This window comes from Rousettus aegyptiacus, unplaced genomic scaffold (genome assembly GCF_014176215.1).
Source record: "Rousettus aegyptiacus isolate mRouAeg1 unplaced genomic scaffold, mRouAeg1.p scaffold_m13_p_2, whole genome shotgun sequence".
Lineage (NCBI taxonomy): Eukaryota > Metazoa > Chordata > Mammalia > Chiroptera > Pteropodidae > Rousettus > Rousettus aegyptiacus.
Window position 1 is genome coordinate 152,261,766 of NW_023416295.1, and position 140,787 is coordinate 152,402,552.

A 140,787-nucleotide genomic window follows, 5' to 3' on the forward strand; every position below is an offset into this window, starting at 1 on the left:
TTGAGGAATAGAAAGGCTTGATGGACGATGGGGCAGAAGCGGGTCCTGGTTCACACAACAGAGGCGGAATGGGACACTTCCCCAGGATGGGCTAATATGGCCTCTCTCAGCAAAGCCACTCCTGGGAGACCTCTCCTCTCCACCTTCTCTCTATCTCACCCTACCCACTCCGCAGCCCCAAACCAAGAGGAATAACTTGACCCAAGAGCCCAATATCCTTCAGACAAACCAAGAGATTCTAATCAGTGTGATATAGCATTTGTTTGAATCCCATGAATGTCTTCAAAAAAAACTCACAGAGATTCATTCATCTGGTCCAATAAAGACTTTTACTCTAACAATCTGTATCCAATTTACTTACTAGTTGAATTAGTCTCGGCAGTGTCACACTGACATGCATTGTCCCCAATTCAACATTTATTATATTTTTAAATACATGCTGAACACACAAGCCTTTTCAAGTAATCATTTTCTAGTTCTAGGTCAGGCCTTGAACTCTACAATACTACTCACTTCCAACTCCATTCTAACTGCTCTTTAATTAAAAGTATTTGAAATGTATCAGATGTTAAAAAAAGAAAAGTATGCAAAGAATAATATTGTGAATTACTGTGTGCATCAGTTTTATGTTACTGCATGATAAAGTTACCACAAACTTAGCAGTTTAAAACAACACAATTCTGTAGGTCAGCAGTCTAGGCATGGCGTGGCTGGGTTCTCTGCCCAGCACCTCACAATACTTAAATTAGCTAGATTCTCTATTTATGTGGTTTGTGACTCAGGGTCCTTTTCCAAGCTCATTAAGGTTGTTAAAAGAATCTGGTTCCTTGCAGGTGTAGGACAGAGGTCCTCCTTTCCTTGCTGGTTATCAGCTCGGACTACCTTCAACTCCTTGCCACATGGCCCCCTCTATCTTCAGTCCAGCAACAAATCCTTCCCATGCATAAATCTTTCTCACCAGGATGAGTCCAGTCCTTTTTCAACGGGCTCATCTGATTACCTTAGGTTCATCTATGATAATCTTATTTTAAAACCCATCTTAAAGTCAACTGATTTGGGATCTTAATTACATCTGTAAAATATCTTCACAGCAAGACCTCAATGTTTGATTGAATAACTGGAATAGGTGTGTATATATGAGGTAGAATCTTGAGGACCCTCTAAGAAAAAAAAATATTTTTTTCTTCCTTTTTTTTTTTTTTTTTTTTTAGGCAAGGCAACCCTTGTTTGACTCACAGATTGCAAGGGCCTTGTCATCTTACAATCCCTTTTTTTAAAATATATTTTGTACCTACAGCACCTGGTCTTCTTAGGTGGTCTCTCATCCAAGTACTAACCAGGCCCGACCCTGCTTAGCTTCTGAGATCAGATGGGATCGGGCTTGTTCTAGGTGGCATGGCCATAGAGGTAATATTCTAATAAGCTGATGTCCCTGTGTGCCCTTTCCTCCGCTATCACACTGAATGTAGAATTTTTCAATTCTTGGTGCTTTCTTATATATTTATGTACCCCTAACCAATATAGAGTTTTGCTTTTTTAACATAAAGGAACATGCTTTAAACCCAACATTCTATTTTGCATGTTTTAAACCCAATATCCTGTATGTATTCTTTCACAACTCTTTGTTTTGCTATTTTTCCCTCAGCATTATATGCATGAAATTTATCCATGTTGATCTGTGTAACTTCGGCTCATTTATTTTCACTGATGTATAGTATTTCATTATGACTATTATGATTTATTCATTCTTCTATTAATGAATATATCCAGATTGTTTTCAACTTCTTGTGATTATGAATGATGCTGTTGTTTATATTTCTTTTATATATGCAAGCATATACCCAGGAGAAGAGTTGTGGGGTCATAGGGTATGTCTATCTTCAACTTTACTAGATATCACCAAATTGTTCTCCAAAGTAGTTGCACCAATTTCCACACCATTCAAGCTGTTAGTCATTAGCAATGCAAATGATCAACTTACTGTGCCTTTATTATGCAAGGTAATAGCTTCTGTACATGTATTATATATCATTATCACAAACTTTTGGGTTAGGTTTTATTAGTATCTCTATTTTAAAGATGAGAAAAATGAGACTTAGATACTTAAGTATCTTTCCTAAAGTCATGTAGTTAATGACATAGCCAGGATTTGAATCTATCAACCTGAATCCAGAGACTATGCTCTTAATCACACAACACTGATTCCCTTTCTCCCTTTGAAAATGAGGCAGAATGCAAAAGGGGAGGGAGAGACTGGGTAGAAATGAGATTTGGATGTGTGTCCCTCTCTGTACCACTGCTTTACTCATCCAGATACTCTTGATACTCCATCTACTGGAAAACGAGGCATACAATTTTATCATATAGGAAGAAAAGTTCAACTATGATATCCTTCTTTGAACCAGGGATGTTGACCTGTGTCATGCCCTGTAAACTACATGCCGTATAGTACTAAAGTCAAGCAAATTTCTATTTGAGTCATACTCCACCACCAGCCAGGTGATTTTACCTTTGCTAATCATCAGCTTCTTTCTCTATGAAATGAGATAATGATAATAGCTACCGAACAATCTCATATTCAGCTGAGACAAATGAAAATTCTTGCAGGAAGCCTGGTATAGAAGAGGCACGCAGTAAAAGCTGGAGAATTGAATCCTTGAACACAGATGATTTCAAAGCCTCAGAAGTTTTATTCAGTCTTTGAGATCTGGAGAAGCTAGACGGCAAGGTGCAGTGACCCATTCACAGCAGGAATGCTTCCAGCATTGTCAGCAGGTCCTGGGAGGCTTCGCAGCAGTTACACAACTATGGGAAAGTATGACGTGTCACATGGCATATGTGGCCACAGGAACTCTGGGCAAGGGAGTGGAATACCATGTGCTGCTAGTCCCAGTCTATGGCCCACGTCACTTCAGCATGCAGAGGCCAGATCCTCACCCACACGGGAGAAAAGCCATGCACGTGGTTGTGCCTGATCTGCCAGGGTGGAGAGTGAGAAGCGACAAGGGCCTGTAAATAAAGACATTGACATTAGCTTTAGCCGAAGTCAGAGATATGTTGACAATGTCCATGGGACAAGCAGAGTTTATCTTTCCAAGGCAGCTTCTCAAAGACACGATTCAGAGATGTACACATGCAAGTCTATTTACCAACTACGCTTCTTAAAAGAGGGGTCAGGATCAGGGCTGAATTAGGCTAACTCCTATGCATCCAGCTCTGTGCTTGGTGCCACCATTAGAAAGCAAGACCTGGCCCTGGCTCTCAAGGACCCTGGCTCTGTCCAGTGCCCTCTGCTAAAGCACTCCATAACTGTGTGTCCCAGGGTATATTTATTCCTTCAGGACTCCTCTTTATCCTGGAAGAGTCTCATTTCAGGAATGAAGCCCTCTGAACCTGTAAAATAAGTGACACGTTATCTTGCTCCTGGCTAAAATATCTCTTAATTTAAGGAATGCTGCTAACATTGAGAACTCAGGTAAGGAAAGGAGGTGAAGCTGGTGAGATGATTTCTTGGCATGCCTCAAGCACACAGTTGAGCCCTGGCCATGACCAGGCTACAGAATAAGCAGGAGGGTAATGTTCATACATCATATTTCTAAAAGGGAAGGAAGGAACCGTGAAGGCACAATGGAATTTTGGATCTGAGAAGGCCCAGAATTTAATCACATCATCAGCCTAATCCCACTGTAAGTTTTATCTGAAATCAGCCTCATCTGGAAAAATCTGGCTCTGGGAGGGACCAAAACTAGAAAGGAGGCTCCAAGTGCCCTGTGCCCTGAAGAGGAGATGATTGCTAAGAAAATGGGGGCAGTGCCAAAGCCAAAAACCAACAACGGGGAAGAGGGACTTGGTCAGGCGGATGCCTAAATCATGGGGGATAATGAGAAAGACAGATATCTCATTCTGCAGTGGGATGATGTTGAAACATAGCAGTCATGTCTTAAGCAACATGCACCATAAAGGCACTGAAAAAATTAGAAGGAGAGAAAGAGAAGGTGGGGAGAGGAGGAGATGGCCTCGCTTTTCACACACAAGCCCCAAGATCCAAATCCTTTAGGGAGAAAATATTGCTTCTTCCTATTACCTTTTCTGAATGGAGAAATTAAGGTTTGCTGTTTACAAACTTCAGGTAATAGAACTTTCACTACCAGGATTGTACTGGAAGAACAATGGTAGCAGGGCCATTTAGGTGCAGGATGTTGCCCTCAACACCAGTCTGGGGAAAATAGTTCCAAGAGATGATAAGCTACCTTGGGGATTAAGCCCCTAATTGGAGAGGCAGATGGCCCTCTTTCCAAACTGTTTCTCTATGGCTGTATCACAGTCTGGCTGTGGGTGAGTCACTTCCCAGAGCATTTCAGTTTCCCATCTGCAAAATGCTGTGACAGTCTAAAACCTGATCACGGGGAGGGGAGGGAGCAGGAAAAATCCGGAAGGAGTAGATGAACTTTAGATTCAGTTTGGCTTCACAGAAGCAAGCAAAGAGTCGATTCTTTTCTTGGATTGAGAAGTATTTACTTCTACGTTGAGTGACAGTTTTTGCCCCAGGTCCACCTAAACCTAATATCTCTCCAGGGCTGAGTTCCATAAAAGGTCTGGCCTATGTGAAGGGTTCCAGATTTTAGAAACACTTTCTTTTACACTAGCCTCCCAGGGCACCATTCAAATACGTGCCTTAGCAACATAAAAACTTAGCACATGTTATTATCCTTCGGAGTTTCTGGCAAAGAGTCAAAGCTATAAAAATATTGGTAATGTTGATTGATTTTTTCTAATTATAAAAGTGATACGTGCACATTTAAAACAATAAAATTTGAAAACCCATAAAAAGAGTAATGCAAATTATCTGTAAACAATAGTTAATATTTTGGTTTCTACCTCTCTCTATGTAAGATAATAGCATCACAACATATGAATCTAATTTTATATCTTTTTATACTTTATACTGTGAGCATTTTCCAGGGTCATCAAATATTATTCAGAAACATGATTTGTAATAGTTTTACAAAATTCCTTTCTACGAGTACAATATAATTTATTTAACTTTCACCCATTTGGCCACACTTATGCATGCTGTTTCCTATTTTTCTGTCTTATAAATAATGGTGTACTTAAGTTCTTTTATATGAATTTATGATTATTTCATTGGGGTAGATTCCTAGAGGTGAAATTACTGGGTCAAAGCTATCAGGCTTTCAGTGGCAAATACCAGAAAACAAAACTCAAACTGGCTTAACAACAAAAGGATATTGTCACACAGAAATTAGAATTCTAGAAGTAGGCCAGATTTCAGGTTGACTGATCCAGTGATTTGATGACGTGGTCAGGGATCCATTTCTTTCTCACTCATCTGTCAACAACAAAGGCAACTCAGTCCTTGGCCAACTTCCCTCGTGGTCGTAGCATAGCCACCAGTCACAATCAGGGCTGCAGACACGCTCAGTTACATCTCGTGGGAGAGAGTACATTTCCATCTCTACATTGCAGGCCCAAGTGTTGAGATTCACTCTGATTGGATTATAAGTTCTATGCTCACCCACAAACCAATGACTATGGACCAGGGGTTCAAGGATTCTGAAGTCAATCAGAGACTACCCATGAAGGTAGGGCGGGCGCCAGCTTCCCCTAAACCTATGGACCTTCGAAGAAGGATTCATGTGGACAGCATTAGGAAGGAGAATGGCAAAAATGAGGGCTGAATAAGGAATGAATTTTTTAAGGGGCTTCACATAAACTTTCAAATTATTTTCCTTAAGGGTTGTGCCAATGTAAAAGCAGCAATGCATTAGATGGTCTGTCTAACTGTAGTCTCACCAACACTGATTATTTTATTCAAAAAATTTAAACTACCCAGTTCTAATTTTATGGGCCCAAATAACTATGCCTTCCCACATAAATTTATATTTCTTTCTTTATTATTATGTGCTTGTGGCCATTTAGGATTTTAAAGCCTTGATAATTAAATTGATTATAAATATTCAAAATAATTGCAAGTTTCCAGCTGACTACCCCATCCCCGGCCACTGAGTAACAAAAATTGTAACATCTGGGGCCCTGTCTCTACCAATGAGTGAAGCCTGGGTGTAGCCTCTAGCCCTTAATAGATGTTCCCTTAGTAAGTGTCTGGGCACCCATAATGTACACTATGCTCCTAATAAGATGGCTCTCCCCTAGCCCCAGACTCAATTCCCAGTTTACCCTCAATGGTCTCATTGGGATTAGAGCTCTGTTAATTTGCTCCAGGTGGAAGAGGTGGCTAGGTAAACCTTAGACCATTTTCCAGTCAGTGCTTTGTTAGGTTTAAGCAGGGGAGAAGAGCCTTGGTCCCAAGGTCCTGGATTGCTGCGCTCTGAGAATCTCCACTGAGCCCTCTCCTGAATGATTTACCTCTGAAAATGCTATATCGACATCTCGAGCAAGCCCAGCATTTATGACATAATTTGTCTATTTGCGAGGCCAGCTCTATAGCCAAGTTAATCTCTATAGAACTGGCTGGCCCTCGTGATCTTGTTTCCTTCCATCTCCCTCCAGCCCACCATTGCATCACGGCTTGCATTTTTCTACAGCCGACCTGATGCAATACTTCCAATGACATGGATGTCTCCTCCTCCACCATGAACCACGGCTTGGCCCCTTTTGGAACCTTCTACTACTTAGCTTCTTCCTTCCCAGGAATGAAAATATAAAAGGTGAAAAAGATGTGTATCATTAAAAGGTAGAAATGGTCTCCAGATTACCATTTAGATTCCAAACAAGGCTCTAGCAAGAGTCTTCAGGAAGGCATCCCAATCAAATAGGTTGTAGTATTCATGACAGCAATGTATGCCACGCTGAGCTCAGACCTAGGCTGCCTAGGCTTTCAGAACAGAAAAAGGGAGTCGATGGTGACTTTAGAAAAGTCCCCCAGGATCCTGGTTCAGTGTGCTGAAAATCTGGAACTGTTTCCTTAATACATGGAATGTTGTGGCTAGCAGAGGCTTTAGAAATCACCTCCACATATTCTGCTTTTTAGCAAAAAGTTCCAACCTTGGGATAATTGCTGTGAATGCAAATATGAATCAGATATGGCCTCCGTCCCCAGGAGTGAAAGGGCCAGGACAAACAAATGCATGCAGAAAAGTAATATTGATGCTGTGAGAGACATTTATTCATCTGGGGCACAGTGAGAGTTCGGACTAGCTCCACAGAAGATGCACCCTTGAACTGAGTTTTAAAAAGTGTGCAGGTTTTCGCCAGGCACACAAAAATGGCATGGGATATACTAATTTTGGAGAGAAGCTGGGGAAAATCTGGAAGGCATGAAACATATAAGTAATTCAGTGTTGCTAGGGTATAGGTCATAAGAAAGGAGGGGCAAGAAATGGGGTTGCAGAAACCGATGAAACAAACAAGATTTTGTGTTTTTACTGTGGGTCAGGAAGGAAAGGATGTAGATATTTATTTAGGATGTCTACGTGGAGATTGAATGAAGTGCCATACTGAAGGTGTATAGGATATTATTTTCACAGTCCAAGTATACGACAGAAGAGGAAAAACCTGTGAAAGATGGTGAAAATTAAAATGCACCAGACTTGGTTACCAGTTAGGTGTGGAGACTAGGGGATAGCGAGTAATATGGGAAAGCTACTAAATCATCCGTTCATACATCCATTCAATCATTTATTTATCTACTCAAAAAATACTCAACGAGCTAATTGCTCATTGGGTTTGAAGGATACAAGCTAGTCATGATCTCTGTCTTTATGAAACTTACAGATAATTAAACAAGTGATAACAATAAGAATTAGTGTTATGATAGAGTACAGGGAGATTAGGGGTGATTAATATTGTATAGAGGGACAGATAAATTGATGTTTACATTGATACAGAAGAATGAGTTAAAGTTACCCAGGCAGAAGCAAAGGTAAAGGAGAAAATGTTCTGCACAGAGAAAAATAATTTGTGAAAACCCAGAGAAAAAGAGCATGTCACATCTAGAAACTGAAAGAGAAGAAATATGACTGGAATATAGAAAAAGAGGGTGAAGGGCAGGATATGAGGCTGGATCCAGAAGTAAATGTTTGGTAAGCAATTGGAGAGTGCAGACCAGATCCTAAAGGGCTGCTAAACGATTTTGCAGAAGGCAAAACATACTATAAATTCTTTAAACCCTGAAATGTGGCTTATCAGGTAAGTGGCATTATCAGATACACATTTGAAAAAAATTATTCTATCTACATTATACGGAATGATTTGAAAGACTTGAGGCAGGAATACCAGATAGGAGACTGAAGTAACACTACGATGAGAGCACAACCAAATTAAGGGGAGCCAGCTTGGTAGTGCCTGGGGTATTAATCTATGAATGGAAATGGAACCTGGCTACGTTTCTAAAACATCGGTAGAAATGTATCAAGATAGAGACAATTGTATATATCAGTTGTCCTAACAAGCAAAACATTGTATGTGATTGGAAAGGATGCTTTAACAAGCTGCTGTGGTCACAGGGAATACCCACCTGCCTCAGCCACCCTCTTTCAACCCTATTAAGGGAAATGGTAGACATACAGCAGATGATTCCTAAATTATTTCATAGGCAGATATGCAAGTGTTGGGCCAGAGCCGAACTGTTGAAAAATGATAGAACAGCAGTCAGCATATATTTTCTGTAAAGAACCAGACAGTAAATATTTTAGGCTTTGTTGGCTGAACATGGTTTATCTATCGTAACTATCAAATTCTGCTGTCGTTTTGTGAAAACAGCCAAGGACGGCATATAAACAAATGGCATGTCTGTGTTCCGATAAAACTTTATTTGCAAAACCGGTGGCCAGCCCCACTGGTTTTAGTTGGCTAAGTCCTGCAATAGAAGATAACAGAGTGCTCCTTCCATGGGTGTTCCTTCTCTGTGCTTCCTCTAGAAATATAGAGTGAATTTACACTTAAACAATGTTGTGCTAAAGATATGCCAAAAAACTACCTTGCCCGGAGAGCACACACGTCTTGCATCCTCTCTTGAAGGATAGGTGGTGGCGATCTAAACTGTGTCCGTAGAGAAGAGAAGTGTGTGGAGCCAAGGTCTATTTAGGTGGTGGCATCATAGGACTTGGTGATTGAGTGGATGTGGTATGATACAGAGAACAGAGTTAAGAAAGACTTCTGTGTTTCTGGTTTTGCCAACTGGTAGACTGTGGGGTGACAGATGAGAGGGAACTGTTTGGAGAGTGGGGATGAATAGAGCACTTTAGATGTTTTCTAATTTAAGTGTCTGAATGACACAGAGAGGAAGATAATTCTCTAGTAATAAGTGAGATTTCTGAGCCTGAAACTTAGGAAAGAGTTCTTAGGCTATAAATATAGGTTCGAAAGTCATCAGTCAGGAAGTGAGTGATATAATTCAGAAAGAAAGCATGTTAGAGGGCTAAGAACAAGCCATGAGAAACATCAGCATTTAAGGAATAGGTGGCGGAAGAGGAATTGGAGAAGGAAATGGAAAAGAAGCAGCCCTAGAGACAAGAGTAAAACCAGACGAGTGTGGAATACCAGAAGCCAAAGACAGTGGGTTTTAAGAAAGCAAGAGTGGTCAGTGGGGACCGCTTTATAAACAAGAGGGAAAGAAAGAGAGTGTGCACACAGAGCTGGAGAGAAAAGGTAATCAAGAGGATTTTTCTAGAATGATAGAGACATAGCATCTAGCAATGCTCCTGCTCCCCACAGCTTACTTTACAGAAAGGAAAATAGACCTCCTTAATCTTGTCGCCCATCTTTTTTTTCTCTTCGAGCAGCAGAGGCAACTAATGAGCAGCAATAAATGTCTCAGGATAAATTCTCAGGGCCCAACTGCATTGGGGAGGAGGGCTAGGTACCAAGAGGCAGAAATCTGGCGCCAGAGTACCTGGGGTGCTGAGAGATAACAATTAGAAATGGACAGACATAAGCAAGAGAGTTCCCTTTCCCCTGCTCAGATCTCCAGAATGTCCTCTTCCTGGGGACCACAACACACTGCTGGGCCCAGGCTGATGTCTCTGCCTGCCTCCTCTAGCCATCCCTCACTGTCTCCTTGAAAGCCTCCTCTTCTAGGACTGCCACTATTTCCAAAAACACCAATGCTGGTCATGACCAGACAGACCAACAGGATCCATCTAATTTATCAAAGAAGCATGAAAAAAGCTAATTAATTCCATCCCCTATAAAGTGAAGAAAACAAAAATTTGTAATGAGAAAGCCCTCACTGAGCTGCCCTTGCTGACCCACAAGAGAGGAAGTGCTAATTGCAGCAATAAGTGCCTGCTGAGGTCCGGCAGGGTGAACATAACTGACTGCCCAACCTGCCAAAATTCTTGTCTGTCTGCCTTCAGTCTCCAGGAGGCAGCAGGGAAGAAATCCTGGGTAGCCATCCACTCCAGAAACACAGCTTGCAGCCCACACCCTTTGGGGACTATGAATAAACTTAATGGGGCAGCTTAGTGGAGTGTACTGGGGAGGAAAAGCTAAGCCTATTACCCCACTGGGAATTAGACTATGGTAGAGAATCTCTTGGGTATGGAGCTTCCTGGTATTAATCTAGAGATAAAGACAATATGTAAAAGGGGGTCTTTTCTCTAAGCTGCTTATAGAAGTAGCTCTTAGGTTGAGGGAGCTCCATTACTGCCCGTGGAGCTCCCTCTGATGTCACAGATTTACAGTCCCAAAGTCTCATCATTTAGCATCAGATTTCATCACAAATGATTAGTGATTAGAGCATTTAGAAGTACCACTAGTCCTAGTCTATAAATGGGGGAAAGTATAGGATTGGTTCTTACCTTCATTGCTATAGCAACCAGCATGCAGCCTGAGAGAAATTCTGGCAAAGTTCCCAAGCATCTGCTGAGCAGAGAACATTTGAATCTGTTTGTAATTGGTTTATAGAGCAGTCAGGATTTGGTGGGGTGTATGCATAAAATAATTGTACTTTCCAGTCACTGCTTTCATCTTGCTCTGTAGAATCTCTTTTCCTAATACATAGCACATCTTTCAAAAAGACCTTGGGCAGATTCTGTAATTTTCTAGTCATTTTTGGCTCTTAAAGTGCAACCTAGGGGAAAGTTTCAGGTGTCTTAAATCATGTCTCCTTCCCCTCTCTTCGGCACAGCTTTGAACTGTGTATTAGTTCCCCAGGGCTGCTATAACAAAGGTCCACAAACTGGGTGGCTTAGAACAATAGAAATTTATCGTCTTTCAGTTCTGGAGGCTAGAAGTCCAAAATTAAGGTGTTGGCAGGCCATTCTCTATCTGAATGTGTAAGGGAAGGATTCCTTGCCTCTTCCAGCTCCTTGTAGCCTCAGGTGTTCCTTGGTAGCATTGCTCTACCTTCATACGGCATTCTTCCTGTGTATCTATATTGTCATTCCTCTATGTAGATCGGTGTCCAAATTTCCCCTTTTTATAAGATAGCAGACATATTATTAGAGCCCATCCTAATGACCTTATTTTAACTTGATTACCTCTGTAAAGACTATTTCCAAGTGAGATCACATTCTGGGGTACTCAAGGTTAGGATTTCAACATATCTTTTGGGAGGACACAATTCAGCCCACTATAAGCTATAACCTGGGACTATGATCTGATTCTAAGAGGCTTCTTGTGCCCTAACCCTGCAAATCCTGACTCTTCCAGTAATGTTGGGGTGGAGAGAAAAGAGAGAGAAGGACAGGGTCTATACACATGACTAGTGACTTGCCATGGTCCTCTCCCTGCAGCTTGTGGCTGCTACTCTAGTTTATAAATATTGGCCATTGAAGCTTCCAGTTGTGGGCAATCTCTTCCTGGATACGTGAGAATTTCCTATGGTCCACTAATACAAGCTTTTGATAAAGAAGGTTCAGCTCAGGCTTGACCTCATCCACTCTACCTTTTGGTCCTCCAGCTCTCAAGACTGTGAGCTACCCCAAACCCCCTTAGCCTCCTGCTGCAGAGATCCTGACACCTGGCAGGCTTTGCACCCCACATATAAATTCCAAAGTAATAGGAAACATTTCACTTATCATTCTGTTATGTATGAGATGATAGATAGATAGATAGATAGATAGATAGATAGATAGATAGACAGATAGATAGATAGAGGACAGATATTATCATTTATACATAACTGAGATGAATCAATAGCAGATTAATGTCTTGATAATATAGAAAACTTTATAAATTGTTATCTATCCAGAATTATTGAAATTATCAAAGAGACAAATTGTCCTTGCCTGTACTCCTTTTTTTCTAAGGTTGATGATTAGTTTTAAACATCATTTTCATGAACTAAGCACTTCTCACAGAGATCGTTGAAGAAATAATAGTCACAAATTGCTGATCACGGGTGGACATTAGTAAAGGGAGCAACACATAATGGTAGCTACTACTTATTGATTACTTTCTATATGCAGGTGCTGAGCTGAAGGTAGAAACTGTTACTACCCATTTATAGGAAACTGCTTAAATCAGTCGAGTCATGCCTAAGATCAAACAGCTTAGGAAGATCTACAACTAGAAATGGAACATGGGCAGCCTGATTGCAAATTTATATTCCTACCTCTATAACTTCCTGCCTTCCTTGGAATCCACATAGTTCACACACCACCACTGAATCCTAATGATCTAGCAGACTCTCCCAGAACATTTATCAAAATTCACCCTTTCTCCCACTCACGCAACTATGCCCCAAGTCCTCAGAGCATTCAAATCAGTGCTTAGTGTCACTTTTTTCTCCTCCCATCAGCTTCCGGATTGCACTGCCTCTGGCCTGTAAGGAATCTTATGAATTCGTACCCACCCGTACTGAACTGAGCTGTGGTTTCTGCTGCTAAATGGTGTGCTTACAGTGGAGGTCATCAATATTTTAGGTTAAATAAAGGTGCAGGAGACAAGGAATAAAATGGATACAAACAGAAAGGAGAAAAAAAAAAAAATGTTCCCTTAAACAGAAATCAAAGAGAGAGGGAGGGAGGATGGGGAAAATTATCACGTTAATGCTTTTTATCTCTTACAGGTCAATTTGAAATATTCAGGCGACAAGAAAACCTATGTCATATAGCAAAATCCTTGTGCAATTATAATTAGCTCTGGTAGTATTTGTGTTATGTTCAAAGCATCTTTGAAAATGAATTTGGGAGAGACAATGGAATGGAAAAAAGAGAGAGCTGGAAACTGACAGAAGGGGAGAGCAGAAAAAGTCCGGACTGAGGCCATGGTGGGGAAGGAGAGGATTGATGTTCAAGCTCCTCAGGCCCTTTCGCAGCAGCACCTGTCAAGTGAAGACAGCCATTGTTAAAGGCCCCAGCGATACTTAAGGTAAATGTCTGACCACAGCGCAAGACCACACATAAATGGCTGGAAGTAAACAGAGAGTAGGGCAAGAGAGAGCCGGGCAAAGGGAAATAGTGTGTACTCCAGTCCCTGATTTCTATCTGGCCTATGATTTACAACAGAATTGTAACTTATAGTTTTCATGTGGATAAAAACTACAAAGTTATAATTCTCAATAGGCAGTGATGATGGGTCGCCTTATAATAAAGAGAGAGGAAGCACATTTGCCCTCTGAACAGAAGGAGGGCTGAAATAATCACACGACACACACACACACACACACACACACACACATACACACCAATCTCTTCTCACTCACACTCGTTGCTCTTTGCTAGTGGCACCTTACTCCCTGACAGTCACAGTTTAATGTTCAATGCGGCAGCACTAAGTCATTTTCATTTTCTAGGAGACATAATAGATTGAGTTAGGTCCCTAGGAGTGGTTAATAGGTGGCTGGTAACAAAACTCTCATAAATAGAAAATTCACTTGAATACATGTTGAAAGCAGAGAGATTTGATATGGAGACCTCAATCACTATATCATTGAAGGGAAAGGAAGAGGGCTGAAATCTCAGGCATAGATTGCTTTCATTTTTCAAGCACTTCGAGAGATCTACCATCCACATCATTTTTGACAATCTTAGCTTAGTATCTATCAGCCTTTATAGCCAGGAAAGGTTTTTTTTATATCCAACCTAAGTCACTCTTATCAAAACATTGATATATATCCTAATGCAATGACCATTCACAGATATAAAGCTATTACCCCTTTGATTTAACCTCTATTTTCTTATGTCTTAATCATCTTTCTGACTGCATACAAAAATATTCTTCCTGCTCCACTGAAACTGTACTGCTCTCCTGAAGGCCTTCACTAGTTTACTTATTTATACAAAAAATTAAGTAGTACTAGTGTGTCAAATCTTACTTGGAATACAAATACAGGGGTACAATACATGTCCCCCACCCTCCAGAAGCTCATAACCTCTGGCCCTGTAATTATTAAGTCACAGTATTGTAGAAACATTGAGTTACTAAAGAACTTGTAGTTTGCTTAACCCACCCAGAATTTTCTAATCATACGCAGCAGTGCTGTTGATATATTGAACCACAGATGTTAGTGAGCATGCTGGGGTGATGTCCAGTCCCCAGGTAAGCTGCCTTTCAGATAAGTTACCTTTCTTTCCCACTCAGGGCACCATATCTAAATGCAAGTCAGCAAACATAAAATTATTTGGATGAATTGATTTATTATTTTAAAAAACAAATCATTTATAAACTATATTTTGCTACCATTAGAAACAATACTTTTGAAACACTGTAGTGTAAAACCATTAACCCAGCCCAATATCCCCCCAGGTTTGGGGATGTATCTGTGATATCCATGACATGGTCATCTAGTCTTTGGTCCAAGAGTCCCAGGACAAGAGGATTCCTTGCCTAACTAGATCCAGTCCAGCCTCTACTGTTAAATAGTTAAAGCCTCACCACCTTTGAGTGACATACGCTGTCCCAACTCTGCTCTGATTATGTTTATCCATCGTAGTTGATACATGACTTGCCAGCTCTAAATGTAAGTGTAGCCTTAGGGTCAGACCACACTTCCATGTCCCCTCTCTCGATACTTTCTCTTTGGCAGTCAGCTCCTTTAACTGAAGCCCTCTTGGACCTACATTTCCCTCCTTGGCTTCAGCTCTGAGCTCTAAGCCTACTTCTGTGTTTGCCTCTGAATATTTCTACAGGAAAGTCCCTCTATTACCTTGAATTTTATGTACCTGAAATGAAGTTCCACATCTCTTTCCATAAAACCAAAATCTGAGGTTCCTGCTCCTGGCTCTTAAATTTCATTATGCAGTTTGCCTGTTACTATTATTCCTGGAAGACATTGGGTACCCTAAAACTGTATGTTGAATATGCAATTATTGAATTATTAAATATTATTTAATATTGTTAGGGGTTCTGTCTTATTTATCTTTGTATTTTCAACAACTAAGCTCAGCATCAGGAAAATACAGACACTCATTTAATGAGAGTGCATGAGTGTAGGGGGGTGAGTGCCACTGAATCCTTCTGAAATAGGCATGAAACATTCAAGACTCACATTTGACATGTCTCTCTTTTCCACCCCGTAGTCACCCAGCCATGATGCTGGCTGATTTCTCCTTTGCCGTTTCTTTCTCCTATATCTACCTACCTTCCATTTCGAATGACCAACACTGCCCTTACTAGGTCCTTCTAGCCTCATGCTTGGAACCCTGTGGCAGCCTCCTGAAACGCTGCTCTTTTCAAAGCCATTCTCTACTCCACTGCCAGACAAATTATTCTAAAATGTCCTGCCCCTATGCACAAAATGTAAAGGCTCATAATTGCACAGAGTATGACAGATAAACTCAACAGGGTAGCTTTCGTTGCCTTCATAATCTAGTCTTAATCTTTTCCCTCAGTTTACTTCTAACTAATTAATTATCTAATTTATTATCTGCTCTGGAAAATCTGGTTCATTCATTTTCCTCTGACACATGTTTTTAATTCCCTGCCTCTATACTTTTGCTTGTCATCCTTCATTCTTCCTCGCTGATAATGTCTTTCCTCATCTTCCGTAATCTTCTTAGCCAATGCCACTCATTGTTCAAACACAAAATGAAGTTCTATGTCTTCTGAAAAGATTTTCCAGCCCACCTTCTTTGAGCTCCTAAAGCTTTTACTGTCTATATCATTCCTTGGGTGATTAATCACACAATGCCTTCTGACATCTCCTGTGCTGCCATTGTCTTAAACTGCTATTTATCTCTCACAATGTCATTTAACTCTTCACTAATTTATGCCTTGTCTCTACAACTAGATCACAAACTTGCTAAGGGCAGAAATCCTGTCTTATAATTCTTTGTGTCCTCCGTAGTACTTAGTACAGTATCTTACACACAGTAGGCACTCAAAAGATATGTTGATTTATTCTCCTCCATCTTTTAAAGTCCAGTGAAATGCCACCTCATTCATAAACCTTTTCCTTACAACTTCAGCACCCATGTGTTTTCTTTCCTCTAAATTCGATTCTACTTACTGTCTATCCTGCTCATTCATGTATTATTGAGTATAATCCTGTTTATGGCATCTTGAGTATACAATGTGCATTGTACTAAACAATCTGTATCATGAGAACAGGTTATTCATTATTTTAGAATTCTCCTATATTCCTCTCAGGGCTAGGCACTGAATAAGTTCTCAATGAATATTTATCCATTTATCTAAAATAGCTTCAAATTCCATTAGGTATAATCTAACAAGATTGACATTAGACGAGATACACCAATAAGGCTAAAATTGAAAATGAATATAAGTGTTATCTCAGCTTGATATAACAATTAATTAGTTGAAACTTACAATGTTACATATATGCATATTCAATAGGACATACATTTTCTGTGTCAGGGTTTATACTGTGATGAAGATATATTAAGTCACTTGCCTGGGATTTACTTGACAAGCTAAAAACAGACTTAAAGCAAACATGAACAACCATAAAATGTATTGTGAAGTCTCCTCAGACAACCTATGTTTGGCTTATAATGCCTTTCAACCACTGGTAGTTACTCCTTTAAATGTCACGTGTTCAACTGTGGCTATGGTGACTAATATAAAATAAGGCCTAATCTTCAAGTCTTTTGCATTTTATTTAATAACAGATTTATTCATCGATTCATTCATTACAGACACTGTGTTAGTACTGGTTGTACAAAGGTGAACAAAGTAGAAATGGCCCTTGCCCTACAGGAGGAGAATGTCTAAACAGAAAACCACAAACAAATAGTAACAAACGTTAGTAAGAAAAGTAACTGAAACTTATTTGATGTGAGTAATAAGGGACAGATTTTCAAGAAAGTACATTTAAACTGAAGCTTGAAAGATGAAAAGAAGGCAATCAAAGGAAAAGCTGGGCAAATATCATTCCAGGAAATTACATGCACAAAGTCCCTTAGGACTTAGAACTAAAGGAAGAACAGTATGGCTGAAAGAGTAAGTGAAGCAGCTTCTATTTAAAAAAACAAAACAAAAAACAAACAAACAAACAAACAAACCAGACATTTAAGACATTAAAGACATTGCATCCTTTAATCTTTGCTGAGGACCTAGCTGTGCTCTAGGAGCAGTGACCCTGAGGGCAAAAACCTTTGAATTGTAATTGATAATGGAGGCAGCTGAAGGCAGAGGAAAGACATTGAACTTGAGACAGAGACCCAAGTTAACTTCCTAGTTCTACCTCGAGATAGCTGTGTGACATTGGATAATTCATTTCACTTCCTGGCACCATTGTGTATGAAATAAGTGACTGACTGATTCATTCAATTCAACAGCTATGTAGAAAGTGCCTACTATATGATATATATAAATAAATTTTTATATATAACTTATAATTATACATGCAATTTTCTATATAATATAGGGGTTACCTAGGGTTAAAGAGAAGTACAAAATCCCTGCCCTCTCTCACAGATATTCTAGTGGGAACAGGCAAACTTATAAATTATATACCTCTCTCTCTCTCTCTCTTTCTCTCTCTCTCTCTCTCTCTCTCTCTCTCTCTCTCTCTCTCTCACACACACACACACACACACACACACACACATTAGAAGTCAATAAAGCAGGGAAGAGGTCAGTGGCATTGGGATACTGGGGCATAGTCTGGAAAGCCTCATGGAGAAGATGACTTTGAGCAAAGGCTTGAGAGAGGTGAGGGTATGGGCCAAGAAGGTATCTGGAGGAAGAGTGTTCCTACCAAGGGGAGAGCAGCAAATGCCCTGAGGCAATAGTGCTGTTATGTTCTAGAAGCAGCAAAGAGGCTGGTGAGGCTAAGGCAGAGTGAGGAAAAGAATAAGGAGATCGATTGTAATTGATCTTAAATTTATCTTTCCCTATAAAGTTGAGCTGTTCCATGCTAATCTGCCAACGAGATTATCCTCAGATGAATGATTATAACTGAGATGTTGGGGCAAGATGCATGAGCATTGTAAGCTCCCTTAATTCCAAGGAACAAAGTATTTAACCCAGGAGTGGGTGGTAAAAGTCAAATAAATGTGGTGAAGAGACATGGGACATAGGCCATCAGTGCAAGAGGCTCTAGAGAGAGAACGTGAGGTACTGACAGTGAGTGATTATGGAGGGCAAGGCTTAAAATATAGAAATGGTAGACAAAATGTTGTGAGTCCAAGGGGAGACCACCAACAAAGCCCACTAAATTGCACCTCCTTGCAAACAGCGAAAATAATCGACTTCAGATAGTGTGGCTTCAAAAAAGGTAAGGTCAGAAACTTTGTAGATTTTTTATAATAAGTTTTTATTTTTCAATTGCTGTTGACATGCAATATTAGTTTCAGGTATACAACATAGTGACTAGACATTTATATAACTTTTGAAGTGATTACCCCAATAAATCTAAAACCTATGTGATACCACACAATTATTACAACATTATTGACTATATTTCCTGTGCTGTACTTTACATTCCTGTAACTGGTTTTGTAACTGGCAATTTGCACATCTAATCCCTTCCCTGTCCCCATTTTCACCCATCGCCCCAACCCTCCCATCTGGCAACCATCAGTTTGTTCTCTTTATCAATGAACTTCTTTGTTTTGTTTGTTTTGTTTTTTAGGTTTCACATATCCGTGAGATCATATGCTATGTGTCTCTCTCTGTTTGACTTATTTCATTTAGCATACCTTCCGGGTCCATCAATGTTGTCTTGAATGGCAAGACTTCACTTTTTTTTTTTATGGTTGAGTAATATTCCATTGTATATATATACCACTTCTTCTTTATCCACTTGTCTATTGATGGACCCTTAGGTCGTTTCCATGTCTTGGTTATTGTAAATAATGCCACAGTGAACACAGGGATGCATGTCTTTTCAAATAGTGTTTTGGGGTTTTTAGATATACCTAGAAGTGGGATTACTGGGTCCTTTTTTGTCTCTTGTTATAACCTTTGTATTAAAGTCTATTTTGTCTGATATAAGTATTCTACTCCAGTTTTTTAATTTCCATTTGCATAAAATATCTTTTTCCATCCCTTTACTTTCAGTCTATGTGCCTTTCCATCTGAAGTGAGTCTTTTATAGGAAGCATATGCATTGCTTATTTTCTTATTCATTCAGCTACCCTATGTCTTTTGATTGGAGCATTTAATTCACTTACATTTAAAGGAATTGTTGATAAGTATGTAGTTACTGCCATTTTATTATTCATATTTTTTATCTTTTTTTTTTTTCTTCTTCTTAAAGAAGTCCTTTTAACATGTCCTATAATACTGGTTTGGTAGTGATAAACTCCTTTAGCTTTTTCTGGTCTGGGAAGCTCTTTATTTGTCCTTCAATTCTAAATGATAGCCTTGCTGGGTAGAGTAATCTTGTTGTAGGTGCTTGTTTTTCATCACTTTGACTATTCAGTGCCTTCTGGCCTGCAAAATTTCTGTTGAGAAATCAGCTGACAGTTTTATGGAAGCTCTCTTGTAGGTAACTGTTTTTCTCTTGCCACTTTTAAGATTCTCTCTTTGTCTTTAATCGTTGGCATTTTAATTACAATGTGCCTTTGTGTGGGCCTCTTTAGGGTCTCTCTGCATTTCTTGGACTTGTACCTCTATTTCTTTAACCAGGTTAGGGAAGTTATCTGCCATTATTTCTTCAAATAGGTTTTCATTTCCTTCCTCTCTCTCTTCTCCTCTGGTACCCCTATGATATAATTGTTGGTATGCTCAATGTTGTCCCAGAGACCCCTTAAACTATGCTAATTTTTTTAAAATTCTTTTTGTTGTTGCTATTCTGATCGAGTGTTTTTGCTACCTTCTCTTCTAAATCACTGATTCAATCCTCTGCTTCATGTAATCTGACTCCCTCTAATGTGTTCTTCAGCTCAGTTATTGCATTCTTCATTTCTCACTGGTTCTTTTTTATGTTTTCTGTCTCCACTTTTATGTTTTCTATCTCTTTTTTAAAGTTCTCACTGAGATCATTGGGCATTCTTATAACCAATGTTTTCAACTCTGCATCTGATAGATTACTTGCCTCCATTTGTTTAGTTCTTTTTCTGGAGCTGTGTTCTGTTCTTTCTTCTTGGACAAGTTCTTTTGTCTCCCCATTTTGGCCGCCTCCCTGTGTTTGTTTCTATTAGGTAGATCTGCTATGTCTCCCAGTCTTAGTAGAGTATACTTATGTAGAAAGCGTCCTATGGGGCCCAGCGGCACAGTTTCCTTGGGCACCTGAGCCAGGAGCTCCAGGTATGTGTTCTTGTGTGTGTTGTGTGTGCCTTCCTGTTGTACTTGAGAATTAGTTGCTGTTAGCACACAAATAGGAGGGATTGACCCTCAGGTTGATTGGTTGTGAGGACTGGCCATCACTACAGTGAAGGAGCTGTTGTGCAAGGGCTGACCCTGTGGAGGATTTACTTTATAAGAGCTCTGGTGTCTGCCCTTTGCATGTGTCTTTTGTGAAGGTGGTTAAGTGATGCTCTGGTGTGTTCTGAAGCCAGACACCAGGTATTTTGGTTCTGGGACCTCTTGGGAGAAGCTCTGGGGCAGACTAAGTTCAGCCATTGCCTGTGCCTAGCCCAGGGTCACCTGATATGAGCTACAAAGTGACCTGTAAATGATTTCCACTTGTGCTGCGCTTAGAGTGACTGTAAGAGGCTAAGCTGTGAACCCAGGCCAGCTGCACTAGTGCTGGGATGGAGCCAGTTAGCAAGAGGTACAGGGCATGCCAAGGCCAGATGCTACTTATCTTGGGTTTGGGAACCTTTGAGAGATTCTAGTAAAGTCTGAAGCACAAGCTGAGACAAGCCATTTGTATAGAAAAGCCTCTGAAAGCAGCTTGGGTGGGCCCAGACGTTGTTGGGGCGGAGTCTCAAGGAATCACCAGGGTGGGGCAAACTGTTAGCCAGATTGATAGAGACTCAGACTTGGTGCCCGCCCACCTGCGCCTGCGCCTAAAGAGGGTAGGAGGCGGGCTTAACATAGAAACAAAATGGTGGAGAGCCATCCCTCTATCCCTCACCTCGAAGCCAGACATTTCAGTTCCTCTCCCATCCCTGACACCTTTTGAGCTGCTACCCCAGCGCTGGAACTCAGAGCAAGAGTTCATCAGTGAGTAAGTCCATGCACGGGCCTTTTAAGAGGCCCTCCAGCTGCCCTATCCCCCACCCCCCCTCAACGTCCCCCCATTCTGCCCCGCCGTCTCACTCAGCCCCATCCCTGCTGGTTTTCACAGCCAGAGTTGTGGGGACTTCTCTTTCCAGCACTGGAACCCTGGGTTGGGGAGCTGGGTGTGGGTCTAGGACCCCTTGTTCCTCAGCAGGTGGAGCAAGGGGTGGCTCTGCAGCAGAGCTATTAACCCATTTCTTAACCACCACGTCATGGGTGTGAGGCCTGTCGATTCCACATCTCTGCCCCTCCTACCAATCTCCACTTCGCTTCTTCTGGATGTCCTTAGTTTTAGGACTTCTGTTCAGCTAGACTTCAGGCAGTTCTCAGTAATGGTTGTTCCATACTTTAGTTGCAATTTTGATGTGGTTGTGGAAAGTGAGCACAGCGTCTACCTACTCTGCTATCTTGACCAGAAGTCCATTGTATATATATAGTGAATCAGTATGAGAATAAGTCTAAGTCTAACCAAAGGCTCTTCCTTAAATATCTCCTGACTCCAGATACTCTGCTAGGTGGTTTATAGGTATTATTTTATTTAGTCTTAAAGTCCTATCAAATAGCATTCCCCCTTTGACAGGTGAGACGTGTATTGGTTCTTCTCACCCTGTGTCGTCAGAGGCTGAGCTTCCTGGCCCATGTGTAGTAGCATGTAGCTGTGCCTTGGCTAGATCAGGGATTTGGTGACATATTTTCTCGCAACTACTGGGGTGGCCAGAGGCCCTGGGAAGTGGCCTCAGCCATGGGGATCTCTTCAGTCTATCACCTGTTACATGTGACATGAAAAGGCTAGAATTCATTTAAAGGTTCTTAAAAAGGAGGGAGAAAAGTTATAATTAATATGTAATAATAACTAACTGCTGAGTTGCATGTGTTTGCCAAGATAAAGGGTTGGTGGGGACAAGGGGTGTCCCTGTTTTCTGAGCACCTGATGATTATAGATTTGCTAGGTTGGAGGCAGGAGGTCTGAGCAATGAGGAACTGGAAAGTTGTTTGAGGTCTGTGGGGTTGGGGTAGTGGGCTGGGATATGAGAAGTGGGAAGACCAGAAAAGCTCAGCCGATGAGCCTGAACCCTGTGTGAAGCAGAGAGAGAGAGAGACAAATGAGAAGCTGTTGATTAGCAGGGAGATGGAAAGATGTGAGAGGGAAGACCTCTTTGTGGGGACATATAGGGTTTTGGTGTGAAGATGAGCAATGTAAAACCCTCCAACAAAATTATCAGTAAACTCAACGTGGTGTGGTGAGTTCACTGGGAGAGAGAAATCTTATTGACTCTGTTGAGAAAATGTTAGCCTACCCAGAGGAGCAGAGAGAGGACATTCGTCTACAAGCAGACAGGGAAACTGAGGCTGGAAAAGTGTACACTTCCTTCCCAGATTCGCACAGGAGCAAGCCGCTGTTTAGAAGCTTGCAGCTGCCAAAGCCCAAGTTCTTTCCACTTCAGTGTGCTATGTCCTTTGACTGTTTAGGATGGTAACTTGGCAGTTATTCCTAAAATTCTAGCCTTGAAATGTTTTTGTGGCTTTTTTTTCTGCCAACATGACCGCTAAATAAAAAGCAACATCTGCACATCATCTTTTTTTCTGTTGAAACACAAAGTAAGTTGAAAGCAGAAAAGGAAGTAAAATAAACAACAACAACCACAACACAAAAAACGCTTATGAGGATATAATTGGAGCTAGAGCAGACATCAGTAAAACCATGTATTAATGAGAAAGATAGATTGCTCAGTTTTTACTATAAATCACAGGAGAGGAAGAATATTCAGCCTTCAATTGTCTTTCATTTACGTAATGAGGAAAGCAGAAGTGGTCCTCCATGAGAGACGGTTGAAAGGATTTGGGAAACAACAACTCTGGGAGGTCAGAAAATGTGTATTTCCAGAGAAAACATATTTCATGATATAAACAAATTATTATTGTTGTTGTCGTTTTTAAAATTAGCTTCTTAAATAATGCCTGAAGGTTGGGAAGTGAGAGAAATGAATCAGAATCTGGATGCTTTCCGGTGTGCCTTTGTCCCCAAGCTTCTTCTGGGACCAGGCTTATGCATCAGTTGAGTAGCAAATAACTTACCTGAGGGAGCAGTTTCTGCACCTGCTGGCTGATACATTTTTTTTTTTCCCCGTATTGCTTACATAGAGTTACAAGGAAGTATTGAAACTGCTGAGAGGAGCCTGCGTCTACAGCAGTGTTTCCTAACTTTTTCTGGACTTAATTCCCTTCAAGGAAAGCAAAAGCATTTCCTCATAAAATCGCAGGGGCACATACATATCTTCAGATAAAGACCCAGAAGTGGAATTGCTGGGTCATAAGGTAGTGCCATTGTTATTTTCTGAGGAACCTCCATACTGTTTTCCATAGTGGCTGCACCAGTTTGCAATCCCACCATCAGTGCACAAGGGTTGCCTTTTCTCTGCATCCTTACCAACACCGTTGTTTTAATTTATTGATGATAATTATTCTGACAGGTGTGAGGGGATATCTCATTGTTATTTTAATTTGTGTTTCTCTAATGATTAGTGATGTTGAGCATCTTTTCATATGTTTATTGGCCGTCTGTCTGTCATCTTTGGTGAAATGTCTATTCAGGTCATCTGCTCATTTTTTAATTGGATTGTTTGGTTTTCTTGGTGTTTAGTTTCCAGATGATTCTCATGTGCACTAAAGGTTGAGAACCTTGCCCTAGCATGTTTGTGAGCCTCAAGATTAAACCTCTTGATTTAGAGCCACCTAAGCATGCTGGTTTAAAGTGCAGATTCATACTCAGAAACTGTGGATGAGTAGATCTAGATGAGAGGCAGGAATCTGCATTTTAGTCACCTGTGTGATTCTGATGCAGGGAGCCCAGCACCACACTTTGAACAGTGGTCTAGAAGAAGTTGGTTTTGGAGCTTTCCACCTAGTTTCAGTGTTTCCCACATGTCTGGTGCTGGAGCTGACTCAGATACCAAGACTTCTTTAGTTATAGTTTCTCATTTAAATAACACGCCCAAGAAGAGTACCTGCGGACATCTCATTTTTTAAATAGTCTGACCCAGCTAAGAGCGGTAATGACGTACAAAATGTTAGTTTTTTTGTGCCAGATAATATAATTTCAAATATGTTTCTATTTGTCAGGGTCCTCCGATATGTCGAGCCCTAACAGGGACCAATATTTTTCAGACAAGAGGTCAAAGATAATTTGGTGGTTGAGTCCTACAATGCTACCACCATCAGACTTGAAGCCTCCTGAGGGTGAAGGCTGTGTCTTCTTTCAGAGGGTATCTCTGTATAATTCTGAAAACACAATCAGTGCTCAAAAATTGTGATCTGATCCTCAGATTCATTGAGCATGGGTGAGCACCCACCCATGTCATAGGTCACCTTTTGCAGAGCCCTGTTAGATAGAGGTCTGCACCTGGGTATGTCTGAGAAGTAGCACTGGGTGATCAAGGTTTCTCCACAAGTAGAAGACATACTCCTTTTGCCAACCCCCATCTCAGCAAAAATTCACTCTCTGGGAGTATAGGAGAGTGCAGTCCCCAGTGATTTAGCTCGCATTCAGCTTTCTTTACTCAGGAGAAGGAAGGTGGTTAAAGCAAAAAGAGGTAGATGCTACCACTTGGGAAAATCCTGAGAGGTAAATAAATGGTCTGGCAGGTTTTTGTGCTCCAAACTGAGCAGCTGGAAGGGCTGCAAGAGAGTGAACAGTTTCAAAAAGCAATTGGTCTCAAGAAAGTTTTTTTGGAAACTTAAGTTTAAAATTGGCTCTGATCAGAACCCAGACTCATTGATTAAAGGCTGGCTGGAGGACTATAGGGTAATGATAACTTGCCAAAGAGCCCATTTAGAGGTAAGTGGCTAGTTAGTGCTACAAGGTTTGGGGTAAGAACCCGTCTTCCATAACTTTATTAATGATACAGAAGTAGTTGGAAATGGTATGCTCCTGCCCACCTGGGAGCCTGTACAAGCCGGAGAACAGTAGAATAATGATACAAATAGACTAAACGAAGTGGAAAATAGCCCCATGACGTTCAGCTTAGAAAAATAAACTTTAAATTTTGTTTTTAAATAGGGGCATAAAGGGAAGCAAGGGGATTTAAAAGAAGATACTTAATGGATATAACAAACCTAGGAATACTCACGTAAAACAGAAAGCGTGAAACTCTTGGGAATGCTGGACAGCCGGAGGTCAGGAATATTTTAGGAATCTGTGAATGAGGGTGGAAACAAGTCAAAGCTACCTCCTCCCCACATAATGTCAGTCCTGGCCCTAGCAGTCCCACGAGGGCTCTCTGGAGGAGTCCTGTGTGTGCCCCAGAACTGATATCTCAAATAACGACAGTGCTGTAGCTGGCATATGGGTTCCTGACACCCACAAGTTAAGGGAAGGGTCCTTGTAGGAAAAGTCAAGAATTGGGAGATAAGCACTCAGTTGGTGGTCACTCTGAATGGAGCCAAAATGTCCTGGACCTCGTAAGAAAATAGAGCTAGACAAGGGCACCAAGGCCTAGTTGGAGGACATTTCATCCTTTCATGGAACAGTCTTCTGCAGAGAAAACTTAACAGCACAGTGATATTGGAAGAGAAGCAAAAGAAGACTTTAAATGAAATTAGGTGGAAAAGTTGGATAAAATCATAAAACCAAATATGGAATGTTGTAGACTAAATAGTCAAGTCCCCTCCAAATTCCTATGTCGAAACCTAATGCCCAATGTGAGGGTATCGGGAGGTGGGGCCTTTGGGAGGTGATTAGATCATGAGAGTATGAGGGTGGAGCCCTCATGAACGGGACTAATACCCTTATCAAAGGAACCCCAGAGATCTCTTGCCCTTTTTGCCATGTGCAGCTCCAGTAAGAAGACAGCCGTCTATGTACCAGAAAATGGGTCTCAACCAGAAATCGAATCTGCCAGCACCAGCCTCCAGAACTGCGAGAGATTTCTGTTGTTTATAAGCCACTCAGTCCGTGGTATTCTGTTATAGCAGCCTAAATAGACTAAGACATGGAATAAAAGTAATCATGGATGTTCAGCCGATGTCTGCTTTCATTCTCATGAGTTCACATGTCTGTTTCAATGCACAGACTTAGGCCAAAAAATAAGTGGCTTTAAAATTTATCACAAAGAAATAAATACTTCATCGTAGGAGTGGTTGAAACTCAACTGGTTTGGGCCAGTTAAGTGACGAGAGTACCGGAATGAGCGTCAAAAGAACTGGGTCTGTGAGGCGTAGTCCTCTTCCACTGGTATAAATGTGGACATAGGAACTTGGACTAGACCCCTGGTTAGTAAGAGTAGGCTAAAACCTATGAAAAACAAGCTCCCTAATTTAATGCATTTAAAGTTTATTCCTTGCTCATATAAAATCCAAAACAGTGTTTCTAAGCCCAAGCTGCTCTCCTTTCCTCTTCTGGCTCTGCCATTTTCAGCACACAGCTTTCAAGGTGACACTGCCTGTTTTCCTCCAGCTGACAGGAAAGGAAACAGCGTAGAGCATGGGAGGTAACGATGGACCAGTCTTGGAAGTGGAGCCTGTGATTTCCGGTCATGTTCTATTGATTAGAACATGGTCACGAGGCCACACCTAATCCCGACAGGCTGAGACACAGTTGAGTTTCACGTGCAGGGACATGAGGAGGCAGTTTATTGAGGCACCGACCACTCTGCCCCAGCCCTCCTCAGCCAAAAGTTTTCGGCCCTGTACTGCAAAGATCAAAATAAGAATGTTTTACTCTCTTTGGAAACAGCTTAAGGTCATTAGCGAAGAAAAGTGAGTCAGGGAAAATAGAAAGCGATTGATGTGTATTTAGATGGGTTCACTGTACAAGGAGCTTGGAAACTGAAATGCCAAGGGAGAGTGTATTATGATGAATAGCCCTCTGACCCCAAATTCAAGTCCACCCAGTACCTCAGAATATGACCTTATTTGGAAATAGGGTCTTTGCAGATGTAGTCAGTTAAGATGAAGTTAACACTGGATTACAGTAGGCCCCAATTCAATGACTTGTGTCCTTATAAGAAGAGAAAACAGAATACACCCTGAAAATAGAGTCAGATATTGTAGTGATCCGTCTACAAGCTAAGCAATGCCAAGGATTGCTGGCAACCCCCAGAAGCTAAGGAGAAGTAAGAAAGGGCTCTCCCGCAAACCTTCAGAGACAGCCTGATTGTGTCAACATGTTGAATTTGGATGTCTAGCGTCCAGAAAAGTGAGAGGATAAATTTCTGTTGTTTCAAGCCCAACTTGTGGTACTTTGTTGGCAGCCCTAGGAAATGAATACAGGCAGTGATACACTCTATCCATGTTTAGATTGTTAAGATCAAAGACAGTTAAGAGTCCTCCATCCTGGCATGCCCACTGGTCACCAGACACCATCCAAACTGAAAATAGGTTTGTGGCTGAGAACACTGCTTGTACTGGAGACAATAAAACTCACCAGGGTTGAGGGAAACCCTTATTCTACGGCATTTCCATTGGAAGCAGAATAGTTGTAATAATATTTTATGAAGCCCTACATTAGTAAACCTCCAATCAGAAGGACATGGTCTGATACCAGGTTTTTAAATTTGGGGATTATTTAAATGAAAAGACTTCAAAAATATAAAAATTAAATTATACCATTTTTATTAAATATATTACTAATCCTCTTTGTAGTAACAATAGTTATGTTAATACTTAGTAGTCCAAGATCTATGTGGAAGCTGGGTGTCAGAGACCAATCTTTCTGTATGTCCAAGGCTTTGAGCCAGGTTATCAAGTACTCACTCTGTGCCAGCACTCCGATAGGGGCTGGGATACAGTGGTTAAAGCCATCAGGTGGGAAATGATAACAATCTTTTCCTAAGTCTAACACTCTCCTAAAATTTCACCCATAAATTAAACCCCTAGTAAAATTTTGTCTCCCAGAAGTTCCCCACAGTAAAACATAAACTCTTTGTCCTTGAAGAAAGCTACTATAAGGCATTGAAACCTTACCGTAGATTGGTTTAAAAGATCATTTTCCATCCTGAAAACAAGTGGTTAAGGTCTAAAATGAGGGGTGGGGGTAGGAGTAGGAGTGACAGTGGAGGCAGTGGGAAGGGCTCTAAGTATCTGGATCCCAAACAAGGACACCAAACTGCACACAAGGCGAGAGGAGAAGCCAGGGGGAGAGGTTGGAGGATGTCAAGGCGAACTTTGCCAACTTCATGATTCTGCCACCTGCAGCGCTGAGATTTCAGATGTATGCAACTCGGAGGATCACGGCAAAGCTAGTTTTAGTGCTATTACCATAATGTCTGTCTTGCCTCGGTTTACTTACTAAGCTATTTGTCTCAGAACAACAGGAAGCAGTGAACACCACAAGTTATTTATATAAAATATGTTTTTTAATTGCTTTTCTCCTTCTACCTGCTGTCTGTTATTCTTCCATTTTTCATAAGAAAGGAAAAAAAAATGTATTCCTTCACAGCAGGTGCACCCTGGTCCTGCCTTCTCCTAGCCCAGAGTTGGGTGGTCTTTTCGTGCGTAAGTTTGAACTTCCCAGTGCTTGGTATTCTGAACAGGTCTTAGGGCTGGATCCTAGTTCCAGAACCCATTCTGTCTGGGCTCCAACAATTACAGCCCAGAGATGCAACTCAGCTGTCAGGGTACAGAGACATTGAGAGGAGAGAGGTGCGCAGCAGCTCAACACAGACCTTTCACACACGTAAGAATTCAGCCTTATGCTATAGAAAATATTTGCCACATGTTCCTGGATCAACCAGGATGCTTATTTATAACATGGATTCTGGAGCTCCCCCCACCCCCAATCTGATAAATTAGACTCTCAAAGGGAGGGGCCTGTGAATCTCCCTAGGTGGGTCTTACAATCAAGGAAGCCCTGAGAACACGTCCATGGGCAACAGGGAGCCGGGAGGATTTTAAGCAGGCGCGAGAGGCAATCAGATGTGTGATTTCTAAGCATCAGTCTGGAGGGCAGAGGAGACGGATTGGAAGGTGATGAGACCACAGGCGGGGAGGCCATTTAGGGGGTCGTTTCAATAATGCAGGAGGAAAAAAAAAAATAGACGAGAGTCTGAACTAAGGCAAAAGAAAAAACACCACCACAGTAGGAAATGGAGGAGTATAAACGCATTCGAATCGAAGGGACTTAGTAAACGAATAGGCGTCTCTCAAAGGCCCACCAGCTCCTGCTGAGCAGCCCTCAAGGAAAGTCTTGATCTACTGGGTTCATTAAAGTAAGAACCTATAGGAAGCAAGAAGTTTCACAGTACTCCACCAAAAATCTAAATGTGCTGAAGCGTGTTTTTTAACTTTCTGACCCATTTCCTGTCAGCCATTCTCTCTGGTTTCCAGTGGGAATGGCTTTCCCACCGTAGTTCTAAGCTTCCTGATCTGACTCTAGCCTTAAACCCTCTTGCTCTACCTTCCAGGCTACTGTTTCTGCTCCTCTACGGGACTTCTCCAGTTTACAGGGTCAGGCCTCTGGGTGAACCATGGCAAAATGGAGCACCAATTCCTCAGGGTGTCTTCGGTGCCCGGGGCTGCATTGAGGGTGTATAGATTCTGTTCTGTACCCCACTCCGGGCTTCCATTCGGGGGCAAGCATGTTTCCTGTCCCCTGGGACAGCCTCTCCTGGGCTGTCTACCTCATCAGCTCCAGCACTTTCCAATCTCCTTCCAAGCATTTCTTTTCTCCTGTGCCCACGCCTTCTAATTTTTTGTTGCTTCTGTTATTGACTCTGTGACTAAATGTTTTAATTAAATCACCATAAAACCCTTTGTGCGATTGTTTTCCTTAAATCCCACATTCATTGGCCACCATCTGTGTTATTCAGCCCTCTCAGCACTTCACTCTGCCACCAAACGTGGTCCAACAAAGGGAACCTTGGTGTTCTGTGGGTTTGCTCCTCGGGGATCCAGCCTGCTTTGCTTCCAGAGGGGAGGTGTGACTCTATCTGACGTCACAGAGCTGGAATGTAGAGAGGGTAGGGAGGTTTTCATTATTTGCTGGTTTTGTTTCGTTGTTTTTGCTTCCGTTCTCCCTTTCCGCTTAATCCCGATCTGACAGTGATGTGAAGAATGATGGGGAATATTTTTAGTATTCAGAGACCCCCCATGGGCTATGGTGAAATTCCCAACACTCTGGAAAGATCAGAGTAGGGTAGCAGGGACAGGGCACAATCTGTAGGAAGGCAGGGGAAAGAAGGGAGACTCAGAGGAGGCATTTTCCCCATCCCCCGGGGCGGATGTGGGCCAGGTGGCTTGGTTGTTAGTGCCGTGGCAGGAAACCTGTTCTAGAAGGTCGGCTGTCGGAGCTTCAGGCTATGCCACCATGCGGCAGCTGCAGTGCAGCCTGTCGCTGCCTCGCTTACAGCTGTGCCCAGCCTTCCTGCAACCCTCTGTGGCACTGAGAATTGTCACAGCCACGTGTGGGGTCTCTCCCAGCACGTTTAGGCCTCCTCTTGCTGTGGACACAATTTGGCAATGACCCTTTTCTATGAGCAGAAAAAAAGGAAAGAAAAATTTATTTGCAAAACAAGAGATAAGGACGTTTCCATCTCTGTTGTCTTCCCACTCATTTTTCTTCTGTCTCAGATAAAGGAGGCAGAGTTGTTTTAATTATGTGTTCAGTGTGAGACTACAGACTCTTCCTTTGTGTGGTGCTTAGAGTTCCCTTTGGGGCTGCTGAGCTTTTCCATGGGTCTACTTTCTCGGAAAGAAAAGGCAGCAGCTTCTCTGTTGCTGAGAATGACACATCTGGCCTCATGTAGCAGTCAGTGGCCGAGGCTGAGCTGCCCCGGCCACAGAGAAAGCTAGTGATGAGTGCTCAGTGCGGTTTCTGAAGGAAGATTCTCAATTGCATGTGGAAACTCCGGTCTTCTAAAACTCAAACCTGAGACATCCGTCCAATCAGGTACATAAATAGAGTGAGGCTCTGGCACTGCCCAGCTTCTGGGTGTCTTGCCAGAGCACTAATATTAATCGGTGCATTGTATTTGTGCAAACTTCTCACGTGTCAAAACACTTTCACACCTGTAATCTCATGTTACCCTCCTTGAGCATTTCTGCGAGATAAGAGGACAGGCATAGTTATTCCTGTGTTGCACTTAAACTAAGACTCGGACTCAAACATCGCCTCCCAAATCCCACCTGCCCCACCTGCCATTACATCCCAGACTAAATATCAAAACCTTCCGTTTAAACCTTTGATTTTCTCCTCCGCCCTCTCTTTTTCTCCCCACTGCCAGCCAGGAAGAGCCAGGTTCTTCGGAAGCTTCCTTCGTACAGCCTTTCTCACTCACCGGTCCCTCACACCTGGCTCCACCCTAGTGTAGACACTCAGTACTTCAGCATTTGGAATAATGTCCTAACTGCTTTGTCTACATCTGGGACTCCCGTTGTCTTTACTCCATTCCCCAATAGATCTGCCAGATCCATATTCCTACAGTACCATTTGTTTACCTTCTGTGGCTCTCTCCTCCTAAAAAACAAAAGATGCTGTTTAAGACGGTCACTGACTGGCCCCTGCTGATGTCCCAGCCTGGTCCCCAGTCACTGCTTCATACCAACCTCTGCTTCCACTCAACTGCCTGCCCTGCTGGATTTTCTTCCAACATGTGTTTATCCCTGCCCCTGAGAAGTTGGTTCAGTGCTGGCTAAAAGTGAAATAATCTGGTTTTCCTTCCTGTGCAGCCTCTTAGTTGTTGTGTGAGTTAGGTTACTTAGCCTTTCTAAGCATTAGTTTCTGCACCTGTAAAGTGAGACCGATACTAGTATTTGCTCATGTTATAAAGATAGGTAACTTATCACAGTGCTTACCCACAGGAAATGACTGGAAAATATTTTTATTATCTTTCTAGCCTTTGAAGCCTACTTTGCTTCCACCCTTGAACCTCTAAAGACTTCCCTGAAAGTCTAGTAATAAAGCTGACAGCAATCATAATAGCTAACACATATGGCCTTTCTCACATGCCAGACACTATTATATGTGCTTTACACGTATATTAGCTCATTCATTCTTCACACTAACCCTAATATTATGTTATTATTATATCCACGATAACGTGAGGTAATTGAAGTTCAGAGACATTAAATAACTTCCCCAAGTTTACCCAACTAAGAAGTGATGGAGGCTAGACTGTCTCCATTCTGCAGACTCCAGAAAGCCCCTCTCCAGACCTTCACTGAGCACCTAGCTTATCCCATCTCCTCCTGAGTTTATATAGTGCAAGGACCAGGCCCCAACATATTGCCTTTCGCCTGCCAGATATTTGGAGATTAATGTGTTTGTGGGGAGGATGATGCAGGTCTGAGCATCTTCTCTCCTAGTCTAGGCAGGGCATAGATTAGTTTCCAACTCCTGCTGTAACAAATTACCACCAATTTAGTGATGTAGGACAATATAGGCACACCTTGTTTCATTGTACTTGTTGCATTTCGCAGGTGTTGTGTTTTTCACAAACTGAAGGCAAGACCGTCCACCAGTAAAAAAGATTATAACTCGCTTAATTGTGATGGAGTGGAACTGAACCCACTATATCTCCAATGTATGCCTGTACAGATGTATTATCTTACAGTTCTGCAGGTGTGAAGTCCAACATAGGTCTCACTGGCTAAAATCAAGGTATTGGCAGGGCCCTGTTCCTCTCTGGATGCTTATGGAGAGGATCCATTTCCTTGCCTCTTCCAGCTTCTAGAGGCTGTCTGCATCCTTGGCCTGTGGTCCCTTCCCCCATCTTCAAAGCCATCAAGATCAAGCCAAGTCTCTCTCATATCGCATCATTCTGGCCCTGTCCTCTGCCCCCTCTTCCACTTTTAAGAACCCTTCTTATTCCATTGGGCCCTCCTGGATAATCTCCCTAATTTCAAGTCAGCTGATTGGCAATCTAATTCACTCGCAACCACTATTTCCTTTTACCATATAACATGTTCACAGATTCCAAGGTCATGACATGGACATCTTTGGGGAGCCATTTGTCTGCCTACCACAATCTCATATGGAATCTAAAGTGAAAGCAATGCCTAATTACAAGATAAGTATGAAGAAATCTGATGAAATGCTAAACTTATCCATAATTACTACCTCGACTTTTAAAGAAATGAAACATAATATCTTTTTCCAAAAATCATACCCTTGGCAGCCCCCATTGGGTGGCGCTCTATGTGCATCCCACCTCTGGCTGCTGGACAGTCCAGCACTGACCAAGGTTCTGTTGAGGGGGCTGAAGGAGGGAGGAAGACAAGACTGCGTCCCATAGCTCTCACCTCCCCAAACTGTCCCCCTCCCCAGTCCCCTGGCCCTAAATGGGAGGAAGAGACTGAAGACAACATGGAAAATAGAATGTAGCAGAGGAGAAGCTAGCACAATGACCATCCAGAAAGGAGTGGATGGATTTCGGTCTGGAAAAGGAGGTGGTGAGTGGACATCCCACGTCCTTGTCCCCTGCAGTAGCTGGCTGAGCTGACAATGGGGCTGAGGCTTGTGGGAACACTCAAAGCCAAGAAACAAAGTTCTAACAGGCCAGTGTCAGCAGGGAGAGAGTGACTGGTGGGCCGAATGTATGGAGAAGATAAAGCCATGGTTCTCTTCACGTTAAATGCTTTTCAGTTTTTATCGTAATTAAATGTTTTTTTTAATGTTAATGGAATAAATTGAACTTGACTTCTCCGTTTTCTCCAGATCCTGCAATTATGCTCAAGGCTTGTCTTGAAATGATGCCAGAGGGTGATGGATTAAACCTAAAATAAATCAAATTTCCCTTGCTACAAAGTTAGGGAAATACAATAAGCTTTCCATCCTGCCTCTGGCGATGGAAGAGTTGCCTGTTCCCTGGCCTGTTCCCTGGTTAGGAACAGCCTGAGGAATAAGCTTGCTAATATGGTGTTATAAACCAAACTCCATCAGGGCAATAAACCTCTCGTCGCCACAGCGCAGTGGGTGAATGGGCCCGGGCAACAATCTGCCGAGCTGTGTCCACTTGCCAAGACTCCCTCCCAGTAAATATCTAGCTAGCGAGCTCCTGGAAATGAGCCGGGCGTGGTGCCAGCCAGACTTCCAGCTTGCCAGGACGGGTGGTGCAGAGGGCCAGGCACCTGCTCCCTCCACTCTCGCTGGGATGGAGTTTTGGTGTGGCACTTTGCTGACGGGGGGAGCCAGTGCTGGGTCTGCTCCCAGGCCTGAGTCAGCAGTAGAGACTCCGCCTGTGCCTGGAAATACTAAAACCCAAGGCTGGGCTGGGTGAGAGGCCAAACAGAGCCCCGGGCCCCTTCTGAGGGTCAATGAGTGTGGACTCATCTGACTCATTTGTTAGCAGTGAGGAATCTTTCCTCCACCCACAGGATTTGGGCCAGGCAAATAAAACTAATGCAGGTTTCCTACACTTAAAAACCCTAAATTTACCTCTAGCCTCTTGTATTTGTGCCCGCTTTCCTCCCCTCCCCTTAAAAGTTTTTCTTTCTTTCCTTTTTCACACTTGTATATAATTTATTGATAGAACTTCCACAGGTTCTTAAATAGAATCGGAATCAAAGCTTTCAGCTTTACGTACAGAGTACTAATGGGGAAGTTGCAGGCAATAGCCAGAAAGATGTTTCTGGCCATAAAGGGCGTTTGGGACTTTCTGAAGCAAAACTGAGCATAGAGTTTCCTATTCTAGCTGCATATGAGGGCCCTTCTCACAATATTTACATCAACTGTATGTTGTCTTGACTTATCACCTCTTCCTTTGTGGTATGGGATCGTTCAAGAGCTTCACTTATCTGAAGCCCTCCAGAGCTTTCTCACAGACATGCTCAGTCCACCCTTGAGGGCACCACCGAAGTTTAGGACAGACTTCACGTATTAAAGCTCTTTCTCGTGACTCCTGAAATGTCCCTTCTACATTTCTTCTATCTTCTTCAGTTGAGAGTGTTTTAGGTCATTTTATTAAACTTAGCTTCTCTTTTCCATTCAACCATTCCAGCTCCTTAGCATGATGTCCAGAATAAAAGGCAAAATTCCTAGTGATATCTGACCAGGACATTGTAGAATAGAAAATGATCTCACTTGCAGACTCTCTACTTCTAGTATTATAGTCCAAGAGCCAAGCAGCATGCAGGAGACCTCATAACACAGTTGCAGATTCTGTTGACAAAAACTACTAAACGTTTTCATATAAGCTGCTGCTAAGCCATGTCCTTCCTCTCTGTGGACATGCTATTAGGTGCATTAGTTAAATAACATCTTGCCCAATTCTACTTTTTAAACCAGGCTTTCAAAAATCTGTCTATCTCTGTGTGTATGTGTTCATTTCTATGTACGATATATTTTTCTCGTTTTTTCTCAGTTCCTTATCTTCTGAAAATCTATATTTCTATCTAAGTCACAGAGAATAAATTTGAAAGCAGCAGGATGGAGGGGTCCTAAACCAGACAACTACAGACCACTTTTCTCCACATTCATTAAACAGTACCTTTGGTGCCCAGGAGTTCAGCTGGTCGCCAACGTGCCTAGGTATCTGCGTATCCAACCATGTATTTCTCTCCTGTCCACAACTAGGCCAGCAGAGTCCTTGTCGTTCAGCTGCTGAAGTTCACATGTTCTTTGTTGACCAGCCTAACACGACCTTGTCAGAGAAAGATGTCATTAACCTACTCTGATTTGCCCTCGGTGGACCCACGTTGGATCCAAGAGATCTAGAATCTTTTCCTAAGTGTTCCTAAACAAGCTCTTCGATAATCTGATGACATTTTGGCTGCATTTTAACATCAAGCTCACAGGTTTATAGTTTGAAGACTCTTCCTTTTGGGCACTTGGAAAATCAGAGTTCTGTCTAGGGACAGGCATAACTAAAAAGGCTGGTGTGTGCTCCCATGTCTTACAACTGCAGCTTGATTAGCGACTGTGGCAGACATTTAGCAAGCAGACACTCATCTGGCCCTTCCCTTCCCCTTTAAGCTGGTGCCTTTTTTGAAAAAGTTCTCCCCTTTCCTCCAAGTTATATGTTAGCCTTCAGCCTTTTAAATGGGCCCCCAACAAACACCAGGGAAGCACACATGAGGAGAAAAAGTTTGTAATGTCCTTCCTGTGAGCTGCAGTACAGGGTCCTGGGACTTAGCACTGGCCTCGTGTTTGTTTGGTGCAGTGGGACAATGTAAGGCCAAGAGAAATCCCAGATGAAGACTTAGTGTCTAGCAGCTGCCGCTATCGGCCAGATACTTCTGTTGTCCTTTTGGTCTTGAGCCGGTGCTAACCTCAGCCCCCTCCCCTGAGGCCTTAAAGTCAGTGTCCTCATGTTGGCCACATATTGAGAATATAAGGCCCTAAGAAAGGGCTGAGATGGGGCAAAGCTGCAAAATTATAAAATGATGGGAAAGAGATGTAGAGAACAATGCACCCCAGAAGAAAACATCATCTGAAACGTACCAGGTTAGGACCTGGAGACAGACAACACCTGTTCTACCTGCCTCACAGGGAAATGAGTTGATGTTTGTGCACTAGAGAATGAGGGTTATTCCTGGATTCACACAGAGAGGAGAGAGTGTGAAGGGTCATTCCTGGAATTTTTAAGCCATGGGGCAATTATCTTACTGCTTCAGCTTGGAGAGAAAAAGTCCGAGGACAAAAGAGCTTGCCAGCTGCTTCTGAGAAAACCAAAAACAAAAAAACAAAATCAAAACGAGGCCTCCTGAAGGTAGGACATTCTCTCCCTGTTACTCTTTCCACTTTCCTTTCCAGGACCACCTGTAGTATTTCCACCCTTACCTGGTCAGAAGATTCATTCATTTGAGCTCGTGTCAAAAACAGTCCTAAGCAGTGTTTCTCAGCCTGAGCCGTACATTAGAATCATCCAGGCTTCTAAAAATCCCAGTGCCTAAGCCACACCCCAGACCAGTTAAACCAGACCTTCTGGAGTTGAGACCCAATCGTTAGTAATTTTTTAAAAATCCACAGAGAACTGCGGCATTCAGCTAAGGCCGAGACCACTATCCCCGTCTCCCCCAAAACCGGAAGAACCAGCCTCTCCAGGCACAGGGCCTAGAAATTAACATTTTTAACAAGCGCCCCCATGTGATTGTGATGGTTACGTAAGCTGGGGCTGCTGCCCTGTGAGACCAGGCTGTCCCTGATTCTCTGCATTTAGACTTTGATCCATTTGCTAGGAAATAGAGGTGTGAAGGGTGGAGGGCCTCACTTCACACTTTGGGAGGGTCGTGAAGACTGTGGTGTGGAGAGGCCTCAGGAATTCTGAAAGGGTAATTACTTGGGAAACTGACAAACTGACAAATGAAGCAATTTCCATTTCAAACAGAAAACCAAGATGAGATCAGATACATTTCCCAGCAACAGGGCGAGGCAGCAGAGTTAGAGCTGTTCCAGGGACTAACCCACAGGCTGTCCCTAATTATCACAAGGCCTGAGACAAAGGACAAATGAAGGCTTGAGGCGCGCAGCCCACACCCCTTTCTTTTCCAGCCCTGGGCTCCAATCTACACCCTGTGGGACCACATGCATATGCCTGTAGACACACCAGCCCCCAGAATGAAATTCAACCCACAGTCCCAAACATCCATGCCTTGGGCACAGACATGTATCAGAAGCATGGTTTACCTTCAGTAGCGCAGAGCTGGAAAGACACCCACAAAAGCTCCAGAATGGACCTGAGACCATTTGTTCAGGAAATTCTGGGTTTCAGGTATAGAGCGTGACAGAGTATGGTGGTTAGAGTACCGCAGTGGATGTGGGCTTCGGGGGCATACATCCATGGGCCCAGCCAACTCCTCACTGTTGGGAAAGACAAAACTAGAGTAGCGAGAAAGTGAAACCTCTGAAATCACAGGGCCCAGACAAAGGCCCCATTGCCCAGGTCTTAAGGCAGCACCACCCATGCACACAAAGGAAAGAAGCCTCTGCGCCCCAAATATCAGCCCATTATCTCGGAGGGAGCAGAGCTCTCCACCACGTAGCAAAGCTTCTTTCTGGCAGACCTCGATCTCCGGCAGGAGACCCACAGGATCTCATCACCCAAGTCCCAGAGGGAACAAGACCCAGCTCCTCTTGTCACCTTCTCCCTGCCAATTGATACCCCCCTACCTCTTCCGAGTGGGTCAAGTTTTCTCATTCTTAGTGCTTTCTCCTCCTCTAATTCTTTTAACGATATCCTCTAGATGCTTCCATTTCCCTCCCGTGTCCCTGATCCAGACCATGACCACACCTGACTTGGCTTCCTTTGCAAACTGCCCAGCTGCCTTGCTCCTGTTCAGCCACCCTGTGTCCTGTGGCAGACCCCTCCCTGTCCAAGGGCGCCCGTCATCCCTCAAAGGGAGCTGTGTGTCTCAAGGTTCATAGACAAACATACTCCCTCCTTACCCTCCCTGGCTAATATCCTGGCCTCATATGCACTCCCTTGACCTTCTCTCTTTACCTTTACCCTTTATCCTGAGAAGAGGCTACAAGGTAAGGTACCTGATAAAGAAAACCAGAACTTACATTTCCGCATAGTTGCTGTCTTCGAACTAGCCACCTGCACTTATTTCAGTAACACTCTCACTGCCCCAGAACCTGTTACTGCAGCTTCTCTTCTGAAAGTTCCTTAGGGAATTGCAGCACATGAGTGACCTTTGTGGAGATGAAACTGCTCACCATCTGACTAGGGTAGTAGATCTACAACCTACGCATACGATAAAATTGTACAGAACTAAATATACACACACATACACACAAATGAATACAAATAGAACTAAGGAGATCTGAACAAAATCTGTGGATTGTATCCGTGTCAATATTCTGGTTGTGATATTGCACTATGGTTTTGTAAGACGTTACCACTAGGGGAAAGTGGGTAAAGAACAAGGTGGGGTGGGGGGAGGTCCCTCTATCATTTTATAAAACTGCATAAATCTATAATTCTCTCAGTAAAAATGTCACTTAGAAAATATTTGAACCAAAAGGGCATGATTTAAATATTATGTGGACATTGTTTCTTCAGTTTCAGGAGAGAGCTGGATAAACTCACCCACAGTCAGGTAAAAATAAAGGATTTAATAGAAAATATTTTAGGGGAAAGTTTGTCTTTTTATAGGCAATTAGACCCCTATTTATCTAAAGCTGAGAGAAGGAGTTCATTTGGAACAAGGCCTGCAAAGAGGTGAGGCACCCTGAGAGGAAGAACCTCCTAAAGGTTACTCAGGGTGCCTCCCGGCTCAGCCTGGTCCCTGTATCTGTTCTGAAATCTCACGTTTTAGTGAACCAAAGGTAAAGAGGGTGCTGGGGTGCTGGGAGCCCATGGCCTCCCATTCTGCAGGTCATGAGACTCTGCTATGATTTCCTCTCTAAGCTGATGGAGGAGAGAGATGAAGAACAGGGCTGAGAATGCACAAAGGTGTTCCTGGTGTAAGTACACTTAAAGAGAATAATGGGTAGGGCCTTTTACATTTATCTATCTATCTATATACCTATTTATCTACCTATCATCCATCTATCTATCTATCTATCTATCTATCTATTTATTTATTTATTTATTTACTTGCTTGCTTGCTTACTTAAATTAGTTTCAGGTGTACAGTACATTGGTTAGACATCTATATAGTTCATAAAACGATCCCCCCGAATGTTCACTCTCTCCCCAGCCCTCCACCTAGCCATCATATTAATGCTAACTGCATCCCCTATGCTGTGCTCCTCATCCCCGTGACCAACTATCAACTACTAATTTGTACTTCTTTAACTGTTCACCCCTTTCTCCCAGCATCCCATGGGCAGGGACTTTTAAATGCAACTGAAATGTTCCTGTTTCTCACATTTGCAATACTTTTTGTAAAGGTTTATTAAGTGCCTACTACGTGTCAGGCATTCTTCTAGACATAGGGAAGACCACCCTGAACAACAATCTCTTCCATCGCGGACCTTAAATTCTCTCATTTTGAGACTATGTGATTCAATTGAAATCCCCAACCACAGAGAATTTTGGGCTAAAACAAGGCTTCTGACTTTAGGCAATAGTTTAATCTCTGCACTGTTATCTCATTCTGTCCAGTTGCACAGGCTTTGATGTATGGGCAGGCCATGGGATTGCAAAGTGTTAACAGCTGGAGGGAAGAGGTAGCAGAAAGTCCTTCCCTCCCAGACAGAGTGACTGATTTACATTAACCACTCAGGTCTCTCAGGCCTGGCAGCAGGTGGGCTTTGGTGTAAGCCCTGGCTTTACTGCTTAATAATGTCCATGGGATTCACTTTTCTCATGTGTAGGCTGGGCACAAGACTGCGTACCACCCAAATTTGTTGTGACAGTTGTTTATGGTACAGAAATCATAGACCAAAGCACTGAGTATGGTGATAGCCACATGGTAGGCAGCAAACGCTGTCATTCTTACACTGAAGCCTCTCAGGGTTGCAAAGCACCTTTTTCACAAATGATATCATGACACGATTTGGAGCAGAGACCTGGTGCATCTGCCTATGATTATGCAGTGTCATAGTTAGGGGCAGCGACATAACTAGAAGGGCCTTGGAGGCAAGTGCAACTCTTAAGTCTGATATTTTTCTCAGGCACCTACTTCTGAGCCAAAGAAAAATAAGGAGCTCAATAAACACTTGAAGATTTTAATTCAATTCAATAACTATGCATGGATTCTCAAGGCTGTGCACTTAGCTATTGGGGTAGAGGCTGGGTAGTTCTGATGACTAAGGCATTTCTCTTTGGGTTCAAAAGAATTAGGCTGTGAACAACTAAGAGTCCTAGATGGAATAATAAAATGCATGTCAATATTGGTTCGTGAAGTGAACTGTAAAAAACATTATCAATTTTCTAATCCATTAATTAAGCACCCATTGTGGTAGTGATAGTTACTGAATGTCTGTGATGTGCCAGACATTATGTTCTAGACTCTGAGCTTCTAGAAATAAATATTTAAACTGATGCACTTAATTATCTCATAGTGCAGCAGAAGAGACAAATAAATAATTATAATTAGAGTATAAATAGGTACTAAGAGAGAAAAATATACCGGGCTCACAAGAAAGAAGGGGTGACTGAGGAAGACTTCCTAGATGAGGCTTTAAAAAGTGGTACAAGTTTCACAGGTGGTCAAGAGGGGACGGCACTCCAGGTAGACTATGTGCATGTGCAAAGGGCATAGCCCCAGCACTTAGGCACCTTGGAGGAAAGACAGGCCGTTCACTAAGGCTCTGGCTAGATTTAAAAGGTAAAGAATGGTGGACCATGAGGTGGAGATGTAGGGAAGACCTATCTGGCTTAGGAACTTAGGGATCCCTAGAGAAGTTTAAGGATTGACAATTAAATCAACCTTTTAGAGAGTCATTTGGACTTAGGAGAGGAAATGATCTAGAGATGGAAAGACCAATTTCCTTACTGGCCTGGAACCATTTCCATGGTGATGATAAAAAGCTTGGACTAAAACAATAGTAGAGGACAAGGAAGAAAAGAATTGAGTCAAGAGATATTTGATAGTTTGAATTCCAAGGACTTGGGGAGTGATGGGATGTGGGTCATGGGGGGCTTGGGAATGATTTTGGCTGAAGGCATTAAAAGACCACAGATGAGGTGGTAGGATTTATAGAAAACAGGGGAATGGAGGCGAAAACAGCTGTATGGGGCAAAGAAGCATGTGAGTTTTAAGGAGGATATAAAGGTCTGGAAGAGAGGCATGTGGGTCTGTGCATGGAAGGCTCTTTCATCTCCAGATACATAGGCTGCCCGGGACCTGTGTTGTTTGACACAGGAAAGTGCGCCCCATAGGAGCTTATCTAGGGTACAGGCAAGGAACCACGCAATGTGCATGTGGCCTCCTCCCTCTCTCTGTCATGTTTTCTAAAGTCACTCACAAGAGCCCACTGTTGGCAGAGCCACATTCAGAAGTCAAACTTGATAATTGATGCTATAATCCCCTGGATTCCCTCATTAGCAGCTGCTAATGGCTGGTGTGTTAACGATTCAATTAGGGCTCTAATAGGCCCATTGTAAACTGCATCCCTTCAAAGGGAAAGGAAGAGCTGTGAGAGATGACTGCAGCCAGCAGTGAAGGTCCCCTGACAGCATCAGAGCCCTCCCCACAGTGCAGTGGCCTTGGGTCTGAATTTGCACCCTCCAGCAGACCAGGCTGGTGGCAGGATATTGAATTACAGAGGGAAAGAGGTGGGCCTAGGAGAGCTTCTAGGGAGGAAACTATAGATTTCTCTGCTGCAAAAAGGAGACTTTTTCCAAGCCCGAAGACCCAGAGCTAAACTTCCAGCTGTGGCTTACCCTCTCCCAAGCCAATAACTATGAGTAATATCTTTACTCGACCACACGCCACAGCCCCAACTCAAAGACATATTCAGAGAATCTAGAAAGAACTCACGGAGACTGCTATTGCAGCCACCTTCTCCGGTATCTGGTACATTTCCATCTCTTCCCCTTCTTTTTCTTCCCAGACCTCTTATTGGAGAAGATACTATTTGAGATTTGAAACCTGTTTGGTAGGGATGAGGGCGTTGCCACAATGGGACCTCACACAGTTCAAGAGATGCAGGGGAAGGCCCTGTGGCCTCCTTCTTGTGATTTATGGGACTAGCTCTAAAAAGAGCTGACTCATTAGAACCAAATTGCTCACCAACAAAACTTGGAGATCACTGGTATCAGGCATCCCTAACTAGAGAGAGACCAGTGTGTATTTTCCAGTGCTGATTGGAAGAGAAGTAGTCACAAAGCTTCTTAACCAGCTCCTTAGTTGGTCAGTGGAAATGCAGGCAAGTGCATTTTTCTATTTTTCACTTCATTTCCTCTGCCCTTTATTCTTTTAATCCTCATTTTTTAAGAATTCAGATAACATATATGTAGATGTTCCTTAAAGCATGACACATCCTGTCTCATATCTACCAGCCTTTTCAGTTCCTGCACTCAGCCCTTCCCACCCGCCATAAGCCTTGGAACCTCCAGTATCACACCAGACATTGAACCTTGGAGTTCAGGCCTTGGAGTTCACATTGTAAATCCATTGCCTCATACAAACTAGAAACTAGGGAGTTTAACCATATTACCTATTGTTCTCAGCATTTTCTTTCCCAGCACTGCCTGTCTTTCCCACCTCAATTTTCTTCTACAGCCAGCGGGATGCTATGTCAGAGTCTGCCACCATGATGCTTGGAATAGGCAATTTCCCATGCTCCCTAGGCCTGGATAATGCAACCAGCAACCCTACCTGCTGGACTGCAGGGCAGAAAACAAACTGAAGATACCACAAAATGCTTTTCTGAGATCACCAAGAGGCTAGGACAGAGAACCAGAAAAGAAAACATCTAGTATTGACCTGGAGTATCAGACACAACACTGAACCTAGGAGCTGTAGCTAGTCCTATAAACTTTAGTTAAAACCCATCTCCCCTCTGGAGTCATCTACAAAAGGAGGAGATTACTGTGCTCATCATCCTATGACAATTGCCAGAGGAATGGAGTTCCTCACCTTTTTGATAGCCCCAGGATCACAGGCCTGCCACCTGCCTTCCTGAGTCTAGCCAGAAATAGCCTGTAGGCAGGACTCAGGCCCTGAGCTCGCCCTGGCAGAGCTGCCAATGCTGGGAACATACCCTGCAGATCCTAATACCTGCTGTGGCCCCACAGAATATGTTTAAGAAAAATCAGTGTGTGACTAGACTGTCTCATCTACTCAGGATTCTAGCAGGGAGAATTTGGCAAAACGTTGCTAAGAGGTCACAGCAGTGAACCGTGTTGTTCCCATTGTTCCCAGAGGGCCCAAGAGGAGGTGATGTGATCTGCAGAATTAGTGGTAGCTACACAGGCATGACGTCAGGTTTCCAAGGTGGCACCGTGACCTTCGTGCTCTGGTGTCACTCCCACGATTATTCCATGCTACGTGAAAAGGGATTTGCAGATTAATAATTAGTTGACTTTGAGACAGAAAGGTTATCCAAGTGAGTCAAACTCAATCACATGAGCCATTTAAAAGCAGAAAGTTTCCTCTAGCTGGTGGCAGAAGGGGAAACGAGAGAGATGTGGCGTGTGAGAGGGATTTGATTTGAGCGAAGGTCTCCATTGCTAAGGTGGAGAGCGACACACGGAACAATCGAGGAGAATAGTCTCCAGAAGCTGAGAGCAACCAACAGCCAACAGTCAGCAAGAAGACAGAGATTTCAGTCCTGCAACCACAAGGAACTAAATCCTGCCAGCCACCTAAAGGAGCTTCAAAGTGGATTCATCTTCAAAGGCTTCAGACCATAGTGCAGCCCAGCAGACACCTTGATTTCAGCCTTGTGAGGTCCTGAGCAGAGAACCCCGCTGAGCCTACCCAGACTACAGAACACTCTGATAATAAATGGATGTTGTTTAAGCCACAAAGTTTGTGGTAATTTATTACACAGAAATAAAACAAATATAATAATTCACTCTGACTCTCTGCCATACTGTCTTTGCTGAATAAAGAGACTGGGCATTCACTCTGACTCTCTGCCATACTGTCTTTGCTGAATAAAGAGACTTGGTTTGGGTCAAGTGCAGGTATGTCAAAAAAGGAAGCCCAGTGCAATGGAAAGATTTCTAAATTTGAAAGTCAGGAGCCAGAGTTTCTGTTCCAACCTGCAATTTACTATCTGTGTGATCCTGATGAAGACACACAGTGCTGTACTATTTCCTTACCTGTGAAATGAAGGACTAGACCCCATCAATGGTTTTCTGACCTGCTTTGAGGAGGCTCTCAGGGGTTGTGCAGGCAAGAGGTGAGGCAGCCTGGCTTCAGACCCCTGCTTCAAAGAGATGAACTCCGCTTTGAACTGTTTCACACACAAGGCTTCTGAGTCAGATCTCATTAGAAGGGTTTCTGTTGCCAAAATGAAATTTGAAAACCATTGAGCTGAGTGATTATTAGGGCCCCTTCCAGCTCTTATGTTCTTCTAACACCGAGATAAAGTTCAGCGGGGCAGCAGCTGGAGCTGTGGAAAGAGCTGGTGTGAATCTGGGCTTGAAATAACCACCTACTAGCAGAATCGGACGATCCCTCTCATCCAAACCACCTACTTCTATTATTTCTTTTTCTCTGGAGGCCTGAACTTCCAGGAGCTAGAGGTTTAAACCAGACGGATTCCAGTTCAGATCATGGCTCCACATTCAAATCCTGACATGGATAAATAAATAAATCTCTTAAATTCTCAGAGCTACAAGTTCTTAATGTATAAAATGGTGACATCACCTGCTTTGCATGGTTATTGTATATATTAATTAGTACTATGGACTGAATGTTTGTATTTCCCCCAAAATTCAGATGCTGAAATCCTGCTCCTCAAAGGGATATTACTAGAAGGGGGGCCTTTGAGAGATTCTAGGTCATGAGCATGGAGCCCTTATGACTGGGATTGGTGCCCTTATAGAGAAGACTCCACAGAGTTCCCTAGCCCTTCCCACTATGTGAGGACACAGTGAAAAGTTGACTGTGTATGAACCAGGAAGTGGGTCATCATCAGGTAGTATATCTGCTGTGATCTTGATCATGGATTCCCCAGCCCTCAGAACTGTGAGAAATAAATTTCTGTTGTTTTCAAGCTACCTGGTCTATGGTATTTCGTGATACCAGCCTGAATGGAAAAGACAGTGCGGTCTAAATTGCTACCATGGATGGACCTCAAAATACAATGGCTCAAGAACAATAAAGGTTTGTTGTTGTTGTTGTTGTTGTTGTTGTTCCTCATTAGTAATCTAAAGCAGGCCAGTTGCTCGTCCTTCTGCTCTAAGCATTCTTTTGGGGATCCAGACAGATGATGTCTCTATCATCTTCAGGTCATGGGTCCCAAGCATACTTCGGGATTGCCATTCCAGCTGTGAGGAGGGGGTGATGCTATCACGAGCTCGTGAACTAGGTTTTATGGCTGAGTCTGCAAGGGGCTCACATTACTTCCACTTGCATTCTATTGGTGAGAGCTTACTCACATGGGCACACCTAATTCCGCAAGGAGCCAGAAATTACTCTTTGGCTGGATAATTACCTCTCAGCTAAAATTCTATTATCGAGGGTTTGCTGGGAAATTAGCAGTGATTGCCGTCATATTATAGATAGAAAAGTGCTTAATACCTAGGAAGCCAGTGTTCAGAATCTCCCAATAGGTTCAGCTCTTCTAATTAAGCGGGTTTCTATGTGGGTATGTGGAAGTGACCAGTGTCAGTCCATTTCCACATTTGAGAGTTTTTCGTAGCTGCTTTCAATCTCAAATGACTCTCTTTGGCTGTATTCCCCTTTTCCTAGATTGGATACATCTATCAGCCGATACCTCTCTAAGGCCTCAGTCTCCCCCGGTTCTCAGACTGCTGCCCTCACAGGCCTATTGAAATCTGGTCATTTGAATCTTGTCATCCGTATTCTCCACCACTGAAGTAGTCGGTAGGAGTATGCCAAGCAGGCTGTCAGCCACGAGCAAGCTTTCTGAAAAAGATATGCCAACTGCAGCAACAGAAAACGCAATTCCCTTGAATAACTTTGTTAATATTTGAAAATTAGTTCCTTTGCTCCTTATCGTGCTACTGGGTATTAGAGTACATGAGCAAAGACAAGGGCAATGGCAAATTAAAATAATGTTCTTCTCATAAACTGCACAGATATGGAAGGGCAAGCCTCATTGCCTATAAACTTGGGATTTCTGGAGCTCCCACTTTCATTGGACCAGAGTAGCCTTAGGGAAAGTTAAAGAAATTTGTCTGGATTTTTTTTTTTTCTTTGTATCAAGCAACTACTGAGAATGTACATTTAAATTAACATTCTTTGAATCCCACTCTGCTGTGAGCTAAGTTCTGTGACTCTGGTTTCAGATTTTACTCTCACAAGCATGGAGTACTGGGTGTGCGCAATTCTGGGATGACAAGAGGCTGCCAATTTCCACACGGGTGTAATTTAACTTTAGTACTGGACAGGAGAGCACGTCATGGTGTCAGCACCCAGGCCACCAGACGAATAGCCAACAAACAGCAGTTTGTACAAAAATACAAAGGGACATTTTCCTTCGGTGCCCATCCCCCGTACCCTACTTAAAACCTGCAGTCAGGAAAGATGGACACACTTGAAAGCATCAGTGGATGATCAGATCTATATTATTGCTCTGAAGAATTCTGATATTTTTTCAAATTACCTTAAAGAGAAAGAAATAATCAATGGCAAATGTTTAGGCAGTGGTGTGACAGTAGGTGAAAGAAACTGTTTTAGCCTCCCCCCCAAACACACACTTCCCCCTAAATCACACCACTGGGGCAATGACCTGTTCCATCTCTTCTCAGCACTAGTTCCACAGAGAGGACAGACAAGGGTGAAACAAGCCATCTTACTACAGTAAGGTGGCACTGCGATGAAGAGGCTAAGTGACAAAGGCAAAGGTAACCGGCGAACAGCAGGGAGCAGAAAGGAGGTGTTTCACTTTAAAGAAGATTTCTGCACCTCGTGGGAGGAAGGTTGAAAGCAACCTATCTCCTTGCACCTCCTGGTCTTCCAGATGCGGAAACCGTGGGGCTGAGATGCTGAAAGGACCCCAAAGGTGGCTCATCCCGTCAGCGGGGATGCAAGGTCGGGACTCTCCGCTCTGCCAGCTGGGCTCTCACTCTCACCTGAGAGGTACCTGTTCCACACACCTGAATTCCACTGACCTTTTTTGTAGCAACTGAAGTAAGAAAACAACATGAAAAGTCTCCGCCTCCTTAGTTCCATTTTCATAGTGATTGTCCATCTTTCTCCCCTGGAATAAGAGGGTGGCATTTTCTCTATCTTCCCCTCTTGCCTGAGGCAAATTAAATTGCATGGCTGCCACCCTTTTCTCCTCTTCCCTTCAGTAGTCTTGATTTTCCTCTGGATGCCCAAGTCATGTCCAAGGCTCTGGAAAGAACAACCTCTTGTTTATCTCTCGCAATAGATCCGGGAATTAGGAGTCTTTCACTGGGACCGTCTGATTGCCCTTGGACAGCCAAGATCCACCAAGGCCAGAAGAAAGAATTGCTAGGAGGGGACAGGGCCGGCATGGCAGAGAGGACTGCAAATGAGAAGGGGGCTTGGGGCAGAAACTAAAGGAAAATGTGAGGCACCGATGCCAGCAGATGTGTGAGAGGTGTGAGTTAGGATCACGCTGCATTCCTGTCATTTATATAGATCAAAAAGAATTTCCAAAGAGCTCCTCCATAATTTACCATTAGCCAATGCAATTGCTAGAATGCAAACTTTCTTTACCTCTTAAAAGCACTTTTAGTCATCTGGATTTCATTCTCAGCGTGGGATATTCAGGGGAGGGCTCTCACCCTCCTCTGTCAGGGAAGAGCTCTCCTGGGAAGGCTTCCTCAGTGGCATGGTCCAGTCTCCCGCATCCTAGTGCCCTGCTTTTGCAAATACTGTACTCATATTACCTATGTGTTCTGGTTTCTTTAAGATGATGACAAAGTAGGAGCCGTGCAAACTCCTCAGGCTCATCTACAATCCGCAGAGACACCGCAGGCTGCCAGCTCCAGGGGAGCTTGAAGGAGGGCTGAAAGGCTCCCACTTTGAGTTGCCACGTTTGATAATGCCCAAGGAAAGCAGAACGTCGAGGATGTCCACTGCCTGTGCTCTGTGGGTCTCCTAAGACCTTTGGAATGGCAGGAGCATAGGACCTGGCTGTAATCAGGAGACTGGGAATATAGGAGCAGCCTGGAAGTAGGAAGGAATTTAAAAAGCCACGGACAGCCTGTACAAAGTGCACTTGGGTGCCATGCCGAGAGGAGGGTGCTGGAGGCAGACGGCCCTGCCCTCTTTGCCTTCTTGCTGATGGAGGGAATTTAAGCCAAAAGAACAAATGGATACACTGGTGATTCCTTAAAGTTCTCACTGTAATTATGCAGCTTTGGGAGATGAGGAACTGTAAAGTTGGCTTAAACATTGGACATTTTCCCAAAAGGATAATTGTTTTTGTTCCTTTTTCCCTCTTAGAAAAAAGAAACAAAAATTATATTAACACTGTATTTAGAACTCGGAGAGTATGTTTTGACTTAAAATATAGCAAAAAATAAGAGATGATTTTCAAAGGGTCAGCAAAACCTAGCCAGAAAATTTTTTTAAATTTTATTATTTAAACTCCATCTTAAGATAAATAGCTTGGTCAATAATTATAATCACCCTGACTTGGTCTTAAGAAAAAGGAATCTTAGAAAGAAAAAACCTCCATCCCCCTTCTGAGGAGAGCCTCTGCTCTGCTTCATTTGGGGAGAGAACAGAAGGGAAGAAGACGGCAGGAAGGAAGCCACCCTAGATGGCTGCACCCCGGTCCCAGACTGTGGATGCCATGGGGATACATCTTTGCCTCGTTGCTGCTTTGAAGCTCAACTCAATTCTGTCAATTTTCCCCGCAAAACAAAACAAGACAAAACAAAACAACAAAAAAAGGAGACTACATCTTCCTCAGAACACCTGCTGTACAAATATGCTCTCATATTGAAACCAGAAATAGATTAGAAGCAAGGTGGATGACTATTACCGTTTCTTCACACCCAAATAATTAGGCTGCTTTTTCTTTTGTTCTAGAGTTTAAAACATTCAATGCAATTGGAACATTGGTGGGCTGAGGAGGATTTAGGTAAGATGGTACTTAATTTCTCAGGCTAATCCTGAAGCCACCTGTCATACCCACAGACTTCTACCCTATCTCCTACAGACTGACTTTGGGGGCTCCTGGCCTCTCCCAGTGAGGGAGGCAGGGAGGGAGTGGAAGAGAAGTTTTAGGTCCCTGATCAGGGTCTCTGAAGACAATTTCTTAGACACAAAAATGTCAGACATTTATTAAAACTGGCATAATCCAAAGGTTTAACTTGAGTCTAGATGAAATGAAGCTCTCAATTCAGAGTCAAATATGGCTTCATTTGAGTTTCAGGTTTCTTGTCACCACCGTAGTTCTTAAGGCCCTTCCTGTGTTTCCATTGTCAAAGACATACCCACTTCTCCTCCTTGTCCTCTCCTTCCAAGTGCCCTTCTTCATAATGAACTGTCCTGCAGAACTCACTCTTAGGTCTGACTTCTGGGGCACTGAGCCTCCTTTCTGAGAGGGTGTGCGAATGTTCAGAATGTGAACTCTACTCAAGGTCCCGCTTACAGAGCAGGCAGGGGCTCTGTGCAGCATAAACGACAAGGAACTCCAGAACCCTCTTCTAGACCCATCTACCCCAATTCTAGCTTTGTGCCTTCCTGTTTAATGAGAAGTCTTTATTCTTTTCCGTCTCAATACCTGTCTCATATTCTGTGCGACTAAGCACCGAGCTGGGAATCTGCAGTCCTGAGTTTTACTACCATCTCTGCCAAGAATGTGCCATAGCCTAGAATAAGTCCCATAACCTCTCTGGGCCTGAATTTTCTTGCCTGGAAAATAAGGACACAGAGTTATACTGTTTTTAAAGTCTCCCCAGCTTGAATGTTATTAGAAGATCACTTTTTCCTCCTGCAAACCTCTTTACGGAGCTATTTTCCCACTGAATTGTGAGACCCTCAAGAGCAAGGACTGTCTCCTAGTTATTTTTGTTTCCTCCGGGGAGGAGGGAGGAAAGGGGATGGTGTAATGCCAACATTTGTTGAGCTTCTATTAAGTGGAACACTATGCTACACATCATACATGAAGTATTTCTTTCCAGACTTGCAGTATAATCACAATCCCAAATCTGCAGATAAAACAACTGAGAGATTAATCTATTCAGGTCACAGAGCTGTACCAGAAATAAAATCCAGGTTTCATTTCTTTGCCTACTATGCCAGGACCTAGCATGGAGCAGTAGGGCTCCACTAAAATTCTCCAAATATCTAGAAGATACTCAATAAATACTCATTAAGTGGATATTAAAGAAATGCTTTTGTTTGGCTTTTGGCCAGGCTGGGGTGTGCCTTTGATCCTTAGCGATCCTGAGGCAGTATTGAGGGGTGGAGTAGATGAGAGCACAGAGCACAATTTATTACCAGGACTTAGGAGTTCTTCAATTAAGAAGGGGGCAGGGCAGAGCTCTTACTAGGTATGAAGAAATAATGATGAAATATTCTCAAGGTAACTCAAGGTCTTGAGTAATTCACCCTGAAGAATAAGCTAAAGCTCTAATTTGCATCATCGCTCAACCTACAAATTCATAGAGGACACAATTGTTTTCACAGCCCTGGAAGGTCACATTATTCTTTCTTGCTCTGGTACCCTTCACAGTTATATACGGCCGAGGAGACAGAGAAATCTATATTAAAGTCTCAGAGCGTGAGGGGCTCCCAGCTCCAGAGGCCTGCAAGGTGTTTGGCCCAAGACCATGGCAAACACTATGGTGCCCATCATGCAGCCCCAATGGCAGAGATATTGGAATTAAAATGGATTACCAGTCTTCAGGGCCCTCTAACTAGTACCCACACCTGAGAAAGGCTCTTTGATTCTAGTTAATTTATCTTAAACACAAATTCCAGGAGCCGACTGAGTTAATGTTTGCCTCAGGGGAGAAAGGAAAAAGAAAAGAGATCATGTGTTCCTAAGGGTGCCTTAGGATTGTGCCTAGAGATCTTAACCCATTTGGGATCCACATTAATCTCTCACTGGAGTATCTGATAGTGTTTAAGCAAGAAATGAAGTAGAGAGCACTGAGCAGGTTGTTCATTTCTATTTGGTGGCGAGTTAATGCCTGTCTGCAGGCAAAGTACCAAAAAAAAAAAAAAGTAGCACATTGTGTTTAGTCCTTTTTAAACAGAGTACTGCTTTAGTCGTTGGTTGGGGGATGGGGCCGTTTGATATCCATTTGTGAAACAAATGAACAATAAATCCTAACTCTTCAGAGAGGTGGACTGTGCTATAAGGTATCATATAGTTCTAAAACATCATGTAAGGTGTCCTGTCATTCTAAGAGGCTTAACTGAGTAGTGGATTTTGTGCATCCGTTCACTCAGCGAAGCCTTGCTGAGCGCCTGCCATGAGAGGCAGGGCACCAGCACGGTTAAGAACACGCAGCCGAGTCTAAATCCTGGCTTAGCCATTCCTTAAATCCGTGGCTTTGGGCAAGTTGCTTACAGTCTCTGTGCCTCAGTTACCTCATCTGTAAAATGGGAATAATAATAGTACCAACTTTGGAGAGTTGTTGTGAGGATTAAATTAGATAATATGTAAAGCACTTAGAACAGCTTTACAACAGAGTGAGTGTCATGTGTTTGTTACTGAGCTGCACCGTTAGTACACAATCAGCAAAATCCAAACTGAGTAAAATTCTACAAAGCAAACAACCCAGATCTATGATGGATAAATTGTAAGTAAAATAAAAGGACAGAGGAAGAAACTGTAGGTTCAAAAATGCTTGAAAGACAGGTCATGTTTTTATAAAGAGCAAAACTAAACTACGATGTCCAAGGATGCACACTGGGCTGGTAAAACAATAATGAAACATCCAAAAAGTCAAGATAGTGGTTTCTCGTGGGGGAAGAGAGAGCATTCAGGTTGAGACAGGGCACATGAAGGCAGTTCTGAGCCGGTAGCAAAGTTTTCGTTCTTGACCCGGGCGGGGATTACAAACGTGTTTGCCTTCATTAATTCAAATATTTATTTGTGTGGTTTTCTGTATCAGTATTTTTTATCTATACGATTTTTTTTAATTTGCAAGGGGAAGGGGGAGTCAAGTTAAACAAATATTTAATAAATAATTATTTAGGTGGTATTTGTCAAAAGCCATGAAGGTACTTGGAAGAACTAGGGTTTAAAAAACACTAAAATAGTGTTTAAGATCTCAGGACCTGGAAAGCCACAAATTGGGTTTGAAATTCTCATTCTGTTAATTATTGGCTGTGAGATCTCTAAGTCTCAGTGTCCTCATCTATAGAATCAATATAATAATAACTACCTAATAGGATTGTTGTAAGGTGTAAATGAGATATTCCACGTAAAGTTTTTGACAAAGTGCATGCAACATAGCAATCACTCAATAAATGCTATTATTGTTATTGCTGTTGTTTGGGGCAATGATAGAGGATTTTATTTAGGCATCTTTTTGATGGACCACAGGGGACCTTCGTGAGGCCTTTTTCAATATCCATTTTAGCTATTGGAATTCTTTTTACCCTCTGCTGCTCCAATTATAGTCTTGAGAAAATTTGAACTTCATTTCTTTAAACACTAACTGCTTTGGGATGCAGGAGAAAATGAAAAATGTTGTAGATTTCCAAACTATATTAAACCAATATAACTTGCTGCCCAGCTGCCACAGGGACCAGCACGGCGGTAACTACTAGATTGATGGGGATCAGAGAATTTGTGGGAATTCATTTAGCCTGTGGCTAGTATGCCTTCCACCTCCCCAGGTACCAGGAATTGATAGTTATGCTGACATGACCAGGTTGGCTCAATATTTGGAAAGGTGGCCTCTGAAGCAATTACTTTTCTCTACATACTTTTTTTGCTGATACGTGTCGATTTTATTACATATATATGTAAAGCACATGGCCCATCTGTATTCATCAGCCAGCTGTTCCAGCGAGCGCTCATTTCCTACTGACCTGTCCCGCATCGCTGCCTTTCATCTGGTTCTAAACAGTGGGTAGGGAGATGCCCTCTGGGACGAGTGCTTGGTATCACTTTTAGATTCCTTTACCCTAAAGCACATGTTGAGAAGAAAATGAAAATTTTCTTCTCCTACCACCTCCCCTCTGCATACCTGACCATTTGGGGCATGTACTTTCCATTCCCATCTCCCTTACCTAAGTTTTCGCAACCAACTCAGCTCATCTCTGATCTCCTAATTCAGATATCTTACTTTACCTGCAGCAATCTTCTTAATGCTTTCTTTCCTCCTTATTAGTTCAACTAAATCGGGCAAGTATTATAAATCTATTCTATTTCTTACAAGGAATCTGCTCTTCTAGTTATTAAACAACTTGCCAACAGTCCCACATGGCAGATCTGGGACAGGCGCAGGCTTCTCTCCATTACACGTCATGTCTACAATTTCCTTCGACTACGTCCCGCAGGAACTGCATCCTCCTATGAGAGAACTTTGATGTATTTTGTTTATTTATGTATTTATGAATTCATTTATTTCTCTATTTGTTGGTTGGTTTATTCTACATAAATTATTTATTATTTGTCCTAGAATTATCTGACAAAAAGGGAATAAATATAAAATCAAGCACGACAGTAAAATAATTACAAGTTAGACATTTTTAAGAAGTAATGAAACCAGACTTTCAAAAGACATCATCATAAAAAAATGCAGATTTACTTCTAAAACTGCTATTGATAGGCTATCTTTTCCTGGGACAGGTGTTATTCCATTTTTTTCAATTATTTTATGATGAATTTTAAAAATATTTCAAATATTCAGAAAAGTTTGCACTAATATAATGAACATGTGTGTACCCGCTACACAAATGTTAAAATCTTCTATTTGCTTCAGATTTTTCCTTTCACCGAAATAAAATATTTCAGAAAAAGTTAAAGTTTCCTACGTCCTCTTCTTCCAATCTCATTCCTCTCTCTCGCACCCCAGAATCAACCATTCTCCAGAAGGAAGTGTGTATTTTTTCCATTCATGTTTTTAAATATTCATTGTCATCATTTACCCGTAAATAATGTTCATTTAAATATATAATCCATACCCAAATAACATCATCGTCCTGTATATTTTGTTGTACAACTTGTTTTTTCCACCCAACATTATGTTTTTGAGATCTATAATTGGCGTGATTAATCCTTTCCATTTTTGTGTCTACTAATACATTTGAACTTATTTTTTTCTTATTTTGTTTTTCGTTTTCCATAATTTTTTTTTTTTTTTTGCTGCATTGTCTCTCTTTTCCTGCCTCTTGTTATATTGATAATGTTGTCTGTACTCCTATTTTTCCTCATTTGTTGTTTTGACAAATGTAGATTATTTTTCTATTATTTTAACTGTTATCCCCAAATTTTTAACAAACATACTTAATTGTACATTTTTAATTTTTTGTCTTTTTCTCTTTTTTGGTACATTTTAATAAAGTCTAAAATTATTCATTTTTTTCTAGCCTCTTTAACAAGACAAAGACTTTATCATGCTTTAACTAACTACTGAAAATTATTTCATTGCCAGAGTTAATTTCCACCTTTTTACACATTGTTAATGCTTTTTAATAATCTATAGTAAATTAATCAATGTATTTTACTAGTTTTGAGGCTGATATTGTTTTTTGCTTCCTTCCAGCTATGCGTTTCTCAACAATGGCACTATTCACATTTTAAATGGGATAAATCTTTCTTATGGCAGGGTGTCTTGTGTATTGTAGAATGTTCAGAAATGGCCTCACCTCATCCACTAGATGTAAGGAGCAGCCCCCAAGTCATGACAACCAAAAATATCTTTGGAGATTGCCAAATGTCCCTTAAGAGGCAAAATTTCCCCCTATTTAAGAACCACGTACTAGCTGAGGTGTGCCTTGGCAATAATTCTGCTAGCAAGAATTAGGAAGTGAGGAACAAGGGTGTAGCATAAACTCAGTTTATCTTTATTTTGCCTTTATATTACATTTTTAAAACTAGATTTGTTTTTAAATTTATTTTTCAGTTACCATTGACATACAATATTGTATTAATTTCAGGTGTATGACATAGCGATTAGACATTTATACACCAAATGAAGTGATATCCCCTGATAAGTCTAGTATCCAGCTGACACCATCCATGGTTATTTCAATATTATTAACTATATTCCCTATGCTGTACTTTACATCCCTGTGACTATTTTTATAACTGGTAATTTGTACTTCTTAATCCCTTTCACCTTTTTCACCCATCCCCCAACACCTCTCCCATCCGACGACCATCCATCCATTTGTCCTCTGTATCTATGAGTTCGTTTCTGTTTTGTTTGTTCTAAAACTAGATTAGTTTTGATCATTCAAATCCTTATTTTTCCTCAGGACTTTGAAGATATTACTTCACTGACTTTTATATTGTCGCTAATGAGTTGCCTGCTGATACGAGAGAGATTCCTTTTTTCTAAAGTGATCTGAGTTTTTTCCTTCTGGTAGATCTAAAAAAATTTTCCCCTATACTTTATATTCTTCAATTTCACTACAATGTGTCTAGGTATGGATTATTTTTAGCCCATTACATGCATTTTCAATCTGAGGATGCATGTCTTTCTTTAATTCTGGAAAATATTTAGCTATTATCTCTTTAAATGCCAGTTCTCTGTTATTTCCTCCTCTAGAATTTATATTACATGTTATTACCCACATCTCTTAACTTCCCTTTCACAGTTTTATCTGCTCTATCTAGGTAGCTTCCTAACCAATAGCTCCCAATTTACGAAATCTCCTTTTGTGTCCAGTGAGGACTTTATCTTGTATATTCAGACTTTTTTCCATTTCAAAAAATCATTTTTTATTTCTAGGGTTTCCAATTGTTTTATTCTTATAAACTTCTCTTTTTACTCTCTTTCTTAGTCTATTGTGTCATAATTTATTGTTCTTTAGGGGGCTAGTTTTCCTTCCTTTATCTCCCTAAAGATTCTGCCTTAAAGTCCTCTTTAGTTGACTTCATTTTCATGTCATTGGGATGAATTCATTTCCTGATTTTGTTTTCTCCTTTTCTTAACATGGCTTTCCCTTTATGTTTTGGGAATTTTCATTTGCACTCCTACTTTGAGAGTTCTCTCTCCCTCTCTGCTTTTCCTCTCTCCCTGCACCCTTCCTGGTCTAGCGATTTTGTGGTTACCTCTGTGCGCCCCCCAAAAGGGTCCGAGTATGGAACTAGCACTCACATTGCATGTCCTGGATCAGAGACTTTCCTAGGTGGAAGTCTGGTCTGCTTCCTCCCACCTGGAGGTAAGCCAGATCCCTAGGAAAAAAACAGATAAAATCTCATTAGCCTCTTTTTAAGGGTGGCAGCCCCACCATAACCACAGGCTTTGGTCCCTCACCTGAAGAGGGCCCTTTTTGTCCATGTTACCTTTCCCTGCAGTAGCTGAAACCCCTGCCTGTCTCTGCCTATTTCTGGACCCAGAGCCCAGCAGGCTCCCAGTTTCAGCCCACTTTGCACTTTGTATTTTTTTTATTTACATGGCACAGAGATGTTTATCTTGTGTTTGAACACATCTTTGCCTTTGAAATCATCTCTTTTAAAATATTTTACATGTGTAGAAAGTCACCGAAAGGCTTCAAAGAGTGACCTTTTAATGACAACCTGACCAGAAATTTCTTAAATCCCTTTATAGCCTAAACTTACTTAACAACTTTATCTTGGATCTTATTGCCCAGAATGAAATATAATGAGGCTTTCAGTGTAGGTGAAACCCTCCTGTGTACTTCTCTCCGAACACCTTCTGCTCCTTCCACTCCCCTCCATTTTACGGGCCCCGGAGAATAGCTGACCTTCCCCACTGTAGTTCCAGACCACTAATATACTAGCCTCTCTCCTCTTATCAACATTTCTACTCATGAAATAATTTATTCCACTTGTTAGATCATTGCTCTTTTAATGTCCCCTTCCCCTCCAGATTCCCAGCTCTACCCCAGACACAGTTTCCACCTTCCTGGGTCACTAAAACACCTGGAAGACATTTTTCTTCTCTACTCCAGCCTGTGCTGCATTCCCGATGGCCCCAAAATCCATGTTCCTGTAGGATCTTGCCTTTAAGGTTTTCATTCTTGATGGACCAGCATGACCCAATCACAAGGTTCTGTTTCATCACTGAGCTCTCTGACCTTCTGAGATAAACATCACTATTAATCATTTTTCTGTGAAGTGGAGAATCCTTTCTAGCATTCTAGATCCCCTCCCTCCCTCTTCAGCTAACTGCATTCTTATGTCATCTTCAAAATGTGTTGATTCAATTGTTCATTAATTTATTTTCTTTATTTCCTTTCAACTTCTTCACCTATCCTCTCAACCTGCTCCCCACACATACCCCTTACAAACATCAGTTCGTTCTCTGTTTCTATGAATCTGTTTTTGTTTTGTTTCATTTGTTCATTTGTTTGGGTTGGGTTTGTTTTGTTTTTGTTTTTGTTTTAGATTACACATATGGTATTTTTCATTCCCTGACTTTATTTGACTTAGCATAATACCTTCTAGGTCCATCTATGTTGTTACAGACAGCAAAATTTCATTCTTATGGTTAATAGTCCATTGTATACATGTTCCACATCTTTATTTATTCATTTACCAGTTGACAGCTTCTATACCTTGGCTATTGTAAACACTGCAATAAACATAAGGGTGCATATATCTTTTTTGAATTAGTGGGATTTTTTCCTTCAGGTAAATACCCAGAAGTAGAATTACTGGATCATATGTAGTTCTATTTTTAATTTTTTGAAGAATCTCCATACTATTTTTCATAGTGGCTGCAACAATTTATGTCCCTCAAAGTGGACAGAGGTTCCCTTTTCTCCACATTCTTGCCAACACTTATTATTTGTTGACTTTTTGATTATAGCCATTCTGACAGGTATGAGGTGGTAATAACTCATTAATTTAAAAAATATTGAGATTCTTCTAGGTTTATACTAGGCTCTAGTATCTTACACTAAGTTCTAGGTTTACACTAGGATAAGAAAATACAGCAATGATTCAGATTCCAATGATATCTTGAAGACATTTACAGCCTGAAATAGCAGATAATGCATGTGCAGAAACAATCATAGTGTACTCTGGGAATGCAGAAGAGGGAGAAGCTTCATGGAGGAGGCACGATTTGAGTAGAATCTGAAAGAGTGGGAAGAATCTAGACCTGAGATCAAGCAAAAAAAATAAATCCAGATAAAGGAGAGAATATCCGGTTATCATTTGCCTTCCTAACTACAGTTTCTATTTCTTAAAGATAGGAACCATGTGTTTTATTTTTGTATTTCTCACAATGCTTTACACAGGTCTCTATAGAAAGAGGTTCAATAGACCCTGAATGAATAATGTTATTGAATATGGTATGAAATGTTTTCCCGCAGCTTGATCTCTATCACCTTACTCAGAGAATGAGTTACCCATTTATTAATTCTTTCTAGCAACATTTATCGGTGCCTATTATGTGTTAGCCATGTTAAGGCTAATGATATAGAAATGAGCAAGCCAGGCATTCCAGCAAATATCACCATCTTAGGAGTGCCTCTGGCCTGGGGGCTGCAAGTGAGCTGGGAGTTCAGCGTTCAGTGTTCAGCGCTCAGCCCCTTCCTGGTGCAGCAAGTTGAGGCTTCGGTCAAGTAATCCCGGGCATCCAAGTTCATAGCCCTCCAGGCCTTGGTGCTTCCTACTGACACTGAAGAGTGTTTGTTACAAATATAATGGATTTTCCAGTGAGAAAGCAGCCTGGGGGTACATTTGCCTGGGGGCCTCCTCTTAGTAGGCTTTAGGGGGGACCTGACTCATCATGGTGAGTGCCCCCCCCATGATGAGAGAGCCCAAAGGGCAGCCTGGAGGCAAGGGCTTTGTCTCCAAACCTCGCAAGTACTTGTGCTTCTCTTGAGATGCTCTCCCCTCTTGTGTTTGAACCCTTTGTTCTCAGAGGCCATCTTGCCCCCAGGCAGCCACTACAAACAATATATGAAACTCACTCAGTTATTCAGTTACCAACATTGTGTGTATACTGGGGGGAAGGGGGCAGCGGGTTTCTCTGGTCTAAATCTTAAAAAATGTACATGCTATCTATAAACGCGCTTCCCCCGATTTTTTACCCCAACCTAAATTCCGTTAATAAAATAAAATAATAAAATAAAATAATAAAAGAGACTGGGCTTGAAAAACTTCCAAGCAGAAAAAAACAGTTAAGCCACAAAAGCAAAATAACCTAGCTTAGTTCATGAATGTAAAAGAAACTTAGGTTATTTGTTATATAAATGTCTCTGATAACCACAAACAAAACTGGTCATCTTCCTAAAATGATGTAAGATAATCGCTTTTAACCAATCCCTATTATCTAGAAATCCCCCATCGTAATAACTAATCATTGTAAGTTAAACCACTTTCTTATTTTCACATTATAAGCCACCCTGTAACCTCACGCCTTCGCACCAGTTTCAAGTTTGAAGTCTCCCTGTTCACAAATGGTTTGTTTCTTGTTGAATAAAATATCCATATCAAGTAAAGCTCTCTGAATTTTATTTTCACACTACAAAGACTCATAGCTTCTTAGCTTGAAAGAATTCTTTATCCATTAACAATAACTTATTTTAATTCTGAGCACCCCCTACCAAAAATAAGATTGTATTAAACCTTCTGCCAACTTACCATAATCACCAAAAAAAACAATTCTAAGGTCAAGAATGGTGAATTTTTGTAGAACAGGGAAATGAAGGCACAATTAGGTATTGAACAACATAGGTTTGAATTCTGACTAGAAACTTAAGGGAAATATGTGGATGTGGACTCACACAATGATGGGTGTGTCAACATATACCCTCTGGACTTGCTTTTTGTCTGTAAAATGGAACAATAATGCCACAATACTAATAGAGTTGTTGTGAGGGTTAAACGCATGCCTGGCAAACTTTAATAACTGGTGAAAATTTTATTTTTATTATTACCACACTCGTCCAGCACCCAGGCTCAGAGGCTGCCTGAGCTGTTTGTTCACTCCTACTCTCCATCTGCTTTTGCAGGGAGCTGGGAAGGGGAGCCTCTGGAAAGGCAGCCCCTGGGGCATTGACTACAGAGTGGGGTGCGGTAAGGGTGGGTGCAGCACTGTCCTGACATGCATTCTCCACCGGCCAAAAGACACAAGCAGGGCGCAAATCCGGGCTGTGGAACCGGCGTCACCAGACCAGATACACTCCCTGCTACAGAACAGTTTTGATCAGTAAGATGTAATTTATCCAAGTTGCTGTGTTAAGAATGTTCAGTTTTTACATTCTGGAAAGCTGTTCCTAAGTCCCTAGCAGTGCAACTATGACTCACTCAGACACTCGCAATCCCTACTTCCCAGACACCCAGACACCGGGCAGTGCTTGGAGCCGCCACTCCACCTACAGGGGTGAAAGTGCTCACCAGTGGGAGGGGCACCAGGGAGGGGACGATTGTTGCCTGTAAATGGTCCCTCCCTGGCCAGAGCTCACCACAGATGGGGTGCACCTTCTGTCTACTGCAGCCTGGACGCCCTGTTCTCAACAAACCCAACATTAATTAACGGCAGACCTGGCTTACACAACTTCACTCTTGGAACCACGTACTCATTCACCGTTCTAAGCATCTTCCTGTATCCACCTCCAGTCCGTTTCTCTCCACCTCAGGCATCTTCACAGTCTGCCTGATGAGAGTGAAGAAATCCCTCGAAACTGGCCTTGTGAGCATCTGGAAAGCATCTGGCTGCCATCGTGTAACTGCTTGCAGGTGGTGCTGGGAGGAGAGAGTTAATAATACTAATGAACAAGCCTAATTGATTATTAAGCACTATTAGCCTGGCAATAATACCACGTTGGCATGCTGCCAATCCCTGCGACTTAGTTACAGGAAATCCTTGCTTTGCTGGGGTTGGGGGACTACAGGACAGATCAGAATGTCTGAACCAGAAAACTGCAGGGGACTCCGGATTCCAATAGTGATAAATGTGAGTAATTTAAGTATTTAGAATGTGTACACCAATTGAATCCTCAAGGATTCCGAAGCCTCTGAGCAAACTGAACTTTATTATAAAGTTATCTTCTACCTCTTAGCCTCACCTCCTGCTCCTGGGGGGTATAGAAATGGGTGACAGGTAGGACTGGTGGTTTAGACCTAAAACAAACTCTGATGATTCTTCCTTTTCTTTTCCTCATTAAAGTAGAAATTCAGCAAATAATTTAAAAGACAACATTCAGAATAAGGCATACACAATACGTGCTTGGAATGGTTGGATTGCTTTGGCAGAGTTTTGAGGGAAGAAAGAGTTCTTCTCTCAAAACATTCTTTTAACAAACATTTTTTGAGGGCCTATCATAATCCAGGCACCATGCTGGGTGCTAGATATAGGTGTGTTTGTTCCTTAGAAAGCTCACAGTCAAGTAGGGGAGATAGATAAGTGTGAAACCTTCTGCTTCCTACAATACGGCTAATTGGATACCCTGGAAGAACACTTCTGCTATGAGAAAACTAGATCCTAGATATAACACACTTTGTAATTCATTACTGGACTCACAAATCTCCATGAATTATTTACACCAACCCTACCCCCCACCCCCCAAAAAGTGATCTTAACCAGTTGCTGATGGAGAGCTATAACTAAATGGAAGAGATGAAGTTGCCCACAAGGTAAATGCCAGTAGAAATAATAGAAAATCATAAAATTTATCACACGTTTAAAGGTAGCTATTACTCTCTAATACTTTGTTTCATTTTTATGTGTGTGTATATACACATACATATGTACACACATATGTAAGTATAGATGTATTATGTGTGTATATGTGTGTTCTGGGTTGTGATAGCAAATATATTTCTTAAAGGGGCACAATAAAAGAAGTTTAATGCTGGTTTTCTATAAGATATAGTAGAAGCAGAAAGGAAACAATTTCCTTTTTCCAAGGGTGGTGGTTTTGGGGAACACATCATGGGAATCCAAACTTTCTAGTGAAGGTGCAATTTTTGCTGATTGTTGAAAAATAAATAAGACATTTCTAGGCTGATGACAGGTTTGGGGTAAGGAAAGATCACGAAAATGGACATGAAACCATGAAAAAGAAATTTTTATCTCCGGATAGGCCTTTCTTCTAACATTCTACGTTGCATCAATTTTGAATAACCTAGGCTGCTTAAAAAAAAAAAATCTCATCTAAAAAGTTTGGCAAGAGACCTATTATGAAGAATGACAACAGCCGTCCTAAGGAGCTGCGACTCTATTCCGTGAGCAACGGACAGGCACTGAAGAGTTTTCGGCAGGGGTGTGATGATGATTCATTTTATGAATTAGAGAGACAATTCTGGCAACGTGCTGGGGAAATGTGACTGAATAAGATGTTGGTGCCGTTTACCCAAATATAAATGAGGAAGATATAACTTGAAGGAAGAAGAGGAAAATATTATTATTCAGAGGATAATTATTATTGATTACATTATTATTATTCAGAGGATAACTTAAATTATCCAGAAGATAAATTATGTGTGTGTTACCACAGCCCATCTGACTGATTCAAGATGCCTGTGGGGGTGGTGCATTGACTTGAGGTTCAGCTATAGGCCATTTTTTAAAGGACTAGCCATCTTTGTCTAGCCCTATTTGTCGAGCTTCTGGAGTCACTATTTATTAGTCTACGTCTTGAATAGTTGTGAGCCTGCCTAAGAGGATCGAGTTGTGAAATTTTATCCCACTTTCAGTGTACGGTCTCCCCAGGATGGTGACCACAGTGACAAGGGGGCCACAGGAAAGCACAGTGTCAAGGCGGTGGTGTGCATAGTTAATGTTAATAAATTATAGGTGACCGAGCTCAGTTAGGAATACCAGCAAAGGTGGATTTTATGTTACAAGAGATGAGGGGTTATTGACCCAAGACTAGGGAGAGAAAACCACTGAGAGGGTTCGAGGCAGCTGTGAAGTGGAGGAAAACCAGAAAGCCCTGGCAGCTGCAGAGAAGGCTGCAAGAAGGCAGAACGGGAGGCTCAGACAGACGTCTGCTTCCGCACGTCCCAGGGGGCTGTCACAGTGTCACTTTGGATGACTCTCCAAGGCTATGTGCTGCCATGCACATGTACCTGTGAGTTTCCCCATCTGGGGTGACACGTGCATCTCTGAGTACAGTGTGTTTGCCTTCTTAAAGCCTTTTGGAGAAACAGAAGTTAATAGATTCTGTTATATGAGAGTAGTTTGACTCTGCCATACATTGATTGTGAGTATACTGTTGTGATAATGAACACTGTCCAGTCCTCAGGAAATAGGAAGGGAAAGAGCCCCAGGAGATGCTTCTCCTTTTCCAAGAAAGGCTGATAGTTTGCTTTGTCTGGAGAAGAATGAGGAATCTGTCAGGCAGTGAATGTACTCAGGGAAGGACAATGATGAGAGAATGAGATACAAAGGAAGGAGAAATAAAGAGAATCTACTAAAAAGTCTTCTTGGGAATATAAGTGAGAGTTCTACTGGTGGATATGGAAGATAATTTTGAGAAAATGAGAGAATTTCAGAGGAACCAAAAATAAATAATATCCTATTCATTCATTCGCAAGCATTATTGAGGGACATGTATGTGCCAAGCATGTGCTAATCACCAGTGACATAAAGATGAATAAGTCCCCATTCCTGAACCCGAAATGCACTGGCCTAGAAGGCATCTCAACCTACCTGTCTTGCATTTTGCTTCCTTTTAACTCACCTCTTAATCTGGGAAACCACCCCGAGAAAGGAATTGTAGCCTTCCCAGACTATTTCTCTTTTAACTGGGAAGGTTTAACCTGTAAGAACATGTCTCTGGTAGACTTTCGTGTTCTTCCTATCAGATAGATGGAGAAGTTCGTTTGAGTTCTCAGCTCTCCTCAAATCTCCTTGACCTGCATAAATGTGCAACTGACCCAGGCAAGAGCCACAAACTTATAATCATGATCCCACTTGATTTTGTCTGGCAAGTACATGGTTTTCTTCACTTTATGCTCTAGAGCATGGACAAGCAAACTTAGGCCTGTGGGCTAGATTCAGCCCAAGGCCAGTTTCTCTTTGGTCCTTGAGCTAAGAATGATTTTTAATGGGAAGAAGAAGGAGTAGTATATAGACTATATGTGTCCAGCAAAGCCTGAACTATTTGCTATTTGGCCCTTTTCAGAAAATGTAAAGAAGAAACTCTTGTATCAAGTTCACAAGATGTTTTGGTGTGAGAGTCTCTATTATCTCGAAGGGCTCCATTCAAAGCAGGTCAGTTGAAGCAGATAATCCTTCTCCAGAAGAAATTAAAATCCGAGCTGTTTTCTTAAAGGGTGATGGCTCATAAAGTTAGAAAGCTATTCTTGCATTTGTAGCATCAGGTAGAATTTTAAGGTGACCCTTGAGTCCGAGCTGATGCTGTCCAATGATCCAATATCAAATTCATATTTTCACTGTATGTGCATGAGGCAGCCTAGGTAAACCTGTTGGAAGAAGGATTGAGGTCACCACCTTGGGGAGATGGGCCACCAAAGAATCCCAGCACCCTGCTTCCACCTTGGGAGAAATGAGGGGAAGAAAGAGCAAAAGTCCTGTCATTACACACATTGCCCTGTGCACCTCCTTGACCCTCTGACCACTCGAAATATAATTTCAGCACACTTGAGACACGCATGCCCTAATGGGTGCACAGCAGGCCTGTGTGCAAACATAAAAACTGAGCAGGGTGAGCAATACCAGGGGAGCCGACGCTGGGGAAGTCTGCAGATCCCGGTAGCAGCAAAGGATAATGGTAAATTTTCCCGCCCCTTGCACAGTGGGGTGGCCTTGAATTCCTGCATTATTTGTCCTATGTTCACGAAACCCCAGCCCTACGGGGAGATGTGCCATCCTGTCTTCTGTGTCTTGACTTCAAATTCAGGCGCACACAGCACCAGGCGGATGCTGTTCTCTCTTCCGAGCCTTTTGTCAGTCTCGGTGCATACGCATGCGTGGCCATCACTAATCTTTTTGTCTACAGCAGCACAACGAAGATAGAATCACTGTTGGCGTTTCAACATCTTGGAACAGGAAAGGCAGTGATAAATGAGGATCATATCAGATTATGGCCTTTTTGTTATTCATCCTGGTCTGTCGACGTCTCTGGCTGCTATTGATACGCTCTAGCAGTCATCCAGCAACTTAACTGTCTTCTGAATGTAGCTATATTATCGGATTTTGTGGCCTTTACTCCAGACCCAGAAACTTGGCATTGCCATTACTGCTTTGGAAAACAAAGTATCTGTGCTGGGAACCTTTATAAGGGTGTCTATTCATACAGCACCAGAGCTCTGTTCTCAACAGTTTTAGCCTTCTTCAGTGTTTGGGTAAGGTAGCCTGGGTCTCTTGCTGCCTTCCCAGGGCCGTGCTCTAGCCACTGTTTCTCACATTTGGAAGTTGCTCAGTTGCTTGCCCACCTTTCCCGTTGCATCTTCCTTAGCTGCACTGGCTGTAATTCCCAAAAGTCACCAGTGAGGCTCAAAATACAGTTACCTGAGCTCATTCCTCCTAGCAGGGCTGCTCAGGCCTTCAGGATGTCTTTCCAACTATGTTAGAAAAGCACAAATAGAGATGGAACTCAGTCTCTGAAGCTTAATTTTAAAATATGAAAAAGGATGTAGACTTGCCTGGTCACCAGTGGGAAAGAGTCTTTGTCTATTCACTTATTAATTCATTCGACAGATATTCTGCGGAGTCTTTTCCAAGCCCAGCATTGTGCTAGACCCTTGGGATCCAGAGATGCGCAAGGCACAGGCTCTGGCCCCAGGATCTCGCAGGCTAGTATGAAATCTCAAAAGATAAAAACGGTGCTACAGATTCTTAAAACACCGATAATTTTAGGGATATTCACAAATAGTCCGGTTCTCCTCACTTTCCTGGCACATGGTAAGATTGCATTTCTCTTCTTTCTGAGATGTTAGACATGCTGTATGAGTTGCTTTAGCCAGTGATATGTGAACAGAAGTATGATATTTCATTTATAGGCGAAAGTTTTTAAGTGATAATGTGTTTTCTATATTCCATTTTTTCTCCTTTGGGAATTGTGGAAGAATATGTAGAGATTAAATATCTACTAGTCCTGGTTCCTAAATGACTACAGTGTGTCAGCCCTGGCCAACACATAAGAAATAAACCTCCGTTGTGTAAAGCCACTGCGATTCGAGGGTCATTTGTTACTTCAGCATAACCTACCCTGTTTTGACTGATACACAGTGGCTCTGGGGAATAAGGCGTTTTTAAGTCAGGACCAAACTGTTATTTGAGGGGCACCTTGATAGGTGGAGTGTGTTGGGAGGCCTCTGTAGCTAGTGCACATGACATCCCCTGTAGCAGCTATGCGTCACAAAGGGACTATTAAATCTACTCTCTTTTGTGCTCTTTGCTTATGGGCTTCCCCACCAAAGTCGCCTTTGGTCAGTTAACAGATTGCCCGTGTATGGCATGCCCTGAGAGAGATGCCCAGAAATCCAGCATTTCCAGCAGCCTGTGTTCCCCTCTGTCACAGCCCTGGTCACATTGTTTATCTATCTGTCCACCTCACTGCACTGTGAGCACAGGTGTAGGCCTGGCAATCTCCAAGTTGTCATAAGTAACCAATATCTTATTTTTTTAACGAGTCCACTTTGAATGAATGAATGAGCCCTCTGCTACTACCCTTGCATACTGTCTTTGGTATGGGTGGTGCTGAGCCCTTTCAGTAAGGCATGAGAAGATGCAGCACAGGCAGGGGTGTCTTTTGATTGCCATCCTTCTCCATAAGGTCATGGTGCTAGGAGAAGGGTTCTGTAGTCAGAAAACCTTGGCTGTAGTATCTGCTCCGCCTCTCGCCCTGTAACTGCGTGATCTTGAGCAAGTCTTTTAACTTTTAAGTCCAAGTTGTTGTGAGGCTTAAATAAGATAATGAACATAGTTCATAGAATGTTACAGATGGAAGGAACATTTGGACATCTTCCAGCTTTTTGTACTCTGACTCAGCAGGCTAATGACAGAATTGAGAACAGAGTCCAAGTATCCTAAAGCCCAGTTTGGAGTTTTAAGGCTGTTGGTAAAAGGAATCTGAGAATCGATAACATCATAGGTATGAAAATAAGCGCATTAAAGAAATGATCCTTTAACACATTTCTCTGAGTTGTCACATGTTTGATTCTCCCATCCTTGTTAGAATGAAGGAAGCTACCTTTTAGCCCACCTAGCACACACAGATTTCTGTCCTACTTACAATTTAAGTATTTGTAAAGGCAGAAGCTTGATTACAATTCCATTAAGCAGCTAACCTCTGGGCATCTATTTTCAAGACTATATAATTCATATTTTTCCCTGGCTAAGTAGATTGGCCCTGTATCCCCAGGGTGGATCTCTGCCCTGTAGCATGTTAATATTTTGGCATAAATAACTTCATGCTGAAATACAAGAGTTGATTGAAATTTAAATAATATTTACATAAAATAGACACATGCTGCCTTGAGTAGTAATTAATGAACAACCAAAAGCTCCTCTGTATCAATAAGAAACATTATCGATAGCTTTGTATAGCTTAGTGCCTTGGATCTTGGTGGTGGTGGGGTCGCATCACTGTGAGCAGAGCAACTTTAGTCGCATGAGGATTTTCACACAGCATGTCGTTTATATGCACAAGTATTTAGGATAGCCTATGTAGTATATTGTAAGGGAATATGGTATGTAATATATTGGGTATTTATAGTGTAATTAGTTGTTAAGTAATGTAACCCAGATGTACACATTTTCTAGCCTTCACAAGTTATTTTCTTAATCCTCAACTAACAATAGCTTGAGTATCCATTCTGAGTATTACAATCTTGAATAGTTCAGAAATTCATTCTTCAACTGATTTTCCTCTCTGTGGCATTTCCTAGTGGCCTTAAAGTATGCTCATGTGTTACCAAAATCTACCTTTCTGTTCCTTGATCCCTTCGACAAGCATCCCTGCTCAAGAGCGTGGTAACTAACTTACCGTTGCCTGATACTTGACTTCTCCAAGGCTCACTACTTCCTCCGAATCTCTTTACCACATGGGAACCTTCTAACCATAGCTAAGGATGGTCTCGAAACATTTTAAAGAATTTTGTTTTATCAGTCATATATACACATAGTTTAAAGAACCAAATAATACTAAAAAGCACATTATTACAATTTGTAACTCCTACTCCTCCACCTTCTCTCATCAATTTTCCCATTAGGCAGTCACTTGTATATTAATATTATGTTTATATTAATATATGTTGGTTTACACGTTATGCATATTTATGTGTATATAGTCATGTGTATATGTGTATGTTAATACATATTGATTTATATGCAAATTATATATAAAAATATATATTAATTTACTAGGGAATATTTTGCTCTGTTTAACTCCCACCGTACCCTCTACCTCCTCATCCCATACACTTTTCTAATCTTGCCATCTTCTCACTATAGATAAATTTTATTTTATATCAATATTCAGTTATTATACTACTGTGCATACATAAATGTTACATACATATTACTACTGTGCATATATATATATTATATACAGCTGAGTTATAAAATCTATTATGAATACTTTTATATTTGAACTTGATTTTTTTGCTTTCTTGGAGTCTGTAATTGTTCATATTGCTTAGTTTTCCATATAATTACTGCTAGTTTCCAGCCCTCCACCAATTGTCTAAATCTTCTCACCAACTGTGTTATCAATTTTATCTTGACGAAATCTCTCCTAGTCTTCTGATATGCTTAAATATGGACTCAATTCTATAACTAGAACACAGCTGTCACCTTGAGAGCTCCCTTTACCATTGCCCTAAGAATTCTTTTCTCTCACCCATGATGATTGTCAGTTTCCTGAGTTGAAGGTCTTCCTCTTTGTGGATTTAGTCACTTCTTTAATTGTAACACATCATTAGCTAAGAAATGTGTCTGTAAATATCTTTGTTCTACCCTAACCCTAAATTTATTGTTTGGCTCAACATAGAATTCTATATTAGAAGTCATTTACTTCAGATTTGTTAAGCCATTTCTCCACTGTCTTCCAGATTCCAGTATTTCTTTGGAGATGTCCAAAGTCATCCTGATATGTATGCTTTGTGTATAAACTATTTTCCCTCCACTGTGGAGGCATGTAGGATACTGACTTTGTTGTTAAAAATTTACATAATATGCCTTGATGTGGGTCACTTCAATCTGTAAACTCATGCCTTTCAATTCTGTGAAATGTATTTTAATTATTTCTTTCTTTAGTAATATTTCTCCTAAGTTTTCTTGTTCTCTTTTTTTGTAGAGCTCTTATATTTGAGTGTTGAACATTCAGGACTGATTTTATAATTTTCTTCTCTTTTCTTCCTGTTTTGCATCTCCTGCCTTCTTGTTCTATTTTCTGAAGATTTTTCTCAATCCTATCTTTCAGTTCTCCCAGGTTTTTAATTTCTGCTATCATTTTTTAATTTCCAAGAGCTTTCTTATTTTTTCTGAAAGTTCTTGTTTTATACATTATTGTAATCTTGTTCTATAGATTTATTGTCCCGCCTTATGTCTCTAAGAATAGCAAATGTTTTAATTGTTCTCATGCCTGTATAATCTTTGTTTCCTCCAAATGTTTTCATTTTCTTTGTGTATTTGTTCTTATCTTTTGCTTCCCTCTGACATATATGATAACCTTGGTGGTCTGTTTATATGTGAGGGCAATGGTCGAAAATGCCAAATGATGGCTCTGAGCTAGTAGGTAGACTGTTGCTAATGGGATTTACTCTGGAGACGACTACCTTGGCTGACAATCCCCTCCCATTAATACTTTCACTCTCTATGGCTTCCAGTTTGAACTGCCCAGTGTCTCCTCACTTTAGTAACTTTTTGTTTTACCTTCTCTTATCTTCTGCAAAGTGGGAGAGAGGCAGTAGTCTAGCTGCACTGTGTGGGAGCAAGGATTTGAGCTTGTAACTGCTTCCTAAGTAGATGTTCAACCTGTCTCCCCGTTATCAGCCCCACCTTCACACCCACTTCTATAGTGACACCAATTTTGAAGTTCTTCAATGTAACTCCAATTAGTTTTCAGTTTTTTCACTCATTTCCCACACATTCTCAGGTCTACTAAATCAGTTTTCACTTATCCATCTGGTTTCCAACCTCCTCTTTGTTTTATGTATAAAGACTTTTTTATTTTTAATCCGTTTTCTATCATTTTAGTGAGGTTTGGTGAAAGTGAAAGTAAATACATGTGGTCAAACTGTTATCTTTACCTAGAAGCTAATCTTTAACAATTAGTGAAACTATTCTGAAGGCTTGGCGTAAGAGATACGCAAGTACAAGAGGAAATAATCTAAATGTCACACTGCAAGGCCACTATCTGGAAGGAGCTAGCTGAATTCAATCCTATAGACATATCCAAATTTCTCCCTACCTTCAAACCCAGGACCTTAGCTCCCCTTCAACCCAAACAGAGAAGACTCCCCTTTCCTGGTCCAAAGCCCTCCTCTTTCCTTACCCCAGGATGACCAATAGTAGAAATATTTATTATCTTCAGGGAAATCCCCACCCTTATTCAAGGGGTATAATTCAGCCTTAGTGATCCAGACAAGTAAATCATGATACTCTATATTCATTTCCCCAGAGGTCTGCTATCCAATCTTGTGTGATATCATATGGAGGACACCAAGACTCCAGCACAGGTAATGCTAGGCCAAGCCCAGCCAAGAACCCCTCTGCAGTCTTTTTCTTAGCATGAGTGAAGAGTTGCTCAAATCAGCATTCCTTATAGGATTTTCAGAATTCTATGACAAATACTTGAGGATTTCCCTCCAAAACAGAGCAATTTTCATAAACAGACCAATCTAAGTGCACTTTAAAAAATAATCTCAATTTTATAAAGGTACATTTGCTAAAGGCACACATTTTACATTACCAAATAGATTACTTCGTCTCTCAGTCTGCACCTGAATTCAGGTTCATCATGAATGTTCAGTGTTCTGTAATACCATGAGTAGATATTGTATACTGCATAACATGTCAGGGCCCTAGTTTAAGGATGGTGCTTGTCTTCTATGGTTGAGCTGTGGCTGAACTATTGTGTAAATATGCCCAACCAGAGCAGGGTCCTGCCAATTCTGGTTTGGAAAAATGAAAATTTTCTGAGCCCTTTCTGATCCCCTATGTGGTATAAGGGAAAATTGTCCTGAATGGTGCTAATCAGAGCCTAAGCTATTACTCAATAGTTCTACTTTCTTGAATTTCAATAGTTCTTTATACAGATGTGTTAAATCAGGTTAAACCACATAAAATTGCTGAAATTCATTTTTTCGACCTACAAAAATAGCAATTTTTGTATGATTGAACATAATAGTGATAAAAGCACTAAGAGTCAAGACTCTTGGTTTTGATTCCTGGCTCTCCTGCTCAGTAACTTAAGCTTTAGCAAGTCACCAATGTCTCTCTGAGCTCAAGTTTTCAGATAGAGCTAACTATGTCTGTTGCATAGGATTATTGTGAAGATTAAATGACTGATAGAAACTGACACAGTTAATACATAGCCCCTGAGTTTATAATAAAAACACTTGCTTATTTATTACTTTATTTGATCTTCGCAGTAGTCCTATGATGTGGACATGGAAAACAATCTATTATTGAATTTTAGAGAGGAAGAAACTGATGCCATAGACTCTAAATGGTCTACACAGTAGCCCATTTTAGCAAGTAGCAGAATCATAACTGAAACATAGGTATCTTGATTCTTGGTTTGTATGTACATATTACTCTCACACGCTGTGATTCTTTCTGGTCAGCAGAACATTGCAAAATAACAAACAAACAAAAACAAAACACCTACAGGAGTCAACTAAGCTCCAAAAATTCTAGTGCAGTGAAACACATAGCACTAAAATGAACATTCTTGATTCTTTTGAAGATGCAAAGACCTATCATGTACCTAATGCTGCACCTACATTTTTTATAATCTATTTACTCTCTATAATAATCTCTTGAGGGTATTGATAGATCTTCATTTTCTAAATAGGAAATCTGGAGCTCACATTGGTTTGGTAAATTACTCAAAGTCACACATTATCACCTATTCTTATGTATCTGTGTGGTAATCATTTTAAAATTAATATGTGTACAAAATGTGGACCAGAATTTCCTGTTCACTAATCAGATAGAAGCGTAAAAACTTGTCTTGGATTTGATGTGGTCCCTGATGACCATGTGGATATTATTTAATAAACAGGAATTCAGAAGATCTAGGTTCTACAGGTTCTGACTCTGTGACCTTGATCCAATCATTTCACCACTCCGAGCTTGTTCCTGTCTCTCTAAAATACAAAGTTTTCTTCCTCTAGCTTTAACATTATAGAGTCTATAATTTATAAGATTCCATTACATGACCAACAGCCCTTAGCTGTCTACCTGAAAGTTATTCTGAGACGGGCTTGGACTGCTCTGAGAAGACATGTGAACCTGGCTCCTGCTGCTGCCAGCTATTACCAGAACACTGTAATCAGTTGTGGGAAGACCCATAGTCAGTGTTGGTCAATGTCAAAGTCCAAGGCACAGAGAACTTGGTGAGGGTTCTAAATGAACTCTTGGTTCCCATGGCCTCTGAAGAGAGATCAGTTACAAGTCTAAGAAAGAGAAGAACCAAGTAGATGTCCTGATCAGCTTAATGCTCCAGAGAGGGTCCGTTTCCAAACAATGGTGTACGCCTCTGTTGGGAAGATTATTCTGCCTAGAGTATCACCTCCAATGATCACCCAACACTTCTAGCTACCAGCTTTCAGTGAGCATCCCCCACCAACTCTCAAGAACAGGAGGCCTTGGAATGGGTTTCGCTGGAGTAAGAGGCCATATCAATGCAATTGGGGCTAGAATAGCAAATTCCCCTGGGTGTGTGTGTGTGTGTGTGTGTGTGTGTGTGTGTGTGTGTGTGTTTCTGGATGCTGGAAACATGCAGCTATTTACTGGAGAAGAACTTCAGAATGCTCAAGATTGTTACATATTGTCAACACATCTTGCTTTGTTCCTTCAATTTCTGCAGATTTCAGACATGTTTACTCTTTCCCTGGGCTTGTTTCCTACTTTTTCCTGATATCTACTTCTCTTTGATTGATTTCCATTAGCTTATTTCGCACCTGACCCATTGCTAGCCTGACCATATCCTTCCATGAGCTCCCTTTTCACCTTTTTCCCCCCTCAAATCACTTGACCTGATCCTGCTTATAGTATGGCCTGGCATCATGGACACTGCCTTCTCAGTCATGTCTGGTGACTGGCCTCTTTCCCATATTTATCTGCAAGTACATGGCTGCATGGGTGTTTGACAGCCTATAGATAGCCTATTGTGGGCAGTGACTATGCCAGCTCTAAAATAAATATCATGCCCTGCAGCCCTGGGACCAAGGAATCACAGTGAATTTTAAATCCCCAGTTTGTGGCTCTGAGATTGACAAGGAAGCTTCCCAGTTTCTGCCTAGTGCCTAGTATTGTCCCTTGATGTGGCTGTGTTTGCTAGTCATCCTCAGGGAGTGAGTGTGGGTGGGTAGTATTAACACTGAGGTTCTGATCACACTCTGACATGACTAATCAGATTCCCTCAGACAAAATCATTTCACGTTTAGATGGATTTAATTTTCTCCTAATTCCCTAGGCCATTTACTGTCTTTTATGTAAGTCAATGAACACTTACATTTTTCCTTTCAGTTCTATCAGTCCCCTGGTCGCTAAATTTACTTGTTCTCAGTTTTGTTCAGAAATCTAAACCAGAAAATTCAAATATCCAGACTTATTTGCAGCCTCTCTAATGAGGGTTGATGTTAATCGTAATAAATCAAAAACACCCTGAGATCCTGAAGTGTTCTATGAATCATCCAAGAGAAAAGCACCCTATTACCCATTTTAGTGATGAAGTTATAGTTCTCTTGGTTCATTCATTTAATGAACACCTACTGTGTACAAAACATGTGGTAGCACCTAGGGGCTGACAGAGACATATCTGTCACACATAATACACTCAAGGAAATTGTGATTAATTGATAATATAAAGTATATGTAAATGATAATGGCTTAAAGAATAAAGTCATCTCCGTGGAGAGGCATAGATCAAGAATATGGGATTTCAGAAGAGGAAGATATCAATAAAAACAGAAGGAAGGGAGAGATTGAGGAAGGTGTTACAAAGAGGAGGAGATCTGAGTCTTTAAGAATGGGCAAGATTTGCTATCCAGCAACAGAAATCTTAAGTGGTGAGAACATAAAGCATGGAGAAAGGTCGAGGTGTTTATGAAGAAGAAATGTGAGGGGCATAGAAAGTAAAAAAAAAATAAGGGTAAAAATAGATACTTTGGCATATTACGAACAATCTTGAATGATAGATTTATCCCTTCAGTTATGGGAGTTATTCAAGGCTTTGAGCTGGGGAGAAATGGGTTACTCTTCAAGAAGACTGACCTAAAGAGAGACTAGAAGGAACAGAAAAAGGTCAAAGCCAAGGCCATTGTCCAGAGAAAACCAGTTTTCATTCTCCGATAATTGGATTATATGTCAATACCCAGTTAATCAGAATACTGAAAATTGAAGCTACCTATCTCCAACTACTCTGAATAAAGGGAAATTCGCTGTAATTAGTGAAATGTGGGGTGGTAAAAGGTTACGTGTCCTGAAATATGACATCCTTTAGTTAGCTCGAGACATGATTCTAAGTATCAGAATGAATTACGCTTCAAGATTCACATTTTGATTCACTTTAAACAATTATTTGGTCACCAGCTATGAAAAGATGACATTTCATTAAGCAAGAGAGACTTAAAATGTTAACTAACTCAGGAAAACAAACTCAGGAAAAAGCCTTGTGAAAATTACAATTCAGAAATGTGTTTCGCTATTGTTACTGTCATCGAGAATAGCATCTGACACAGCACAGAAATAGGAGAAATTCAGCTACAGCCAACACCATGTTAACTCTTGGGATTCTTTATCTGGCCCAAGTGCTGAAACAGTTTGAGTAATGGGAGCATTTTTAATAAATGTAGTATATGTACACAGATGTAATAGTAAAAATGTTTTTTGTAGTAAAAATGTTGTTATTTAAAATAGGTTAGCACTTTATTACATTTTGATTTTGAGTCACATTTTGAATAATTATTTTATTTTATTTTATTTTATTTTACTTATTTGTTTTTTGTATTCCCCAGCCCATTCTTCCTCTGCTCAGCACGTTGCTGTCCAGGCCAGAACAATTTTCAAGATTAGGCCCTGCGGTGTCAATTCCCCTTTTTAGTTGATTCCCCAACTAACTTGTTAATCTCCTGCTCTCTCATTACTTTCTGCCTTCATAAAGATAGGTAACAACATTCTCCAGAGATGATCCTACCAACATTTATATTTCTTCCGAATTAGAAGAGTAAGCATCTCCCCAGATCATAAAGAATACATTTATTTTAAGGTACAGTGGAGAGAATCCACTGAAATTAAAGTTTGCTTAATAAGAGCCTCAGTAGTTTGCAGAACTGGTAGCTTGTGCAGAAGGCCTCAGCTTCATGCCTGGTGCTCGGGTTTAATATTCTCACAATCTGACCATTAAGTGTTAAGTTTTAAAACTCCTTGGGAGTTCAGAAGCAGAGGAAACTTGAAACACATTTTCTCTTTAGCTGTGAGTTTCTGTATCTCTCATGTGCTCTACCTTGAATATGTTTTCTCTTTGTATATATATCTCCCTCTCTTTGAGGTTCTTCCTTTATCTATATATCTATCTGTCTGTCTGTCTGTCTGTCTATCTATCTATCTATCTATCTATCTATCCACCTACCTACCTATCTATCATTTTCTCTACATCACTGCTTCTTTGCCCTTCTCTTGTCTTTGAGCTCCTGGGTGTTTTTCTGTCTCTTCTGGTCAGGAGCTTTGACCTCAATGACTCTGATCAAGTACCCACAATTCTGAAGATGATGAAGTCCCCAATCTGGATTCACTAGGAACCTTGTTAAATGTTTTCTTCCAAGCACTAATGTTCAGCATTTACATTCTAATAGGGAAATGCAGAGACTTGCTCCATATATGCCAGGTGCTATGTGACCCCTGATGTATATGAGGTTAGCAACTCTTTCTTATCAACCCTGTGAGGCTGATGTCACTTAAAAGAAAAATGAATTATGCCTAGAGTTATGAAGTGACTTGTAGTTCATTGCAGAATTAGAAATCACCTCTCACATTACTCTTCTTAGTCTGATCCATATGTTTTATCTGCAGAGGTTTATAAACCTTCCTCTGTAGCATATAAGAGTAGAATGGCTTAATCATGGGTTTGAAAGGCCAGAGCTTATTCGATTTACCATTAAACTGAGGGAACATTGGTCTATTTCAAATTTAGAAAGTATTTATTACTGGAAAAGCTAGAGATTCAAAAGGTCTAGTGGGGGAAGTCAGTGGTTTGGTAGCATCTATCTATTGGTTAGGTTGGGGTCCTTTGACTTCAAGCAATAGAAACAGATTCTTTCTAACATAAGTTTAAAAAGAGGATGTATTGGAATAATAGATGGTAGGTCCCAAAATTGAAGAAATACATAAAGGTGCCAAATAGATTTGAGAGAGTCATACACCAGGACAGCTCTGGGAATCCAGGTAACAGGAGCCAATTGATGGTCTTGTCAGGGTGCAGCCATAGGATAAATTAGCTCCAACTGTTTTTTCCATCTGCTAATGAGTTTAAGTTCCAGGGAGAGTCCAGTTGGAGCATCATGACTGATAGCCCTACCAACAAACATAATTGCCAAGAACTTTGAGAATATCAGAGCAGTTACCCTTTTTTTACCTTCCAGCTGATTCGACTACAGTGTTTTCCATTTTATACAACCCTCTGGTACCAGGTCACTCCAGAAGATTCCTTCTCCTCCACTACCACTCAGAACAACAAACACTTTCTCACTTCATTGTTAAATCATGAAGTTTTCCTTCCCACCCATTCTTTCTCTACCTTCCAAACTTGATGATGCTCAATTTCTAACCAAGTATTGTTCACAACAATTGAAAACAATGGATGAATTAATCTTTGTACTGTTTCTAAGTTGGTGTCACCCTGACTGCATCAGAATAAACAGGAAGAGGAGAAATGAAAGTTTAACAAGTGTATACCCACCACATGGTTATATGCAAGCTCCTAGCCCCAGTGGATCAAGATAGTCCCCCTTCTTCCTTCTCCTCCTCCTCCCCATTCCTACCCTTCATCCCATGTGAGATCGTAGTGTGTGAGTCCCTGCAGCTGCTAACTGGACTGGTTTTTTGATCACTCTGATTTCTCTGCGGTCAAAAAAAAAGGTGGCCTAAGTCTGACTGTCTCACACTGAAAAAATAGATAATTAATCTTTATGCTGCTGATCCAAAAAAAAGAAAAAGAAAAAGAAAGGAAAAAGTTGTGCGTGCCCGCGCACGCGTGCGTGTGTGTGTGTGTGCGTGTGTGTGTGCGTGTGTGTGTGTAATGCACTTTTTGATGACATATAGCTCTTTCATCTTCGATTTTTATTCTCCCATGGCCTCTTTCTCCTATGGGAGCATTTTCTTCCATTTCCTTCTTCCTTTTGTTCTCTCTGTTATGCCCTTTCTCTTCTCTTTCCATCTTTATTCTCTTGGCTCCTGTGTCTTTTTCCCCTCCAATACTGAGATAAAGCTAGTGAGAAGCCTTGTGGGGTGAGCCCCCCACCACGGATCAGATGTTCTTCCTTCCTTTGACTCCACACCCTCTGGGGGTCCAGTAAATCCAGAGTCTGCACATTTCCACGCTTGTAGCCGGCTTCTCCACTGAACCAATTTCTACATGCATCACCAGGGAAATATAACCAATGGTGAAAATGATAGTATTGGTTTTCCATTTCACTTTACTGGTAATGAAATCACAAAACTTCTCACAGAAAGAGCTCTCACACGCCTGAACCACAAACCACACCGGAGAAGGGAAAGCCACACAATCCTTCCATCTACTAATGCGAGCCGCAGGCCAACTCAAACCTAAGCCTATTTTAGATATTTCTAAAATCAGAATAATTTGTATTGAGTGAAGTGGATGCAGCAGAGGAAAATAAAAATCTGCTGAAAGTGGTTTGCAAAAAAACCCAGGAGACTACCTAAACTGATCTTCAACACCAAGAAATTCTGAAGTAGTAGTAGGAGAATTGTTTAAAGGTTTTTGGAAGAACGTATTAGGATGGCAAATCAATATGGAACTTAAGTGAAATTGACTCAGGCAGATGGAAAAGGACTGTTTTAAAATCAGCTCACGCCACTAACTTGTTATGTGAACTTGATCATGTCACTTAACCTCCCTGGACCTCATTTTCACTGTTTATAAAATGAAGGAGAAGAAAATGTTTAGATTGATGATTTCTAACAACATTTTTGCTCTAAAATTCTATAATTCTAATCAAGACAAGAAGATTGTGGCTAAAGGTAAAGCTATTTAAAAAGGTTTTCCCTATAACCCACTGGAAGAATGACAGGTAATAAGCAACATGAAACCTCAGCAATCATCTTGCCCCTTCTCAGAATGTTCTGGCTTATCTATGATTCAAAGAGAGTGAATTCACTTGGCCTTCTGGGTGATCTTCCATTTCTTACCTCTGCATTCAACTAAGCCACTGAGGAAGGGGCTGGCTAGATCATTGTAGGTGTCAAAGAGAATAAGCACAACATATATTGATAGTCTCAGCTAGAGCCCACCAGAAGCCTCTTTGCACAGAACTTGGTGGATCTGCTGGGGGGCGGGGGAAAGTAACGAAAAATTTTTAAAACTGATAGACCTCAAGACAAAAGAATTTGACCTCAGGAACAAGAGAAATGTTGGCAGCAACCTTCCTGCACTTAGAGAAAATACTTTCTCAGAGTGAGCTGGGATTCCATGGGGATCATTTGCCTACTTGCCCTCAGATTCATTCCCTGACTTTCTCTGGCAAAATATATTTCCCAGGCTCCCTTGCTAACTATCTTCTCATTAGGTTCCACTCATGGCAGGGACTAGCAGGAGACTGGAGCAGGGAGGAAGACAGGGAACTTCTCCCTCTCTCTACACAGCCTCATCAATGGGCTGGGGCTGCTCTGTGATCCAACCTCCCACCAGCAGGACTATCTCTTGGGCTCTGGTAAATACCACCTCCTCCCCTTTTCCTTCCTCCCCAGGGACGGTAGCAGGTTGTTAATGTTGCTAATATCTGAGTTGTTTCACTGTCCCCAAGTTGACTTTTCAGCTCCTCTAGCACCTTTGATATGTACATTCCATATTATATTTCTTCCATGAGACTATTTGGCCTGGGTTTTCTCTTCCTGACCACACCCTGGCTGTCACAGATGCCTGATTATGACCGTGTGCTAACACTGGCATGTCATTCATATGTAGGAATACCTTGTGAACACTGGCACAGTTTCTAGGAACATTATCTCACAAAACCCTCCCCTACCTTGGTGAGAGCGAGATAGTAAGCTCAGTGACTCACTGATGATGAAGTCAGCACTGACTTTAAGGACAGGTGGGCCAATGTTGGTGCCTCTATAAGCAGCACACCAAGCCAACCAGGTGGAGCAAAGAAATTGCATTGATGGCTACTACAGGGAAATGTCAAGGTCTGCCTGTCACCTGGACAAATTTACCTGGAAAAGGGAAGGGATTCAAAAGGTTCTGATGGTTCAGAGACAATTTTCTTTACCACCAAAATTATTCCTACAGCCCTTGATTGTTCTCATGCACAGTGCTGTTTTCTAGAAGAGAAAGGATGTAAATAATAACTTCCAAAGCATTTTCAAGCTTTTATATCATTCGATATTCATATGCATTTCAGATGAAGATTTTGATATTCTAAAAAACCACAGCTAATATAAGTAACAGAGAAAACCAAATCCAAGTTTTCTGACCTCACTTTCTGTGCTTTTTGAGGAGCATATGGCAAGAGGTGGTGAGGGATCCCAACAGATTACCAAGAACATACATAGAGAAGCTGGGGTTGCTCGAAGCAAAGTTCAAACTATATGCATATTTACGGCAAACCTACCATACTAAATGCATACTTAGATGTTTACATCTCTGTCTAGATTGTGAACTAGAGAATAGAGACCAAGTATTAGTCTACTTTAACTCCAGCGTCTATCACAGCTCGAAGTCCAGTGGTGCCTGATAAACATTTCTTGGCTGCACAGAAGAATGAGGGCAGAGCAAGCCATTAATTGGACCAAAACAAATATTGATGAAATTGGAAATTGGAAATTAACAGTAGAGTCAATTATATTAAGTAGATCACATAGAAATAAGTGCCTTCCTATATGTATTAAAATATAGGAAATATCTTACTATCTCACCTAATATCTCCTTATAGGACCAGAATTCAACCATGAGAGATCCATTCCTTTGGTATTTGGGAGCCTCTATGGCAGAGCAAAATCTCTAAAACTGGGAATAATAGTAAATTTGATTTTAAAAGGAAAAGAAAAGAGAGCAGATCTCTGAGCAGTCCTACTTCTGGGTATTTGCACTACAGGTACACACACACACCTGTAAAATGATGTATGTAAATGGTTTGTGTAACAATATTTTTTAAAGCAAATAGTTGGAAATATCCCAAGTGTCCATCTATAGGGAGTTGGTTAAATAAACTGCAAGACTTTCCATGCATTTATCTTTTTTTAAAAAAAATGAAATTCTTTATGTATTAATATAGAATTACCTCTGGGATATATAATGAAGGAATAAAAGCAAGATGGGGATCATATATAATGTTAGCTTTTGTGTAAGAAAAGGAATGGAATAAAAACGTGTATTTTTATCTGCTTTGTTTATATAAACTAACCCTGGAAGAATACGCAAGAAACCAATACAAAAGCTTACCTATAGAAAACAAGTAGAGACACAGTCTGAATGGGAATATGGTGAGAACAAGACTTTTTAATGTATGTTTACTGAAATCATTTTGGGTTTTGAATAGTGGAATGTATTAACTAATCAAGTATTTTAATTTGATTTAATTTAATTTAATTATTTAACTTAAAAGAGAGAATCTAAAAAAAAAAGAAATGGGAAAACACCAAGGACAAGCTGTAGTATTCTAGAATTTCTCTCTTCCTCTATCTCCCAGAGATATATGATAACTACTGAGCCTCCAAGTGTTCTGATCTTAGCCTGCTACAGCACCTGCTAAATTTCCCTGATGCTGGAATTATTGTTCCTACCTTAATTATTATTGAGTCTTACTCATTCACTAGATTGTTAGTCCCTAGAGAGCAGAGTCCATGACTGACTCCTCTTTTTCATCCCCACGGTTCCAGGCATATAAAAGTACTTTAAGAATAAATAAATCTCTGTTAAGTAGAATTGAATTTTTCCCACTGCCAAATCTAATTCTGCCTTCTGCCTAAGACTGAGCACGAGCCAGAGATTTCTCCTTCCTTCTCCTCCAAAAGCATTTTTAAAGTCTATTTAGTAAGAGCACACTTGTTGGTTTCTGAAATGTTTTTTATAGTCCCCAAAAGTGAGACGGGCAGTCTTTCCATTTACTATCAAGCAGAGATGGGAGGTGGCAGAGCAGGCATCTTGGATAAAGGGGCAAGTGAATCTGAGACCTTTATAAGGTATATGCTTTCCCATGAGCCTGGAAGTGGGAATACTGAATTAGATGCAATGGGCCCCATGAGTGCAGGTGGAGGCTCAAGACTCAGAGTCCAAAAAGATGATTACATTCAGGTTTCGTCCAGAAGATGACCTATCTAAAAAGGCTATCTCCAATGAATGAACATAGAAAGCCAGGGAGTGTGCTTGTTTATTCATTCATTTATTCATTGACTATCTACCATGTTCCAAGTAGGATGCAAGACCTTGAGGTTCAGCAGTGAACAGTGCAGATCATGCCTAAAGTTCAGGTAGGCAGTTGATTCAACATCACCAACAATCGATTCACTCGTTATCACCGACCAGTGCCTGAATCTACAAAAGGCAAAACCCAGCCACCTCCCCAAGGTATAAACTGTAGGGGTAGACAGAATATCAGTGTCAAAGACAAATGGAATATATTATGAAGGAATAAAAGATCTTCAGACCAGGGCTCTGAACAGAAATCCAGTCATATGAATTGACCACTGCCGTGGCCAAGACAAGGCAAGGACTTCATAGGCATATACCTGCTCATGGCTCATATCAGTCACCCTGTCAGGGATGGTTCAAGGATTAGACAAGGGTAAGACGCTGTTGAGGGAGGGCCTGAGAAGGACAGGGCTAGCAAAGAAAGCTCTAGAGAATTAATACATGTGTTCTTATTTTATGTGTACTATTAAGCAAAGCCTCCCCTCCCCTTATACACATTTCCCTCACACTTCATGCTGTCCTTCTGTGTCCACCCTATTCCATTATGTTTTATCCACATAATTATGGTGATGGGGCAGTGGGGAGAGCACATAATAGAGATGACCCCAGCCTTACAGCTTCGCTAAGCACACTGTTGTTTCTTTTAAGTTTACTTTTTAAGCATACCAATGTTTTCAAATCTAGAAAATAGGGAGTCTGTACTGGGAATCAGAAGGGGTTACCTTAATATTTCAACACTCAACATCTATACAGCCCAGAGGATTGGAGATTTTGCACCAACTCAGTCACTCGTTAGCCAAGTGACCTTGAAGATGTCAACAAACCCTTCTGTGCCTGATTTGTCCTGTATCATAAAGGAACAGTCACACCTATTTTGACCCAATAAGGAAAGAATGTGTATGATGTATATGTGCTCTAAAAAAAAGAACAAATGCTATACAAAAATATGTGAGATATTTAAAAATGGTTATAGTTCTAAATTACATAAAAGTAAGGCTAATATGAAATTCTCATTGTAGGAGCAAGGTGGGTGCCTGAAGAGACAGGTTAGAGAACATTGTTTTGGTGTTTTTAAAAGTCACATTTTTTATTATCTGTGACAATAATAGACATGCAGTATCAAAAATTTAAACACGCTCTTACAGAGATACAGACAGTGTTTTATGAGCAAATAAAAAACACAAATGCCCAAAATATTGATGTTGTGTCAAAAAGAGCTCTGCCCTGGATAAATGAATGTTGCAAGGTAACACCACACAATTCAGGGATGAATCCCCCTCCCCCATGGACTCCTCAAACACAATCTTAGATCTTTTATAATTGTTTTTTATAATTTACTCAGCAATATTTATTGAAAGACTTCTAGGTTCCAAGCACTAGTTGAGTTCTGTGTTGAGAATTCAGCAGTGTCCAAGACAAACTCTCTAACCTCATGAAGCTTATATTCTTGTAAGAGAGACAGAAGAAACAAGCAAATAAATATTTACACTAATGTTATATAGAGATAAATGCTATTTAAAAGATAGTAGAGTAAAAAGAAAGAGTAAGGGACGCTATATTAGAAACAGTTGTTAGGGAAAGTTACTCTGAGAAGGTGACATTTGAACAAAAAGAGTGACAAAGTGAGCCATGGGAGGGGTTTTATCTAATAAACATTTTATCTCAAGACAAGAGAGAGACAATAAACACATCATGAAACAATTCTGACCGTAGATAATCTATCATTATCGGAGAAGGCCAAAAGCATCTTCCAAATGTGCTTGCAGGTTGAGCTTGTTCCCTTGCACCTCTGCCACCACCATGACAAGAGCTTTTCCTGGGCAGTTGCTGCCCCTTCTGCATGGGCCTCAGAATGAAGTCAGATGTAGCCCACCTGAGTCTTTCCTACAGGGAGGAGGCCAGACTAGAGAGGCCTACAGCTTGAAGCAAAGCATGAAGCCAAACCCAGACTGGATTACCTAATCCTCAGCTGACTCAAGGATGTGCTAGCAGGAAAAATAAATGATCACTGGGTTTGAGGGGAGCTTGTTACTCAGCATTAGCTTACTCTTACAACATGCCAGATAGTGGCAAGGTAGTGATAGGTCCTAAGATGAAAATCAATATAAGGAAGCAAAATGGGAAGTATTCAGTGGGTGCAAGATTTTCTGAGGATGATGAGAGATGGCCTCAATGAGAAAGTGACTTGGGAGTAAAATATGAAGGTGGTGAAGGAACAAGCTAGATTTCTGGAGGAGGAACATTCAGAGAAGAGGGTAAATCAGATGAAAAAAAGCCTTGAGACAGTATTACGCCCCTTGTGCTCACAGAGAGCAGGGAAGCCATAGGGTCTGGGGTGGAGTAAGTGAAGGGGAGCGTTGTAGGAGGTAAAGTCAGGGAGATGAGGAGACAAGCCACGACGGGCCTTTCAGGCCCCATGTGCCGGGGTTAAGCAGAGGAGTGGCATAGTCTGACTTAATTTTGAAAGGATCACTCCATCTCCTGTGCTGTGAATGGGATGTAGGGAGATGAGCAGAAACAGAGGGATTGGTTGGGAACCTATTACAATAAACCAAGGGACAAATTATGGTGACTAGAATGAGGATGGCAGCCATAGAGGTAAGGAAAGTGATCATATTTGGGATGTGGCTTGAATGTAGAGTTAATGAGATTGCAGTTGTAAACAATATGGGATGTGAGAGAGAGATTCCAGAAATGACTCTGAGGTTTTAGTCCTTGGCAACCAGAAGGTTGGCGTCAATATCTGCTAAGATGAAGAAGACTGTGAAAGAAGCAAGTATGGGAGAAGGATCACAGCATCTTGGGTTGAAAACATTAAACTTGAGTTACCCATTAATCATCCAATGAGAATGTCATAAAGGCATTTTGACGTCTGGAATGGCGATACTCATTGGAGAGTCATCAGCATATGGATGAAGTTTTTCTCCTGTCAATGAAGATCTGAGAGCTCTTTTACAAGGGAAGAGAGACCAAAATGGCAAACTGAAATCAAGGGCTGCCGAGATGCTAATATTTCTGTAGGCTCTTCTCCAGGCCACATGGCAAATAGATAAAATATTGCTCAATTTAGCTCTCTCTTTCTCTGGCTTTGCCTTTCTCTCTGCCACATTTTGATGAGTTTCTACCTGGTCAACTGAGGCAAAGCCCAAAGCTCAGAGGAATGCTAGTGAGAGACATGCACTATTCTGACTTCAATTGCCTTATTAATTTGGGAAGATGAACTGGGAATGTGCTTTTATTTTGAGAAAAAGGAAAACATTGCCTTGACCATCTTTGGGACTAGAGAGAGGGAGAGGGGTTTCTCTGAGTCTGTAGACCACCATGAACAGGTGCTGCCTCTTCAGTCTGCAGGTGCAGCATTCTCAGCTTTATCTCTTACCAACCTATAATGGAGTAGAAGACAGGGAAGCAATACACAAAGCAACATGGCCCTTTTTCAAAGAGTGACACTCCTGTGCTAAGCTGAGGCACCCAGCTTAGAGAAGAAATCTATAGCATCAAATGATAACTTCCAAATAAATGCCCACAAGGTTGTAAAATCACTACAAATACAATTGTTTAATACCTCAAAGTAAGTTTTAAAACTTGATTCCCTTCTGCTGCCATTTTCACCAATCTATAGCCAAGACGCTTCTGCCTCATAAACTTGAAAATGTTTGATTTAGTTTTTAGAAAACTAATAAGGGCTGCTGGGAGCAAAATCTGAAATCTAGATTATCAAAATCAGGCTACGAGCTTGGGCTTGGAAAGTAGGACAACAGACATGAACTCTACTAAGGGAATATAAGCCACCAAAGAGATTGACTTGTAGGAGAAAGGTTCTCGTGACATTGGAAGAGTCATGAGAGAAAGACGCTCAAGTCAGATTTGGAATCATAGCTGAGAATTCTCTTCACTTGCTTTTCACACCACCGTAAACTGGATGGTGTACCCATTTCCCTGTCCCTTTGAGCATAGAGACGGTCATAAATTTTCATGGCTGTGCTTATTTATACATTGTGATATTTTACTACTCCTAAATTATGATGGAATCCTTAAAGGCCTAGTACTGCAAAGCGTGAAGTCTAGGCTTAGCAGTGGCTTAATATTTCTGGTACATGTGAGGATAAAGGATATGCTTCCTGCAGGATTACAGGCACCATGGCACTGGTCCCGGTGCAGGATGCCCAGTTAGGGAACACCTTGCTGGGTTGTTCTTGAACCTTTGATTCTACAAAATTAAACCTAAGTAAAGGAGATTCACAAGGGCAGCAGAGCAAGCCCAAGACTTTTACTCTGGAGCATCTTGCAGGGGTTATTTCAGTTACTCTCCTGGCCCACAAAGGAGGAGAACTGTGACAAAGGTAAATAAAGATAATCATTGAGATGGTTGTCAAGGATGATTTTTAGAGGACAAGAAGGCAGAGCAGGGAAAACGCAGGGAAACAGAAATCAGTTCAACAAGGGAAGAAAGACTTTTCTGACAGAATTATTCAATGGTGAAAAGACTTCCTCAAAAAGCAGACAGCAAAACAACTAAAGGTGTATTCTTCCTTTCTTTCTTCTTTTTAGACAAAAATTTATTGAATAAACTCTATTATGTGCCAGACACTGTGCTTCGACTTATATTATGTTGTTTCTAGATGACTATTGCCCTCACTGGACATATAGAACTACTTGAATTTCTGTTTATTCTTATTGCCCTGTTCTGAGCACATATATTAAAAATATCTGTCTAAAAAGAAAAGGGGGCAGGGAGAAATAAATTATCGATGGGATTTCTGGATTGACATGATGATTGGACTAGTTGAAATACCATTAATTTAAATCATATCGGCGAAAGAGACATGGAATCTACTGTTAAAAAAAAAAAATTGGAATAGTAATTTTCAAACCGTGAATAAATGAAAGTAAAACACTTTTCCCATTCCACATACTTTGATTATACAGAGTTTAACCTTTGTCTACCTAAGCACCAGAAAAGAGTGTGGCTGCTGGCCTATACTTGAGAAAGTTAGGCAAGGAAAGAATTTGTTTTCTTAATCAGTGTATCAGAATGCCACCAAGTACAAACCCTCCTCCCCGCCCCCCCCACAGGAAACAAGTCGGGCTTTATCATGCCTGTTTCCTCTTCAAACTATGATCTAAGTCTCTCATTCACAGCCATGATATCCTTCCCACCTCCTCTCCAAATGATAGAGAACCAATCCCAGTAAACTCAGTGATCCAGAGAATCATACCATGTAAGCATTAAAACCAGCCTTTAAGGAACTTCTTTTCCATGCTCCCCATTTTATAGGCCATCGGACTGAGGCCCAAAATGGGACACTTTTTCTCGTGCCATGGCCGGCCCCTGTTTCTACACAACTCAAGCACAAACAAATGGACCACCTACTCTCCGTTAACCTTCTGCCTCCTACCAGTTTCTCCACTGCTTGAATCACTTCCCTCTTGAGATTGTCCTCTTCCCACTGGCACCTTTACATATGTCACCAAGAACTGTCAATGACAAAAAACTGACTGTCAGTAAGTAGAGTCAGGCAGTGATGAGGTGGATGTTGAATCGAGGATACCCTCTTGACCTCACCTCTATTAGCAGGGCTGGCAAGCAGTAGAAGTGGGGCAAAGCCCCGGCTAATTGGCCAGGGCTGTTATGTAGCCAGCAAGCAGCGAGAGCAATAGTGTGATTACTGCCCGTCTGGCTCATTCCTCATAGCCTGTCAATATGAAATCCTCCACCTCAAACTAAAAAAGAGTCTCCTCTCATCCCACCACAGCTTCCCTAGAACATACCTGCCTAACTAAGCCATTATGGGACTCTTTCAACTCACTCTCAGCAATCATTTTTATTTAAAATCATCTCTGCTTTCTAACCCGATTATTAGCCATCACTGCTGAGAGCAGGCCGGCTGCTAAATTAGTTGGTACTCACTGTTCCTGTACTCCTTATGTGTCTCTTCCAACCACAGAGGACTCATAAAAGTGAGGGCATGCAGTGACAAACAAGGCACTTACAAATTCAAGACTGCAGTTCCACACTTATTTTCCATGGCTGGATGAGCTTAGGTGTGGGCAGCAAGATGTTTTTCTGTACAATTAGTATAGAAAAATTCATAAAGAATCTCCATCATTAGGCAACTTTTCTCTGCTCTTTTGGAATTAGCCAAACGATCTTCACAAAACCAGACTACCTCAGAATGCATTGTTTTTGTATAACATGCTTATTGTGGTTGAGAGGAAATCTGCCTTGACTATAAATCTTTTCAAAAATTTCGACCATTTAGTTTTTAAATTCTTCTATTCCCCATTCTCACACTCAGATTAGCTATAACTTATCTGGGAAACAGAATAAAAGAATCTTAGATTCTGTTGGGGGTACTACTCACCATAAAAGATTAAAAGGGGATGCATATCCATTATGAAATAAGCTGTCTGAGGCCAGATCTTATGGCAGTGAGGCAAGAAGAGATTTCCTCCCTTTTCCTGGGAAAGGAGGCGTTTTGCACCTCCTTTGGATATAAAAGGGGTGTCTGCTCACTATAATCTTCCCAAAGACCAGGTCTGATGAGCACATTCTCAGGTTCGAAAGTTCAGTGGCTCAACTCTACATCCCAATTAACTTTCAAACACCTTGGTCTTCACAACCTGGCCTTATCATCTTTCCTATCTCACTTCATTTACAAAATGAACAAGTCAAGCTGAACTAGTCTAACCGTTCTTTAATTAAGTCCCACACTTTCCCACTTAGACTTTGTTCAAGCTCCCTGTAAAGTTCTTCCTCACCCCTTGGCCCATCTCTGCAGGTCCACGTCTCATTGTATTTCAAGGATAGTAAGAGACAGAAATTGACTCAAAAGGAATTGATTGGAAAGATGAAAGATAATTCGTGAAAACCAAAAGTACCAAGTATGAATAGACCTTACAAGGGACTAGAATAAGAAATTGGAAAGCTATATAGAGCAATGATTCATTTCTCTCATTCTCCCCTTCCTCCTCCTTCCCTCGCTAACCAAATATACTCTATCTCTACTTCCTCCCATGAGTCTCTCTCTTGCTTTCAGACTCTGCTTTCTCTACCTTTCCATATACGTCTACCAAACATGGCCACCTGAGGTTTTTCCATGATTTCTCAGCTCCAAGCCCTCTGACCAACTGACTGGCATCCAATTCCCAGCGTATGAGGAAGGAGGTGTCATTGGATTGACTTGCACATTGGACTGACTCTCAGTTGATCAACTCCACTCTGCTCAGCTAGGCCAAGGAGGTGAAGGTCATCAAATATAAGTTGACAGAGTTTCTGTATGGATATATCTGTGTTGCTGAGAAGGGAACATTTTCATAGCAGCAAGGCATGACCTAGGCAGACTTCCTAAAAGTTACCTCCACCAAAAATCCAGCCCAAATTCCAGCTCTTTCTCAAAGCTTTCTCTGATTCCACCACCTAGATATAACCTCTTCTCTCTCTGAGTATTTATCTCACTTGTAAGAAGGACCAAGTAAAGGACAGCACTGACTTTAGCTCAAATATAAATGTGTCTCGAAGTAACAACAGCTCAGCAGGGCACAACTTGTTTTGATAAGAAGCCTTGGGAGGGTTGAATTTCTTCATGTAAACTTCCCAAAAGCCCTTAGCAGACTCTTTGGACAGGATACCATTTTGCTGTGGATAAAATGCAGCCACTTCAAGGGATGAAAGCCTCCCCTGGCTCTATGTTTACCTACCAAATATTCTGTCACATGCTTGCCTTTTCAATTCCTGTTCCCATGCCTTGCCTGACCTGAATGGAGCCTGCAGTCCAAAGAGGCTCTCCAATACTGACCTTGGATTTTCACTGAAAACACCCTTGGCCATTGTGCTTCTCTGCCTTTGCCATGCTGTTCTCTCTTCCTGGAAGGCGCCCTTGTCCTTCCCCTATTTATCTGCCAGAAAACTTCATCTCTTTAAGGGTTAGCTCGATTTGCTCCTTTTCTGGTACTCTGCAGACACTCTTAGATGCACACATTAGAACTTGTGCAGGTTTCCATTTTGCAAACATCACACTGTCTTGCATTTGTCTTTTGATGTTTCCATCCATCGAAAAGACTGCGTGAGCCTTAAAGGCACACAAAATGGCTTTTTTAATGTCCGTATCCCTAGCACCTAGCACGAGTCCTGTCACACAGAATTTTATAAGAAGCAGAAATAACTGGAAAAGGCTAAGGAAACCCCTTGGCACCAGAAGATTCATCCTTTTCTTGCCACTTTAAAAGAAAAATATTTCAGTGGATGTCTGAAAACACTGCCTAACTTTCCTACAGAGAACCACCCACCCACCCTATGTGCAAAGTGGGCTGTCACTCACAGTGACCCAGCCCTTTTCCCCCTGCTATCATAGCGGTAGGCATGTAATTCAGGCTGACAATTTAGAGGATTCCCATTCCTTGCCCACAGTAATAGGCTCAGGGGTGGGCATATAACACAAATAAGTACAATCAGAGCTTTATCTGAGGTGTAAGACATGAACACAAGGAAAAGGATCTTTCCACCTGGATTGTAAATTATAAGAACACGGACTTAGAGCTAGTAATGGCCATACTTTCTTCCTCTTGAATATGAAAACCAAAATACATAGAGAAGCAGATGTAGAGAGAGATGTATGAGTAGAGCCCTAATATGTTGTTTTAGTGCCTAGATCCAGCTGTATTTGAAGTCAGACCCATCTTGTCCTTCCTGGTTACTACATTTTAGAGCCAGCTCAACATTCTATTCATTGAATTTCTATTACTTGCAGTCAAAACAGGTATGATATATACCATTTCTTTTTTGCTGAGATATAAAGTGAGAGTTTCTTTTCTACCAATAGAACTCTTGCTTAATTACCTTATCCTAAACAATAACAATTATTTATGTAAAACCCATTAGCCTTAAATGATCTCAACCATTGCTAGGATTTGGTGCATTCAGAGGTTATTGGATATAAATCTGATATGTTCTGTTTAAAAGAGGAAAAACGTTTTAATACGAATTTAGCAATTATTCTCAGGAGAATTGCAACTGTTTATTGTCATAATTGAAAAATTTAAAGATCATGTTAAAAACCAATACCCTAGTAAAACAATAAAGCTTTTAGAAGGAAACATAGACAAACATCTTCATGACCTTGGAGTAGGCAAAGAGTTCCTAAATAGAATACTAGAAGTTCTAGCCATAAAGGGAAGAAAGTCAATAAATTGGACTACATTACATTAAGAACTTTTGTTCAAAAATATTATTAAAGAGTGAAACACAAGCCATAGAGTGGGAGATGATATTTGCAATAGACTGATCTATGGAAGGACTTGTATCCAGCATACATAAAGAACTCCTACAAATCAGTAAGAAAAGGGAAGACACCTCAACGGAGGGGAAAAAAGACAAAGGGACTATCAAGTGGTCAATATGAGGGGAAAAGGTACCTAGCCTCACTAATTATTAGAGAAATTCAAATTAAAACCACGATGGTATACCATTAGATACCCTGCAGAATGTCTTAAATGAAGACAGAAGGACCAGGTTAGGCAAGGATGTGAAGCAGCTGGAACGTTCATACCTTGCTGATAGGAGTACAGGTGAGCACACCACCTTAGGAAAGTAGCTTAAATATTAACCAGCACCGATAGGATGCTTTTTCAGATAGAATGCTAGTAATGTTTAGCTTCTCAACGGGTACTGGATGCACGAATATTTTTATTGTGTCAGTTCTTGGAGCTGGACGCTTATGAGCACGCACTTTTCTGAGTATATGTTTAACTTCACTGCTATCAGGGCCTCCAGCAGCAGCAAGGTAAGTCAAGTCAGCAAGTGCCCTTCACAGCTGAGCTGGGCCAGGGAGGAGCCTCAGTCCTGGTTCTCCACCCTCCCCTTCAATTCTGCCTGTTACCCAATATCCTTCACATCAGCCAGACTCACTTTCTATTCCTTGCAACTCAGAACCCTGGCTAGCACAACCCTACGTAATTTATATACATAATTAATTTCATAATATAAGTTGATATTTGACTAAAAGTTTATATATTCAAAGTGGTCAAACTATTTTTTTTTTTGACATTTTTCTGATTGAGAAAATATTGTGGGCTTACGTTTGGGGTTGCCTTTTATCTAGATATATACAGTTCATGCTTCAAGTGTCTACTCAAAGATAGCTGGTGGTGTAGTGGGTAAGCACTTGGACTCTGATGCTAAATGGCCTGGGTCTGATTCCCAGCTTCTATATTTGCTGGCTGTGTGACCTTAGACATGGTCATCAATCTTTCTATGTCTGAGTTTCTTCCCTTGTAAAATAGGGATAAGGCCTACTTTCATACGTTTATTATATGTAAATACATGTAAATCATTTGCGAGTATTTGCTATTGTTATGATTGTTAACATGAAAGAGACTCAGGCTCTGTCATCATCTAAGCAGGTCTCCCTGTTCAGGCATGGAGCAGCTGAAACAAGAGAAGGAGGAGCTTCTAGAATGAAACGAGAGTGCATCTTATTTGAGCTGGACCAATGTTTTGGAAGTAAGCAGTAAAGGCCCTGAAGGTCTATGCTCCTCTGAAGACCCTCCACCCTGGCTCTTCCATCTCCCACCTCCCATTCAGGAACACTATGGCCACCACCTAGCTCTGCTCAATTTATCCAATGAAAATGGCCTAATAAAACCCCTTTCTGGGCACCACCTTGGCCTCTGACTCCCACGTCCTTTTGAAGTATCTCCCAAGAACCTGTTTTAATGGTAATTAACAACCAAACTCTGGGAGCTGCAGCAACAGTTGCAGTAGTGGGAGTCAGGGGCTTTGGACCGTTGGCTCAGCGGCTCCTCTCATCCTTGCCCGATGTCCATCTCACACTCAGCCATCTGAGAAGCCTCAGTTACTCTGCCCCTTGCAAGCCTGGCCTTAAGTGCCTTACCACTGACAGAACACACCTCAAGAGGCCACCCTTAATCAGGGCCTTAATCTTGTGTCAGCTCTGTGGTTTTTGGAGCTTTTTCCACCCCTCTGCAGCACGCTCCTAACTTGCCTATAATGACTGTTTACATATTTCTCCTCCTGATCCTTCTTCCAGTTCTCATCCTTCCCTAACAGGTATTTTGGAATGTTAAACTAAAGTAACAAGTAGAAAAACTAGGAAAATATTAAGAACAAATGAGCAGCAATATGTTTACACACACACACACGGCACTAAATAAAGATCATCTCGGGATGAGAACTGCTTTGGTTAGGGAAATATTCTGATATGCCTACTGAAGTACAGAAGATGGGCCCCAAGAGTTTGGTCTAAAAGGAAATAGTTAATGACATAATTAGATTTTTTTGCACAAAATTGTACAGGATCCAGAGTAGGATGTGAGAGAAGATGGGAAACAGAGGGGCCTGTGCGATGTTGCTGGAGGCCACCTTTGCTGAGAGTTGTGGTCAGCAGGAAATGCCTAAGGAGGTTTAAAAATGGAGTGTCTATTATGCAGTGAAGTGGTTTACGCAGCTGCAATGTAAACTCTCTCCATGACCTTGAACTTTCACTTTAGTCTACACATACACAGATAGCCTTCTAATGGTGTCGCTTGGAGGAGGTGAAAGAATCCTGTCCAATAAGGGGTAACATACTGAGGAAAAGGCCAGACATACAGAGGTTGCCCAGATAATCTATAAGTTAAATTAATTCAGTTGAGCCCAAGGTGATCAACAGAAAACTAAGTTTCCATAAGCATCTCTGGAGAGACTGGGAGGGAAGGTGGATATATGGATCGCAGGCCATGGAATAAGGGTCCCAGGACAGTATTATTTGCATTTCAAAGGACAAGGGGACCCCAGCTAGCACCTGGGTTATGTTGGTTTATTGATTATTTTGCTTATGTGTATCTATGTTCAGATGTGTAACAAGTCCTTAGAGTGGATGGCGTAAAGAGAGCCCTGGGATTGAAGTGTAAGGAGGTGAACCTGAATCCTGGTTTGTCACCAATTTGTGGCAAACCAGTGAGCTTATATGGTCCTCTGGAGCCTCATCTGTAAAATATAGGCTTTAACCAGATAAACTCTATAATCTCTACAAGCTTCAACTTTTCAGGGGACTCATTCTGCCTTCCCACTTTGCCCTGATTACTTGAGTTCTCCCTGCATTTTTACAAAGCTGGGGAGCAATTTTTAAATTTCTCAATGCAGACCTACAGGAAGACATGCATCTACCATTTCTCCCTCCTTAAGCACAGAGATGGAAAGGCCCTTCTTCTCCTGGCCCATAGGAGAGCAGAGTTGAGGCACAGACCAAGCCTAGAAGTGAATCCTGTAGGGGTAGAAGTTAAATAACTTCCCAGAGTCATCTCACAGGTTATTGACAAAACCAGCCCAAGACCCAAGCCTGCTTTCTAAATTTATTTCTCCCCACAATGTCATGCCATTTGTTCTCTTCCTTCTAGCACTGAATATTTGTTCAATAATGCTAAGACTCAGGAATAAGTAATAAGGGAGATAAAATTTTGAGGGAAAGAAAATCATAGGATGAACTGATTTGCCTCAGAATTTGCAATCGAATTGGAAACTCTCCACCTCTCAATCTCTTCAGTAACATCTTATCAGTAAATGGTGGGATTTTACTGGAAAGCTATAGACCCAATAAATTCTTATTAATTGCCAACTCTATCCCAAGACTATGCTATACTCTGAGGATAAAGTGGTGAACAAGATAAGTTCCTTATGGAATTTACAGGCTAAAAGGGAAAGACAAACTTAGAAGTAGTAATCACATTGGTACAGATAATAAATTTGTTATAGTTGTGACATGTTGTTATGTATTAAAGGAATACTATAATGGTTAATTTTATGTGTCAACCTGAATGAGTCATGAGGTGCCCAGATATTTGATTAAGTATCTCCAGATATGTCTGTGATGGTGTTTCCGGATGAGATTAGCATTTGAATTGGTCAACTGAATAAAGCAGATTGTCCTCCCCAATGTGGGTGGGCACCATCCATTAATGAGGGGCCGGATAGACAAAAAGGTGAAGGGAGCATTCACTCTCTACCTGACTACTTGACCTGGGACAGCAGACTTCTTTTTTTGGACTGAGACTTACACCATTGATGCTCTTGGCTCTCAGGCCGTCAGAGTCAGCCTGGAACTACGCCACCAGCTTTCCTGGTCTCCAGCTTGCACACAGTACATTGTGGGACTTCTTGGACTCCACAATCACATGGGGCAACTCTTTATGATAAATATTATGTCTATCTATATATCTATATATAGATACATATCTATCTATATATATCTAGTTATATAGATAGATAGATATAGATATAGATAGATATAGATATATAGATTAAATGATATAGAGACGGAGATAGATAGATATAGATATATAGAAAGACATAGATATATAGATATAGATATCCTACTGGTTCTGTTTCTCTTGCGAACACTAATACTAGCCCAGGGTGTCAGGAAAGCTTTCCTTGAAAAAGTGAATTTAAGCGGAGGCCTAAAGTGGAGTGTGAGTTAGCCAGATGAAGCAGTAGGAAATGGAAGGGGGAAACAATCAGGGGAAAGGACATAACAGGAGCACAGGAAATGGCCACTCTGAAGAACTGGAAGGCAACTAACTCTGTGGGCTGTTGAGAGCCAGGAAAATATTGCTGAGTGAAGAAACCAGAGAGGTAGGCAGCGATCGGATCATGCAGGGCATTGTGCGCCCTCGTTAATGATTTAGGACTCTATCTAGAGAACAGTGGAAAGTCATTTAAGATCTCTAACTGGGCTCCCATGCGTTAAACAGATCCACCACGTTTGTTTGTTTGTTTGTTTGTTTCATCACAGGATCTAGGCCAGTCCTAGTTCGAAGCATTGCCAGATGTACTGTCTCCTGAAAAGTTCCCCTGGGCTTCTAGAAGGCATTTTTGACTTTACCCCCTCACAGTCTGTCTTTCTACCACTGAACCCAGTTACCGTGTGATGGATTGTGAGTGGCAGAAAGGACATCTGTGAGGTCCAGTGGGGGGAGGCCTGAGCAGAAAGTCAACAGTTCTGCCCTTCTCTTGACCTCTCCAGACTCTCATATGGGGGTGGTGGAAAAGTTCAAGACCTTGTGTCTTTATTTTTGCCCTTTGTACCTGAGTCTGCCTCATTTCCCTAGGATGATGGAGAAATAATTAAAGGCATGCAGTATGAGGTTCCCGGGTGCTGAGGCAGCAGCTGGCGCATGTAAACAGGAGACAGTGCCACAGGGAAGCACCCGACGCCACCGTAGTGGAGCTCAGGAGAAGCTGTGTGCCAGCCAGGGCCGTATCCACCCCGATGCAGCCTCAGCCACACTCACAGGAAAGCAGGTTTGGCTTTCTGGTGAAGTTTGTCTGGTTAAGTTAACAGTCAACAGTCTACTCTGTACATATCAAGTGCATCTGAGCACATGAAGATGAATAAGACAAGATTATTTCTTTGAAGAATAAAGTGAACTGGAGGGAACCATAAAAACCAGGCATCGAAATTTCTCTCAAAATGTGGATATAGTTGTATTGTATGTTTACGTAAACATTATGTATTTTATGTATAAATATGAATTATATTTAGCAGATGAATGGAAGCCCAAAGATGTCTACATCCTAATCCTGGGAGCCTTCCATGTTACCTTCCATGGCAAAAGGGACTTTTCAGATGTGATTAAGTTTAAAGGACCTTGAGATGGAGAGAGCATCCTGCATTTATGCAGGTGGGCACAATCTAATCACATCAATCCTTAAAAGCAGAAAACCTTTCTCAGCTTCAGTCAGACAGATAAAAATAGGACAAAAGAAGGAACAGGAAAAATTTGAAGCGTGAAATGTACTTGACCTGCTGTTGCTGGCTTTGAAAATGGAAGGAGAGTGCCAAGAACCAAAGAATATATTTGGCTTCTAGCAAGTGAAAATGGCTAAGAGATAGTCTCCCCTAGTCTTCAGAAAGAAATCCAGTCCTGCCGACACCCTGATTTTAGCCCAGTGAGACCTGTGTCAGGCTTATGACATACAGAACTGTAACGTGGTAAAATTTATGTTATTTTAAGCCACTGTTTGTGGTAATTTGTTAGCACAGTAATACAACACTAATACTATATAGTATATGTTTTCAGTTCTAATTATCTTTCAATCAGGGTTTCTTAGGTACAAATGACACAATCCATTCCAGCTAACTTAAGCATAAAATAAATGTATTATAGGATATTAGGTAAGTCAGAGACCCTCCAGGAGAGCCAGAGAGACTAACTCTGAAAGTCTGCAGCCAGGAACAAACCCAACTGCATCACAGAGGCCTCCCTTGGAGAACCCCACTGCCACTCCTGCCTGGAACCCACCTCCTGAAGCTCCACATGGCCATCCACAGGACCAGATTCCCTCCCCAGCAGGCCAGCCAGCTTATCAGTGCCCTTTCACAGCCTGCCCTGCTATCATTACTCAGTTCCCATCATGTCTCCTGCAGGTACTTCTAATTGGTGGAACCGCAGGCCACACCTGCACCCCCACTGCCAAAGAGTCTTCAGCTTCATGGTAAGACTTTATGGAAATGATGAAAATATAGGAAGGTACTCAAATTTGGTGAGGGAGAAAAAGTGGAAAAAGTGTCCACTACAAAGGCCTTTGGTCAGTCTATGCATTCTCTCCGTTTACCAATTTCAATTGTCATCATTCAGCCCCATCATAACATTAATGTTACCTCTTTAACCTTGAAGTTAGCTGAGTTTGCAAACCACTAGAAAATAAATAATTCCAATGCAGTGTGTTTAGTACTTTAGTGAAAGAATGGACAAAAAACTTTGGGAGTTCCAAGGAAGAAGCTGCTGCTGTAGGACAGGTAGGCCAGAAGATTTGGGTTCTGAGAGTTTTGAGCCAACCGTTTTGAACTGATAGCACAAGAATATCCCAACAGAAAGGCATTATGCTATTATACAAAGTTGCAGAAGAACTTGGCACATGTGGGGATGAGGGATAGCTGGGCATGACTGAGGCCCAGGAGTAATAGGGAACAAGGATCTGAGGAGGGAAAGGTGGTGGAAGGCAAACTGTAAAGAGTCTAATAAAGTACACTATGCAGTTTATCCTATAAACACTTCCATGGGGAGTCATTGAAGTTTAATGAAGGAATTGACATTAGGTCATTTTTAGAAAGATAATCCTGGAAGTAGTATGGCAGAGAGATTGGAAGAGAAAAATAAAAAATAAAAAACAGGTCAGAACTACTAGTTGGGAGGTTATTGCAGAAATCTAATGAAGAAACTAGATGTGAACAAAAGCAGTGACAGTGGGTATTACGCGGAAGGGGTTAATTCTGGATAAATATGGCTGGTGGAAAGAGAAGACCCAGACTGTTAGGACTGTTCAGACTTGGACGGTAGGAGAGAAGCTCTTGGCATTTGCTAAACTGGGAAATTTAGGAAGTTGAAAAAAAGAGGTTTCAGGGAAAGATAATCGTTTTGACTTGCACCTGTGAATTTCAGATGACTATGGTACACATACAGATAAGATGTCCAGGATGAAATTGGACACAATAGTCTGGAGATTGGTGAAGAATTTAGTGGGAGACATAGATTTGGGGTCGTTATAAAGACTAAAGCCCTGGGCTTGGGTAAAGATTTCTCAGGGAGAGTGTGAAGAAGAGAAGAGGGTCAAAGACCCGTCACTGGGCAAGTGTAATATTGAAGGGCAATGGAGGCACATAGGCCTCAGGGGTCCTGTGCCTCACTACCTAAATGGACCCCAGGTCTAAGTTGTTTTAGTTTGCATGGTCCCACAACAAAGAGGAGAAGATGTGAAGGGTTGCTGGGTAAGAATGTGACTGTGCTAGAACTGAAGTCTCACCCTTTGTGGACACTATTTTCTTCCTTTGACAAAAGTGGATCAAAGCAGCCAACTTACCCAGAGTCCCAATTCTAAGAGACGTTGGTCTTCCAAGGTGGTCATGGCCTGTCATGTGTAGCTCTTTCTCAACTATGGAAGACTGATTAGAACAAGGGCTGTCAATATTTGGCCTGGTCCACAGCATATGAACTTTAAAGCCTCATACATAAGACAGTTGTCATGTAGGGGATTTGGAATAGATAACCCTAGAAGCCTGAGCATTTTGTGTTTGGAGCCAATAAGAACACAGTGGCCAGTTGCAAATGATATTGTCAAGCCCCAGTAATTACAGGCACACAGAGGAACTGATTAGTAAAGAAAATGGAACAGATGTCAGGGAGAAGCAGAGATGCCACGAGCAAGAAACATGTGGTCATAGGAGAGAAGGAAGAGCCTTGGGTCTGCGTTTCTAGTTACAATCTCCATGCATTGCTGCTGTATCCACCCCACACTCATTTTTTGTTTTGCAATAACTCAAATACAGACTGGGAGAACACCACGGAGAGGGCTCAGTTTGCTTAAATTATACTTACATGTGTCACATGTATCCCCACTGTAAGTTTTCACATTGCCAATCCTTGCAGCGGAATCTTTTTTGTAGTTAACACAAAAATAAATGTAAAGGATGTACCTCTCTATAGAAACCCAGATTCTAAATTAATGAAGTCTGAATTAATGAGGTTTCACAAACGTATCACAGGCACCGAGCTAACCTCTGTAAATAGCAATTGGCAATTTCATTCACTGGAGTCAAGGTCTAGCCTATACCTCTCATGTCAAACGTAATCAGTTATGTGAAACAAGATCTTTGTTTATCATAAGCCTGCCCTGCTTATAAGTCAAAAGCAGTGTACTTGAGTTTCTCAAGAGTGTTTGAAATGCAAAATCTTAGTTTTCCTAGCAAGACTCAGTCCCAGTGAACTTTTTCTGGAATGACAACTCCCACCAAGGCACAGGAAATTTCTTGGTCTAGCAGGTAAATTACCTTTCATAAGAGAGGGTTTATAAAAAGCCTTTAAGAAATAGATTTGCAACAGCCAATGCCAGTTTATGAATATTAATCCAGAATCAAAGACTAAAGCACAGAAGAAATTCTTCCAGAATGTTGGGGATCAGGATATAGGACTAACACATCCCTGGGAAGCTAACTATTAAATCAGACATTGGCAATACGCACCTATTGTGTTCAAGGTGATAGAATGTGACCAATGGTATATCTGAATCAAGTATAGTTCATACATATGTGTATGACTTAACTCGTTATGTTCAGGACCAGGCTTTAAGTCCACTTCGCTAAGCCTGGACATACAAATGTCTTATCATGATACTCTTGACATACACTTGCCATGGACAGACCTTTTATAAAAAATTGTTGCTGGTATAACAATAGGCACATGCAGACATGTAGACTCTATTTAAGAGTGTCCATGAGATGGTGGATCTGCTTAGAACCTTGATTGTGGTGATGGCATCACAGGTATACACATATGTCCAAACTCATCAAGATGTATGCATTACATGTGTGCAATTTTTGAATATCAATTACTCTGCAATAAAAATAATATGTTATATGTAAATTATATATAATGCTGAGGAAAGCAAGGAAAGTTGCAGAATGACTTGAATGTTGTACAACCATTTATATAAAGTTTTAAGATATGAAAGCCAATTCTATATATTATTTATGGCCATATATATAATAAAAGTTTTTTTTAAATGTGTAGAAATGGTAAACATCTAATTCAAAGTGTTGGTTCCTTCTAAGAAAAGAAAGAGAAATGAAATTGGGGAGGAGTACTCAGTGGATTTTAACTAAATCTGTAATGTTTTCTTTAAAATAAATTTTACTGCTGATAAAAAAATAATGTGTGTGAGTGTGTATTACACACACACACCCATAGTGGCCCACAGATATTGTTCAATGGCTAAAAGATATCATGTCAGAACTGAAATCTTAAAATCTGTGTGCAGACAGAAATAGAATACTTTGTATTTACATCTTACCTTGCACTTTTCAAAGCATTTTCATAATCTTGGATATTTTAAAATCACAAGTAGGTAAGTTCTACAGTTGTCATTATCCAATTTGACAGATGAATTACAAAGACGGGAAATGGAAATACAAAAATGTAACATTGAATTTTTCTAGGTTCAGAGTAATTCTTACTCGGTTGCCAATAATCATAGACCTCCTCCTTCCCACACAGTCTTCATCGTCCACACACCTCCAAAGCTGGCATGTCTCATTCCGATCTCCAGTAAAAGAATTTCCCCAAACAGTGATTGTAACACTGGAAGACAAACTCCTGATTGGAAGCTGGCATCGACTCTTTTCTAATACAAGAACTTAAGTATTTTGAAAGTAAAGTAGTCTCTTAAAATATAAGTGTGTGTTGTGAAGGGAATTGTTATAGATGGAGATCAGGTGAACATTCTTCCAGTGGAATGAGACTGAGGCCTTTTCTACGCTTGGAAAGCATGGGTGTATTGAGTACCCACTGTGTACTCCACAACACTGGTCTGGACATCATAGTGGAGGAGTGGGAGGGAGACATTCAAAGTGGAATACACCATGCCCTCAGGAGGGTGGCTGAAGAAAAGGAGAGCGAATAAATACCTGGGAAACAGGAGCAATTGCCAGAAGGAGGCAAGGTGGTTCTCTGGGCCACTGAGGAGGGAGTCTGGCAGGATCTTCACCGGCAGCATGAGGAAAAAGTAAGGGGCAGAACTGGCTGGGAAGAAGGGCTGGAGCAGGTCACTGGAGCTGAGCCAAGAGATACGTGGGGGCAGTTGTAAGAGCAGAGGTCAGTGTTTCCTCAATCAGAGCAGGGTCCTCTGCCAAGTAGGTGAAGACAAGAGTTTTATCACCAACAGAGACCAAAACCACAGATCTGGGCCCCAGTACAAATGTTCTTTGAAGAGGCACAATGCCGTATGCCAGCCTTTGCCAACAACAGTGGGAAGGGTGCTCTGAGTCCCCTGAGCAGAGCTTACCCAGCCAAGTTGAAAAGACACCATCGCTCTTTTTTTGCAGGTGGTCTTCAAGTTCCCTTCTACTCTAGAGCCCACTTCTGCTGGCTACAGTGAACAAAGAGTGCAGGAATCAGAGAAAAGCCTGGATGGAGAACTAAGGCCATCCACTTTGCTGGGAGAGATCACTCTCTATTAATTGAAGCTGAATGGCAGATGTGAAGAAAGAGAATTCTAGGCCAAGTGTGGTCCAGAAACGGCAGAAGTAGCATCACCTGGGAAATGTTAGAAATTCTCAGGCCCTTCCTCAGGCCAACTGAATGAGAAATTCTAGAGGTAGAGCCAGCAATCTGTGTTTAAGAAGACCACCAGGTGATTCTGATCTACCCTAAAGTTTGAGAGCCACTGCTCTAGACTATTCTACATTGAAAAATGGTCAGTTACAGGCCAGCACAAAAAATAATTGATACCCTTGGCTTTAATGTGCCAGCAAACCAGCATGAAACGATGGTCAAAAAACAAATATCCCCCATCACAGACCTATAACTATCAAAGGACACCTCAGAAACTAATAGGGTATCCACCAGAAAATTTCAGATTTGGGGTTTCGCATAGTTTTGAGGGAGCATCCGTAGAAACCCTTTCTGAGATCACCTCCAGAGGTTCTAAGCACCACTAGAAAAAAAATTTGTTCACTGGATCTCTATATCACCCTGCCAATCTGTAGAACCAGATCAATCCAACCAGTGAGTTTCGTAGCCTTTTTTCACTAGCTTATTCTATCTTCGTCATGATGTTCATAAAACAGAAAGAGTTGAATGGAAGACACATTCTTCCTCACTTCAGTTGAGACTTAAATGTCATTCATGTACTCATCCAGTCATTCAACAAATATGTTTTAATTATTTAGAATGTGCCCAGCAGTTAATTATCTCTTTCTCCCATTCCTGTCATTTCCATATTAAATTCACCATGTCAACATCATTTATTTATTTATCCAATGGTTCTTTGAAGGGGATGAAACTAACTCACCAATCCTTAATTCTGACCCAAAGCATCATTTGCTTATTATTTTTTTATTAATTTCACAGAGAGGAAACTTGGCAAGCACATAGCACTTCCGTATCCCTTCTCCTAAGTTGTCTTCATCCAGAGATAACATTCGAGAAGGCGGATCAGACAGACAAATCATTCAAACAAAATATGTTAGGTGCTAAGAGAGGTATGTCTAGTATATTGTTGGTACATAAAGATGAGAGGAACTCATTACAGCTGAGGTTTTTGGTTTTTAATTTAATATAAAAGGAACATCTAAATTATTCTGAAAGATTCTTGATTCCCTTAAGCATCTAAATATACTGTGGACCTTCGTTCTTGGCTGAAGACTCTGCCAACACATTCATGGCAATGAGCAGGGCCATCGGATGTGAATTTTTTCCTCTCCATTGTCCCTCCACATCCCTACCACCCTTTGCTCTTTCCGCACTTCTGCTGTTAATGTCGCACCTTCCCGTGTCCTCTGCGACTTTGCCCCACCAGCTCTTCAGTCTCGCTCTAGCTTACTGCTTCATTCCTGGCTCTGCTCCTTGAAATGATGAAGGTTTTCATACTTCCCAGGACTGATACATCCCCATCACCCATACTGATTTCCCAGGAAACTACCACTGCATTTCTCTCCTTTCCTTCACTGTCGAACTTCTTCGCGTATAATCTTCCTTCTTGTTTTTCTCATTCTTTCATCAGGCCCTTAAAACATAATATTTAACACCTTTCTATATGCCAGGCATTGTTCTAAGTGCTACATATTGTGTATTAACTCATGTCACCCTCAGAATAACGTTGTTCATTGAACACTATCATTAGCATTCTTATTTTCAGGAGAGGAAAGTGAGCACAGAGTTGTTAAGGCATTAGTTTAATATCACACAGCTGGCAAGTGGTAGAGCTGGGATTCTGACCCAAGCGCTCTGGCTTTTGAGTCTGTGTGCTTAATCATTAGAATAGCTGCAGAAGACATATTTGGGAAGGCCGCCTGATCCATGCTTCTTTCTTTAAATTGTCAACCTGCCCAAGTTGATTGGACCTGGAGGGGAGAGGTCCAGTATTATACTGGGCTCAGCTAATCAGATTCTCATCATGAAAAACAGAGAGGGTGGCTTTAGTCTTTGACTTGCCCATTCCATCTCAATGTGTCTAACTCTCGGGTATCTATTAGCCTGTCTCTAATATCTTTAAAATAACTAGCTGCCCCTTTTAGTTGAGTGGTTTCTTTCCCTGTAGTCCAATGATGGCTATTCAAATAACATCCTCATTACATCCCAGAAGCTGATCTTTTAGAGATTGCTAATCATCTCTTAAAAATTGATTCCGAAAAAGGAACCCTCATACACTGCAGGTGGGACTGCAAATTGGTACAGCCACTATGGAAAACAGTACGGAGGTTCCTCAAAAATCTAAGAATTGATCTACCATATGAGCCAGCAATCCCCCTACTGGATATTTACCCTAAAGACTTGAAAACCCATATCCGAAAAGATATTTGCACACCAACGTTCATAGCAGCATTGTTCACAGTGGCCAGGACATGGAAGCAACCAAAGTGTCCTATGATAGATGATTGGATAACGAAGCTGTGACATATATATACAATGGAATATTACTCATCTACAGAAGAGATGGAATACTGCCATTTGTGACAACATGGATGGACCTCAAGCTAATCATGTTATCACTTGTATGTGGGATATAAACTTAAAAGCAACAAATAAACAGGACAAACAGAGACTCATGGACATATACAATAGACTAGTGGTTATCAGAGGGTAGGGAGTGGTGGGAAGTGGGGAGATAGACCAGGTAAAGAAGGTCAAATATATGGTGACAGAAAGAAATCTAACTGTGGGTGGTGAACACACAGTGTAAATATATATATGCCTTACTCTTAAAATGTACAGCTGAAACTTATTGGATTTCGTTAACCAATGTCACCATAAAAAAGTAAATTAATTTTAAAAAAATTGACTCCGGTGGATCTTAAAAGTTCTTACCAGAAAAAAAAAAAAAAAATGTGTTACTATGCATGGTGATGAATGCTAACCAGACTTATTGTAATAATCATTTCATAATAGATACAAACATCAAGTCATTGTATGGAAGCTAATATAATGTTACATGTCAATTTTATTTCAATTTTTTAAAAATCGACTCCGTGGCCTCTGCTCTGTTCTCCCTTTTGCAGTGTTCCACACCGGTGACCTGCCGCATCCCCTCCTGCACTCCTCTCTCTGTGACTATGTGTGGTCCCCCACTGCCTGACGTTCCCTTCACTACTTTCCTCGTTAGGCCGGCCACCTCTCACCTTCTATGACCGAGCTCAGGCACCTGTTCCAGGCAAGCTTCCAGGGTTCCTTAAGGCTGACGGTGCCCTTCCCTGTGTTTTCACTTGCCCTCTGCAAATGCATGTCATTGCACTCCCATAGGAAACAGATATAATTGGATATCGCATACTCCTGAGCAAAACAGCAAGCTACAGAATAGGATGGATAGCATGACCCCTTTTATGTAAAAGTCTATGCGCCATGTAAAAAACATAAGCAGCTCATGTCACTCACTTGCCTAAACCCTCCAGTGAATTTCCATTTGTACCCAACAACAAAACACAGAGGCCAGACTCGGCCTACAAGGCCCTGAAGAATAAGACCTACCCACCTCTTCATACCTCTTCATCCCTACCTCTGTTTCTTTCTGCCTCACTCACTCTGTCCGCACTGAACTATTTTCCTTTTCTTGAAAATACCTCATTTGTTCCCACCTTACGAACCATCTGTCCCCCCAGTTGGCTTTGCCTAGAATGTTTTGACAGCCATTGGAGACTCAGCTCTAGACCCCAACAATCCAGCTCACATAGACCGCCCCCCTGTCATTCCTTCACATCACTCCATTTTATTCTATTCAGGAACTTACCCCCACCTGAGAATCACTTCATTCATTTGGCTTTTTGTTTGTTTTGTTTGTCTGTCACCTGAAGTTAGCCGAACTACAGGGTTTAAGACACAGCTCTTCCGATGCCAAATCTTCCCCCGATTTCTGACACCAACTGCAATTTCAGGGGGTTCCCCAAACCACCTTCAGGCTCAATAACTGGCTAGAAAGATGCACAGTACTCACTGAAAGCTATTATACTCAGGATCAAGTTTATTAGAGGGAAAGGACACAAATTAGAACCTCAAAGGCAGAGACATGTAGGTTGGAGTCTGGGTAGAGTCCAAAGGGGGAGCTCTGGTCATCCTTTCCCTCTGTAGCAATGCATGGTGTTGCTCCATCTTGGCCACAATGTGTGACATTGCACACAGAAAAATGCCAACCAGGAAGGCTTAAAGGAGCCTCCAGGTCCTGAGCTTTTATTGGATCTTCATTACATGGACACAATTGATTAAATTATTACCCACGTGGCTGACCTTAATAAATAGATGATAGATGATTGATGATAGATAGATAGATAGGTAGATAGGTAGATAGGTAGGTAGGTAGATAGATAGATAGATAGATAGATAGATAGATAGATAGATAGATAGATGAGATAGATAGATAGATAGATGATTGATAGATGATAGATAGATAGATAGATAGATAGATAGATAGATAGATAGATAGATAGACGGATGGATGGACGATAGCCAGCTAGCGAGGCAAACAGAGAGATATTTACTAATTCATTTCTGCCTCATATATAACACTACTAATTCACAGCCAGGGGCTTTGTTCCGTGCTGAAAATGTAGGGGTGAGCAAGACAGATATGTTTCCTATCCTCAGGAGACAAATGAGTTAGCATTGTGTGGCAGAATATGATCAATGCTGTGAAGGAAATAAGCAAGCGATGTGGATAATTAGGGTAATAAGGGTAGTCAGAAAAAGCATCTCTATTGGATGAGAAGGGAGACTCTTATAGAAAGACCCAAGGGGAGAGCAAACAATCCAGATTCAAAGGTCAGTAAAAGAAAAGGCTACAGTGAGAGAAAGAGCTTCATACGTCCAAGGACCAGCAGTGATACTTCTGTGGTAGACTTCATGTAGGAAGAATATGACAGACTAGGGTGAGAGGTGGCCAGAAGCCAGATCATGAAGGGCCTTGGAAGACATTCAAGGCATTTGGATTTTATTCTAAGTGTGATGGGAAGTCAAATGGTGACATTTACGCAGAGCAACAATCTGATCTGATTTATGCTTCTAAAAGTTCACTTTCACAGATGCATGAAAAATGGAGAGGAGGGGGCAAGAGGCAGACCTGGGAGGCATGTTCAAAGCTTTTACACCAGACCAGGTAAGAGGTAGTGACAGCTTGAACCGCAGAATCATGGTGAGAAATGAACTGATTTGAGATCATGTTGGAGGTAAGACCTGCTAGAGCTTGCTGATGAATTGGATATGGAAATGAGGGAAAAGGAGGAATCCAGGATGACTCAGGGTTTCTAGTGTAAGCAACTAGGTGGATGATAATGCCAATTCGTGAGTTAGGGACATAGGAGGAGGAACGGGGCCAGCTGGCAGTGGTTACAGCAGGGAATTAAGAGTTTTGTTTTAGACATGCTGAATTTAAGATGCCAATGAGACATTGTGGTGGAGATGTCAGGTTGGCAGTTGGATATAATAACCTGGAGCTCCTCCGGAAGAGCTCTGAGATGGAGACATCATTGCAGAGATGGAATTTATGCCATGGAGTACATAGATGAAAGGAGGAGAATAGATGAGACAGAAAGAGAAGAAAAATTAAAAGAAGAGATGGGAAGGGAACGGAAGGGAAGGGAAGGGAAGGGAAGGGAAGGGAAGGGAAGGGAAGGGAAGGGAACGGAAGGGAAGGGAACCAAGGGACCCCATAACCAGGTCCTGAGGCTCATCGGCACTTGGAGGCCCTGTCTAAAAGAATAAGCCAGCAAAATTGCTTGAGAACTGAGCAGAGGCCAATGATAAAGGAAAAAAATCCAGGAGAGCATGATGCTATAAAACTAAGAAAGAAGAGTGTTTCATTAAGGAGGGAGGGGTCAACTGTGCCAAAAATGACCGAAAGACCAAGATAAGGCCAGAAAACAGCATGTTGTGTTTAGGACGATAGAGATTGAAAGGGAATTTTGGCAAAGCAGTGCCGTAAGCCAGATTGAAGCAACTGAATAGCAATTTATAGATGAAAAAGTGGAGGCAGTATGTGTAGACAATACTTTGGAGACATTTCACTATAAATGAGGCTGGAAGATAAGGAATCATACAGCACATTAGAATGAATCTTAAGGACAAAGAGACTGATGATGGGGACAGAGCAGAAATGAAAAAGAAAACCCCTTTAGAAGTGCAGACAGGAGGTGCTGGCCTTTGATAAGGGGACTTTTTGGATCCCAGGAAGAGGAAAGATGGAGACAATGATATACACACAAAGGGACATGTGTAGACCTGGTGGCTGGGAGAAGAGGGAGTTTTCCTCCAATAGCTTCCATTTTTCAGTGAGGAGCGATGGGAGATCATCAGCTACGATGGAGCGTGGAAGAAGGGAAAGGGGTGGGGGTGTTGAGGAGCAAGCACAAAGCCCCTACTCACAGCTTCTCGCATTCTCTTTCCGCTCCCAGTGCAACAGCCCTAGTTCAGGTCTGGACTTTCTCCATCTGTACTATCACAATGGCCTCCAAAAAAATCTCCCACACCCAGCACTCCCTTTGACCCCAACCCTTTACTTACCCATTCTTTGGAAGGACCCCCCTAAATCATAAATCTGATGTGCCTGGAATCCTCTCACAGGCTTCACTGTATTTTATACATCGTTTTAACTCCTCATCTGGGCATACGGATTTCTCCATCTTCTGGTCCAACCTACCTTTGCATTCTTACATTCAATACATCTTCTTCCCCCCTATCTGTCGTTGAACCACTGTAGCCTACTCATTACTCTCCACAAATGCTATGAAATCTCTCACTTATATGTCTTTGTTCCAGCTCCTTTTTCTATTGAGCATGTCCCTTCTCTCTTGCAGAAGTCCTACCCATTTTTCAAGATCCAACTCAAATCCTACTTATTTCAAGAATCTCACCAGATCCTTCCATTAAAATTAATTTCTCTTCCCATAGGTCCTTATTCCTTTAAAACGTATTATAAAATACGTGTTATAAGCATGTATTTATGCATGTATATTTGCCTATATGCGTGTTTGCGTGGGTCTCTAAGGAAGGAAGAAAGGAACAAAGAGAAGGAGGAATCAAAGGGAGGAGCATGGGAAAAGAGAAAGAAAAGTCTCCTGAGCCTCTGTTGTGCACCTAACTGGCTTGAATAAAACTGCTCGACAGTGCTTCCCAGGATTGGCAAACGCCTCAGCGAGCCCCCTGCTTTTCTTCTTTGACTTACTGCTGGCATCCTTGGCTAGCGGATCCTTTCTCCTCCCCTCTACTCCCTCTCCTCCTTTTTACCCCCCTGTACCTCTCCACCTTAGATGCCCAGTCATTGCATCAAATCTTAAGCAGCTCCATTTCTGAAAAAGAGCAGTGGGAGGAAGTTGAGAGAAATAGGGCAGAGAGATGAAAATGTAATGTTGAAAAATTCATGCTAAAGGAAGCACGTGCCCACCCCACCCCCTTCCTCTGCATCCCATCTGATAAAATCCTGGCAGAGGCCTTGCTTTCCAGGCACACGCGGAGACCATGGCAGGCTGGGCCAAGTCTGTCTGAGGTGGCAGAGGAATCACTGGGGAGCGGTGAGCGTCCATGTATGTGTTGGAGGAGAGCGGCACTTTGCTTCTAGGGGCAGTGAGAGGGGTGGGAGAGATGACCTGTCCTCCTGTATCATGAGCGGCTCCTGTACCACCACATTCCTCCGCTCCTGATGAAGTCAGGCCTGGCGGGGGCACTGCCCTCCGCAGCCTCACGAGCCCCGTGAAACCTGCTCCCTTTAGAAATCCTGAAAGGCAGGGCACGACCCGGGGCCAGGGCGAGTGGCTGGCCTCGCTCCACTTCATTGAGCACTGTTTGTTCTGAGTCCAGGGCGGGAGAATTGGGGCGGCCGGGCTCTAGTGGCCTGAAAAAGCCGGATCTTGTTCCCAACCCTGGTCTCTCATTCCCCTCGCAAAGCACTGCAGAGCTGCGGCCTGATTAATGCCGCCGCTGATATATACAGAGATGGGCTTGCGATTCCCGGCAAGCGCCCCGCGCCCCTGCGGAGAGGAGGCTTTGCTTGCTCGACTGCGACCCCTGGCGGCTGAAGGAGAAACTCTCCGCAGAGCTTCAAAAGCGAACGGGCCGCTGGACAGGATGTAAAGGGAGGATTTTTAAAGAAACTGGGGTAAGAAATATCTACCCCCAGATGGTGCAAGGCGGGGAAGGGTATGGAGACTGAAAGGAGAGCCAAATTTGCTTACTTGTAATCTAAACAAAGAGGAAGGGAACAATCTGTTGGGGACAGTGGGGGCTGATGGAGGGGAAAGGGTGGGGGGAAGGTGGAAATGTGAAAATCTGTTTATAGTTGGAACAGAATCTGTTTAATATAATGCTTACACAAAATAAGACTTATAACTTTTCCCCTGCTCTGAACTCTGCTTCCTTTATCTGCATTTTAACTAGCAGTGGGCTCTGATCCGATTTTCTCTTTCATACTCCCAAACCAGCTGTATTTTAGAAGCAGCATCTATTCAGGGAAATGAAACATACTTTGGCTTCCTCCAGTGCCTTCTGTGAACCCGAGTCTCAAGAGCCAACATAAGACAGAAGTTAAGAGCCTGGACACTTGAGACACAGTGTAAGTCCTTAATGTGAATCCAACATATGTCACTCACTAGCTGTGTGACCTTGAGCAATCCGCTTCACCTCTCTGAACTTCTGATTCCCTGTCTAGAAAATAAGTATAAGCAAAAAAACAAACAAAAAAAACCAAACAAACAAACAAAAAAAGCACCTCCAGGACTGCGGAGATTAAGAGGCAGTGGTGTTCCAGGTGTTCCTGCCCTCATCTCTACCTCCAGGACAGAGAAGCTATCTGATGTTGGTTCTGCATACCTTTCTCTAGCAGGATCCCTTTGGAGCATGACTGGTATATTCTCAGTTCGAAAATAGGCCAAGTGCCTGTGAGGAACAGGGGTATGCATCCTCCATCACTTTTCCTAACTTCTTATCTTTCTTTTCCATCAGTCCACACCACTCTCAAGCCCATGTCTGAACATATAAGCAGACATGTGGATGTAGATGTGTTTGGTATGCAAGGAACTTCTCATCATAGGCTGATCCTAGCTTGAGGTGGAGCCTGATGTCTTCAGTCAGCTCTCAAAGGCAACAAAATCAATGTCCTTCTCCTTGGTGTTAGCATCGCAGACATTCAACACTTCACATACAAAAAGTTCTCTGCTAGGAGCTCACATGATGAAGAGGCTTCTAGGAGGCCCCTGTGCCCATGGAGCAATCTAGTTGGAGAGATATAATGTACACATAGGAAAAATGAATCATAAATAATGATTATAAATGGCATGGTAAAGGGTCAAATGAGATGCCTACCAAGCACTATAGGAAATCAGAGAATGGAAAACTGATTTAAGAAATACTTTCTCTAGCTCTTGAGGGCTCGCCTGAGCCCCAAGAGCTACAGAAGGTGGCCCTGGTTCTTGGATGAAGTAGGTGAGCTCTTCTCTCTAATTCAAGATGTTGTACTAGAAGGGTACACTACAGGGTTTATGATCCACAGTGGGGAAGAACACGTGCAGGAAATTCAACTCCTCAAAGATAAGAGTCTCCTGAAGATGCTGGCTCATCTTTAGCCCCAGGACCTAGGGGCTTATCTCAGGGCAAGACTCTCTTCCAGAGACTCCACATCTGAGAATATGCCCGTTCTCTGCCCATCTTCTGGAGAACAAAACTGAGTTGCAACTAAATATCTAAGGATGAGCAAGAGGAAAGAAGATGGGGATCTGGCTACTCATGATTCTTTATTCATTGATCAATTCACTGACATAATCATCCATCCACCCATTTATTCATTCAGTCTTTCATTCATTCACTACAAATTATATTTAGCAATTGTTATATGCCCAGTACTGTGTCCTGTGCTATGTACAAAATGATGATGTATTTCCTCTCTTTCTACCCAAAGCAAGATTCTACATTACCCAGCTCAATATTAAAGAATCTCCTCTTTTGTCCCACCCCATCCAAAGGACCAGATGGCTCATTCCATTGCAGTAGCAGGGCACTGATAAATGCAGATGCCACCACTCTGGTCAATAAAGTCTCTCAGATTGCGTTTAATCATTTAGAGTTTACACATCCACCCACCCACTTTCTGAGGGGACAAAGAAGAGTAGGACTCAATGTACTGGCACCTGAGGAGCAGATACAAATATGTCAAGCCTTCGTCTCACACTAGATCACTGGTGATTGTCATACAAGTTGGCTCTAACCTGTTCCTCACAAATTCCTACCCCCCGGGGTGTTAACCTCAAATCATTTCAGTAGCCTTTTCTCCTTGCCTGCTGCCTCTCACTCCCACCCCCTGCCTTTGTGGGATTTGTGACAATCCGTGCTCTTTAAAATATTTTCTGGAGAGTATTCGTGTGTCTTTAGTGGTGGCGGAACGCTGTATAATTATCTCCCAATTCATCAGACTCCTTAACAAGCAAGTGCTTTTTTTTTTTTTTTTTCCCAATAAGTTTCTCTGGTTGAGGCACCAATAGGCCTTGTTGCTACGGAAACCAGAATGTTTCTTTCTCTGTTTTAATGGTATGTTGAAAGCTCTGCGTGCATGTGCACGCACGCATATGGCAGCTGCTCGCTTTTTCAGCTCTTTTTTCCTTTCCTACCTCTGCTGACCTGTCTGGCATTTTCCCTACATCACATGTTTCAGAACGTTCCCCCCTTATCCGCAGCCCCTGCTTGTCCCCTTCCTGCTTTTCACTGTGCCTCCACCTCCCCCTACCCTTCCATCTGGTGTCCTCAGCTGTTTAAAAAGAAATACCAGTTGGCTTGCATGGAATCTAACAGGGAGAGGGAAATCAAGGGTAATTGTGGAAACAAAGCTCTATAAAAGTCATTGACCAGCCAGGTGTTTCTGGCTTTGCGACTCATGGCCTCACTTGGCCATCATCCTAAAACACGGGAAGATGAGGAGGAGGAAGAAGAGGAGGAGGAGGAGGGGAGGGGATGAGAGAGCACAGCTCAGTGCAGGAGTGGAGGGAGAGCCTAGCCCAGCAGCACCATCTGCTGCTGCTGCTCCTGGGCACGAGCGAACATACCTCCACCCAAGTCACTGGGTTCGGTTCAAGGACTACTGGAGGAGAGGAGGCCTTCGCTGAAATGTATTTCTTTATTCATTTATTCAACAAACATTTACTGAACACTTAGTATGTGCCAGGTACCATTCTAGGCACTGGGGATACACAGATGGTCCTTGTCCTCAATTAGCAAGACTTGCTCACAGATAATTGTTAAGACAACGTAAAAGTGGTGAGGGGCAATGTCATAATTAGGTGTTGGACTCTGGAGTCAGACAGAAGTTTGAGCCCCAAGTCACCACTTCCTAGCTATAACCTTGGGCAAATGACTAAGTCTCTTTAAGGTTCAACTTTCTCATCCTTAAAAGTAGTATTATGATAAAGTTGGTTTTGACGATTAAATAAAATAATGACTATTTTTCAGCATACAATCCATGCTCAATAAATATTCATTGCCACATTGTCCTTATCATCATTATTACCATTGTTGCAACTATTAGAGGATCATGATTATATGCAAAGCGTCATTGAGACGCGGCTAGACTGAGCATTTTCTAGGTGGGAAAAGTGGGAAGAATATTCTAGTCAGCAGGACTGTAATTCGTACAGTATGTGCAAAGGCATCCAGTATGGATGGGAACGTGCTTCTGTGTGGCCACAGTGTCAGACTCGTGTATCTTGGGGCAGGGATACAATGGACTTGGCCTGATTCTAAGGAGATTGAACCTCACCTCCAGTTAATCAGAGTGAGCGAGAAGGTCTTAGGCTTTATAGCAGCACAAGTAGATAAACTGATGAGTTTTCCTTGCGATACATAAAATGCCGAAATTAAGGGACTTCTGCGCCTTCCCTTGCTTTAAGAGTGATCCCGGCCAGCTCCACGTATCAACAGATCCTTTGCTCTGCTCTGACCTCATCCTTCCAATGCATTATAGGCCACACATACTCGGGCATCAGGATATCCAATGCAGCATACCCCAGCTATGTGGCCTTGAACAAGGCACTGGTGTAATGGGAGAGGTAAACGCGATGATTTCTGAAGTCTCTTCTGGGTCTTGATAACAAGACTCTATAAGGAATTTAAAGGAGTGGTTGGTTGGTACTAGAGGTGATGCAGTTGGCAAGAGTGAGTGATGCTGTGTGCATAAAAGGTAATGCGATGGCTGGAGAGGCAGCAGAAGTGATGGAGCAGAATGTGCAGGGTAGAAGGAGCAGGCATGGATGATGACTGAGCCGGTGCTGGCAGGAAAGAGTGAGAAGGGTCAGTGATAACACGGAGGCTAATTCTATTGTGCTTGGAGGTTGGAGAAAACGGCAAGTCAAGAGTAAGACTGGGTGCTCTGGGTTTGGCCTTATTAAAAAGGAAACAGCAGAACTGCAAGATCTGCTTTGGGTCACATGGTACATCCACCCTCCGTTCTCAACACTGAGCAAGCATTCTTGAACTTTGCAATCTAAAATTATGCCAATTTTTTCTTTTAGCTTTGGCTTAAAATAAGACAATGGTATCTCTGAAAGTAAGCGTCAGCCTGGATTTCGACACTCAAAAGAGAGATCGGAGCTGACCAAAGGTAATAAGGCAGTGAACCAAACTCAGGTGACACAGTGTCCGATATCTTATCCACTCCACGGCTGCTTGCCCTTAACAGGAGTCTGTAAGGGTTAGAATGAATGTTTATATTTTGGGGCGTTTATGTTTTTTACGAACTCACAGCGAGGGGAAATTGTTTTCCCCATTGATTGTTTTGTATTCTGCGTTCTTTCAAAACCATTAGAATGGGTTACTGCTGTAACTGGGAAAAAGAAAATGTATATATGCATATTTTCAAATGTGTTTAAAAGATCCACAGTTGACCCTTGAACAACATGGGGGCCAGGGATCCTGACCCTCGTGGAGTTATATATAACTTTTGACTCCCCAAAAACTTGACTACTAATAACCTACTGTTGATCAGATAACATAAACAGCTGATTTACACATATTTGTATGTTATATATATTATATGCTATATTATTACAACAAAGTAATCTAGAGAAAAGAAAATGTTATTAAGAAAATTATAAGAAAGAGAAGATACATTAATAGTACTGCGCTATATTCCTCAATACCACAAGTTTACATCATCTGTTCACAAGATGAAAAAATTCCACATATAAATGGACCGACACAGTTCAAGCCAGGGTTGTTCAAAGGTCAACTCTATAGGTTAAACTATTTTTACAAGTAAGGAAAGTTTAGAGAGAATTCAGGGAACACATAGACCCTACTATATGCAAGGCACTCAGTGAAGCTCTCTGTTTATATTAACCTGTTTGGGCCTCACAACACCCATATGAGATTAATATTCTTATGTCCTTTTTCACACTAGGAAATTGAAGTTAAGGTCAGTTGAAAAACTTGCCAAAGGTCATTCATCTAATCAGTGCTGGAGGAGTAGTCAGGTCTGTTTTTCCTGACATCAAAGGCTTAGCAGATCCACCATTCATACTAATGACCAGAAGAATGAGAGGACCGTTTGTCAGTCAATAACAAGGTTGACCCTTGACACAAATTCACACAAGTGAACACTTTTATCTCCTGGGGCCCCTCCCCAGAATCTGGCTGATTGCCAAGCTTTGTCCTGCCCCCTCATCCTCCAGATTTCCCCAGGATCCAAAATTACCCCCTCTGAAGGCCAGTTCTGTACACTTACAGTTCTGAATGCCAGATGTTAAAAAATAAGTAAATTGATTTAACTGATATAAGAGTGTGAGAGTCTACTAGCTATATTTTTACTTGCCTAGGAGTGTTTACTTCATAAAATCTGATGGAACAAAATGACTGTCTGATTGATGAAGTCTGAGATAAGAAATAAAACAAAGTGGTGACTATCAGGTAGAGGAAATAAATATTTTGGGTCCAGTAAGGTTTTTTTTAATAGCTTTATTGAGATCTAACTGACATACAACAAACTGCCTATATTTAAGGTACACAATTTGATAGCTTTGGCATACGTAGACACCCATGAACCATCCCTGCACTCAGAATCATAAACTTATCTGTCGTGCCCAAAAATTTCTTTCTGGGAAGCAAGTGAAATTTTGATTCCCTTAAGTTGGACCAGTTCCTAAGCAAGGTGACTTTGTGGATAAAAGTGGCTCTGCTAACCATGACAGAGCTCAATGGCATTTTTGTGAACCCAACGTAGCTTTACAAGCAAGTGATTTTTAAACTTGTTCACAATTCTGGAAATAATTCTGAGAGGGGACAAAAAAGCAAGCTGTGGACCTATTTGTAAACAAAAATCATGCAAGGATGATAATCTCCAGAAAACACACAATGCACCTGATAGCAAATTCTATACAGGTCCTGGTTAGGAAAACATTTGCACTTAACATGGGTAACTTATGTATTGGAAAATTCTGCAGAGATGAATTCACCATCCAGCCCCATGAGCCACACCAGCAGATGTCACAGGTCACATCCAGTGAGGCTAGAAGGACAGAGTGGAGGAGCCTGCCCATTTCAGACAACTGTACAGCTAACCAAAATTTGAGATCGGGGAAAAATTAAATCCAAGACTGCAGAAGCATCTATCACCAGACTCAGTTCCTCAAGGACAAGAGGCATGCTCATTTATGTTGATGTCCCTAATGCCTGCATTTCCTAGTATAGGTCCGAAAGTGTTTGTTGGAAAGAAATGCCACACTGTTCATTGGGATACCTATTCAAAACGAAATGCTCTCTGGTTTCACATTACAAACGAGAATGCTCATCGTAGCTGCTCAGGGAAATTCCACAACTCTAGAGGTGAGCTGGCAAAGACACTGCTTGGGAGAAAAGCTCACTCTAGGATCTTTCTCCATGGGCTTCATGCACTGAGTACCTGCTGCATACCAGTCACAGAGGAAGATTATGCTCTGCCAGGGAGGTAGCCACGCACACAGGCAGGATGACAAGGGTGGCACAAGAGGAAGGATACACAGCCCAGCAGCACATGGATGGAGCATCTAGTCTCTCCTGGGAGTCAAGGAGGACCTCCCACAGACTCTGCCTCCAACCCTCATCCCAGCCACCTGACAGAGTGCTTTGTTCAGCTTGGTTGTTATGTATTTTGTATAACCCCAAGCTCAACCATTTACCTTCCTTGTCTACAATAATAGCTCACTTCAGAAACTAATAACTAATCTTGGGAAAACCAGCCTTATCCTGCAGTGAAAGAGCATGTTAAATATATGCCTGGCGAATAACAACGTGGAACACAGTGCCAAAAGGTGAATGGAGAGTTAGGGTTCCTCGGTAAAATATTTCTGCATCAAATTCTTGTCTTTATCCGAATGCTAACATTTGTCTTAAAATGTGTTCAGAGAATGCTTTGTGGAGAAGGAAAAAGATAACCGAATAGAGAAAGTAGGATGATAACAAGGGAGAGCGAATAAAAGATAAAATGGTAAGTAGAATACAGAGGAGAAAGAAAGATTGAAAGGAAAATGCAGGTTGGAGGGTAAAGATGAGAGGCCAGAAAATGCTCAAAATTGAAGAATAAAAAGGCCAGGTGAATTAAAGACACAATGAATATCAAAGAGACGCTACATTGACAAACACTCGTTAGGGGAAAAACAGAACAAAGAACAGAGGAACTGAGGGTCTGAGTGAGCAGAGGATGGAGAAACCAGCAGCCTAATCCTCTGTGTCGCCAAGAGAGCCATCTACTGCTTCTCAACAGAAGCTGGAGCTGAGAGGACAAGAGAGGGCTCTTGAAGATGTGGGAAAACATCAGTGTCATGCAGAGCCAGCATCCCCTTTTCATTTGAATAATCTGGAGGTAAATTGGAGACAACCACTTGTGTCACAAGAGCCTCCATGAGCCATGTTCCTAAGGACATCTTTCTCTGTCCTTCATCAATTTCTGGCCTGTGCTCTGCTATTTAAGACCAGATGGCCAAGAGAGGACAGGGGCTTTTAGAAGGCTTCAGGGGCTGGTCCCTTGGCACTGCAGTGTAATCTCTGCCCAAGCAGCTTTTGCTCTGTGCGTGCAGGCCAGTCTCTGGGATGTGGGCCTAATGAGGTTTTTCAAAGTTCCCGCATGATAGGAAGACTGCCTGACTTTATCATGACATCTCTCCCAGCTACTCAAATCTTAAAACAGCAAACGTTCCTCTTAAGGATCTGTTTAACTCCCCCCCCCCCCCATTTACTATCCCTCAGTCTGTTTTCTGTTAGAGACATGAAGGGCATTCCCTGAATCATGGTGAAGTTTGGAAACGCTCGTGCTGATATAGACATCATGCTCGCCGCAGCGGAGTTTGCATCCCCAAGTCATCAGTACAGACAAGAAACTAACAGTGAGAGCTGAATAATTATGCCTGTGTTTGAACAAGGAGCTAATATGGCCACCTCAATTAAATCGAGAACACTAACAGAATTAATCAAATTTACCAGCTATTACGAGGTCGTTGTTGATCAAATCCAAGAGTCTCCCGGGAGAACTCAAGGTCTTCAGTTCCCCCTCACTTCACCTGCAGGGAGGATGGTAAATATCAAAGATAATATTCCAGTCTCAAGACGACTTGAAGTTGGTCATCACCCAGGAGTTGAAAGTCTCGGCAGACCGAGCAAAGGGGATAGCATTTCTGTCAATCCCCTCAGTACATCCCTTTAGTTCCATCTCTGGCTAAGGGCGACTAAGACAATACCCAGGGATGCCTTCTCGTAGGCTTGTCTGCCTTTTGCAAATCCAGATGATCCAGGGGACCTCAGAGGAACAGGGACAGCCCTAACTGAAGTAGGCCCAGAATGGCCTGGATAGGCAGAGGTGGCTGCCCGCGTCCACCCAGGCTGGGTCCACCATAAGGCCTTAATTGAGTGTTGCTCTTTCTGGTGCTTCCATAGTGTCTTGGCAGATATCCTCTTCAGGGTGTGGGGGGTGATGATGACAAACTCATGGAGGGTAATGGTAACTCAGGCTCCGCCTGTTGGATCGACTTCCTTTGTCTTAATCCTATTTCTTCAGCAATAAAATATGAGAGGCCAAAACCAAATAGATCAGGATACACAGCTCCAAGTTCCCTTCAACTCTAAGAATCTATCACAGAGGATAAGAGACACTTAACCTCTTCCCTGGGTTCCAGGGAACCAGTAAGTACCAAGTCAAACTGAGGAGTAAGGAGCATTAACTTAGAAAAAAACAAGGCACTAGTTGAAGCCTAAATGCTATTGTAACCTGCATGAAAAAGGTGTATTTTTTAATTACTAGTTTATTGAGTGCCTACTAGATACTTTTTTAATTGTTTTGTGGAGGGTTTGCTAGATACTTTATATACATTCTATAATTTAGTATTTACTAAAAATCTACAAGATAGGTATTGTTATATTCAACTTACAGGTGAGTAAACTGAGGCATGAGGAATTTAACTAGAGTATCCAAAGTCTTACACCTTCTAGGCTGCTGAGCTGGGTTGGTTTGACTTCCGAGCCCATGACTGCCATGCTGCCTCTCTTGGAGAATATCCACATACTACTATTGAGCCTGTCAGTTAGGTCCTGGAGTGCTCCCCACCCCCCACCCCCCACCATGGCCCTGTACAGCTGCACACAATTCTGACTCTCACTGGGGGAGTTTCTCCCAGTCAGGTGTGCCCTGAATGGCCAAATGAGACATGATTGGGAATAATTGTGATGTGACATGGTCTGGAATAAAGAGCAGACAGGGATTAAGCGTGCAGAATCCCTTAGGGGTCTGATTTTGAAGGAAGGCGATATGGCCTTCTTAATGATTTCCAGCATGCTTTGGCAAGAGGAATTAGAGAGGAAGGATGACAGCCATGGCTGATGTGGTTGGCAAAGGCTGACACTGAAAACTGCCTTCTGCCTACAATTTAAGTCATCAGTCCCTACAAGGCCAGCTCTGGTGCCTGGAAATGAAAGGGGTCATATGGTTGAGGCAGAAAGTCAAGGTCAAGGGAGTCATCCCTTTACGTTGTGGAAGGGGCAGAAAGTCAAGGCCAACGGGGCCATCCCTTTAAAATAGATTTAACCATGACCAAGACACCCACAACCTTTCAGACCTTGTAGCAATGGTTGGACCAGAGGCAGATCAGGGGAGAGGAACAACGGCCTGGTGAAAGAGCACTTCCGGGAGGTCTCTGGAAGGCCTGGCTCCCAGTTCCAGTTCTACCCCTACTAGATGTGCGACCCTGCAGACATTGCTGGCTCTCTTTGAGCAGTGAGAGAGTTAAATTCTTCATAATTCTAAAATATTCTGATTCTAATCTGAGCATACTAAATACTCTCTGTGAAGGTATTCTCTCTATGAAATTTAAAAAAAAAAAGATATCTGTTATAAAAAGTGGAGCAATATAGAGGTTTAGTCCAAAGATAGACATAGTTTGGTGTCTAGATTGCCATCCTGAGGGCGTACCAGGATGGGCCTCTTTCTTTCTTGCTCTTGCATATCAGACAGGATGACTTTGGCTGCAAGCGAGAAAATATCCTTATTCAACTGGCTTAAACAACATGAAGTGTATTTCGTCAGACGTCTAGAAGTAGGCCAGCTCCAGAGGTGGTCAGTTCATCCTCAAGAACGCAGGTCCTTTCTGCTTCTCCTCTCCGCCGTCCTCCAGGCACAGCTTCATTCTCAGGAGCGTGTTCCCCGCAGGGTTACAGAGACGGCTGCCACACATCCGGGTGTCATTGCCAGACACGGCAATGTCTAGTAGAAGAAGAAAGTCAATCTCTTTTCATGCATCGTGTTTTTTTAAGAGGAAAAAGAAACAAAAAAAAAAAGCTTTTTCCAGAAGCCCTTTCATATCTCATTGCCCAAAACTAGTTCCTACGCCCAATCACAACCAATCCTAGGCAAGGGGAAGGGCACCACCATGACTGACTCTGACTGTTCAGATTAACTGAGAGACTGAGGAGAGGCAGAAACCTGAACAAAATCAGAGCCCTGATAACCAAAAAGAGCCCCGGGGGAGTTGGGGGTGGGGGTAGGGGACAGCCATGGAGTTGATCATTATGGCAAAGACAGCTATTTGCTTCCCAATACCCACTTTCCCTTTCTTCCTTAACAACATAAACCCTAGTGTTTAACTGGGCAGTTTGCCACCCAGAATAAAGATTACAGTTGTCAGCTTAACATTTTCACCACTATGTGAGGCCATGTCATTAAATTCTGGCCACTGAGATGTAAGCAGAGGGCCTGTGTGGAACTTTTGAAATGTTGCTTAAATGGAGCTAACGCAGCTTGGCGATCTGCCACAGCTGTGTCCTTCTGCTTTCCTCCAGCCTATAACCCAAATGGGGTGGCTGGGTCTCCGTCAACCATCTTGGACCATAAATTAAACTCGAAGATGAAAGCCATGTCCTAGGACATGATGAAGCAAAAAGACAGAAGGAGCTGAGGTCTCTGATGACTCCAGAGCCACTGTACCTGCCCCAGACAGCCCGTTTTCCTATTTATATGAGAGAATAAACTCATGGTTATTTAAGCCATCATTTGTCCGGTCTGTTGCTCACCACCAGTACAATTCTTAACAGGTACAGCAACCAGCAATGAATGCTGCACCCCAGGAGTTAAATTATATAGGTTAGTTGAGTTTATTCTCTCAGTGTGTGAATGTAGGAAAGACAGGATAAGGCAGCGAGAAGGCTGAGAATCAAACTGGTCTGCATGCCAATCTCTCATCTTTGTCGCTTATAGTGTGACCACTGGTGAGTGACTTCACTTCTTTGAGCTTCTTTCTCCATCTATAAAAATGGAGCTGGCTATTCCTGCTTTAAAGGGTGTCACAAGGGTTAAGTGTGCAAATTACCTTGGGTTGCAATTGTGTATAACAGATGCCTAATAAGTGATCCTAAATAAATATTTTAGAAAATACTCATAGACCCTTAAGGGTTTAGAAATCACATTGCTCAAACCTCTCTTTTTATTTAAAAAAAAAAAAAACTCAACACCACAGAGGCGAAATCAGGTTCCCAAAGGGTCTCTGAAGTCCCTGTTGGAAGGGACGGTTGTCACAAGTATTCGCCACAAAGAATACTTTCATCATTCTGCAGCCTGCGTAGCAGCCACATTGCCCATGGCCCTGCTGCTACTGGACGTCTTCTCTGGACATACCGCCCAGCCCCTGATGAGGGACAGATGCTCAGCCCTGAGCACCAGCCACCAAGATGGCATTCTTTTCCTGCACTGATATCATCAGTCACATCATGTGGTACTACTTTAATTGCTGTCCTATTTTTGGAAAAATAGATGGCTAAACATAAGCAATTTTTTTCTTAGCATTTTTTTTTGGTTGCTGAAGCAAAGTACTCAGTAAATAAGGACTGATTTGCATGACATTTTGCATGAATAGCGATGTTGAATTGACAAGGTAACAGACTTTGAACTTTCATAGGCATTCTATTCAATTTCAAAATGTTTTTTGTTGTTGTTGTTGTTGTTGTTGTTAATTCCCAGTAGATTTCCACTGACATTAAAATCGACCACAATTTGGGAGGCCTCTGGTGGCTACAATCGGAAAATACAAAGCAATTACCGTGTGAGCCCAGATGGCCTGTGTGTGTTTGTTTAGCTAGGTGAGGTATGCTTTTATTTATGCACATGTAACTGAGCAGATTTTTCAGGCATGGGGACCCCAGTAATACTCTAAACCCCATGGGGCATTAGCAAGGGTCTTGCTGAGAACCAAAGAGGGCTCGTGCTGTGCTTTCCCAGGTCAGAAATGGTCGAAACAACGTCCACAGATCTTCAAGGGCAAGAAAACCACCATGAAGGCCAAATAACCACAAATCTTATATTTTAAATAGATAGAGAATTCCACACTAAAATAGCTGAATAAAAGACTTTCGGTGTCCTTTCCATCAGCTCGATCGGAATGCTCCAACACCCAAGAAATTTCCCCGCTGTGACTGTTCTCATAACTCACCCCAGGACATAATTGTAGAGCGCAGCAATGATGAATGACTAGGAGAGAACCAATAGAATATAATAATAATTCTACTCTGAATTTAAATAATGCTTTTCCTCCCCAGAGGTCTAAGTGCTTTCACCTAGATTAGAAGGTAAGGGTGGGTATTATTATCCCCATTTGTGGATCAGAAATAGAGTCAGAGATGGAAAGTGTTTGTCTCGAGACTTAGAATAAAAGCTGTTAGGGGTGAACAATAACCTTTGACATTATCTATGCAACCCCTCATTTCTCAGAGGAAGAACTCAAAGTCAGGATGGTGATGTGACTTTTCCAGGACTGTGTTGTGAGTGGCCAAATAATACATCTAACCCTTCATGGGGTCAGAAACAAAACTTAAGGCTCCCCACGACCCAGTAACTAAGCCATTCCATCACAAAGATGGCTTTTTCAGTAATAACACAAGAGATCTCACAGGAGTAAGCTTTCCCGATATCAGTATAGAAAAATCCCCTCTCTATATTATAAAAGTGCTCAAACTTCCTGCCCAACTCCATCTTTCACCATCACCATAGTAACCCACATCCTGTGATAACTGGATGGAACGTTACCAGGAGTGTGGAAGAGCCTTGGTGGGTATTCATCCTCAGGGATCTCTTCTCTGAGGGTTCCTGGCCTCGGATGCTCCATGATATATAGCTCCAGGGGTCCAGCCTGAGGAAATCTCCATTGGGGTCTGGATTACCCTGAGATTTGGGCTGCAGGGGCTTGCCCAGAGTGGAACAAAGCTGCAATGGTGGGGCATGGCTCCTGGGATCTTGGGCTGCAAGGGGCCAGAGTAGCAGCTGTCAGGGGTGCGAAGTCATAGGCCACAGGCAAATGGGCGGTGTACTACATGGGAAAAAAAGCTGTCGCAGCACCTTCTTCTCTCGGTGAAGCTCTGTCCAAACAGTGGACGAGGGTTTGAGCAGAGGCTGCAGCCACACAGAGCCCATTCTATCCTTGTCTCTCTTCCTCCTGACAGACAGTCGCATCCTCTTTCTCCCCATCCCCTGGCTATGGACAATTCTTCCCACCCTAGGCCATCTGCCTCTGGCCTATGGTAAGCTCTATAGGCTCCTACTCTCCAGGCCCCTGCTCCATCACCCCCACTTACAACTTCCTTTTTTAGCCAAAGCCCATTTCCTCTGCTTATAAGAGAAAGGAAGGGTACTCTTGAAATTACAAACCAGGCCCTTTTCTCTCAGATATAAACATTCTTCCCAAGGTCCCACATCCTCATATCAAGAATAAATCCTACTTAGGAGAGATGAGGATGATAATTTCAATTCTAAATCACAGTATGTTCTAAGACACAAGAACACATATGACATCACCAATAATTCAGATATTACATAAATATTTACCACACAAAGCCACTATCCAGGGGGACAGAAGAGGAAAGGAATGATGAGGGGCATGGAGTTGCTCACTGAATTCCTTCATCCTCACCAGCTGGTGCTCAGTTCCGCACACCCCAGTTTTGTACCTCTGTCGCCCATGTCAGCCTCCCCAACAGGATAGTTTGTCGGACTTCTAAGGACATGGAGACTTTGTGAGGTGCCCTTGAACCCTTAGTTTCAATAACACCTGCAGCTGTTATGCCCAGATTCCCCTCCTCCCATCCTGTCTCCTGGTGCCCACCAGGGGTCGGCCACAATGGTGTTGGGGCGAACACACCCCAGCGCACAGTTCTGGGTTTCTCGCAAGCTTAGCATCTAGGTGGACAATTAACCAGACTTCTACTTCCCTCCCTCCTGCTCCTGCTATCTGCATTTGGGCCATTTCACTGCTTATTAGCACTTCAGATGGAGAACACGAAGGAGGAACTGTGAAAATCTGATTAGTCAATTTTGCGTTTTCTGGAAGCAGTGGTGAAAGATGGGTTGCCCAGGAAAGCAAAACTATTAGCTATTGAAATGGCTAGATTTCAATTAACCTTATTTCCTCACAGATAATTGAGAATTGACAATAAAGTTATTTTCTCTGCGACCTTCCTCAGGAAAAAAAAAAAAATGTTTCATATCTGGTGCCAACTTTATGTATGGATGACGGGGACCCATAAGTAATTCATGCCCTCTGGTCAACGCCAAGAAATCAAAGCTTGGAGAGTGAGCCCGCAGACAGAAGGCAACCTGGAGGTCTCCAGGGCACAGGGAAGTGAAGCGCACCTCACCCTTCCTTCATTTTTTCCTCTGTGCCCACGTGTGCCAGCTCCAGCTCACATTTCTTGCACAGGCTTCATGCCACCGCCACCCCTCTACCAGATCAGACTGGCCTCTCACTGCCTCTGAGCACACCTTCCCCTCTCCTGCCTCACTCCTTTCTCCAGTCTAGGCCCCTGGCTGAAACGCTTGACTCCTTTCCCAACCCAAGCCTTCAAGGCCTAGCTCAAGTCCAAGAGACCTGGATGACCTCAAGACAATGCCACTCAGCACTGCTTTGAACCCTCTACCACAGCCTTGTCTTATCCTCTGGGTACATACAATAGGCAAGTCCTGTCACTCACACAGAGTGGAAATCGGCACTAAGAGCAAGGATGGCGGCAGCCATGTACCCTGGGGCCAGGCCCACCGGCCACAAACCCAGATCTTGCAGCTTCTTAGCTAGTCAACAAGCCCCGTCATTCTCAGTTTCCTCTTCTGTAAAATGAAACTTGAAATAGAATCTGCCTTCTATATTTTTTAAAAAAACCTAAATGAGAGAAGTTTATAAAGCGCTTGGCATGGAGCATGGGACATGGCAGAAAATAAGTTCTGGGCGCAATGGTAATTAGGCCATTGTTAGCAACCTCCTCACACTCCAGGCACAGTAAGGGTACCTGATGGGCCGCCTGTGCCACCATGTGGGACCTGCTCTGGGCTGGCTGCTGGTATTACACTCTCTCAAGAAAGTTTCAGGGTTGTGTAGTTTATACCTCGGTGCCTTCTAGAGTTTTTAGTAAAATGTCTCTTTCAACATTTATACAGATTCCTCTCCTCTCCCTCTCCCAAGAGTCAAGCTTGTACTCAGGAGCTATTTTCAGACCATCCTCACAATTAGCGGTAAGTGATCTGCGACCAAACTGTTGCTGGTCAGGCTCAACATCCATCCTTTTTCCCTTAGGATGAATTAGTCCCAGGAGGAGCCTAGATTCTCATGCAAGTAGCTACTAGCAGAGCGGGCCCACCCGGTTTCCAGACTTTCCCAGACCTGTCTGATTTAAAGTGGGTGTCTCCTCCCATCTCAGTGACATTTAGAGTGAAATTACGCTCCCTTCAAAATTCACAGTCAACCTTCGGTACAACAAGCACTGCCACTGCTCAATCCTCCCTCCATCTTTCTCCTCTACTTCCTCGCCCTTCTCCCCTCGGGGCTGACGGCTCCCTGCCTGCCCTTGCCCTCTCTCCCTCCCAGGTTTTGTAGGCAGCGCCACCTTCTGGACGCAGACTCAGCTGCACCTTCCTCTCCAGTAGCGGGGATGGGACGCCAAGAACTGGTCTAAGATGAATGGCTCTTCCAGGTAAGACTGCATTAAGTGGACAGTTCTGCAGCAGTTCTGCAATAGTTAATATTTTCCTTTTAAAAAACAAGGAGACACACTTCGTAAGAGAAGAATGAAGGGCCAAATGTAAACAAGACCTATAATTTAGGGGAAATAAATTCCATTTTAGACAGCCTTTTACCTTAAAAATGTGAAGTGTTAACAATGATGTCTGTACACTTACATTTTTTTCACCTTTTTTTTTCTTTGAAGCAACCGCTCATGGAAAAGTGTCAGCTTTATAATTGGATATAATGGTATACCTTTTTACCTTGGCATAAAAATAATTACCATTCTAGAGACCCTTCCTAAGGAAGAGACAAAAAGACATAAAACTTCCTAGTGATGTCTAGAAGTAGGCCCAGGTTCCTCCCCTAATAAGAAGGCCTTGTTATTACAGAAAAAACATCTAATGAACAATGGATCCCCACTTCTCATTGAGTATCAGAAAAAAATCCAGGATGGTACCCTAGCTACCCCGTTAACCTATTATTAAGAGTAAGTAACTTAAAGGAAGAGAGTTCTTTTTTTCTGAAAGGAGAATTTCTAGTTTTCCTCTTAGCGATGCTGAACTTATTTTTTGTAGTTTGTCATGCTTTGTGTAAGAATAATTATATTATTGGTGATTTTAAATCATCGAAATTAATAACAGTAACAACTAACAGTTACTAAGAGCAATTTTAGTATTCTAAAATTCATATGTTCTAAAATTCTTAATTTAATTCTTAAAACAATACAACATGGTGGAACTATCATTGTCCCCATTTTAAAAATAGGGAAACTGAGAGCCAGAATTAATCACTGAAAGTCACACCTGGCCAAGATTTTAACCCAGCAGTCTAGCTCCAGAAGCTATGGGTTCAATCTTTACTACATTCTGTCTTATAATAGATCAGCATCTCCAAGATGACACAATAGTGAACTTTTCAGAAAAAAAAAGGAGGTACAATTCTAACATTATAGCTCTTCTTACCCTCTATTTTTCTATCCATTTATCCATCCACAATCCTTATCCTAATCCCAAACTGGTTGGCTAAAAATATAGATAGAAAGAGAAACGGAGAGATAGAGATAGAGATGAGAGAGAGAAAAAGAATATGTAAGACAAGAGACAGCAGACAGACAGCAGATGAGGAGATTTTGACCAAGATTTATTATCCTGGAGTCTATGGGATCCATGAACTTCCAGAGATTATATGCAAAGTATTGCATGTATGTGCATTTTTCTGAGGAAGGAATCCTTAGCTTTCTAAAGATCCTCAAAAGCCCCCGTGTCCTAGAAATCATTAGGAATCACCAATTGCAGTAGAGAACACAATGGTGCACACGCCAGCCATCTCCTTTGTTCCTTCATATGGGACCATCTCTTACACAATCTACATTCTCCCTTTTTGTCAAAAATTGAAAGGAGACAATGACGGCACCTAAAACATCAAAAGACATTAGGACTGCCTTTAGAATTCATCAACATGAATTCTAAAGGCATAATTTTTCAATAGTTAATGCACTATGGACTAGATATTAATTCAAACATAGATAAGGAAAAGAGAAAGAAGACCAACTTTTACTAAGAACCTGCCACAGTAGTTTCCCCTTATCCATGGGGTACACTTTCCATGACCCCCAGTAGAGGCCTGAAACCAGGATAGTATCAAACTTTCACTTTTTCATTTAAAGAAGGCATTTCCTGGTTTCTCTTTGGCACATCTGAATTGCCAGAATCACGACTCTTGTGCTTCGGGGCATTATTAAGTAAAATAAGGGTTACTTAAACATAAGCACTATAATACCACAGCAGTCAAAGTGATAACCAAGATGGCTGCTGAGTGACTAATGGTGGGGAGACACTAGATAAAGACAGTGCAAGATTCCACCATGCTGTTCAGAACGACATGCAATTTAAAACTTATAGATTGTTTATTTCTGGAATTTTTCCATTTAATATTTTTGAACCACTGTTGACTGCTAGTAACTGAAACCACAGAAAGTGAAATCGCAGATAAGGAAGGAATACTGTATAAGCTAGGCACTTAATTAAAAAAAGACAACACTGTGTTGTAGGTATTATTGTTGTTTTCATACAATTTATTAAACACACCCACACACGCAAGGATTTGAGAATATACGAATCATGCCTAAGTTCAAGCAATTAGCAAAGAGCTGCCACCCGAGTCAAAGAAAAACCTACCCTAAACTGCAAAGCTGGGTTCCTCCCTCTGCTTCATTCTGCTCTGAGGAAGGTAGGAAGGGCTAATTATTGTACATCTCTTTAATGACCTTACAAATCTTTTCAGGGTCTGTCAAAATGAATATGAGTATGTATGTGCTTGTGTTCTTAGGACAAAGTGGCCAAAATCTATGATACAACAAATATTCAGAGGGGAGGGGGGAGAAGAGCATTTTTTGAAGATTAAATAACTTAATGCTGCTATTATTTCTAACTTCCGAATCTTTCTATTAATTTATCACCTTGGTCCATAAATTACACTCAGCCGCTGTATGCTAGGCACTGGGTAGGGCCTGGCGTATCATCTTGTAATATTGTCACCAATAGATGACACAGACCTGCACTCTGAAGGGTCAGTGTGTAGCAGAGACCACGGGCATCTGATCAAATCATCACAATATTGTGGAAAGTGGATTAGAATACAAGAAGGCGCTGAGTCCAGTGGCAGAACAGAGAAGGCGTGAGATGTTGAGGCCGGACCTTAAAGAATTAGAAGTTTCCAGGAAAACGATGTGTCAACTTGGCTGGGCCTTGCTATTGCTATTGTTTATTTGTTAATAGTGGTTCTGTTTCTCTGGAGAAACCTGACAAATACAAAAATGTGAGTAGAGATATTTTAGGCAAAAGGAACGGCATGTGCAAAGGCACTGAGGTGTGAAGTTGCATGGCAACTTTGGGCAACTGCAAGTATTTCGATGAGTTTTTTAGTCCTCTTCTGGAGAACAGTCTGATTGAGTGGTCTGATCACTCTATGCCTTGCTTCCGTAAATTAGATTCTAAAAATCTGATCTTTTTCATCTGTTTGACCATCCCAGTGCTTCTGAAAGTACATAAATTGCTTACATTTCCCCAAAACAATGAGTCTCAAAGAGAAGTTATAAGATTTAACAGTTAGAACGAGCATGTGTTTTATCTGCCACCTCAGTAGTCATGCACAGCTACAAATGTCAGGAAACAATGCGCACTCTAGACATCATATTCCTTTTTGCCACAATTTTAACATCAGTATCCTTTGAGAAAATCTGTATCAGTCTAGATGCTCCAGAAAGTAAAAGCAACAGGATGTGTGCAGTTTGAATTCAAACATGTTGTGTTGCAGGATTCCTTCTTGCCCACCCTCAAGAGACTCCTGGAGACAGCTGAAATAAAGTATGGTTCTACCTTGTCAACTTCCATGATCAATAGAGTCTCTTTAAAGCTATCTGAATACTGTGCTTGTCCCATGAATAAGATTCAAGAAGTTCATGAAACCCTTGAAAATGTTTCTAAAATTATGAACGTATGCACAAATATCTGGGGGAAAGGTCTACAGTTTTCATCACTTTTTCAAGAGACTCACAACTCATGCCTATCCAAAAAGATTAAGAATATGTAGTTTAATGGGTAAAAGATCATTTGGCTCTGAAAGGACAGACCAGAATGACAACTCTCTGACCCAGGTAATTTGATATACATGGTTCAGTGACTTTCTAAAAATAATAACTGTGAAAATTGATACCGAACTTCCTACAGCTTCATTCATCTTTGTTGGATTATCTCTTCTCAAAGTATTTAGCCAAAGAAACCCAGTTCCTTTCTCCCTGCTAAGGCAACATTAGGATGAAGGACTGGGCATCAGGACACTTGGACTCCACCTGGTCTTCACTCTAACGTTCACCTGCTCTGTGACTCATTCCACTGCCCTGAACCTCATTATGTTACAAAGTTTGGGTTGGTTGATTGCTAAGGTCCTATCTGACTCTCACATTATTATCATCAGTGACTTTGAATTATTGTCATCTGCCTGTTGGTGGCATTGATTCAGGCTGCTCTTCAATGCTCTGGACAGGTGACATCTCCTTAGGCCTTCCTTCTACCTGTTCTTCTAATGGAGCTAGACAGCCATGCAGATTAGCAAAGGCCGTGCAAATTAGTTTGGCTGAGAAAGAACTGCAACTCTGCAAAAGGAAGAATTTTAATATAATTCCAAATTATGAACCACAGAACCTACACCATGATTCTTTAAGCCATGGATTCTCACTTGTATTGGAAAGGCATCACGGAGTGACTAGGAGTAGAGAGAGACCAGTGACAATTTTGCAGGATAGTTTAAACAGTATTCTGATTATTATTTTTATCTTATATGATTTATTAAGGCTTTTCAAAAGTCTTCCACAAGTGGTGAACTGCAATCATTTTTACTATTTATGCCACATCTCATACATTAGCTATATTTCACACATCAGGAAATCAGTTGCTGCAATGAAAGAGATAGTTCGATGCAATGAAAAAGTATTAGATTGGGAATTCTAAGACCAGACTCATGATCCCAGTTCATCCATTAACTAGCTACATATACAACTCCAGGTTAAATTACCAGTATGAATTCACTATCTTTCTGTCCTACTTAATTGGGAATTCCTCAGGGTCAGAAGCCTTATCTTACTTTGCCTGTGTATCCTCAATTCTAGTACAATATCTATTACATTGCAGGCATTTTATAAATGTGCTGCCTGAACGGATGGAGAGGTAGATAGATGAATGGATAAAGTTACATTCTATTTAGGCCTCAGTTTTCTTAGCTGTAAAATAAGATCTGCCACATAAGATTGTTTGGCCAATCAAATGAGATCCTACCCATACAACTTCATCTGTTGTGGTATCAGAATAGCTAGCTTATTGAGAAAACCAATCTCTGCTAATGGACTAGTAGTTGATAACAGACCTTGTGTTGAGGTGTTAATCCTTCCAGGTTATGTCAGAAACATTGAACTTTGATCCAAGAGAGAGCAGTTAAGCTTGAATTTTCACACTCTTGGATTGAAGGAGGTCTTCGTGGACATGTGTCTCTCACCCTGACAGCTTACTCCACTAGCAGACACCACTTTGACCATCTTGTTATCCTCAGATCCCGCATTGTCCTTTTATCCAAGTTAATTCTGATTAAAACAACCATCAAAGACAAAAATAAAAATAAAAATAAAAGGGAGGCAGTGGCCCAAGAGGGCGGGTCAGTATGAAAGGCTTAAAGGGGACTTTTGATGTCAGGAAGACCTCCTGACCAAGACTACTTGAACAGAAAAGATTCTGAGGTCTTCTATAGAGTAGACTAACCAGGCTGTCTCTCACTGTCCACACAAAATCTGCATCTTTGAGTCCACTTAGCAGGGCTGGGGAAGGTCTCTGCAGAGCCTGGAATGTTCACTGAATTTTCTGTTCACTGGCTAGGTGTGCCAAAGGTTACAGAAGCCCCAAGTTAGGATCATTGTGTCTGAGAGCTAACATTATTCCCCCTGGAGCTGCCCACACTTCACTGACTGAGAGGGCACCTGTGAGCTTTGAGGGAGCCTAAAATGGGCCACCATAGTTGACTCTTTGTTTTGTTTGAGAAATTCTTGAATGGGACTTGTGGTTATGCAAATGAAAGGCTTAGTGCCCACTCTTGGGTAGAAATTAAACCAAGACAGTTTAAGGCTCTAAACAGTAAAAGTTAAAGAGTTGTCTGCCTTGGGTGCAGAAACTGTTATGCTGTTTACGGAATTTTGGCTTTCTCAGGACTCAGAAATTAGAAATTTTGGTCTAGGATGTAGGCGGAATTGTGTGATGAGAAAAGAATGTACGAACTAAGGAAAACTGTGATTCCAGCAGGATGTGGAGTCTGAGGATTATGGACAAAAACAACCCATCAGAGATTCTGCATCACAGAGTAGCCAATGGATTCCAGCAAAAGCAGCTCATATCCAGTTTCAGATTGTTCTTCCCAAAGCTATAATTTTCCTATAACCTAAAGTCTTCAGTAAAGTTTCTTAACTATTACAACCTATCACTAGTAATAACTAAATATATTGAGGGTTTACAGTGTGCCAAGTGTTCTTCTAAGCACTCTACATATGATTAACTCATTAATTCTCACAGTAACTTTGTAAAGGAATTATAATTAGTGCCCCTATTTCACAGAGAAAGAAACCAAGGTCCAAATAACTTGTTTAAAGCCATGTGACAAGTAAGGGTCAGAGCCTGAATTTGAACTCATGAAATCTGACTACAGAGCTCATAATCCTAATCACTAACACTTTATATATCTCTGTTTATGTTTGTGTTAGTTTGGGAAATAAAGGGAGGATCTGTGATGACATTTTGGGGTGGAGTAGACCAAAAATGTTGGTCACCACGAAGAAGTGAAAATGAGCCCAACAGAGGAAATACTGGGAAAATCCTGAAGCAAGAACTTGACGATAACATTAAGAGATTATAAGCAATTCCTGGGAACGCCAGAAGCCCTTGGGATGGGCCCCAGAGTTCCTGCTGTACCATGGGACAAGGATTCTCACTGGAGAAATTTACGTGTGAAAAGGATGAGTTTCATCTCTGCCAAATCTGACAACACAAGCACAGGGTTTCACAACGCTTGGATGCTCAGAAATTGGTTGCTATGTATGCCATTTCTGATACTCTTTCTAATACTTCTGATACTCTTTCTGATACTCTATCCCTTAAAGGACAATCCGGGTTTTCCCTGACTCGCCATGATTCAGCTCACGCGCATTCGTCTATCGCCTGCAGGCCAGCAAGTTGACTCTGTGGCACAACTTTCCTTTTTTTGTCGAAGTTACTTCTAAGGCATATTGGCAGCTTCCTAAGATGCTTTACATGGCAGAAATGAATTATGTTCACCCACATAAATAGACTGGAATAAAATCAATTTTCCCCTTTAATAAAATGATTCATGTGAAAATTACTTTTGATCAAGGTAACTGAAAGCAGGTGAAAGAATACAAAGTTTATATGAGCAATTAGTAGTCAATTCAGCAGAGATGAAAGTGTATTAGACTAAAACGAATATTAGTTAGAACACTATGTGGTCATTTTGTGTCTTCAGAGGAGGAATGCCAATGAGAAACTTAGGTATGGCGAGACAAGATAACTGCCCTCCCCCAACCCAAAAAGAAAATAAGCTGCTTATCAGGCATGGTGGGTCTATGGTATATGGTCAGCCTTATTAGCATATCTTAATTGGGAATAGACTGTCATCGGCAGAGCACATTGTAAGTTAAAAACTTGGGAGACAATAATTCATTTAAATTCTAAATGCACATCTTGTTTCCTAGCTGTTTCTTGAAGTGTTTACCTCTTTTTCCTTCCTTTTTTCCTTGTTATTTATGCCATCTTTCTTTCTCCTGTCTATAGCCATCTTGTCAACTTTCTTACTCACTGTCCTAATCCTTTCTTTTCCACAATTCTATTTGCGATCTATTTCCACAATTATCAGAAGGTATTACTACATTTATATCCATTTGTTTTGTATCGCGTTTCTTTTATTTCTCCCTATCATTATTCATTCTCGCTCATCTTTTTCACTGTCTTTTCCACTTTCTCCTCTCCCTCCCTTTTTTCCACTCCACCCTTTAGTCACTCATTCACACAAGCTCAATCTCACATAAAAAAATTAACTTACGATAAAATTTTTATTTGCTGGTTACAAATTCTGCTCATGTACCTTATGGCCAGAGACTTAGGATTGCATGAGATTGAAAGCATCTCACAGACTGTTGCTCTAAGCTGCAAATGTTTCCTTGACCCTGCCCTACTTCACGCAACTGGTGAAATAGAAGTATCTGTTATCTTCTTAGAACAGGTCTGAGAGGAACATACTGCTGAATATGCATCTGGCCAAGACTACGACTATATTACAGAAAACTTTGTTCACTCCCAGAACAGAAAACAGTAGCCTGCATTCACTGCCTCATCTATAAATGTGTTCGCATTGTGCTATAGCAATGTGCAAAGACTGGTGGGCAGTCTTTCCCCTGAACTTGGAGGAGAGTCATGAAAGCTGTTGAACTCGATTTCATATATAGCCTAGGAGTGGCTACCTCCAGTTACTCCAGAACCAGCAGTAGTATTGGAGGGTGATGTGTTTGAAAGAGACTTTCAAATAAAACAAAGTCAGCATATATCATGCAACTGCTGTTTATCTCCCAGACCTGATCTTGTGAGAAGAATGTACTGAGATATGAACTTTTCACCAGGGAACAAACGCAACATTGTTGATGTTTGCTTTGGCTTTGTTCTCATGCCTGGCGTCTACACTGAAGAACCATTCAGGGGAGCTTATGTTTTCCAAGAACATAATATTAATTAAATACTATTTTCTGAGTATTTGTTGGGACTGTTGGAATAATTCTTCTACAAGTGTGCATAAGCATGAACAATCTGACCCTTGGTGAGTCTCGAGGAACACTTTCTCTTTGTGGTGGCCCTGAAAATGCCAAATTCTAGCTAGCACCCTCAGGAAACCTCTGAACCTTGACCCAAGGATGGCTTCGAAGGTCTCCAACAGGTCAGTGCCAAATGAAATGTCCTGGACAATCAAGGAGGAACCCCACTTAACTGGTCTTCAAACTACTTAAGATCTAATATTGGTCTATGATTATTCAAAAACTCCAGAGAATGTGGAAGTTTGTCCCAAACCTACCTGACTCTAAAGTACTCTAAAAGTACTTTAAAAATTACACTCAGGTACTTAGTTTACATTGCTATAAGCCACAGAGCTAACCATTTATGGCATGTCTGGTTTATTAAATCATGGTGCAAGTGGTTTATGTAGTGTGGTTGGTCCTTTTTTTCATCAGCAGGAAGCGCCTGTGAGAAAAAGTATTCTTCCACCCTGAAATAAAGACAGAAACCCAGAGACTGGCTATGTGACTCCTGCCTGTCTCTCTAGTCAGTTTGGATCTCTCATTAGGGCTTTGTCATTGTGACCTGACCTGATGTAGCTTTTGTACAGAACCTGACAGTCTCTATTTCAAACTTAGCCACCTGCCGCTCTCCTCTGAACACGAAGGGGATCTAGTGTATAAGAATTAGGTATCGAATCAAAGTGTGCAGGAAGGTTGTTCTCTGAGCCAGGCAAATGTCCTCCCCAAGAGCCAAGAAGGGCACTAGCAGACAGTGCACCCTATAATGTTAGTCTAATGATCCAGAAAGATAGGTCCCAAGTGTGTAACTTCAAATTTAACTTCTTCTAAGACAATTAGCATTTTTACTGAAAAGTATTCAATTTTATAGGTGTGTCTCAGTGTTCACTAGACATCTAGCTTGTTGGTAACATTTGAAATCATATATTTCCAAATTTCAGATGAGAAAACCGAGACAAAGACCATTAGGGAACACAAAAAAGTGACTCAGGAAAAAAATTAACATGCATATCTAGTTACTGGATCTTTAGGACTGTTGTGTCAGATGTTACCAAGTCTTTTGTCTTAAAATTTGTTAAGAGATTATATCAGAACTTCAGTCCTGTTTGCTTCAACTACTTGTAATATACAACTACCATGGGATAAAAAAAAATGAAATATAAAACTCAATTAAATTTTGGAAAAGAAAGTATTGCAGGAATACAATTTCCCATGTACATGTGATTGATATTTTAATAATATCAACTTTTATAATTTTTCTTTTATTTGGGCATAACAGAGTACAGAAGGCACTATCCCATAATCCTCACCTTCAGCCTTTCAATATAAAGGAGAATCAAAAATGATTGCGTACGTCATTTCTCTAGGGAAGCTTGGGCTCTCAGGACTGCAGTAGAGACCGTGCTTTCAGTTTACAGTACCTGTGCATGCCAGATTGCCCAAAGCAATTCCAATTTTCAAGATTCTGTCCCAATATCAACATATGTGGCCTCTTCCTCCTCAGACCAGTCTGACTGGGCTGCGGGAAACGTGGATTCCAGCATCAACACTGGTATTCATTCACCCATTCAGCAAGTATTATTGACCTACTATGCATGTGACACTGTGTCGAAGTAGATCAAACACCATTTCTTTCCTAAAGACACTTACAATCCTGGCAAAAGCAAGTCTGTAAAAAATCAAACCAATTATAAGCTGGAGTATAATTGTCATAGTGGGGATAACGATGGCCTATAGGCACAGTCGTTTCAGGAGGGGTACAGCAGCCGGAGACAGTTCAGGGAAGTCGGAGGCTTTGAGCTGGTTTTTGAGAAGCGTGAGATTAAACTGACGAGTAAAAGTGAAGAGATAGCATTTCGGATAAAGCAAACAGCATGAAGTTCGACTCGGCTTTGATAAAATAGAGGCATGTTTTTGAGGAACGGTCCAGGTGCTGGACACGTAAGCACGCGAAGGTGGGGCAGGCCTGGGAAGAGCAGAAGAGACTGAAACGGCAAACGCAGGTTGAACCCGGACTTTGCAGTGTCGTGGATGCCAGGCTGAGGAGATGGGACTTTATTCTTCACATAATAGGGAGCTATTGAATGTTTTTGAGCGGATTAATAGCCTGAGTAAATCCGAACTTTAGAAAAATGTTGGTCTACTTGAAAGAGAATGGGTGCAAGGGAAACCAATTAGAGGCTGGTTTTTCAGATGAGAGGAAGCATAATTCAGGTGAGATGCTAAATCCTGAACTGAAGCCAAGCAGTGAGATCATAGAGGGGGTGAATTCATTAAGAATGGATATGGAAACCATAGTTTCTGTGGTCCAGACTTTTATCTGAACTTGGGGCTGGTATTTTCCCTCTTGAGATCACTCGAGAATGACCCATAAATAGGTCTCTTCAGTAACTCATCCTCCCGTCCTCTATAACGTGTCATATTTGAAGTGGACACCAGAGGGCACACTTACACTAACAACTGTGGAAGAGCCCAGAAAAGAAGCAGCCCCAGTAGGGGGCCCAGTAGGAATTAGAGCAGAACATGGATGGGAAGGGATGAGGGGTAATAAAGTAATCCAGAGAGAGAATCAGGGCCAGAGGGGTGGAATTCATATCCTTTTAGGAAATATGAAATGAGTTTGTGATATGGGCAAGAGAATGGAAAATTACATTTACTGAGTTCCCCGTATAGACTGGGAAAATGTGCCGGGTGCTTTCCTACTGTTTCTAATCTATATATGATTTCTACACAATGACTGTGCATAGTCTTGTTTTATAGCCAACAACACCAAGTCTGAGAAGTTCAAACACTGGGATATTTATTGAGCATCTACTATATGCCAACTACTCTTCAAAACACTTGCAATACAGTTCGTGAAAAGACAACCTCTGTTCTCATGAAACATGTGTTGCATGAGGTGTTGGGGATGGGAATCAAAAATCAAGTGAACAAGAAGTAAATAAGACAATTCAGACAGTGGTAATTACTATCAAAATAATAGTTCATTCACAGGACTGGCAAGCTGTTGCTGGCTGTTGGCAGTAGGTTTCAGTCACCACATGGAGCTCTCTATTGGACGTCTTGAAGGCCCTCATGACATGGCAGCTGGCCTTCCCCAGAGTGGGTGGTCAACAAAGGAGCGAGACAGAAGCTGCTATGTCTTTTATGACCTAGCTTCGGGAGTCACACTCTGTCTGATGTTTTTGCAGTATTCTGTTGGTTCTATAGGTCAGCTTATTCAAAGGGGGAGGAGCTCCATATGGATGTGATCATGGGGAGGCAAGAATCAAGGGAGAAGAGCTTGGAGGCTGGCTTCCGTGGAAGCAAGGACACATCAATTCCATGTAATCTTACTATATCTTCTTTTATTTTCCCATCAACTGTAGGAATTAGTTATCATTATTCCCTATAATAAAGGCTAGTTTCAGAGAGGTTGAGTAAAAGTTTTCCCAAACTCACATAACCAAGTGGCAGAGCCCAGAGGCAAACACAGGTCTGAATGACTTCAAAGTCACAAGTTTGTAAAACTCCATAATGCAAGAGAAAAAGTATAGATTGTTGGGTGAGGATTCACATTGGGTAGAAGAAAAGGTAAAAAGAAAAAAAAAAAAAGGCCTCCCAGGATTCTAGCCCTAGCTGTCAATACTTGAGCGAGTTACTTAACCTCTTTGTCCCTCAGTTTACTTATCTTTAACATGGGACTCATACTGGTACCTACGTAGTAGGGTTGTTTTAAGAATAAAATGGATTGATAGTTGCAAAATTCTTAGAATGATGCCTGTTATTTGATATGTGCCATCTGAATGTTTTCTATAAATAAATCAGTCAACAAATTAATCAATAAATCAATAGTACTGACAGCCTTCTATATTTTTATTCCTGTCTAACCCTCTAATCTAAGTTACACTGAGAAACTACCTTTCTTGTTCGTACCCCTCAATTTTTTTCTGAAAGTTCCAACAGGATAGGGCTGTCAAAATTGTTGTACATGACAAAAGGCAATCTTTGTAAATATCTATCATAATGTTAGAACGATTTGTTAGAACATTTCTCTTCTATCTCCATTGTAAGCCTTCAGAGAAGCTGTCTTTTCCTCCTTGTGTTCCCTGTGCCTTGCCCAACATCCAGCTCACAAATAAATGAAGGACACACCCATGTGACATTAATAATGCTATTTTTGATGATGATATAATGGCTTCCAGAATCACCAAGAGGACTCCTGGAATGTATTTCCACAGGCGGGGCTGTTGCACCCTGTCTGGGTGGACCCTTCTCCCACTGTAGGAGTGCTATTTTTAATCTTGAGCGGGTAGATGGCTTGTTATTCCCAAAGGATGGTTGAGAACACCATGATCATGACCTCTTAGAAGTGGGAGGGAATGTGCACAATGGGGAAAATCACATATTGTTTTCTGACTTTGTCGTTTACTGCTGTCTTGCTTGGTCTCAATTTGTTCACATTGTTTTGTTTTGTTTTGTTGTTGGTTTTTTTTTTTTCAGATAGAAAGGAAGGAAGGAAGGAAGGAAGGAAGAAAGGGAGGGATGGAAGGAGGGAGGGAGGGAGGAAGGGATGGAAGGAGGGAGGGAGGGAGGGAGGGAGGAAGGAAGGAAGGAAGGAAGGAAGGAAGGAAGGAAGGAAGGAAGGAAGGAAGGATAGAGAAAGGGAGGAATGGGGAAAGAATTTTTTGAATGTGCCATCTATCCATAATAATGAAAAGCACATAGGTTTTTATTACATTAGAAAGCCTGTTAAAGGGCTGAGATCCTTGAGAATCTATCAGTATAACTAAAGCAGGTCAAGATTTAGTTATTCTGCAGTAAAATCACATTTTTACTTAATATCATTTGAAACAAATGCCATTTTTACGAAATGAACTACTGCAGAGTATTGGAATGACCTTATGAGACGTCTGTGTAATTTTTAAACAGTTTGGCTATTTCTTAGTTCTAATAAAAAGGATTATAAGAACATGACCATATTATAGCAACACTGTCTCTTTTTTTCTAAATAAAATTGAATATCTTTTATAATAAAGTTGAAAGAGTAAATTGGTGATTCTCATTTTTCCCCTCCCCAAAGATCTCTTTCTCTGAGGTGACCTTGATCTAACT

The 140,787-nt window shown here is 41.7% G+C and overlaps 2 long non-coding RNA genes and 1 pseudogene across 2 annotated transcripts; all 3 read right to left on the minus strand.

The window, feature by feature from the left end:
• Positions 1-1,288: 1,288 nt before the first annotated feature.
• Positions 1,289-1,407, minus strand: LOC118614613 (annotated as a pseudogene).
• A 1,307-nt stretch (positions 1,408-2,714) lies between these two features.
• LOC107508601 lies at positions 2,715-45,237 on the minus strand. Its single transcript, XR_001596341.2, has 5 exons — positions 45,140-45,237; positions 38,060-38,233; positions 36,875-37,092; positions 35,922-36,074; positions 2,715-3,009 (listed from the first exon to the last, which is right to left on the minus strand). It is a non-coding gene; the product is annotated as an uncharacterized LOC107508601 (long non-coding RNA).
• Positions 45,238-48,086: 2,849 nt separating this feature from the next.
• LOC118613867 lies at positions 48,087-57,409 on the minus strand. Its single transcript, XR_004955984.1, has 3 exons — positions 57,342-57,409; positions 57,183-57,259; positions 48,087-48,306 (listed from the first exon to the last, which is right to left on the minus strand). It is a non-coding gene; the product is annotated as an uncharacterized LOC118613867 (long non-coding RNA).
• Between the last annotated feature and the right edge of the window lie 83,378 nt (positions 57,410-140,787).